Below are 121,896 nucleotides of genomic sequence, written 5' to 3' on the forward strand. Positions count from 1 at the left end.
ACTCAAATTCAATAAAATTTATATGAATAGATTCGTTCCAAATTAACGGTCAATTCTTATCATTGCGCCAACTCTTAATTTTCAATAATAAGAGCAGAAATTGATATAAATCAATCTGAAATCAAATCGGTAGGTACATAAGTTAGAGAGAGAAAAAATATTTTAAAATATCCAGATTATCGGTAACTTCATAAATCTTCTCGGGCTATTAAGCATCTTATTATAATAGTTTCACTAATCCGCTTAAGCCCAGCGGGGTTTAAGCTGTTTTGAATAGCACCCAGAGCAATAGTGATTATAACTGACACGTTTATGAACTCCAAAAATGTGATTTCGATAAACTTTAATTGCAATTTGCGCCGTAATTAATCATAATTAAGAATGCAATAATAAGAATTGACCGTTAATTTAAAACGAATCTATTCGTATAAATTTTATTGAATTTGACTGACATTATATTTTCCATAAGATGTGTGCGATGTTATTTCTTGAGTCAAGACAAGATATAAGATGTCAAGAACATGTCAAGACAAGATTTTTTAAATTTTCTTGATTTTTTCTCAAGACAAGACAAGAAGTTGTTGTCAAGACAAGAATAATTCTTGTTTTGTCGACCCCTAGAAAAGGGCAAAACGGTCACAGTGCTTTATATTACTAGGCCGCATTATTGGGCCGATTCGACGCCGAATTGCAGAAAAAACAGCCCCGATTGGTGATAAAAAAAATGCTAAAACTTGTTGAATTGGGCTCGAGGCTCGAACTTCTATCACATCCACCATATACTCCAAATTTGACCCTGTTCGACTTCTTTTTGTTTCCAAACTTGAGAAAATCACTCGCAGGGTAGAAATTTAAGTCGAATGAGGAGTCCATCGTCCCCATGGAAGCCCATTTTGCAGACCTCGAGAAAACTTATTTTTCAGATGGAGTAAACGAGCTAAAACGAGACTACATTTAAAAATAAATCACCACTTTTCCAAAATTTTCGTTTTCCTTTTGAAGGCTAAGTACGTATCGGATCGCCCTAGTACATATACGTACAAGGAGACAAAGGAAGTATGCTCCTCACACGTATAAGCTGTGAGCTCGTACGTAGAAGGGATAGTTACAAATTCGCGAGCGCCAGTAGTGACAAGTCTGTAAACGATTACTGGAAATTTGACATAAATGTCAAAGTGATTAATTTAAAATTAAAATTAAAAACATTAATTATAAACAATATTAGTTGGTCAAAGCTGTGTTATATATTTTTACCTTAAATATACTTACGTTTTAAATACTGAATATAAGTTTTTTTAATGTTCCGTAATATCTAATTATAAATTAATATATTAATCTTACCGCCATCTACACGATAATTGTGAAAGTATCCGAAGTAAGAAATTCATATTTTATCAATAGAACGTCAAAATGATTAGCAAAGTCTTAAAAAAATCGATTATAATTTAATTACTTTTTTGCGTTGTAAATATTAAGCGACAAAAATTAAATAATAAATTTAAAAATTACCAGTGAAAGTTGATTAGTAATCCGCTAGGAGCGACACTAGCGAAGCTCACAGCGTATACGCTCTGAGCTTCGCTGGTGTCGCTCCTAGCGGTTACTAATTCAACTTTTACCGGTAATTTTTAAATTTATTATTTAATTGTTATCGCTTAATATTTACAACGCTAAAAAGTAATTAAATTGTAATAGATTTTTTTAAGATTTTGCTAATCATTTTGACGTTCTATTGATGAAATATTAATTTCTTACTTCGGATACTTTCACAATTATCATGTAGATGGCGCCAAGATTAATTTATAATTACATATTACAGAACATTAAAAAACGCAAATTCAGTATTTAAAACGTAAGTATATTTAAGGTAAAAATATAAACCACAGCTTTGATCAACTAATATTTTTTATAATTAATGTTTTTAATTTTAATTTAGAATTAATCACTTTGACATTTATGTCAAATTTCCGGTAAACGTTTACAGACTTGTCACTACTGGCGCTCACGAATTTATAAATATCCCCTCTACGTACGAGCTCACAGCGTATACGCTCTGAGCTTCGCTGGTGTCGCTCCTAGCGGTTACTAATTCAACTTTTACCGGTAATTTTTTAATTTATTATTTAATTGTTATCGCTTAATATTTACAACGCAAAAAAGTAATTAAATTGTAATCGATTTTTTTAAGATTTTTCTAATCATTTTGACGTTGTATTGATAAAATATCAATTTCTTACTTCGGATACTTTGACAATAATCGTGTAGATGGGGCTAAGATTATAATAGATTATTTATAATTAGATATTACGGAACATTAAAAAAACTTAAATTCAGTATTTAAAACGTAAGTATATTTAAGGTAAAAATATATATCACAGCTTTGACCAACTAATATTGTTTATAATTAATGTTTTTAATTTTAATTTTAAATTAATCACTTTGACATTTATGTCAAATTTCCGGTAAACGTTTACAAACTTGTCACTACTGGCGTTCGCGAATTTGTAAATATCCCCTCTACGTACGAGCTCACAGCGTATTGGGACCGTGCAAGTTCGGCAAAGCGACCCCTATTTCTACGCTCTGTACTTTTATTCGCACTTTTAATTATATTGGCCAATTATATTAGTCCTGGTTACTGGATAATTGTCAAGGCCATAGTCCAAAAAAATAATAAGAAGAAAAAATAAGATTCAGGTTATGTGATGAAAACGTAAACAATTGTATGTAGTAAATAAAATTAGTTATTAAAATGCAGTACTGCAAGCAAAATATAATTAATTAAATTTACCTTTATATAATAATTGCATATCATATCAATATTGTGGAGCAATATATAATTTTTCTGCTTCAATGACAGAAGGTATGAAATATACCTACGTCAATTTGACAATTTCAATTGACAATATGAATTATTTAAGATAGTTGCAATATTTCCCCGCGACTCGCGCACGGTCGTTTCTCGTTTCCCTTCCAAGTACTTGCACACCGCGAATACGCTGTACGTAGAGGGGTTATTTATAAATTCGTGAGCGCCAGTAGTGACAAGTCTGTAAACGTTTACCGGAAATTTGACATTAATGTCAAAGTGATTAATTTTAAATTAAAATTAAAAACATTAATTATAAAAAATATTAGTTGATCAAAGCTGTGGTTTATATTTTTACCTTAAATATACTTACGTTTTAAATACTGAATTTGCGTTTTTTAATGTTCTGTAATATGTAATTATAAATTAATCTTGGCGCCATCTACATGATAGTTGTGAAAGTATCCGAAGTAAGAAAATAATATTTCATCAATAGAACGTCAAAATGATTAGCAAAATCTTTAAAAAATCTATTACAATTTAATTACTTTTTAGCGTTGTAAATATTAAGCGATAACTATTAAATAATAAATTTAAAAATTACCGGTGAAAGTTGAATTAGTAACCGCTAGGAGCGACACCAGCGAAGCTCAGAGCGTATATTCATATTCCGGTCGGCCTGTACCTGATGGGAAAAGATATTCATAAGTTGCCGAGAAACTTAAGTGCGATGGCTGAGAAGTCAGACAAAAGTTTGGCAAACACTCCGGAAATTAAATTCCACTTGATACAAAAGAGACAGGAGTACAGGAGTTCTACAATCATAGACAAGAAAGTGATAATTTACTGAAAATAAATTATTTGATAACAATTTCAAAGTATCGTTCTGAAGTATGTCACGTTTTTTACCTAGACAAGAGTTAAAAGCTATTTAGGACGCAAAAATGTGATAGGATCTTCTTCTTTAGGTGCCGTCTTCTTAGCGAAGGTTGGCAATGACTTCTTGTATTTTGGTCTTTTCTTATTAAACTTTGAGTCTAATCCTGTCCACTCTTTGATGTTGCGCAACCAGGTCATTTGTCGCCTACCCGGGCCGCGTTTGCCTTCTATTTTCCTTTCTATATTAAGCTGAAGAAAGTTTTACCTGTCGTGTCTAAATATGTGTCCAAGATAAGATGTTTTACGTTTCTTGACAATTTTTATGAGTTCACGTTCTCTATTCATACGCTTTAAAACTTCTTCATTTTTAACGCGGTCGGTCCATGGAATTTTCAGCATACGACGAATTACCCACATCTCAAAGCTCTCTAAACGTCTTAACGAGCTGATTGTTAACGTCCAGCTTCCATGCCGTAGTAATAATAGTACACCTTATATAATAGTACACTTTATATATTATATAATATAAGATATAATCATGCGCATGACGGTGAAGTGGACGTGTTTATATGGTGTGACGTTGTGACGTAAGTGGAGAGTGAAAACATAATCTGGCTTTAATTTAGCACGCTTATTGCCGTAAGAAGGTGTCATTTGCTTTTATTTTGAATGTTTTCTTGTGTTTTAAGAGGTTTAAATAGTGTAATTGTGTGTTTTTAAAACTTTCCATTATCGAAATAGTATTTATTAGTGAAGTGTAGGTTTACCATTGAATTTTTGTAAGCGAAAGATACTCTTTTCGTTATTTAAAGATGAGGTGTTCAATAGCTCTATGCAATAGTGACAACCAAAGTAAAATGGTTCACAAAAACATTATGTTTTTTCGGTTTCCAAACGATCCAAAGATGGCAAAAATTTGGGTAGATACATGTAAACGAAAGGACCAGTTTCTTCCTAAAAATGGAAGGATTTGTTCAAAACATTTTACTGCAGATAGTTTCACGAGGGATTTGCAATATGAACTTAATGGGAGTGTCTTCTAAAAATCGCCGTTCGGGGTGGGCCCAAATACATTAGATCATAAATTTAATTGATTAGGTCTGTTGGTCAGTTGCAATCGGGGAGGAGCGTTTAGCAGTCTTTCTTCATCATTTGGATGACTTCTCAGTCCATCAAAGTAGTTATTTGTGATTCTTTGAATTTCTTCCTCTACCAAAGGTGTAGCTGAATCCTTGTGTAGGGTTTTATTGCTTACCTACCAGGGCGCGTTGAATATATCATTCGCAATATTTTGACTGGACCCTTTATTTTATTTTGATATTTGATGGCTTTGAACAACCCCAGAGAGCACCATAGGTCCAAATTAGTTGTATCATAGATTTATGCAGATGCAGTTTATATTCAACGGCGAGTTTTGATTTTTGACCCATTTGTTTTCTTCGCTTAAATATTCTTGAAAATTCAATTTTTCCAATTAATAATTTTGCATTTAAAAAACAACCAAAAGTACTAAATACCTCATTTGTTTTGAAGCACGAAAACATATATTATTATAACAAGTGACCAAATAATTATTGCAAAGACTTAAAAAAAAATGTTGTTACATATTATGTGACAAGGTTTTTGTTACATAGGCTGATTATATGTATCATTATAATCAGTGTTTTTACCCCTCATATTTTTGTGAGTTGTATGGACTTATTTTAATAGCGTATGTATGTAGGTACCATTTAAAAATATTACGATGTTTAATTTCTAATTTTAAATGTAAATAAAATGTAAATATATGTACCGGGTGTCCCAATAAGAATGGCTCTCGGCCATATCTCAGGAACCGTTTATAGTAGAGCTTTGAAATAAAAAATTTTATAACAAAAGTTGCCTTAGAAAAAGCCTCGAAATTATTTTCATCATTGTGGGTCCACCGCTAGCGGGCGTAATTGAATATCAAAAATAAAAAAATCTAAATTTTACAAAATGTTCCTAATGAAGGGGCACTGGAAATCCGATTATTGTATTCTTCATCAAATTTTGCGCATATTTGATTTAACAAGTTTAACTCTACCTTTGCAAATAAGAGGTGGGGGTGAGTGGGAACCTTGTTATGAAAAAATGGCTGTAAGTCCGGTTCTGCTAAATCAAATTTTGAAAACTGAGTCTTGTTGAAGACAGATCTTTTTCTTCAATGTAAGCGTGATAATTTTGAACCATCCTAATAAGTAATAAGCCAGCTGGGAGGCGTTATTTAATTTTTTTCAGAAATCTAGTTTTCTTTGGAAAATATTAAATACAAGTATGCATTTTTAATCATACTTTATAAAATTAGATTAAATTATCAATAGAATAGCGAAAACCGCATGTCGATACCTTTTTTCTATCTCAAGATATGTCGAGACTGTCATAACTGTTACTGTAACCGGTAAACTAAGTTAATGAAAAGTAGTGTGCTGTGGAAAAAAACAAAATACCATTTTCCAGATGTCAACGTATAAAAATATAATTAATTAAAACAACAATATAAAGAGAAACAATACTATTAAAATTAAATATAACACAGAACAAAAAGAACTACTTAGTGACGACCTAAATATTCAAATTGTTGCCCATCATACACTACTCTAGAATACATTATCCAGAGAATACTAAACGCCATTCAAAGCATATCGAGAGCTGAAATTGAGACTGCTGTCCAATCTACTCTTGAAAGAGTAAATGTTTGCAACGAAAATGATGGGCAAAAATTTGAACGTTTATGTCATCACTAAATAGTTGTTTTTATTTCTTTGTAATAGGGCTTTTCAACGCTTCTCATTTGTTTCGAGCCTCTGTCATATGCCGTATAATCCGTGTATAATATTAATATACGAGATATGAACGAGGCTCGAAACAAATGAGAAGCGTTGAAAAGACCTAATATACGTTGACAGCTGGAAAATGTTTCTTTGTTGTTTCCATAGCACACTACTTTTAATGAATTTCGTTTACCGGTGACAGTAACAGTTACGTTTTTAAATTTACACGTTTTGTAAGATATCTCGAGATAAAAAAGGTATTAACATGCGGTTTTCGCTATTCTGTTGCTAATTTTGTCTAATTTTATAATATGGTATTAAAAATGCATGTTTGCATTTAATATTTTCCAAGGAACACTAGATTTCTGAAAAAAATTAAATAACGCCTTCTAGCTGGCATATTACTCAGTAAGTTGGTTCGAAATCATAACTTTTACATTGACGAAAAAGATCTGTCTTCAACAAGACCAAGTTTGCAAAATTTGATTAAGCAGAACCGGACTCACAGCCAGTTTTTCATAACAAGGTTCCCACTCACCCCCACTTCTTATTTCCAAAGTTAGACCTAAACTTGTCAAATCAAATATGCGTAGAATTTTATGAAGAATACGACGATCGAATTTCCAGTGCCCCTTCATTAGGAAAATTTTGTAAAATTCAGATTTTTTAATTTTTGATATTCAATTACGCCCTCTAGCGGTGGTCCCACAATTATGAAAATAATTTCCAGGCTTTTCCTGAGGCAACTTTTGTTATAAAATTTTTTATTTCAAAGCTCTACTATAAACGGTTCCTGAGATATGGCCGAGAGCCATTCTTATTGGGACACCCGGTACATGATACCTAAAACTACTTTTATTTATTTGTATTATAATCGAAATAAAATCATGCCTTGATTTAATATCACCAGTTCTGAATGAACGATGGGCTCCCTTGCTATTTAGTTCCCAGCCCCAAAAAATACTTAATCCGGCGTTTAATATCACATTCATCGTAAGAAAAAATAATAAAAACATTTAAACTGACGAAATTAAAGCAGCCCTTCCTTGTATTTTAAGAACGCCACTCTCCACTGACGTCACTGCGCAGAACGGGCGAGACTTGGTCACTCTGTTGATCATATCTTCGTCCTCATTGTATCATGATATAATATTTTATCATACGGTATCGTAGGGGCAGATAAAGATTACAAATAGTGAGTAACTGTCGCATCTTTAAGAAGGTGTTTCTTGCCCGTTCTGTTCTAAATTTAACCTTTTGTTCTTGGTCTAAGGTTTAATGTATCCAACATCCTAAGTACTTAAACTTTTTACTTGTTCAACATCAACTTGTGATAACATACAACCTTGTCTAACTCCTCTTTGGATGTTTATGGTTTCAGTATCACCCATTTCGGTCCTGACAGAGGCGTTTTGGTTCCAGTAGAGTTTACGTATTGTATTAATGTCGTTTGGATCCAGGTTCTTTTTTTGCAAACATTCTATTAGCTGATCGTGTTTGGTTTTCTCAAAAGCCTTTTCATAATTTATAAAGCACAAGTAGACATTTTTTCGTAGATCCCGACACTTTTTCATGAGAGCAATGAAACTAAACAAAGCTTTTCGAGTTCCCATACCGTTTCGAAAGCTAAATTGTTTCGGACCCATATATCGTCTTCGCATTTTTTGTAAATTCTGTTATGGAGAATTTTAAGAAATAGCTTCCAAATATGGGACGTATTAATCGAAAGTGGGAGGATAAGAATGTTTATAATACACAAGATAGGACAAGGGACAAGATTCTTTGAAGAAGTATCTATTCGAATTAAGTGTCAATGGTTAAAGGACGATGACTTCGTATAACTACGATGATTATTCAAATAGGATATAGATTTTGTGAAAGAAGGTTATTTAATTTTTTAATGTAATAGAACTAACAATTAGCATGAAGAAATGACCTTCGACGCATTAAAAGAATGCTTCCTACAATTGCTTTAGTTTATTCTAAAAACAATTTGATTTTATTATAATCAGTATCAATCTACATGTTTGCAAAAAAGGCACAATAAGAGGCTTATTTTGTAATTTTTTTCTCCCCATTCTGTTGATATCTTCTCTCTGACATGATTTTCCCATCTTAGATCAGGGCATTTAACACAAAATAAATCGATTTTTAATTACAACACCTAGAGACTTGCAACTTTTTGCATTGTGTTCAGGATGATGTGAGGAAAAAAATCTACTATAAAAAAATGGGTGGAAATGCATACTTGCACTTTAAAATGCATCCAAAAGTGCATAAACATGTCAAAATAAGTATATTAAGGCCACCGGTACATAATTCGCAAATATTTTACGGTTATCCCTACTTTTTCTGTCTTTACACGGCAAATTACGTGTAGTAAAATTTCAGACTGGTATGGATATGTAAACATTACTAGAATGGCATTCTACTTGAAAATGTCATCATTAATTTAAAGAGATGGCTTTTGAATATTCTTGGATAACTGTTATTTTTAAAATTGCAATTTATTAATTCAGTTAATAAATGTGATAATTTTTTCACTAACTATGTATTCAGTGATTGTAATAATTTATATGTACAACAAAAACTAATACTCAATCGAGAAAAGAGGAAAAGTGTTAAAGTGATTTTTTAATAATATATTATGTAATAATATAATAATATATTTAATAATATATTAATAAGATGTATATGTTACTGGAACGCTTACAATTTTGAACATCTTTAACAACAAAATACTTGGATCACAGAATATATTATCCTGATGTATTCTCTGCTTGGATCTTCCACAAATAATACACAATAAATAACTTTTTATTAAGTTCACGCCTTAAATCAATTATTTATCAAATACACTAAAATATATCAATATTATTTAATCAACAACTCAAAATATTCCCGATGCCATATCAAATATTTAAAATTGTCACTGATTGTCACTGTCTGACTGACAGTATGCTGACAATATTCTATTCGACTGAGTGCGTTGTATGACAAAGACAGATTTGGAAATATTACCACGGACATTGTGTTCATTTTTTTCGAATTCTGAAAAAACCAATAAATATTTTTGAAAAATTTAAGCGCAGAATGAAAGACTATATTATTACCGAGGGCCTAAAGTCCCTTAGAATAAATAAAAAGTTTATTTTGAATGAGATATTTTAAATTAAATATCACACTAAATTTTCTCTTAGGTTTTCACCCCTGTAACTTATTAAAATAGACATTATATAAGTTCTCAGGGACTTTCGGCCCTCGCCAATAACGTAATCTTTCATTCTGCGTTTAAATTTTTCAAAAATACTTATTAGTTTTCTCAGGATTCGAAAAAAATGAATCGCCATTTGAATAGCATTTCAGCCAAAAATACGTACCCATCCTCTTAAAAGCCAGATTTTGTTATTTATTGTTTGTTTGTTGTTTGTTTTTGAGATCACTGAACACGAATACGTAATCAGAACCGACCTCCGAAACACCTGGTGCTCAGGGTTATACTACTAAGGCACGCCATCTGGAGGTTCGAAGGTTTTCGGCACTCAATTGATGCAAACCGATTACTCGGAGGTTTGTGGGATCGCTGAACACATTAGAACTGGCCCCCGCAACACCTGATCCACAGAGCAACTGCTGAGGCATGTCATCTTCTGGAGTTTCGAGGGTTTTCGGCACTAAATTGATACAAACAGATTACTCGGTGAGTTTTTGGGGTTATTGAACGAATATGGTATCAGATCCGACCCTCGAAGCATCTAGTACCAAGGGCGAGTGATATGTACGTCATCTTCTAGAATTTCGAGGCTCTCCGACACTCAATTGATGTAAATAGATTACTCGGGGGATTTTTGGGGTTCCTCTAGATGACTTGCATACCAGTCACCCTGGGCACTAAGTAAACCGACGGTCGGTTTTGATGTCATATTCATGTTCAACAATTCCCAAAACCACCTGAGTAATCAGTTTGTATAAATTTAGTGCCGAAAACCCACGAAATTCGAGAAGATGACGTAGCTCAGCAGTAACACTGGGCAAAAGATGCTCCGGGGTTCGGTTCTGATGACGTCATTGTGTTCAGCCATCTCAAAAACCCCCGAATAATCTGTTTGCATCAATTTAGTGTCGAAAACCCTTGAAACTTCAGATGACGTACCTTAGCATTAATACTGGACACCAGGTGCATCGGAGGTCGGTTCTGATTGCGTATTCGTGTTCAGTCAGTACAGGGTTAGGGTATAAGGTGCCCGCCTGCAAAACTAGTAAAGGCGCCCTTTTTTTTAATTAGCATTTTGTATAATACCAGCCGAAAAAAGCTCATTTTGGCGCCCTTCAAGCAAGAGCGCCCGCCTGCAGTGCATCGCTCCCAGGCTCGTTATCACCGGCCCTGTGTTCAGTGACCCCAAAAAACCCCTGAATAACAAAACATGTATTGCAGCCGAAAATACGTACTCATTCTCTTAAAAGCCAGGTTTTGTTATTTATTGTTTGTTTGTTGTTTGTTTTTGGGACCACTGAACACGAATACGTAATCAGAACCGACCTCCGAAACACCTGGTGCTCAGGGTTATACTACTAAGGCACGCCATCTGGAGGTTAGAAGGTTTTCGGCACTCAATTGATGCAAACCGATTACTCGGAGGTTTGTGGGTTCGCTGAACACATTAGAACCGGCCCCCGCAGCACCTGATGAACAGAGCAACTGCTGAGGCATGTCATCTTCTGGAGTTTCGAGGGTTTTCGGCACTAAATTGATACAAACAGATTACTCGGTGAGTTTTTGGGGTTATTGAACGAATATGGTATCAGATCCGACCCTCGAAGCATCTAGTACCAAGGGCGAGTGTCATGCACGTCATCTTCTAGAATTTCGAGGCTCTCCGACACTCAATTGATGTAAATAGATTACTCGGGGGATTTTTGGGGTTCTTCTAGATGACTTGCATACCAGTCACTCTGGGCACTAAGTACACCGACGGTCGGTTTTGATGTCATATTCGTGTTCAACAATTCCCAAAACCACCTGAGTAATCAGTTTGTATAAATTTAGTGCCGAAAACCCACGAAATTCGAGAAGATGACGTAGCTCAGCAGTAACACTGGGCAAAAGATGCTCCGGGGTTCGGTTCTGATGACGTCATTGTGTTCAGCCATCTCAAAAACCCCCGAATAATCTGTTTGCATCAATTTAGTGTCGAAAACCCTTGAAACTTCAGATGACGTACCTTAGCATTAATACTGGACACCAGGTGCATCGGAGGTCGGTTCTGATTGCGTATTCGTGTTCAGTCAGTACCGGGTTAGGGTATAAGGTGCCCGCCTGCAAAACTAGTAAAGGGACCCTTTTTTTTAATTAGCATTTTGTATAATACCAGCCGAAAAAAGCTCATTTTGGCGCCCTTCAAACAAGAGCGCCCGCCTGCAGTGCATCGCTTGCAGGCTCGTTATCACCGGCCCTGTGTTCAGTGACCCCAAAAAACCCCTGAATAACAAAACATGGACTTTAATATACATATTTTGACATGTTTATGTATTTTTGGATGCATTTCTTGCACTTTAAAGTTCAATTATGCATTTCCACCCATTTTTGTATAGTAGAATTTTCCTGTTTTTTATTTATACGACCATGTTTTATTTTCAAGAATAGTCTGAGAACATGACTTATTAATAATATTGACCTGTATTCTTGTATTCACTATAGTTTTTAGCATATGTTCTACTTCCATCTGTTCTGTTCTATTGTCTTTGAATGACTCATTGATTTATTCTGTCCATCTCTTTAATTTTTCGTTAGTATTCAACACTAATGTCCCATTTGTATCTTTTAGTAAAGCCGGTTTTCTTTTTCTATTGTTGAGCGAATTGTTTAATTTTGTTGTGTGTGTTAAAACGTATTTTCTGATTTTCTTTTATTTTTTATTTTGGCGCGAATTTACAAGAAGACATACAGATAAGGACTATATAGAAGAGCTTTTTCAGGTTAAAGACTCAGCCTCAGACTTAGCGTTGCCCAAAATAGGTCTTGGTCTTGTAGTCTTCGTATTGTTCTTGCGTTTTTGCAAGGCCAAGACCAAGACCAAGACTGACCGTACAAGATTTGAGCAAGAACAAGACTAACCTGCGAGACTCTTGCGTCTTGCAGTTAGGACTGAGTGTCATTTTAGGGAGTATATTAGTTCGGGTATATCCTTAGAGACTCTATGAGACGCAAAAAAGTATGTAACAAAGATTTGGAAAATTGGAAATATGCGCATTACGAACAATGCCATAAACGTACATAGCGAATCAAAATATCCAATAAAAGAACACTTACATACTTGACACGTACTCAGAGGTCATAATTACAATGTAACAATAAAATATTTTCTACATTTGTTCCCAGCAGACGACTTCTTCACTATGAAATTAATTGTTCAGATTTTGAGAATGGCCGCCCTATAATCATAAAACGATCTTGCGTTGTGACGCCGACAGTAATATCGTATAAAGACTTTTTAAAAATATGTCACCAATACCTGATAAAAAATATATTAAGGTTAGCATACCTATTATAGTGTTAAGGATACCCACTGAATAATTAATCTTTTTGAAGTTATACTTCTTTACCGGCGATATGAGGGTGAATTTTTATATGTTAAAACCTATGATCCTGGCGCATGCGCATTATAACTTTGTTCTGATTGGATGTTCAAATGATATGTCAAAAATTATTCAATATGGCGGCTGTGGCACAGCTGTAGTTAGATTATTTATGGTTGAAAATTTGTGTGAAAAGAAACAACAAACAAAAGTTAGTTAATAGTTATACTGCCTTTTTAAATAGTTTTCATATATCTATATTTTTGGACTTTTGGACTATTTTGGACAAGGAAAACTCATTCTAATTTGGTAAGTAGTCTTTATTATAATCATATTGTAATTATACATTTGGATTAGGTTGAAATACAGTAGAGCGTCGATTATCGGAACTAATTGGGGGACATAGGTGTTCGGATAATCCAACTACAATATATTGATACATATTTATAGTCATACATATTTATCCACAAGTTTATATCTTGATAATGACAACTAGCAACTAAACAAAAAAGTGCAGTCTTTGCAACAACATAATTATTTTTGGATACAATATTGAAGAAAATTGAAGATATTTTAAGCGTCAATTACTAACGCTTGCTCGGTATTCGAGTGCGGGACGCGGGAGTCGATAGTTCGAATAAGCGGTCGTTCGGTTGATCGACGTTCGGATAATCGACGCTCTACTGTACATTTATTTTCTCAAGAATGGGGATTTTAGAGAGAAATCCCAAATTAGGTCCGATTTTTATTTTTAAATTATGATTTTTTGGCGTAGATTTATTTATCTAGTAGGTATGTAATGCTTTGATTTACATATTTCATTTGATTACCAATAAAAATTCTACCAATCTTCATCTAATATATTGTTTTCTTACTGTTTTGTTATATTTTAATATTTTCTTCCAAAAAATTTAAACTACATAATTTAATTATATTCAAAACAACTGTCAAACAGTAAAACGTTCAGTTACCCTATTTTTCCACATGACAAATAATGTGGAATTGGACGAGTGAGTCTAGGCTTCGATTACGAATCAAAGCTCCACGAAATTCACGGGTTCGATTCCCGATGCAAGTTTTTATTTTTTTATTTTTTTATGCATTGTAAGTATATTTGTTATATAATTTTTTTTTTCAGAAAAGGCGTATTTAAAATTTTTGCCAACAATTATTATCGTTCAGAAATATTTTTTCTTTGTGGCATTTTTCAATGTGTTTGTGTGCGTTGTATTCTTTTATTTTTTTAAATTTTTGGTATTGCCTTAAAAATCGCATAATATGTAGTAGAAGTATAACTTCTTACGTACGTACAAAGTACACACACATTCTTTTTTCCTTATTAGTTAGTAGGAATCTAAACACCACAAATCTTATCGACCTAAGACTAAACATCGTTTCTGCTGAGTGTACGATGAGATCATTCGGTTAAACAAAATTTTCTGACAGAGCGCGTCCAATATTCAAATGTAACGAGACAAATTTATTAAGAACAGATAATATTACTGTGTAAACACAATACCGAAATATTTAAAGTAACGAAGTAACAAAATATAATTCTCGGTTTCGTATTCGGTGCTTAGGCTATTGGATAGTAACGAGTATAAAGTAACGTGTATTTACTTTTTCGGCATTTTTTCTAGACAGATCTTTTCTAGACAGATAAAGTTTTTTAAAATACAGTCAAGTTTATGTCATTAATTTGATTTTTTTTGTGTTTTAAAACCATGTTTGAACACATGTAAGCTTATTAAATGCAAAAGTTTATTAAGAAACAGACTGACTCCCGTGGGACATGTTAGATAACTCAGTTAGTTAGAGCATAGACACGGATCGCTTAGATCGTGGGTTCAAACCGGTGTCAGTTGTTTAGACATTTATTAATGTGGTTGGTCTTTACTATGGCTATGTTAATTCAAGCTTAAAATATACCTACTCTGTTACGTTGCTCTAAGAACGTTTAGTTAATAGCAGTAAGCTAATGGGCAACTGCGAGACTTGCAAGACTCTTGCTACAAGACCAAGACCAAGACCGGCAGCGCAATACCAAGACCCAGACCAAGACCAGGTATATTGGCGAAAGACCAAGACAAGGTATATTGGCGCAAGACCAAGACAATACTGTTTAAGTCTCGTTTTGTTCTTGCATTTGGGCAACACTACTCAGACAAAACAATCTACAGAGAATTTGTGATGTATTCTAGTAAGGTAGAAAAAAAATAAAGTAATAACGGCAGCTGCATACTAGTCAATCGAAAATATATGGATCAAATAGAAAACAATGTTTCTAATGTTTCAGAAAGAACAATCATTGTAAGAATGAAAAGCGAAATCCTTAGACTCTATTGTAACGTTATCGTTATACTATACAGTCAAGAAAGTTTTAATCCAAATATAGAACTTTTTTTGACCACGATGATTTCCAACATTCGAAAGAAGACGGCATCTTAAAAGAGACTTTTGGTATTCTTTTAGTAAATTTACCGACAAGTTTCACAACGCAAGGTTAGCATTATTAAATTTCTTATTGAATATTACACATTAAAGTTTTAAATTATTTTAAACTATTCCGCTATGAACAATTATGCCAAACATTGACTTCTACGTAAGTTGTTGTTTGAAAATGTCTAGCTTTGATTATATTAAACATTTGTTCCAGTCACTTCTATGAATTCCTTTTCAAAACAAAACTTCCTTACATTTCGATTAATTTCGACTTCTAACTCTAATAGCTTTCAAAACATTTTATGAAGACCAGAATAAGGTACTATTTCTAACTACAAACTATTTCTCTTGTATAATAACGTACACACACGGAATTAGGGCGGAGCAGGGGGGCACGTGCTCCGGTCGGCATATTTTAGGGGGAGGCAAAATTTGAAAACTTTATAAAAAAAATAAAAAGTTATTCAATTTTTTTTTCAAATAATAATACCACAAATAATATTGTTTACACTTGATTACACTGACACTGTATCCCAAGTTATTTTCTTCATTAGACACGACACAAGAGTCCCATGGGTCTGGAGTGAGTATTTTCCTGTTATGCCAACAGTGGCGTAACCAGGGGGAGGTTTTCCGGTTATAACCCCCCCCCCATTGGGATGTACTTTGAGCTCTATACGATTAACACCATTATTATTCCATACCCCCCAGAGTCTTTCCCTTAGGATCATCCTGGTTACGAAATTGTATGCCAACTACTGACAAAAATTGGTAGCCTGGGTGCTCGAGATCGGCAACGGAGTCGGGACTCAAAAATAGTGTGCGAAGTGTAAGCATCTCATATATTTCACCCCCATTTACCCTCTGCTTCCAAGAAACAGTAAGATAAACACTCAGTTCTTGAATACAGTAGAACTTATATTGCATTACAATCACCCTCTTCAACACGGCGCACATGGATTCGCTCCCAACCCCTATAAAACCACTTTTATTGTACACAAGTTGGCTCCGACACTCATACCCGAAAGTTAAGTTATGACCGAAGGGTTAGGTCTTCCTACCTGAACCCGGGAGCGAATCCATGTGCAGCCCTTCAACAACATATTGAGCTTTATAAGAAAGGGCAACTCTCGCATTTCTCATAAAAATACAAGATGAATTCCTTGAAATGATTCCCAATGATATACGACAAAGTTAATAAAAGACATTTTGAACGCGAAATATTATTTAACTGCACTACGGATATCAGCAATAGTGAGCAAATAACTCAAGTAGTTCGTTATGTCAAAACAAACATCGGAGGTAAAAGAAAGTATTATTGATTTTCTTCCTGTTATTGAGGAAACTGATCTTGCCAAGTAGGCAAGTATACGCAAGTGTATAGGCAAGTGTATTTGCTAAGTACATGAGTCGTTTGAGCCCGCCTTTACGTTCAACTATTTTCAGCAACTAATAAATGTTGTCTTTGGATGACGTAAGTACTGTATTGCTAATACTTCGAGTGCCTAAATTTTCTTTTAAAAAACTTATAAAACCACGAAAAGGACAATCCATGGCAGGTGGCAGGTGCTCCATCTTCAGCTAGTGAAATACTATTTGATGTAGGAATAGCGTTTTCCAAGAAAAAGACTAGCAATTTCTGAAATTTCTTGCCATTGACCCCCATAGAGACCAATTTTAGAATCACTGTTCTAAATGCATAAAAAATTACTACGGATTGGTACTAATTTTATGTAATCGATAATGAATTTTTTTTCTCAATTTGTTTCAAAAGAATATCTGCTAAAATTAAAACTTCGGTACTTCTGATAAAGATTTTGGCCATTGTAGTATTTTATTTTTTGATAGCATTATCAAGAATTTTAGATAATATCAAAAGTCACGCTCCGAATAATCTAAATATCCTTTTTTGAGTTTTAAAATATACATCGCTATTTAACTAATTCTGTAGATAAACTTGTTCGCGATATTTAAAATTCGAGATTTGTCACGCCATGTAGACGAATAAAATCACCTGATCCCTAAAGTTACCTTGATTGAAACATTTGACCTTACACATTTGCGAGCGGTTTATTCACTTTTTTATGTACCACTGTTTAGACTTAGACATAGACACTACTCGTATAATAATAATATGCACATATTGCTACTAGGTTTATTTAGAATCAAATTTTTATTTTCTAGATTATATTGTACCTATGTATGTATGTAGATTCGACGGGGTTCAACATCAAAAAATAATATTACAGTATTAGGCCAGAAAATGAAGCATTTTGGCTCGCAATTTTTTCGTCCATCATGGATTTACTTAAAATTTTCACACAAGGTAGGGAATAGCCCAAGGATCATTTTCTATATCATGCCGCTGTACGCTAAAACCTTGGGGGTGGTTGCAACCCCATCTCGGGCGGTGGGAATTTTTCATGTCATTTTAACCATGGAAATCGATAAAAAAGGTAATTCTACGAAAAAAATATTCTTTACGTTTTCTTTGTAAAACTAATATTTTTCGAGTTATTCGCGGTTAAAAATAACAGTTTTTCGACTAAAAAATCGACTTTTGTAGAGGGTTTTTTGAGAATAACTCGAAAAATATGCATTTAATAAAAAAAAACTGTAAATATCAAAATTGTATCTTTTAGAAACACAAACAAAATCCTTGTTTTATAATTTTTTTACGACTAGTAGAAACCGAGAAACGGCATGTTAAAAGTTAGCTTTTTTCGTCAAATTCATTACTCAAAGCCAAATAACGGGAAAATTTTGCATTTGTCGAGGAAAACTGACAGAATATTTTTTCAAGTACCTATAAAATTAGACCTTAAAAAAATTTGTTGCAAAAAAATTGAGCGACTTGTGATCATAATAAGGTCGGTACCTACTTTTTTCTTTGAAAAAATCAGTGACATCAACCCTCTAACTACCCTCCTAATTAAAATTGATCTTCACCCTTTTGTAATTCTTTTTATATGTGTATTATCAATACACACAAGAAGTTTGATTTATTTAAATGGCCTTATTTTAGAAACATTTGAGTTAAAAGATAAATTGATTTATTGCAATTTCGTATTTTTCACCATTTTGTTAAAAATATATCCGAAAATACTGGAGATACGAAGAAAATGATGGAGTACGAAATTGTAGTTTTTTTAATAACTAAAACTTTTTTGTGCATAGATTTTCTAAAATATTTATTTACGTGCAAATCTATATGTACGAGCAAACACCCCCTTTAAACTCACCCCACTTAAAAACTAAGGGAGCTTACGGAATTTAATTTCACACTCTTCAAAGCTCATCAAAAACCCTACAAAATTATTTTTGAAAAAACTTTTTATCACTAAAAATGAAGGAGCTATGTTTATAAAACGAATTTTTTTTTCGAAAAATTCGACTAGCCCCTTTGGGAGAGCATTCTTAATGTATATAATACCACAGAACCGGTTTTTGGGCAGCAATACGTTATAATATTCTTTCTCCATTCAAATCGAAAGACAGAAAAGAAAAATCATCTGCTCAGGTGTCTGCGTGTGTGAGTGTATAGATCTATTAAATCACTTAAAAAGTTGCAATGTTATTAAGGGTGGTTTTTAAGGGTTGAAATATTATGTTATTATATCCTTAAGCATAAAAAAATCATTATTTAACCAATCAAACAAAATTTTACCCATATTAGGGTTTACAATGTTTTTATATAATTTTTGACAATAAGTTGTAGTTTACACTCCTAAAAATAATCAACGCCCTTGAGTATGATATAGAATATGAAGTACAGGGTGAGATGATCCTAATCCAAAATTTTTATACAAATTGATGCAAGCCGAAATCGTTCTTTTAGGATAAATAAATTTTTCATACATAACTCCAACAAGGGTAGTTAAGGCTTTAAATATTATGATATTATGTTTTAAAGCATAAGACAATCATTATTTAATTAATAAAAACCAAATGTTGACCATATTAAAGTTTAAAATGTTATTTTATAATTTTTTACAATTATGGGTAGTTTTCACCCTTAAAAAACCAAAACCGTACAACGGCTCAATATAGAAAATGAACTAGAGGGTGAAATGAGCCAAATCCCAAATTTTTATACAAATCGATGTACAATAATATAAGGTTTTGGAACTTTAAGTGGAGCATAGAGCTTCAGTAAAAACGTGACATCGGGTTCTATTTTGCGATATGACATTCACCTCATTCCAAGACTTTCCTTGACCTCTTATCTCGTCCATGATGGATCTTCTCCAAGTTTGTGCTAGGCGACCTCTTTTTCTTTTTCCTTGGGGACTCCAGTCTAGGGCAGTCTTTTCAATACTGGAACTATCTTTTCGGATTGTATGACCGATCTAACTCCACTTTCTCGACTTTATTTGATTTTCTACCCTCTTTTTTTCGGCCAGGGGTAGTAGATATTCGTTTATATGATGTTAGGCTAGAAAATACGAACAATTTTTTGTAAACATTTGTTAACAAAGAACTGCAGTTTGTGTGTAAGGATTTTTGTCACTTTCCAGGTTTCACATCCGTAGAGTAGAACAGATAGACAGAGAGGCAGCGCTGAAAAATCTATTTGAATTTACTAAAGCTAGATTTTTCACAGTTGATTACTGTGAGTGTGTAGAGAAACATACTGCGGTCGGTCAAGCGAAACGTAGAACAGGGGTTACTGAGAGGGTATCAAAGTTGCTTTCCTACGAAGGTAATTATTTCCATTTACTAAGGCTGAAAATCAGTACACACATTCTAAATTAAATATAAATAAAAGTTATTATAGTCGGTCAGCTGTATGACGGGACAGAGCCGGTCGGTCCCAATAGCCCCAATAGTCGATTGAGGAAATGAAGCATTTTGGCTCGCAATTTTTTCGTCTAGCATGGATTTACTTGAAATTTTCACAGATGGTAGGGAATAGTCCAAGGATTATTTTCTATATCATGCCGCTATCATACGCTAAAACCTTGGGGGTGGTTGTCACCCCATCTCGGGGGTGGGAATTTTTTATTACATTTTAACCATGTAATTCAATGGAAAAAGTGATTCTAAGAAAAAAAGTTTTTTACATTTTTTTCGTAAAACTAGTTTTTCGAGTTATTCGCGCTTGAAAATAACAGTTTTTCGACGAAAAAATCGACTTTTTTAAAGGGTTTTTTGAGAATACCTCGAAAAATATGCATTTAATCAAAAAAACTATAGATATCAAAATTGTATCTTTTAGTAACACAAACCAAATTCTTTTCCAATAATATCTTTAACACCAATACAAACCGAGATACGGCATGTTAAAAGTTAGCTTTTTTCGTCAAATGCGTACTTTGAAATATTCAAAGCCAAATAATGGGAAAAATTTGCATTTTTCGAGGAAAACTTAAATACTTTTGTTTCAAGTATACAATTAGACCTTTCAAAAAAAATAATAAAAAGTTTCTAGCATGAAAATTAAGCTACTTATAATCAAAAAAATGTCGGTACTTGCTTTTCTCTACGAAAAAATCAGTGAAAACAACCCCCTAACTACCTTCCTAATTCAAAATTGGTCTTCACCTTTCTGTAGTTCCTTGTATATTTATATTATCAATACACTCAAGGAGTTTGACCTATATAAAATTCCTAATTTTGGAAAAATATTATATCTCACTGTGTACTGATTTTCAGCCTTAGTAAATGGATTTAATTACCTTCGTAGGAAAGCCATTTTGATACAGTGTAAATTAAATTCCGTAAGATGCCTTAGTTTTTAATTGGGGCGGGTTTAAAGGGCTCGAATAAGGGGGTGTTTGCTGGTAAATAGAGGTTTTAAACAGCTATATCTGGCTAACTATTCACTGTAATGAAAATCTATGCACAGGGTAATTTTAGTCATTAAAAAAAGCTACAATTTAGTAGTTTATAATTTTTTTCATATCTTCAGTATTTTCGGAGACATTTTGAAGTAAAAGGTGAAAAATACCAAATTGTAAAAAATCAATTTTTCTTTAAACTCCAATTTTTCCAAAATTAGGCATTTTAAATAGGTCAAACTCCTTGACTGTATTGATAATATAAATATAAAAGGAACTACAGAAAGGTGAAGACCAATTTTGAATTAGGAAGGTAGTTAGGGGGTTGTTTTCACTGATTTTTTCGTAAAGAAAAGCAGGTACCGACATTTTTTTTGTGGTAGTTAGGGTGGTTGTTTTCACTGATTTTTTCGTAGAGAAAAGCAGATACCGACATTTTTTTTGTAAGTCGCTTAATTTTCATGCTAGAAAATTTTTATTATTTTTTTTGAAAGGTCTAATTGTATACTTGAAAAAGATTATTCAAGTTTTCCTCGAAAAATGCAAATTTTTCCCATTATTTGGCTTTGAATATTTCAAAGTATGCATTTGACGAAAAAAGCTAACTTTTAACATGCCGTATCTCGGTTTGTATTGGTGTTAAGGATATTATTGGAAAAGAATTTGGTTTATGTTACTAAAAGATACAATTTTGATAGCTACAGTTTTTTTGATTAAATGCATATTTTTCGAGGTATTCTCAAAAAACCCTTTAAAAAGGTCGATTTTTTCGTCGAAAAACTGTTATTTTCAAGCGCGAATAACTCGAAAAACTAGTTTTACGAAGAAAATGTAAAAAACTTTTTTTTCTTAGAATCACTTTTTCCATCGAATTACATGGTTAAAATGTAATAAAAAATTCCCACCCCCGAGATGGGGTGGCAACCACCCCCAGGGGCGGTTTCTCCATTGGTTCACTTGTGCAGTGAACACCCAATGAAATTTCATTAAAATACATATTTTTAAAAATCTCATAAATATCATTAAAATATTTTTTCTTAAATCTCATAAATATCATAGTATCATTAAAATATAACTATTTATTAATCACATAATTTGTTTGCACAACACCGCTACGCTAGATGCACGCTTAAGTGCAGAATTCAAATTGAACCAAGCCACTATACAGTAACCCTATAGAAGAACGAGAGCTCTTAAATCCGTGAACCAGGGATTCTCCTATCTTAAAGCATTGACCATTTGTGCACTGCACACAGAGACCGGGGCGAAGCGTTTCGATTCACAGTTTGGCATTTTCTGTTGTGGGATTTTATTAAATACAATATTGGTAGGTAGTTTTTTTTTTAGGATGGTGGAGCCTTATTCAGTGAAGTTTATAAAAGAAAATGCAAATAGTTTTGAAAATCGACTTCTTATAAAAAGAATGGACTAATTTGGCCGGAGATAAACTTGGTACAAGAATGTGCAATAAGAAACAAAAAGTTTAAACATTGTTTTAAAGTTGAACAATATAGAAAAACTTAGTGATTATGTGGGTGTGATAAACTACATTCTTTGTTTTGTTTTCCATGTTTAGTATTTTCAAAGAATAAAACTATAATTTCAATCTCGGTCTTTGGATGCCGTTAAAATAAACGGATTTTTAAACAGTTTTGACAAAGCCATTTCATTATTCGTAACTTCTGCCTCCACCTTCACCACCGAAGAAGTGCCATCATTCAGTAGGCATCATATTCTGCACAAAACAAAAAAAGTATGTGACATCCTGACTAATCGGGTCAAAGATAGGTTTCATTTTACAGAACATCTTTTGGGGAGGCCCCAAAAATTTTTCGCCTGCGGCGCGTATTCACCGTTCGTATAATTACATTCTTTAATTGAACACCCTCCTTAAATTACCACGAGCCGCCACTGACCACCCCCAAGGTTTTAGCGTATGATAGCGGCATGATGTAGAAAATAATCCTTGGACTATTCCCTACCTTCTGTGAAAATTTCAAGTAAATCCATGCTGGACGAAAAAATTGCGAGCCAAAATGCTACATTTCCTCAATCGACTATTGGGGCCGACCGACCGGTTCTGACTATAATAACTTTTATTTATATTTAATTTAGAATGTGTGTACTGATTTTCAGCCTTAGTAAATGGAAATAATTACCTTCGTAGGAAAGCAACTTTGATACCCTCTCAGTAACCCCTGTTCTACGTTTTGCTTGACCGACCGCAGTATGTTTCTCTACACACTTACAGTAATCAACTGTGAAAAATCTAGCTTTAGTAAATTCAAATAGATTTTTCAGCGCTGCCTCTTGGCCTAAGACATGACATTTGACTGCAATATTCGGATCTTTTATTTGTCCTTGTAGTATACTCGTCATATCTCCAAACAGGGTTGAGATGCTGAATGCTTGTTGAGCTTTTCGTATCCTCGTAATATCATCTTCTGTAGCTCCGTTTTCTGTTATGACACTTTCAAGATACGTAAAGTTGTCCACATTTTCAATCTGCATGTTGTCAATAGTAAATAGCGTGTTGATTTATTCGCATGGACTTTGTTTTACTAATATTGATTTGCAAACCTATTTTATTGGAAAAAAAATACAGGATCCTTTGTAAAAGGTATATTTAAAAGACTCCAATAAGGGTTACATCACAAAACAAAATAGTTTTCGAGTTGCAGGCGATTTAAAATCTGAAAAATGCAAAAATACGCATTTTCAAGGCTTAGAAACTTATATTCATATTAGTATTTTTGAGGTTACCAAATACTGAAATTGTAGATTAAACATCTATTTTCAAAATACTGAAGACTGATCGGGTCTAACTTCAATTTACACCGTTGTTATTTAATTGTGAATTATACGCGTCCATCCGATTTTTTTGCCGGTGCGGCGCGCTCTATTTCAAAAATCTCCTATTTTTCTCCGAAAAATATATTTTTAAGATTCTTTGGGACATTCTAAATAAAATAGGTTTCTTATAATTTTTCCTAAAAGTTAATAGTTTTAAAGTTATAAGCAATTTAAAATCAAAAAATCCGTATTTTCGCATTTTTGGATTTTAAATCGCTTATAACTTTAAAACTATTAACTTTTTCGAAAAATAAAAAACCTATTTTATTTAAAATGTCCCAAAGAATCTAAAAGATATATTTTTCGGAGGAAAATAGGAGATTTTTGAAATTTCGCTCGCCGCACCGGCAGAAAAATAGGATGGACAGGCATATTTAACAATTAAAAAAGGTCGGTCTAAATTAAGGTTAGACCTGATCACTCTTGGTAATCTTGAAAATGAATGTTTACACTACAATTTAAGTACTTGGCAACCTCAAAAATACTAATTTAAATATGAGTTTTTAAGCCTTGAAAATGCGTATTTTCGCATTTTTCAGATTTTAAAGCGTTTATAACTCGAAAAACTACCAATTTTTGAGAAAAATCACAAGATACCTTTTTTGTTTAGAATGAGCCAAGAAATCTAAAAAAATATTTTTCGGTCCAAAAAAGGTGACCTTTTGTATTTGTTTAAAAAAATGTTTAAACAATTCCTGCCCAAAAATTCCGCGCGGCACCCTTCAGATTTGGTTAAAGGGGATATTTTTGAATAGAAATCCACAAAGAAACCGAATCAGAAATTTTTTCAGACGGGATCGGTCTCACCACATGGACTACTCATAGTTGTTGTGGTCCATGCCGGAGAATCCTGGTCTAAAGCCTGCTTGATTAGCTCGAAATTCATCCTTGTTTGTTAATCTTTTAAGTACGATGGTCGTGAAATTATTAAATAAAACCGTAAGACAATTTTTTCTTGTTCTTCAATACTTTTCTATGGATATCGTCTTGTTCAATTGCTTAACTTTTCTTTATATTCAAACTACTCCTGCGCGTATAGTAAAAGAAATAAAGTATAAAAATACCCTGACTACTGTTTTTTAAGTTTTTTGGCCTCCATAACCAAAATCTCTGTGTTTCCTGCAGTGGGTTCGGTGGACTTTCTAAATTATTATCAATTTAAGGCCAAAAACGTAAAATTTTATGAACTTTCGTCTACCAGTAAAAAGTAAAGCATTTTGAACAGACTTGGAGGTAATTTTTTGATAAAACACGTCTAAAGCTTTATTAAAATGACAATTTATGAATGTTGAGTTACTAATTTGTTGCTTAGAAAACTGTAGCAAAAACCTCACAATTCTTAATTTTTAAAAAATTAATGTTAATAACTATTGTAAAACCAAACCAATAACCTTGATATTGCATGGAAAGTTCGGTCTGATAGTGTTAAAAATGTGATTAAAATTTAGTGATTTATCAATTAATTTAAAAGTTATTCAATCATTCTAAAACAACTTGTTTTGTAATAAGTAAGAAAAATTAAACATTAATGATTTAAGGGCATGAAGATAAATCAAGATGGAATACTATATTCAGCTATTGGGACCGTGCAAGTTCAGAAAAGCCACACCTGGTCTTATAGCTCGGCAACTTTCTCGCACTTTTAATTATATTGGCCAATCATATTGGTCCTGGTTGTTGGATAATTATTGTCAAGATCGTAGCCCAAAAAAAATTATAAGGAGAAAAATTAAGATTTAGGCTTATTAGAAGGTAAACAATTGTATGTAGTAAATAAAATTAATTATTAAAATGCAGTACTGCAAGCAAAATACAATTAATTAAATATACTTTTATATAATAATTGCATATCATATCAATATTCTGAGCAATATAATTTTTCTATTTCAATGACAGTAGGTATGAAATATACGTCAATTTGACAATTTCAATTGACAATATGAATTATTTAAGAAAGTTTTAAGATTTCTCCGCTATTCGCGCACGATCGTTTCTCGTATTCCCTCCAAGTACTTACACACCGCGAATAAAAGACAGAAACATACAGGGTAGAAAAGCCATATCCATGATGAACGGCATTCTGTGGGACCAAACAATATCGAAAGCGAACAAACAGCTCATGTATGCTTCTTTTCATGAGCATTTTTCAGTGCGTCACAAATGATAGAAAAAAAGGCAAGTCCGTGATAATGCACATTTATGACATTTATTCTAACATGACATTTTTGTTAAATCTGACAGTTGTCACATTTTATTTGCAATTTGGCATAAAAACAAATCAATTCTGTTTATTGCACTTATAAAATGGTATTTTCTTTGATTTGTATAGTCTTATAAATTGTACACATTATATTCGTAGATATATTATATAATATAATTAGTAAATAATTTTTTTCGATTATAGCGCTATCTATTGACAACTAGAATAAATGTTATAAATGTCACCGACGAAATGTAATCACCGACGTGCGTTTTTTTCTGTCACATACAATTTAATGCGTTAGAAAGAAATCGAAAAACTGTGACGCACTGAAAGATCCTCATGAGAAAAAGCATACAATACCATACTTAAAAGTGTAATCACATAAGACAGTGAAGTTTGGCCAATGAAACAAAGAATAGAGAGAATGTTACTACTTAGTAACAGAAACAGAAATGGACTTCTAGAGAAGAGCAGCAGGCAAATCAAGAAAAGATAGGATACTAATGAAAGAATACAAGAAATGATGGGAGTCACACACACAACAATTGATGACATAAACAAACCAACTAATATGGTACGGCCATGTACAGAGAATGTCAGATGACAGGATCCCTAAACAGATTTTGGCGTAGACAACACAAGGTAGAAGGAAAAGAGGAAGGCTGAGAAGGAGGTGGAGGGAGAGAATTGAGAAAGAACTAGAAGAAGGAGAAATCCCTTCAGGTCTGTGGTTAAACAGAGAAGAATGGCGGTTACGAGTCGGAAGGCGTCGAAGAAAGCTGTAAACCGATAATAGGGAATGCTGTAAAGCGAGAGAGAGACAGAGAGAGAGAGAGAGAGAGAGAGAGAGAGAGAGATCTCTCGATTCGACGAGACAATATCGCTGCGTGCACCATCCAAACTAAACTGCGAATGTTCTTTTGTTCGTTCCAACAACCGACAGACCGTGATTCGTGACGAGTAATTGTACGAATATAGAGTTCGCATCCTGTGCGGCTCGCATAAGTGGACCCGGCTTTACTATGGCGACAGATTGTAAAAATTCCCTGTCGAATTCTTCGTTTATTAAACCTTTAAAAAAACTTTTTTAGCGTATTTTTACATAAAGTTCGTGAAATAATATTCTCTTCTATTTAATAATTTCCACAAAGTATTACTCTGTTCGGAAACACATGTTAAAATTGACTTAATTTATTATTTTGTTAAAGGAAATAAGTAGTTGTTTTGAATTGTTTCTAGTTCAGTAAACCTGACTTCCGCTAATGCTTATTACAGCTTTAAGCTACTTCATACATAACTTCTTGGAAGATGTGCAATACAGTATTTTGCAATTATCGGCATATTAATTATTTGCTTTCGCACGTCTTGTTTCAGACGATCTAATCGATATTGAAATAATTATCTGGTATAAATAAGCAAATTCAGGCAAAGCAGATCCAGACAAAAACGGTAGTGGCAACGAAATAATTTTGGTTATGGAGAGGGCAATATTAATTTTGAGATGGTGGTATATTTAATTAGACAATGGTGTGGCTGCACAGTAGAAGAATTATTTCGCGCAGCAGCCGATAGAGAGAGATTTCAGGAAATTGTAAAGACATGATGACGGCCAACGTCTGAATACAGGCACGGCACCTAAAGAAGAAGAAGGTAGGTATATTTAAAAAACTTCTTCCATTTACAGTGGAAGTCAGTAGTAACCTTTGCAGAAGAAATCTTTAGTCCGCGCATGTAATTTAAAGTTTTGAGTATTTTCGAGAAAAAAACAATGTTTAATTAAACTTACATTATTTATTCCCAATGGTAGGGGAGCCCAAGCGGGGATTTTTGCAGTCACTCGAGCGCGTCAGATTAGCATGTGTTGAGAAACGTGGTACCCTGCAGATGTACCTCTACCATATATTGGCTCTTAACACAGGGGAGTTCGTTAAGGGGGGCCCGAAAAAAAAAATCTATCCTTAAAAAAACTCGAAATTGTCAGATTAAGATAAGGTAAGTTAAGTACATGCAAAAGAGTGTATATTTCAAAAATCTGACGATTTGAGCCGGGCGTAAGGAAATGGGTGAATCCCAAAGTTTCACAAGAAAAAACTGAATATTTCGCGAAATGAATGACAGATCGAAAAACTAAAATATGTGTGCTCAATATTTTTTAAAAATCTATCGAATGATATCAAACACGACTTCCCACGGTGAGGGGTGGGGGGTAAATTTAAATTTTTAAATACGAATCCCGCGATATTTCGCGAAATAAACATCAGATCAAAAAACTGTAAAATACACTTATTCATTATTTTTGAAAAATCTGTCGAATGGTACTAAACACGACCCCCCATGGATATGGGGCGGGGGGTTACTTTAAAATCTTAAATAGGACACCCTCACTTTTTATTGCAGATTTGGATTCCTTACGTAAAAATAAGTAACTTTTATTCGAAACATTTTTTCGAATTATGGATAGATGTTGCTATAATCGGAAAAAACGATTGTTGGAAATAAAAAATTAAATTAAAAAATGACAAGCGCCCACTAAAATGGAAAATGCGAAATGTGATCGTTTCCCTTTCGTTTTCTATATTCGTCGTCTGCTGTCTTATTAATTGAAAAAGTCGCAGATTAAGGATGTACCAGTAAGAACTTTCAAACACGAAAAATCTCAGTTTTCTACCATTTTAATTTATTAAATTGGTGGATTCTGCATCTGAGATTCTTCAATTTTTTAAAATGGAAAACTTTACTTAACTTTCTTTGGTTTTAGGACCTACTCTTTACAACCCAATAGGTCCCCAAAGCGCTCGAGTGACTGCACATTTAACATACTTTGCTCCCCTACCACAAACAATCATGCATTACCATACAATAAACTATGTAGTATTATTATAAAGATAGAAAAGCAGTGAATATAGCATACAATTTTGATAAAAAATAATTCGTTGCTTTTGAAAAAAAGGTTTGACCATAAATTTTCATTTACACACTAAAAGTGGTACATCTCGAAGTATTGGCGGACCGTAAAAGATTTGTTGCCAATAGGGAACTTGCATAAAATTTAATTAAAAAAAATGTTATAAATCACAACAGAGTATAATTTAAAACATGTATCAAAGATAAAAAAGTTTTTTTGTCTTTCGTTTGGCCCCTAAAGACGATTAAAAATTCAAATTATACCAGCCAGCCCAAAACGCGTCGTGGCGTAATCCGGTTATATGTTGACATTCTACACAAACAAAGTAAACAACATTGTATATAATTTTAAATTAGACATTATAAACGTCAGTAGAAAATACAGTTATGTGACGTCACAAGTGTTTTTGATCGTTTGAACTATTCATAGAAAACTTGTACTCTTACAAAATGGTTTTATTTTCTATAGTAAACCTTCTTTCCTTCCCTTCAAAAACTGTATCAAACTCCAATCTCAACAAACTGGTATATATTATTATAAATGTCATTAGAATATAAATATTTTTCCTTTATTCCGCGACGATCAGCTGGCCAAATAAACAAGTAGGTGAAGGCCAATAAACTAAAGAAGGAGAAGAAGAATATACCTAAATATAACCATAATCATAACTATACAGGGTGGTTCATCTTATTCGGCTCGGTCTCTGTACGGAAAACCACTTAATATTTTAAAAAAAATTTCTTTACAAAATTATACACGGCCTTTAATACTATAATCTAAAAATAATGTGAATTATACAGGGTGCTCCAAAAAAGAGTGGTATATCAAAGTTATATTTTTTCTTACGGAATGCCCTATATCTGATGGCATTATTGAATTGACCTTAAAACATAAGCTATACCTTCATAAGGGTTTTCTATACCTAAATACAGGGTGTTTTGATTTATTTCGATTTTTATAAAAATGTAAGGTTTTAGAAAAAAATAAATATCTACGGATCTAAGAAGCAATAACAAATTCTTTCTTGGATGTTAATAACAGACTATTTAGCATACTTAAACAGATGCTTATTGCAAAAAAATTTCTTACAGGGTGGTCAAAAAATCAGATTGTTCTATTAACAAATTCAAGCTGTAATAACTTACTTATTTTAAATGGAACACCCTGTATATTACTAGTCTATCGCGTAGAAAATTTACTTAGCTTTCAATTTGTATTAGGGTTTCCTATACCTATCTTTTTACAGGGTGGTCAAAATATTAGATTGTTCTATTAACAAATTCAAGCTGTAATAACTTACTTATTTTAAATGGAACACTCTGTATATTACTAGTCTATCGCGTAGAAAATTTACTTAGCTTTCAATTTGTATTAGGGTTTCCTATACATATCTTTTTACAGGGTGGTCAAAATATTAGATTGTTCTATTAACAAATTCAAGCTGTAATAACTTACTTATTTTAAATGAAACACCCTGTTTCTTACCAGTCTATCGCGTAAAAAATTAACTTAGCTTTCAATTCTTATTAGGGTTTCCTATACCTATCTCCTTTCATTTTTTAAATATTTAAAGATTTCCTAATTTGTAAGCTTTAAAAATTAGAATGAAGTACTTATGTCGTGGTTATGTACAGCACATCACCAACACCGGCAATATACTTAAATATCTTAGTCAAGATAGTTTCATTAATAAAATTCACATTTTTATCATTTAATCACACAGAGTGTTCTTATTTTAAATGACATACTCGATATTCTATTCTTTATAATGGAAGATATTTAAAATATCTTCAATTCCATGTAAACATTCTCAATACACATGTTATTCTGTAAATATAAATTCCCATGTTATTCTGTAAATACCCATTTTTACATATTTTTGTATAATAGGCTCGTTTTCGTCAAAGTAGCCATTGCATTTAATTGTTTATAATTGCGATTCAAAGATTCAAACAAAAAGTGGTGTTTTTAAATTTACTTAATAACCGTTGGGTTAAGATATGGAAAATACTTATACGGAATGAAATATAATTTAAATCTCTTCCAGAATACGGCATCTAGTATAGGGTATGCAGTTAAATATAAACATATTATTCAATGTCACATGTAGGCCAAAATCAACTAAAATAATACGACACTCTGTGTGATTACATGATAACAATAAAAATTTTATCTTGTCTAAGTATATTGCCGGTGTTGGTGATGTGTTGTACATAAACAGGACATAGGTACTTAATTCTAATTTTTAAAGATTACAAATTAGGAAATCTTTAAATATTTAAAAAATGAAGGGAGATATGTATAGGAAACTCTAATAAGAATTGAAAGCTAAGTAAATTTTCTACGCGATTGTCTAGTAAGATACAGGGTATTCTATTTAAAATAAGTAAGTTATTACAGCTTGAATTTGTTAATAGAACAATCTAATATTTTGACCACCCTGTAATAAGATAGGTAGAGGAAACCCTAATATAAATTGAAAGCTAAGTAAATTTTCTACGCGATAGACTTGTAAGATATAGGGTGTTCCATTTAAAATAAGTAAGTTATTACAGCTTGAATTTGTTAATAGAACAATCTCATATTTTGACCACCCTGTAAGAAATTTTGTTGCAATAAGCATCTGTTTAAGTATGCTAAATAGTCTATTATTAAGGTCCAAGAAAGAATTTGTTACTGCTTCTTAGATTGGTAGATATTTATTTTTTTCTAAAACCTTACATTTTTATAAAAATCGAAATAAATCAAAACACCCTGTATTTAGGTATAGGAAACCCTTATGAAAGTATAGCTTATTTTTTAAGGTTAACTCAATAATGTCATCAGATATAGGGCATTCCATAAGAAAAAATATAACTTTGATATACCACTCTTTTTTGGAACACCCTGTATAACTCACATTATTTTTAGGTTGTAGTATTAAAGGTCCTGTATAGTTCTGTGAAGAAATTTTTTTAAAATATCAAGTGGTTTTCCGTACAGAGACCGAGGCGGATAAGATGAACCACCCTGTATAATAAAACTATGTGACGTCACGGGTCGTTTGAACTATTTTATACCACATAAGACTTTAAATTTGTATTTCTAAGTTATTGTGATATAAATAAGTGAAATTTTGGAAATCTCATTTTTAAACAAAACTAAACATTATTATGTAATAAAAAAATGAGCAAGTTCCCTGATGAGGTCCGTATAACTATTAGCTTTCATAAAAAAGAATCACTAACCGCAAGCAGCAGTTACAAAACAATGATTGTTCTTACTTCTCACGCAAGCAAAATCTTGCTACATATAACCAATAAACGGCTAAATATCATTCTACTTCCAGAGACAGCCGAAGAACAACCGAGTTTCGTATCAGGAAGAGGAACGCATGAGCAGATATTGAACACCAGACAGATAATAGAAAAAGCGAAGGATACACCAATGCTGTTCTGTTTCGTAGATTACACAAAGGCTTTCGATTCAGTAAAATGGGATCTCCTTTGGAGTATAATGGGAAATATGGAAGAATCTAACCCCTTAGTTAACCTAATAAGAAATCTACATGATTAACACTCAGCAAAAGTTAAAGTACACGGAATATATTCAAATGTGTTCGAAGCAAAAAAAGGAACTAGACAGGGTTGCATACTATCACCGTTATTATAGAACATTACTCTGAATATATAACAAGGAAAGTATTAGACGAATGGGATGGAGGAATCACTATAGAAAGCAAAAAAAATCAGTAACCTGCGATACTCATACGCAGATGACACACTTATTCTAGCAGTGTATGAAGTCGAAATGATTACGTTCACGGCTAAGCTGGATAAGCAAAGAATTCTAACTTATTCCTATTAATATCTACCGTACATACACCAAGTAGCGAGTTTCGAAGTATTAGACACATTTGTATTCTTGTGCTCTCTGCTAACGAACAATGGCGATTGCTCCTAAGAAATCAAGCCTAGATTAGCAATTGCCCGAACCGCAACAGCTAAATTAATTATAATAAGGAAAGATCGTACACTAATAAGTAATACTAAGCTCAGGTTGGTCATTGCCCTTATTTTTCCCATTGGTACATTACCAAGCTGAACCATGGACTCTCAAAAAAATCGATAGAAGTAAGATCCAAGCCTTCTAAATGTGGGTATACAGAAGAAATCTACGTGTGTTCTGTGTTCTGGATATAAGGGCTGTATATAAAATTAGCATTTAAATATATCTACAAATAAAAAAATATAAAATAATATTTTTAAGAAAAGCTTTTCTTTAGTTACGAGTGACTAAAATTAAACATATTATAAAGAAATCAACTAAAAACCAAAAAATAAAAAAATTTAAAAAATCTAACACATTCGTCAAAGAAAAGCGTCTTCATCGAATAAACGGTTTTCGCACCACGCTTTTCTTTAAAAGCAGCTTTACATCAAGGCTATGCAAGTCTCATGCTATGCAAGTCCGTCTTGCATGGCATATATCTCTTGCCTAACCTTTTTACATCAAAGCTATTTCTGTGCAATTTTAGATACCACTTTCATTGTTGCCAATAGAAGAAATATATCAAAATATTAACTTTAGATATTTCACTTGGAAATTTCAGTCCATAATTAAATATATTCAAATATAAATCACAAATTATTACATCCAATAAATACCATTTAAACTTACACAATAAGGTTAAGTTTTTTCTAAACTATAAATTTTGTCATATTGGCAACACGAATTTTGACAGGACTTGCATCAAAATAGCATGAAAAATAGAACATGTTTTAATTTTTCGTCTAGCACAGGAATTGCATGGAAATAGCGCGAGGGCATGCGCAGTAGCGTGATCTGTCTTGCATGGCTCTTGCCTAGTATGAAAATAGCATAATGTAAAACTGTCTTAACGAATGTGTTAGACTTTTTCAATTTTTTTTTTATTTTTTGCTTTTTAATTGATTTTTTTATATGTTTAATTTTAGTCACTCGTAACTAAAGAAAAACGTTTCTTAAAAATATTTTTTTCATATTTTTTAATTTTTTAATTTTAGTCTTACACTTTTCAAACATTAAAATATATCGTCATGTTTATTAAAATATGTATAAAACATTGTGATGTACAAACATGAAAAGTAGTCGGAATCGGCGAAAAATTTGAAACTTTATTGTTTATTTATTAAGAATAACGTAAACAATTAACGTAAAAATTGAAATTATGTATAGTTCATATAATTAGCTACAATCTGTAAAAGTTTCAAGTTTCTTTATTGTAAAAAAAGAGAATTTAAGCAATTTCCGTTAAAATGGTTTTTTTATTTAAACAATTAATAAACAAAAAATTTTTTTATTGATTATTCATATTCATGTATTGTTCCCGTGAATGCATATGTCTGCAAATTTTTAGTCATTTGCATTAAAGAAAAGGCAATCAAATTAACGTCCAAAGATTTGACACAAACGATTGAACTTAAGAAAAGCGTTTAATTAATTAATACGACAAAACGAATTCAAATGTTAATTGTAGCACAAAATGTCTCTACCGGTGGTTTTTCTAAGACTACGATAAAAACACGAATTTTTTGAATTCGAGTTTTAATTGAAGTTTTGTTTCGTATCGTATTGAAATTTGACACGAATAAACGCCGATTTATATATAAACAAATATATGAGCGTTCAAAATTTGAAACTTTATTGTTTATTTATGAAGCATAACGTAAACAATTAACGTAAGAAGTGATATTATGTATAGTTCATATCATTAGCTACAATCCGTAAAACTTTCAAGTTTTTACATTGTAAAAAACAAGAGAATTTAAGCATTTTCCATTAAAATGGTTTTTTTTTATTTAAACGATTAATAAACATAAAAAATTTTTTATTGACTATTCGTGTACTGTTCCCGCGAATGCATAATATGTCTGCAAATTTTCATTCATTTGCATTGAAGAAAAGTCAGTCAAATTAACGTCTAAAAATTTGATGCAAACTATTGAAGTAAAGAAAAACGTTTAATTAATAAACAAACAAACATCCAATACAATCAGTTGTAGTCGTTAGCGGTTAGGAGTGACCGTGGCCAACGTTTATACAAAAGGAGCCATTTTTGGTTTTGACACCCTCAAAAAATCCTGTTCACTCTAATTTGTTTCTTCTTCGACACTCTGATGTATTGATGTGATTCCCTCTAATCGGGAAAAAATAGTGAGGCAAGTTGAGAACCTGCCTCAATGATTTGTAATGCGTAATGTACCTAGTAGAATTTAAGTATTTATATTTAAGAATTTAAGTACCTGGGAGCGATCATAACATCTGAAAATAACTATGAAAAGGACGTGGCAGCCAGGATTATTGCAGGAAACAGGGCATATTACTCATTAAGGACCCTACTTAAATCAAAAATACTCTCAAGACCAGCAAAAATAAGAGTATATAAGACAATAATTCGTCCCACAATAACGTATGGAAGCGAAACATGGACTCTGAATCAGCGGGAAACAACAAAATTACTGGTACTTGAAAGAAAGATACTGCGGACTATCTATGGGCCTTGCAGAGAAGAGACAACAGGAGAATGGAGAAGAAGACACAATGATGAACTCCAGACAATATACGGAGATGAAAACATAGTACGCTACATTAAATCAAACAGAATACGATGGGCGGGTCACGTACTAAGATCAAGTGACGAAAGACTTCTAAACGCCACATTCTGGGAAAGGCCCGATGGAAAAAGGTCAGTTGGTCGCCCAAGAAAGAGATGGAAGGACGCAGTAGCCAGCGATCTACGCAAAATGGGAGTACAGCAATGGGAAATAGCTGCTCAGGACCGACAACAATGGAGGGAAATAGTAAACGCGGCCAAGACTCACATAGAGTTGTAGAGCCAAATGATGATGATGAATGTAGCTAGTGGAATAGTTGAAATACCAATAAACATATTCTATTTAAAAATGTGTTAATTTCTTAAAAATTGGAATGAAATTATACAACTGTTATCATCTCTCCTGCATCAGATATCTCCATCGTAGCTCCTATCATCACAACACATTGAAGATTTAATAAGTCATTCCCATCTTTTCTGTCTGCATTCATTATTACTCCCAGTTATTTGTATCCTTTTTTGTTTTTGTACCCGTTTCGATCAATATTTAAATCTTGTTCTTTATAGCCTATTGCCATACACAACATATGCTTGGTTTCATCAACATAAATTTCTAAGATCCATTTGTTTAGTTTTGTCGCCAATGTATCCAAATACACTACTCCAAGAAATTAAAGCACCACCTTAAAAATGGTTTTTTTTGATGTCTCGAATTTCCTAAACTTGTCGTCCGATTTAAGTGATTTTTTTAATATGTTATAGCCTTATTCTTTAACAATATCACTGTAATAATATTGGTGCTAGACAGGTAAATTGTCATTGAATGCCGGGTGTACCAATCAAACTGTGTTTTTTTTTCTCAAGGTTCATCACACCCTGTGGACTATTCTAGCATTTATAAAATACTGAAATTAAAACCCAACTATAGTCCTATTACAAGAAGAAAAAGAAGAAGAAGAAGAAGAAGAAGAAGAAGAAGAAGAAGAAGAAGAAGAAGAAGAAGAAGAAGAAGAAGAAATATTTTCATTTTGTAACTCATTATTTTTTTATTTGACTATAATATATATTATATTTAATATATATTATATATAATAAGATACCCTCATATATTGTAATAAAAAAAATTGCCTATATTTTACGAAAAAAATAGCTATTTGTATAGCAAGGGAGGAAAGTGCTACTTTTCCTCCCGAGAATGAAGTTTACGGCCCGACGCGTAGCGGAGGGCAGTAATCATTCAAGGGAGGAAAAGGCACTTTACTCCCATGTTATACATATGGTTTTTCCACCTTCCTCAAATAACAAGTCATTTTTCATTTTTACTTAATTTATTTATGTAGCTAACCTACAAAATTTATTAAAACTAATACTAACAAGTAGGTACAATATAACTGTCAACTGTCAAATATAAGTCAAATTATTAATGTAAACATTGTTAAATCAAAATAACAATTCACTGTTTTTTACCATTCTGCAAAATACAGGGTGTTTTATAAATAAACGTTAAAATTTATAGATACTTACGTAATAGAAAATAGATATTGTACAGGGCGTAAATAAGTTATATTTCATGAATGAAATACCATGACGTCACTTTTACTTTTCCTCCCTAGGGAGGAAAAGTACAACTTTGCTCCCTACAATCAGGTCCGGAAAAGTATACTTTCGGTAAAGGTAGGTGGAAAAATATTTTATCTACTCTATGTCATATTATGTATAAGTTTTTAGTTTGTGAAAACTGTCATTATAGATAGCAGTGCGTGAAGGGTTTAAAGTGTGCGTGAAGTAACAATGTATTTTAAATGGGATTTACTTTTTCGCACACTTTCATATAATCAAATATCCTTAACTTTCGCGTTGTTATGGTGATGACAATATGAGCAATGACTTTCAACAAAATTTTTGACAGCTTTGTGGTTTGAAAGTAGTTAGGATTTTTAAATGTCAAAGTTCTAAAAATTGTAGAATAGAAATGAATTCCAGTGACGAAGAGTTACAGTTTTTTTTATTTGTTTATCGTAGATAAAATATTGTATGAAACTGTGCGTGAATTACTTTTTGCGAACTTACGCGATGTATAGCACTCGCTCCGTTGTCGCTCGTGCTCTAAAAATCGCGTGCGTTCGCAAAAAGCATACTTCACGAACTGTTTCATAAATAACTATTCTGAATTTGGGGCCAAAGACCTTGGCCATCCATGTTTTAATTTAATATTAAGTAAATACCGTCCATTAGATGGAAGGTGGAATTGTTTGTAAGAAACATTCCAATATTGAAAAAAAAATTGTTTGTTAAACCCATGGCGGCGTAAATTACTGTAAATTTTAAAATTTCTTTAGGTCTATGTTCAGAATGATGGTTTCTGTTTTTGTTCAGTTGTAATTAAAATATGTTTTATTAATTTTTATTTATCATTTATTGATACAATACTAACATTAAAATTACGAATACATTATTTTATTTCTTAAAACAACTTAATTTTTTGTCAATTGTCATTTTTGACTGGGGGTAATTTTTTACCCCCGTTGGTTATCCGTGTAACAAAAAAAATTTTGGTCATCGGAAGGTTAAGCTGGCTAAAAAAAAATGAGGAATACTATCGGGAAGAACTCAACAAACATAAGTTTTAAGATTGTCAATAAAGAAAAGTTGCTCGGTAGTCTAATATTTTGTGACTAGTTGTAAATAACCAAGGCACCGCCTCGGTGTTGTTTAAAATAAAAAAAAGTTTGTAAGAAAAATTTCAACATCACGTATCTCGGAAACGAAGCATTTGCGGACATATGTTTATAAAGCAAACTGTCATTATTTTTTCATGCACAATCAATGCCCTTTTAAAGTTTGGCGCACTTATTTAGAAACACCCTGTATTGATGAAGAACATGGCTAGTTGTTAAAGTACGTAACTTCTTTATTATGAAACATAAGAGAATGAATCAAAAAACAGAATATTAAGAAGGTTACAGTTGGGAAACAGTAAGAAACAGCTTATAGTTGGGTTTTAATTTCAGTATTTTTAGACGGAGAGCTAGAGCCGAAAAATCATCGTCATAAGTAATATGGAGTTTTTCCTGTGAAATGTGTCCATTGTATATTGACAATTATGACCCCTTTCAGGCTGACACCTCACTGGATACAACAGGAAGTGGCAATAAGGGATGAAAGGGGAAAGTTAGCGCAGTCATTAAAGGTTTTCACCTCCTATTTTGTTAAACCTCCATCGATTTGCATGAAAATTGGCGACTAGTTAGAGCATACCTCAAGAAATAAAAATGATTTAGTGCCAACTTGCACTTTTACCCTGGTGGTAGATACCACCCCTTCCCGCGGGTGAAAACTATTTTATTAAAAATAACCCACAAATCGATAGAGGGACAAATTTTAAGTAAAATTTGTTAAATCATGTTATTACAATAAATCAATACTTTTTGAGTTATTAAAGATCCAAGATTTGTCTATTTAAGAGCAAATGCGTGAAGTTACGGATGATAAAAAGAACATTTTAATTAATTGTATGTTAGTAAAATATTATTTTTATATTATTTCGATATTTAATTAAATTTTTTCAATATAAAGTTTATATAAAGTTTATATTATCAATATAAACTGAATATGTCCAGAATCGGGGGGTGTCCAATAATGGGTACATTTAACATATTCGAATACACTTTTGCTAAATTTATAATATCGAAATAATATAAAAAGAAATATTTTAGTAACATACAATTAATTAATATGTTCTTTTTATCATCCGCAACTTCACGCATGTGCTCTTAAACAGACAAATCTTTGATCTTTAATAACTCAAAAAGTATTGATTTATTTTAATAACATGATATAACAAATTGTACTTATAATTTTTCCCTCTATCGATGTGTGGGGTTATTTTTAATACAATAATTTTCACCCCCGGGAAGGGGTGGTATCCACCCCCAGGGTAAAAGTGCAAGTTGGCACCAAATCATTTTTATTTCTTGAGGTATGCTTTAACTAGTCACCAATTTTCATCCAAATCGATGGAGGTTTAACAAAATAAGAGGTGAAAATCTTTAAAGACTACACTAACTTTCCCCTTTCATCCCTTATTGCTACTTCCTGTATCCACTGAGGTGTCAGCCTGAAAGGGGTCATAATTATCAGTATATAATAGACACATTTCACATGCCAAACTCCATATTACTTATGACGATGATTTTTCGGCTCTAGCTCTTAGACTATTTATAAATGCTAGAATATTTCACAGGGTGTGGTCGTGTGGTGAACTTTGAGAATAAAACACAGTTTGATTTTACAACAATTTTATTACAGCGATATTGCTAAATAATAAGGCTATAACATATTAAAAAAATCACTTAAATCGGACAGCAGGTTTAGGAAATTGGAGATATAAAAAATGACCCAGTTTTAAGGTGGTGCGTTAATTTCTTAGAGTAGTGTATATGAAGGTATTATCGTCAATAATTAATAAAGTTAAAATAGCTCTATAAATCAAATTATGAAGGAAATTCAAGACTTCCCAATTTTTTTCCATTTTCATTCATGAAATTTTTTTTCCATATTACGTCAATTTCACTAAAAAATATTGTGCTTATTCATCCTGAAGTTGAATGAATCATATCGAATGTTTTTGGATGTTATATTATTTCACTATTTAATTATATACAAACAGCAAAAAACAATGTAAACAATGATTCATCTTAATATTAAGTTTTAATTCAAGAGTGGAGTGATTTTATAACGTAGGTATATTTTGTTGTTATATTGTTTTATTTCATTTTTATTTTATGCCGGTACATTGGTACTTTTATTAAATAAAAATGAAATTTTCATAACTGAAAGAATATAACGATTAGAAAAAAAATAAAACTTTCATTGTGATAATTTACAAATTGGCACAATAAGTTGCAATATTGTTATTATATTTTGTGCATATATTGGCAATTTTGAATAGATTTTGTTTTATAAGGGCCATCAAATAGACTTTTTATAATTATAGTCCTGTCGCCAGGGGGGGTACAACGGCCTCCTGTATTCAGATGCACTTACTCAAGTTTTTTTATGTATTTTGACCTGTAGAACACGAATTTTTTGGGTAACAGTTGATCCGGATGTCGATAAGATTGTTATAAACCAAGAAGTTGAGGAATCACATTACAGCGATTTCTCGCAAAACAAAACATTTTTTTGTATTTTTTGGGCCATTCTAACCAAAAAATGTTCCTACAAATTTTTTCGTAAGATGCATAGTTTTCGAGAGAAACGTGGTTGAACTTTCAAAAAATCGAAAAATTGGAATTTTTGAACCCGAAAAACTTTTGATTGAAAAATAAAATAGCAATTCTGCTTACCGCATTTGAAAGTTCAAGTCAAATTATATCGGTTTTAATTATTTGTATTGCTAAAAATGTATTATTTTATTGTTAAAACAAAGCTATAAACACCTAGTGCTTGAGTGATGTTTCAATGATTTCTCATTTAAAATCGAACGAGTACGTAGAGGAGGTAAAAGTGCAAGCGGGGCTATTTCTAAGTAGCATACATTAAAACGCATGTATTAGGCACGGGAAACACTATGTGTTTATAGCTTTTTTTAACAATCAAAAAATAAATTTTTAGCAATGTAAATATTCAAAACAGATATAATTTGACTTAAACTTTTAAAGGCGGTAAGCAGAATTGCTATTTTATTTTTTATTCAAACGTTATTCGGGTTCAAAAATTGCAATTTTTCGATTTTTTGAAAGTTCAACCGCGTTTATCTCGAAAACTATGCATCCTACGAAAAAACTTGTATTAACATTTTTTGGTTAGAATGACCCAAAAAATACAAAAAAATGTTTTGTTTTGCGAGAAATCGCTGTTATGTAATTCCTCAACTTCTTTGTTTATAACAATCTTATCGACATCCGGACCAACTGTTACCCAAAAAATTCGTGTTCTACGGGTCAAAATACATAAAAAAAACTTGGGTAAGTCCATCTGAATTCAGAAGGCCGTTGTACCCCCCCTGGCGACAGGACTATTAATTACTTACGCAATAAATACTTATATCAAAGATCCAAAACAATTAAACTATCATTCAATGAGATTTTTTAACCAAACAGTGTGTCAAATACATTGTTTGGTTGTATCTTAACATTGTATCAATTGCGGTAAGCTGGGTAAATTTGTTCAACTTTATAAAAGCAAACATGTATGATGTAAATTATGTAAAAATATCATCAGTCCCAGTGTCTAATTTGTATTTCACGTCGAAACGACGTTAATATGGAAGTCATCTTCTTTCTAAAATTATTTGCAGCATAATTTAAAATGCCAGAAATTTATTTCCAGTCATCATTTCTACTTGATTTTAATTCATAATATTTATGAGTAGGATCCAAAAAACTGACCTTTTCTCTATACTCTATATAAATCAATAATTAGCAAAAATATATTTTCATTCCTCTAACCTGCGTTTTTATTTATTATCCATATTTCCCGTCCACACTGCATTTGATAGAATTACCCTTAGAGAGAGGGAGAATTTTAAGTTTAAAATTCTCAAAATTCTCCCTACTCTAAGGAATTACCCGAGTTCTTTGAACGCACCCCTTCGCTTCGGATTGCCAAATCCTTGCTGTCGTTCTATTAAACCATATATACAGTCGGAAAAATGAAAGAATACCCATGAACGAACATATAAAACACGCTGTATTTTCCTGTCACCGTGTCACACAAAAAATTGGCCAGCGCAAGTACATATAATAATTATTATTACATGTACTTGCGCTGGGCAATTTTCTTTGTGACACGGTGACAGGAAAATACAGCGTGTTTTATATGTTCGTTCATGGGTATTCTTTCATTTTTCCGACTGTACCTGACCAACAAACGTCAAAAAATGGTTACTATTGTATTGGCCTTCGTTGGGCCAGTGTGTACCCAGCTTTAGACCATGGAAACCACATATTATGGAATAAAATTATCTGTGTCCTTATTTTAAAAAATTATAGAAACGCTCACCCGTTGTCTTTTAAATTATCGGAGGGACCGCAGACGTTCGGATACAATTAGCGTCTCTTTGCAAAGACAATGACGTCGACTTTGCAAAGTAACAAGACACTTACTCAACACACACGCTACACATGATACTAGGTACCTAACTGCAAAAATTCACCGTACCTACCATGCCAATGATCATTAGTTGTCGAGGCATTAGCTAAATAAAAATAAAATATAAATGTTCGCTTTTTAAATATAAATTTAAATGTACAGGGTGATTCACACAAGGCTAGCATAGTTCATAATCTTGATTTTTTAACGCCCTGTCTATTTTTAAATTTTTAGAAGCTACTTACCTAACTCAACGAACTGTATCATGTATGATCTATTATGAATAATACAGGATGACATTTTGGAATTATACAGCGTGTAAACCACTTATGAAGTAAAGTTGTTTGTGTTCTTATTGTCTAATTTTAGAAAATTTAAAAAAAACGCTGGGACCCATTAACTTTTAAATTTAAATTTACGGTTTTTAAGCATAAATTGAAATGTACAGGGTGATTCACGCAAGTCTAAGGTATTCCATCATCTTTATTTTTAATGAAACACCTTGTAAATTTCTTTATTTAACAGCTCGTTAACAATCTGATATCAATGAACTATAGTAGGCAGGGTCTATTATGAATAATACACGGTGAAATTTTAAAATTATATATAATATGTAGATACTTTTCGTCACAAAATTAAATACAAATCTTAATCCTACATATATTAATACTCAGTTTGACATGTATGTACATATGTATTTAGCTAATGTTAAAAAATACCATTATTTAATAAAGCGTGATAAATGATAGATATTTTCAAAATTTTAATGATGAAAATGATAGATATTTTGTTATTTATAATAGACCCTGCACAATATTGTTCATTGAGATCAGGTTGTTAAGTAGCTTTTAAAAACATAAAAACATACAGGGTGTTTCATTAAAAATAAAGATGATGGACTATGCTAGACTTGCGTGAATCGTCCTGTACATTTAAATTTATGTTTACAAACGCACATTTATATTTAAAAGTTGATGGTCAGCGTTTTTTTTAATTTATTAAAACAACTGATAAAATAATTTTATTCCATGAGATTCCATGATTCCATCCCTCCTATTCACGATTTCTATAATATAACTTATAGTGGAGTCACTGAAGGTGGATATGAGCTATTACCTCCGATTTCGTTGAACCTCCATCGATTTGCATGAAAATTGGTGAGTGGTTAGAGGATATCTCAAGGAACAAAGGTGAAATGGTGCCAACTTGCGCTTTTACCCTGGGGGTAGATGCCACCCCTCGGGGGTGAAAATTATTTTATTAAAAATAACCCCATAATTCGATAGAGGGACAAATTTCAAGCAAAATTTGTTATATTAAGTTATTAAAATAAATCAAAACTTTTTGAGTTATTAAAGATCAAAAATTTTAATTTTTCTTTTAAAAATGCATATTTTTAACCAATTTTTCATCAATAACTCAAAAAGTGTAAGTTTTTACAAAAAAAGTTATTATTATCAAAATTAAAGCTAATAAAGGTGACAATACAGTCCGTAATGTATGCGGACGACATAGTACTAAGAGCAGATTCCGAGAACAAAATGCAGAAACTAATGGATATATGGTTAGAGGAAATAGAAGAGCTAAAAATGGAAATAAACGAGGAAAAACGTAAGATAATGATAATCAACGGCAAAGAAGATAATGAAATAAAGATAAAATGCAAAAACTCAGAACTGGAAATAGTTACAACTTACGAATACCTGGGAAGTATCATTACTAACGACGGAAAAATTGACTGGGAAATAACAAATAGAGCAAAGAAATCAAACAAGTTATACTATGCCTTAGCCCCAATACTGGGGAAAAGAGAACTTGCAAGAGAGACAAAAATAAACATATATAACACAATAGCGATACCGACTGTTCTCTACGCAAGTGAAAACTGGACAATTCTGGAAAAACATAAGAGCAGAATAAATGCAATGGAGATGAGACATTTAAGAAGGATAGTTGGAAAGACAAAATGGGATAGATTAAGCAACGAGACTATTAGGAGAATGGCCAACCAAGAACCAATAATGAATAAACTAAAAAGAGACAAATGAATTGGTATGGGCATTTGATGAGGATGCAACCCAACAGAATTACGAGAAGAATCCACGAAGCAAGGAACATTGCAAAAAGAAAAAGAGGCAGACCAAGAAAAAAATGGATACAGCAAATAGTAGAGGCGGGAAAAGTTAAAGGAAAATCACTCGAGGAATTAAAAATAATGGCGGAAAACAGAAAAGAATGGAAGAGATGGGTGAATGTAAATTAAAATAGCGATCCCAAATCCGACACCCTGATAGGGTACAAGGAAGGGGAGAAAGAAAGAAAGAAGCTAATATAAAATTAAATAAACTCCTTACTACAAAAACCTTTTAATGTTAACCAAAAGTGAGTTATAGGTAAATGAATGTATATTTTTTTCGGCGAGTAAAAAACTATTCAAAAATATTCAAAAATATTCAACTATAAAAAAGTATTCAAGTTGAAATAACGGGAAATTGATGCATTTTATAACATAAACTTATTAAACATTTGTGAAAGTACTTAAAAATATCTACAGGGTGGGGCATTAGTGTGACAAAGTCTAATTACTCGTTTGTCGTAAGAGATACGATAAAAAGTTATTTAGGTAAAAGTTGGGGCACATATAGTACCATAATTTAAAAATATTTTCAAATATACAGGGTCGTCCGTATGGACAGGGTGACACAAACTTATGTTTTTTTTAATGGAACACCCTATATATTTTTACATTTTTGGATTCTCCTCGATGTTTCTTTTCTTAAAATATATGGTTTTGTAATATTATACGAGGTAGTTTAAAAGTTAATTACGTTTTTTTGTTAATTTCGTAGCAAAATCTACACCCTGTAGAATTTTAGTGATTTGACATCAAATTTTTATTTTATGTTCAAACGATTTTTAATATAGTCTACTATTGTTAAACATTAACAGTATAGCGAAATGTTTAATTTTAGTATGCAGGGTGGTTCGAAACTCGGAATGAGTATTTTCTGAGTTTTCTTAAATGGAACACCCTGTATTTAAGTATTGTAATGAAATGATATTTTATGGTACTTTTTTATTTCTTAAGCATTCCCTATACCTAAGTGCTTTAATTTGTAAGTTATTCGTGATTCTTTAAGCCAAACATTAATTGTAAGAAAAATTACGTGAAATTTTATTAGGTGGCTGTGAAAATATTTAATCAGGAATAATTTTTGGAAAAGAAAATACATCATAATCTAGTCTGATCCTTAATTTATTACTATTGGATGAAATATCCAAATAAATTCGTGGTTAAGTTTGTTGGTGCGCAAAATATTAATGAAACATACAATATTCTACCTCGACGGCTATGACACTAAATTTCCTTAAAAATTTGACATTATACTATTTTTATAGATCCAGTTGCTTTGTTACCATTACTAATATGTATTTTTCTTATGAGAAACTGACTAATAAGATTTTGGTGCTAGTGGAATATAACAAAAATGGGCTACTAGCAATAAGAATTTTTCATTAGAAATTCCCTGATAGACGACAACTAAGAAGAGAAACGTTTAAAAATATACTAGAACGGTTTCAACGGACTGATCACTTAGATTATGATAAATCTGCTCGAATAAAAACTATTGTAAATGAAGAAAACAGCAATTATATGTAATCCTTAGTGTCACTGAGGATCTGCATATTAGTACAATCGTTCTTGCAATCTAAGTATCTAGTCTGTTGAAACCGTTTTAGTATACTTTCAAAAGTTTCTCTTTTTGGTTGTCGTTTATCAGGGAACTGCTGATGATAAATTTTTATTGCTAGTAGCTCATTTTTGTTATACTCTCCTAGCACAAAGCCATTTTAATCCGTTCCTCATTAGAAAAATTAATATTAGTAATGGCATAAAATCAACTGAAACTATGTAAATAGTATAATGTCAAATGTTTAAGCAAATTTTGTGTCATAGCCAACTAGGCAGAATTTTGTATGTTTGATTCATATTTTAAGCACCAACAACCTTAACTACGAATGTATTTGGATATATCATCCAATATTAATAAATTAAGGATCAGGCTATATTATTATGTATTTTTTTTTTTCGAAAAATTACTTTTGATTGGATATTTTCACGGCTACCTAATGAAATTTTACGTAATTTTTGTTGCAATTAATGTTTGCTTAAAGAATGACAAATAACTTACAAATTAAAGCACTTAGGTATAGGGAATGCTTAAGAAATAAAAAAGTACCATAAAATATAATTTCATTACAATACTAAAATACAGGGTGTTCTATTTAAGAAAACTCTGAAAATACTCATTTCGAGTTTCGACCCACCCTGTATACTAAAATTAAACATTTCGCTATACTATTAATGATTAACAGTAGTAGACTATATTAAAAATCGTTTGAACATAAAATAAAAATTTGATGTCAAATCACTAAAATTCTACAGGGTGTAGATTTTGCTACGAAATTAACAAAAAAACGTAATTAACTTTTAAACTACCTCGTATAATATTACAAAACCATATATTTTAAGAAAGGAAACATCGAGGAGAATCCAAAAATGTGAAAATATACAGGGTGTTCCATTAAGAAAAACATAAGTTTGTGTCACCCTGTCAATACGGACGACCCTGTATATTTGAAAATATTTTTAAATTATGGTACTATGTGCGCCCCAACTTTTACCTAAATAACTTTTTTTCGTATCTCTTACGACAAACGAGTAATTGGACTTTGTCACACTAATGCCCCACCCTGTATAAATGAGCCCCCGAACATGTTGATAGCGTTAAAATTTATGCTCCAAAATTTTTTCAAAATTTATCTTTTAAAATTTTTGCAAAAAATGTTATTGTTTTTTTAATAACTCCGTTCGTGTTTACAATATTAGGTTCATCTAAAAACTGTTTGAAAGTTATTATTTTTTTCCCTATATGGTTATATATAATTTTTTACGTATATTGATAGTCCATTAAAATGTTACATTTAGGTTGCATTTCTTAGAGAAGTCAATTTTATTTTTTTATTGTGTAGGTTGGTTCAGCAGAAGCTTAAGTTCAAGTTTTTGGGGTCACCACCCTTGTCCCCCGGCCGCCATATTGGAAAAATGGGTGCAAAGGGTTTTCGCACTGTATCTTCTAAACTAGCAATCCTACAGAAAATTTAATTACACATAAAATGTATCAAATTAAATTTTCTACAATTTTATATCTATTACTATTTATCGTCAAGTGACCAACAAAAAAGTTATAAGTAAAAATAAGAGAAAATTTTGTAAGAAATTTCCTTTTGGAGGTTATAACTTTTTTTACGTTCATTTCACAATAAAATAACATCATAGCGATTTTGTAGAGGATTTTTCAATGAACAATTTTCGCTATAAAGTTATTTAATTTTATTTATTATCTAGGTTTTACAGCGCTCCAATCTTGACCAGATTATCGAATTCTCATAGGAATACAATAAAAAAAATACTTTTCTATCTATATACTAGTATTAGTCGAGCGGCAGCAATCTTTATGCCGACCACGAAAATCAAATTTAAGGTGAATGACCAATTTTGGTCTATTTTTATGTTTTCGAAGTCGCTCAATCCGACTATGAAGTTTATTTTTATCTAGTTTTGGTGGAACATGTTCAAAAATCCAATTTTATACAAAAATGCCGAAAATCAATTTTGATGATTTTTCAAATTTACCTCGCTGTATCATTGGTCGCTGTAAATATTTTCTTTTGAAAATTTTACTGTTTAATCTCTGAAGTATGTAGATAACAATGGGATTTGTCCTAAATATTTAGATACATTAAGAAAGGATTTGTTAGTTTTTAAACATTTTGTCATCATATTTCTTTAGTTTCATGTTTACTTAAAAAAGTTGAGTGACAAACTTTTTAGTTTATAATTTTAACCAACACAACAATAAAACATAATTCATAAAGAAGTTTTTTGGAAAATTTTAAGTAAAAATATACAATAGGAAAAATGTTATGTTACTTCATAAACAAGCGGCAACCCCAAAAAACTCTTATATCTTGAGATCCTGACCACGGTGTAGTGAATGGCTAATTTTGATTATACTTTATGATTTTGATAACAAAAATTCGTTTTTTGCTCTTCTTAAGAATTTTACAATATGCGGTTGCGTCATTCTTCTTCCGAACCGGCGAATTTGTCCTCAAACAACTTCTTGGGCCGTTTCTATATATGCTTCGGGTTATAAGTTTTATAGTGGGGAGAAGGGTCAAAAACAGATTAATAATAGCATAGGAATGTTAAAATCAGAATAAATTGTATGAATAAAAAATATATATAGATAGAAAAGTAAGCCTAATTTTTGTTTTTATTATATCCCTATGAGCATTCGACAATCTGGTCAAGTTTGGAGCGTTGTAACACCTATATAATTAAATAGAATTAAACAAATTTATAGTGGAAATTGTTCGCTGAAAAACTCTCTACAAAATTACTATAATATTATTTTATTTTAAAATGAACTGAAAAAAAGTTATAACCTCCAAAAGGAATCTTGTTAAAATTTTTTTACATATTTTTGTTTATATCTTTTTTGTTGGTCACTTGACGATAAAAAGTAATATAAAGAAAATTGTAGAAAATTTAATTTGCTACATTTTATGTTTAATTAGATTTTCCGTAGGGTTGGTAGTTTACGAGATCTAGCGTGAAACCCCTTTGCACACCATTTCCAAGATGGCGGCCGGGGGACAAGGGTGGCGACCCCAAAAACTTGAACTGAAGCTTCTACTGATCCCCCCTACACATTAAAGAAATAAAATTGACTCCTCTAACAAATGCAAGGTACGGCTTAAAAAATGTAACATTTTAATGGAGTATGAGTATTTTTGGAGTTATTATCAAAAGAATATGAGAACTAAAATAATTTTAAAAATTATGATTTTTTTAAATTATATCTTTTTTTTTAAACTATGCGTTCTAAACCGGTCAAAATTATCGAACACATTACTTATGAGAATATAAAGAAGTTATTGTTAAGGATTACTATAAATTTTAATTTTTGTGGAAATGGCGTATGTTTTATTTTTCACTTTTTCCTAAAAAATTCGAAACGGTTCTTTTATTTTCATTATAACTGGCTTAATTTTGACGTTATTACCTTGTTCTGAAGCTCATTTTATAGGTATTCCGAAGTACTTTGGCAAATGTTTAGCAGGAATATTTTATACATTGCATCGTTTTCCCGTTATTTAAGCTTGAATACTTAGATTTGAGTACTCGTCGAAAAAAATACACATAATTGCCAATAACTCACTTTGAACTAACATTAGTTTAGTTCTTTATGTGAGGAGTGTATTAAATTTTTTATTATCTTCAATTTCAGTAATAATAACCTTTTTGTAAAAACTTATAGTTTTTGATTTATACGTGAAAAACCGATTTAAAACATGCATTTTTTTACGAAAAAATAAAATCTTTGGTCTTTAATAACTCAAAAAGTGTTGATTTATTTTAATAACTTTATATAACAAATTTTGCTTATAATTTGTCCCTCTATCGACTTATGGTATTATTTTTAATAAAATAATTTTCACCCTCGAGAAGGGGTGGCATCCACCCCCAGGGTAAAAGCGCAAGTTGGCATCATGTCACCTTTGTTCCTTGAGGTATCCTCTAATTACTCACCAATTTTCATGAAAATCGATGGAGGTTCAACGAAATCGGAGGTGAAAACCTTCAGTGGCTGCACTATTATTTAATAGGTCTTTTTCATATAAATTACACCTTGTTTGCTTTGTATTTTATTTAAATATTCATTTAATTGGTCTGGTTTTGCCAAGGTGTAAACCATTGAAAAATTTATTCTGGTAAAATTTATGAAAACGTGATTTATAATGAATCGTAATTTAATTTCTCAGTTGGACCGTGAAAGAATTTTCGCTTTAGTTGAAGAGGGCCATTCACAGAGGTTCATGGTCATTCGTGGCGGAAAGATTGAGTGTTTTTCAGAGTGATGTCTCACGTATATGGAATGGGTTTCTGAAGATAAATTCGATACAGAATAGATCTCGCTCTGGTAGACGCCGAGTTACCAATGAGCAACAGAATAGATATATTAGAATTTCCATTCAGAGAAATTCTTTTATTCTGTACCAGCCCCCCAAAAAGACTTTAAGCATGCTACATGAGTGAGAGTATCGTTGGCTACAAGAAGAAGAAGAATTATAAAGTCACGTTTGAGGAGCCGTCGACCAAGAAGAGTTCCTCAGATACAACCTAGGCTCAAAAACATACAGCTCCGATAACAGTTTTAGAATTTTATGCTTTTTTCAGACAAGACCAGGCAGAATCTGTTTAAATAGTGATAGCCGGCGAATTCGTGTTCGGCGAGAGCCAAAAATAGCCACACAACTAGCACATCCCGTACATACCATACTTCCTTTCCCTGGTGGCAGTGTTATGTTTTGGGCGGGTATTATGTCAGGTAGACTCACGAAATTTGTGGTTATTGACTGGAGTTTAACAGTACAAAGGTACATCACACGGATTTTGGAACCTTTAGTTTTGCTCCTGAACGAAATTCATACTTTTTGACAGTAGCGTAACTAGTCTGACTGCGCCCAATGCAAGTATTCCCTGTGCGCCCCTATTCTTAGACTCATTTTCCAGAATATCAGTTTTTTGCGCCTCCCTAAGGCCTGCTCCCCAATGCATCGCATTGGTTGCATTGGCTTTAGTTACGCCACTGGTTTTTGACATACCTCGTATAAGATTGATAAAATTTGATATTTGATGGTTCGATAGTTGCATCTTAGGTATTAGACCATGCAGAGCTTTTTATGCAGAATAACTTTTTTTCGTAAAGTTGTAAATTTCGTAAAATGATGTTGGGTATCCGAAATTTGAGAAAAAATTATCTTTACTTCCTTCAACTCTGAAAACTAATTGTACCGACTGTACAGCCTAACAAAAGTTAATATATTTTTATATAAACATTAACATCCATTTTAATATTATCTAACTGTATATTTTTATTTGTACCTGTACTTCCTTTGTACTGTCTCTTTTAAAGCTCATTAAACAAGTCATTCAGCAATTGTCTACAGCCAGAAGGATATTTAAACTTTTTTTCGAGTTATTCCAGTTTTTTAATTAAATTTTGAATATAAGGAGACAAATATACGTATATATAAAAGGGGAAAATTATTAGTAAAGCTCGCAACGTGGAATAAAGAGTATTCTTTATTCCACATTACCAGGGGCGTAACAGAGGTCCCCGCAGCGTGAAGCTTGCGGGGGGGCCAATCGCTTAGGAGCCCCATCTTGTCATCTGATATTATGTAAAAATCTGTTATTGCTATATTATTTTACGTTGTGTGTTAAAAATTAAAAAGGTAAATTTCTAAATAGACGTATTTGCCAAGTGAATCATCTCATAATATCTAGAAACTTAATCCCTTCCGGCCTACCGAAGTTTTATGGTAACGACAATAAACTATAATGCTTTGTACGTGACTACTGAAAGATTTGAGAATTGCAATTTGCCGAATTTTAGAACAATATTTCTAAATCTAGAAATGGGTGTTCTCTTTAATCTTTACCTACGTTTAGTATTTCGATACAATTATCCAGAGGCGTAACAGAGGCCCCCGCAGCATGAAGCTTACGGGGGGCCTAATATGTCAAGGGCCCCATCTTGTTGTCTAAATATGTAAAAATGTGTTCTTATATTATTGGCATACATACGTTTTTTAAGCAGTGCAGTATTGAAAATGAAGTTGTCCATCCGAATTAATAAAATTGTAGATATATTCGCTGATAGTAGATAGTGCACGAAGAAAGTTGTTCATCTCATAGAATAATAGGTACTAATGTAATAATTTAGTAATTTTTGTTCTATTTTATTCTATACTAATACCAATATAGATGAAAAATGTAAGTCGTCATAAACAATGCATGAATACACCAATAGCTCAGTAAATGACAGTTTTGGAGTGAAATTATCAGCGTCACGACGGACGTATTTGCTTGACAATTTGGATTTAGGTTCTAGTTACACTCCACTTCAAAGTTGGATTTATGCCGTTGGTTGCTTTTACTTCGGGGGGTGACACCCCTCCTTGGGGTGAAAAACATACGTTTAATATAAGTCCGGAAATGTATAATATTATAAGCAACTTTTGTTCTTCTATATTCTATAGAGTTTCTTTATCTATGCTAACACTTTTCAAGTCATTTGCGAGTAAAAATGTTTATTTTTCAAAAAAAAAAACAACGTTTTCAGACGGTTTTTTCGCAAATAACTCAAAAATAAGTAGTATTTATCGAATTAAATATTAGATATCGAAAAAATATTTGTAGCATAAATGTAGCTTATAAGATACAGAAAATGGTGTACTTATTCATGAAGTCTATCGACACAGTAAAAACACAGTTGAAGCTCATGAAAAATTATTCTTATTTGTCCAATTCCAAGTCCAAATCGAATATTTCAACCTGAAATAACCAAAAAATGAAGCAATTTTCGGGAAAAACTCTTAAACCTTTTTTTAAATGTTTCAAAAAAAGCTTTATTTGTATTTTTATAAAAGTTTCTAGCACCAAAACTATACGAGTTATGCTCAAAATAAAGATGGCCCCTTTCTTGGTAAAAAAAATCCTGAAAATTTGCCCCTATTTCGCTCCCCAAATATAATTTATCATTAGCGCTTTACCGTTTATGTACTTTAAATATTCATTGTTTATATGATCTGTAAGTTTGACCGGTTCGAAGTTCTTATTTTTGAAAAAATTTAAAAGTTTTTTTATTTTGGAAAAATGCTTTTTTTCAAAATAACTTAAAAAGTATTAGTGATACGAAAAATCTCAAAGAGTAAAGAAATGTAGGTAGGTCTTGCTTTTATAAATATTTTGGCTTTATTTTGTTTATCTGTAAGACAAAAATTGGTTAAGACATGGCTGTTTAAAATTTGCATATACTCGTGATAAGTGACTCGTTCAAGCCCTTCAACTAGACCCCTTATAAAAATAAGCACTTTGAACCGGTGAAACTTACAGGTCGTATAAAAAAGTTAGGTAATTTGTAAGGCGATAATGATTAGTTTCATTTGGGGTGCTACATAGGGGAAGAATGAGTTTCCTCGAACAGTATTTCATTTTTTGGTTATTGCACGTTGAAATATTCGATTTGGAATTTGACGAATAAGAAAAACTTTTCATGAGCTACAAGTTTTTTTTACTGAGTCGATATACTTCATTTTTGTTTCATTTTTTTTATAAGCTAGATACATTTTTGCTAGCAATAATCTTTTCGATCGAATACTTACTCTTTGAACTATTTGCGAAAAATCGCCTAAAAACGTGGTTTTTTTGTTGAACAATAAAAATTTTTACTCATAAATAACTCGAAAAGTCTTGAGTTGACCCCTTCGGTGATGACACTGAGAATTACACGGTATCGCCATATTTAACGTTGATTTACTGGGCTGTAACACATATGGGTATTTGTTACACATGTCGCATTTAGTAATTTTTTAAAGGGGGCCCATTTCCAATTCTGCGGGGGGGCGACGGAGTTTGTTACGTCACTGCACATTACCACAATATTATATGTAATTGACGCATAAATAATAATATATTTATTAAGCGAATCATATCTTTTACCACGTGTAAATATATCACGTAAATCATGTGGCACTGATAACATAAATTTTACGGTATTAGCACAGAATAGGAAACAATGTACCAGGAAATCTGAAACTACTAGAAAATAGCGCCAGGGCCCCGACGGAGTTTGTTACGTCACTGCACATTACCACAATATTATATGTAATTGACGCATAAATAATAATAGAGGAAAGTCGCCAATTATGGAATACCATTTTGTTTTGGGGATATAAAATAATACCTTTATAGAAATGAAAACAATTTAATGTTATAACACATCAATGATACATTTTTATATAGTAATTAAAAGCCTTCTATTAAATATCTTAATTAATAAAAAAATCGAACAAAAGAACAAAATCCCAAATGAGTAACCAAATATGGAATAGGTACCCATATATGGAATGTAGGTATAAACCAACATATTAATATTATAACAAAAATAGACATAAATATCTGAGATCAAATAAATTTAAAAAAAAATTGAAAAATGAAAGAACTAGCTTAATTCACTTGCAGACATCACAGATCCATGTATGAAACTCTGGACCAGCACAATCATAATGAGCCCACTTACACTTAATCCACTATTCCATAATTAGGCACCAACGACTATCCATATTTGGATTTGTACATTAGTTCAAACTAGTATCAACATTTTTTCAAGTCGTAATGTTTTAATTATAGAAGGTCATAAAATATCAAAATAAAGGTACTATTGATATACGCAATAGCATAACAAGTCTGTATTCATGCATAATAACCAATAATACTCGTTGAATATATTTACCTTCGAAATTTTCTGCGAGACGATAAAACAAAGCGCGCCTGTCAGACACGTATCGTTCGCGCATCTGACACAGAGGTGTGAATACGATAATAAAGAGAGCGACTGAAATAGAGGATGGTCTTGTAGTGTGCTTCCAACTTATATTTTCGGAGAAATCAAGGAATTCCATAGTAGTGCACTATTCCATATTTGGTTACTTTCCTCTATATTTATTAAGCGAATAATATCTTTTACCACGTGTAAATATATCACGTAAATCATGTGGCACTCATAACATAAATTTTACGGTGTTAGCACAGAATAGGAAACAATCTACAAGGAAATCTGAAACTACTAGAAAATAGCGCCACGTCCCGACGTGCCCACCTGACACGACAGAACTCCCCGACCATTCTTGTGGGGGTCAGTTCTACACACGTCCCGACCAAACTACCCGACAAGACGTTAGTAGCCAACTACCTGGCGCATTTTTGTGGAATTGCAATCTTCGTGCAATTTTTTATTCCGCATACCAATGTTGAATGTTATGTTTTAGTGTAAGAAAATGGTTTTTTTTTTATTTATAATTTTAAACTTGTGCGTTTGTAAATGAATACGGAAAGAACGAAATAAACAACGTGTTATCATCATCATCAGTAGCACGACAACTCTTTTTGGGTCCTGACTTGTTCTAGGATTTTTCGCCATTCTGTTCTGTTCCTTGCTTTGTTCTTCCAGTGGGTAATCTTAAGAGTTTTCAGATCTTGTCCACTTGTTCCATGTATCTAAGTTTGGGCCTTCCCTTTGATCTTAATAACCAATAATACTCGTTGAATATATTTACCTTTGAAATTTTCTGCGAGACGATAAAACAAAACGCGCCTGCCAAACACATATCGTTCGCGCATCTGACACAGAGGTGTGAATACGATAATAAAGAGAGCGACTGAAATAGAAGATGGTCTTGTAGTGCGCTTCCAACTTATATTTTCGGAGAAATCAAGGAATTCCATATTAGGGCACTATTCCATATTTGGTTACTTTCCTCTATATTTATTAAGCGAATAATATATTTTTAATAATAATTTATAAACTATGGTATACAGCCAACTATTGGGATTTTCCCATTGATTTTTTCGAATAATATCTTTTACCACGTGTAAATATATCACGTAAATCATGTGGCACTAATAACATAAATTTTACGGTGTTAGCACAGAATAGGAAACAATCTACCAGGAAATCTGAAACTACTAGAAAATAGTGCCACGTCCCGATGTGCCCACCTGACACGACAGAACTCCCCGACCATTCTTGTGGGGGTCAGTTCTACACACGTCCCGACCAAACTACCCGACAAGACGTTAGTAGCCAACTACCTGGCGCATTTTTGTGGAATTGCAATCTTCGTGCAATTTTTTATTCCGCATACCAATGTTGAATGTTATGTTTTAGTGTAAGCAAATTGTTTTTTTTTTATTTATAATTTTAAACTTGTGCATTTGTAAATGAATACGGAAAGAACGAAATAAACAACGTGTTATCATCATCATCATTAGCTCGACAACTCTTTTTGGGTCCTGACTTGTTCTAGGATTTTTCGCCATTCTGTTCTGTTCCTTGCTTTGTTCTTCCAGTGGGTAATCTTAAGAGTTTTCAGATCTTGTTCCACTTGTTCCATGTATCTAAGTTTGGGTCTTTCCTTTGATCTTCTCCTACTGTATCCCTACTGCTGTTTGCCTCATTATATGTTTTGGTGTTTCGGTCTCCAACATCCGTTCAACATGGCCCATCCAGCGCAGTCGTCCGATCTTTATGTATGTTATGACGTCGGGTTCGTTGTATATGTTGTGTATAGTTCAAAATGATATCTTCTGCGCCATACGTCATTTTATTTCACCCCCTTATATATGTGTCTAAGGATTTTTCGTTCAAACGTACCTAATAAGTTCTCATCGCTTTTCGACAGTGTCCATGTCTCTAATCGATATATAAGGACCGGTTTTATCAGGGTTTTGTATATTTTGCATTTGGTTTTTCTCGTGATATTGTTAGATATTAGATGTTTAATTAGTCCATTACATGTTTTATTAGCAATATGTATTCTTCTCTTAACTTCTTCGCTGATATTGTTATCTGCGATAACTAGTGAAAATAGATATGTAAAAAAAATTACGCTTTCAATGTTATAGTCTCCTATTGTCAGATTCTGTAGGTTTCTTTGGCCTGTCGATTTGCTGGCCTTCATGTATTTGGTTTTTATTTCATTAATATTTAGGCCACTGGTTTGTACCGCTCTTTCTATCGCATTAAATGCTTCCATCATTTCTCTTTTGCTTCGAGCTACAATATCAACATCATCTGCAAATGCCAATATTTTTACAATTTTTGTTATTATTGTTCCTCTGGTGTTGACTTTTGACTCTCTAATTATTTTCTCTAATGTGATGTTGAATAGAATACAGGCTAGGGTATATCCCTGTCGTAGGCCCGTTCTAACATAGATTGTATCTGTTAGTGGGTTTTGAATTCGAATTTTGCTTTGTACTTTAAGTGTTTCTTTTACTATATCAATATTAAACTCTTTCTGGGCTTGGATCAGAAATTTTCGATGGATACTATCATAAGCACTCTCAAAATCAATGAAGAGATGATGTGTGTCTATATTAAATTCACTAGTCTTTTCCAAGATTTGCCTCAAGACGAAGATCTGATCTATTGTGGTCTTCTGCCTGCAGAAACCACATTGATATCCCCCAACTATTTGTTCCGCATATGGCCTCAATCGCTCATACACAATATTTGACAGTATTTTATATGCCACAGTTAATAGCGTTATTGCCCGATAGTTTTTACATTGAAGCTGATCTCCCTTTTTATTTAGTGGAATAATTACTCCGGTATTCCAGTTTTGTGGTAGTTGTTTATTATTCCATATGTTCACTATTAGTTCGTGTATCGCATTCAGCAGGGAGTCTCCGCCTTCTTTTATTAATTCTGCGCTAATATTGTCTAATCCTGGTGACTTGTTGTTTTTCAGTCTGGTAACAGGTCTGGATCCCGCGTATGAAAAAAAAGTTGATTAATAGCAAGCTGAAAAGTTAATAGCTTAAGGGTGTCTAGTCGGATAAACTTTGATATATGGGAACATTGTAACAGGGGCAGTTTTAATTGTGGAACAGGTTAAAAATTTGGAACGGTCAGACCACGAAAACGGCACATTTATTTTGTCCGACAGAACAGACTTAAACTCTCCGAACAGAGATTAAACTCTCATGCAAAAATCAGACTGCTATTTATCACCCCTGTCATAATTCCTGTCATTTGATATATTCTACATGTTCCACTTATTAAAACGCCCATTTGGTGATAAATAGCAGTCTGATTTTTGCATGAGAGCTTAATCTCTGTAAGGAGAGTTTAAGTCTGTTTTGTCGGACAAAACTTCCCCTCTTCTAGTGTTCCCATATATCAAAGTTTGTCCGACTAGACACCCTTAAGCTATTAACAAATTTTCAGCTTGCTATTAATCAACTTTTTTTTCATACGCGGGATCCAGACCTATAACTGCTTCTTGCATTTCAGCTACTGATAGAGTTGCACAAGTTTGACTTGAATGTTTGAACTTGACTTGAGGTTCACTTATTTCAAGTCAAACTCAAGTCAATCCTTCTGACAAATAATTCAAGTCAAGTCAAACTGGTCAATCGTACAGGTTTGAAAATTCAAACTGTTTGTCAAACTAGTTTGGAAGAGTTTGAAAAATAATTTATTTAGTAGATATACTTTTTTGTCGAGAACACTTGAGATTACCCACTGAAAGAACAAAGCAAGGAACAGAACAGCATGGCGGAAAATCCTAGAACAAACCAGGACCCAAAAAAAAATTGTCGAGCTACTGATGATGATGAAGTTGGGGGAGGGGGTCATGTAAAACGTTACGGCGCGTTATACGGGGGGGGGGGGGGTTCGAACAGCGTGTTACATAATATTGTTTTTTAACTTAAATAAAAAAAACTACGGAATCACAATCAACTTTTCAACTTTCGTTTATATTTTACATAGAACCCCCGGATTGTATTATATTGCCCCCTCACGCTCTGCTCGTGTTACAATATGACAATAGTATTCAAGTGAAAAATCAAGCACAGTAACATATGTTTGCAATAAATAGCTGGACCTTTCTTCACAACAAAAGATGAAAAGGTACAGATGGGATAAAGAGGTTGTAAAATTGTGTTACGATACTTGAACGGCCCGGCCCTTTTAACAAAAATTTATGAAGGAACAATAAAATATTATATTTTTGATAGAGTAAGTTTAATGAATTTTTTGCGACTTTGCAATGTCGTCTTAAATAGTTAGTTCACTAATTGTCTTTTATAACACTGTTCTTTATTTTTACATAATACAAGTATGAACTTTTCAATTTTCATTGTTTTGAAATCACCTGCCGCAATATCAAATAAATCAGTATATTTATTTTTCTTAATTAATTCTACTTCAACTACAGATTTTTTCCTCTTAATTTTTGCAGTGGAAGAGAAGAGATACCTTCAAAATTAGACGCAATTTGATCTGGTACTTGTTCTGAGCCGAAAAATATTCAGGTTCAGATATTATTTCACAAACCACACACTTCAAAACGAAAACGAACGTAATAAACAAGCCAAGCACATATAACCCTATTCCACGAACATACGCCTGTTTTGGATTACTTCGACAACGAATATTTTACTGTGCAAAATAAGAAGAACGAAAGTAAATTGCAAATTACATTGTTGTTTATTGGAATAATTATTAGCGCCATTTACTTTCGTACTTCTTATGTTGCACAGTAAAATATTCGTTGTCGAAGTAATCCAAAACAGGCGTATGTTCGTGGAATGGCCCATACTTCTTAATATGAACTATTACAAACTAATTTGCGGAGTAGCAGAGTACAGATTCAGACATATCCAAATAAGTCAAAATAAAAGTTGGTACGCTCTCAATTAGAATTGGAAATAAACACGTTGCGAAATATGATATTCAAACTTCAAACTGTTTGAAGAAATTTGATTTCAAGTCAAACCTAAAGATATCGAAATCAAGTCAAGTCAAACTTTTTTACAGAAAAAGTTTGGTTTTCAAGTCAAGTCAAGTTTGTTGAATAAAATCAAACTAGTTTGACTTGATGCATCTCTAGCTACTGAAGGGGGGTTGTTTCTCTGGTATCCGTTTGATCCAGTATAATTCCATCGTATAGTGTATCTCCGTTTTATTCAAACTTTTCTTTGAAAAATTCAGTCCATCTTTGTAGTATTTCACTCTGTTGAGTTACTATATCTCCTTCTTTGTCTCTGCACATCTCATTGTTCTTGGTTTAAATTCTTTTCTGCTTTTGTTAAGTTTTTGGTAGAATTTTCTGGTTTCTGTTGGTTTATTTAATTCTTCAATTTCTTGGAGTTATTTTTCTGTGTGTATTATGTGTTCTCTTTTCTTTCTGCGGTGTATTTTCTTCTCTTCCCTCCTATATTCCTCCTCTGCCTGACTTGTTCTATGTCGTTGTTGTAGTCGTTGATATGCATTATTGTTTCGCTCTGTTATGTTACGATACTCTTTATCAAACCACTTCCCTTCAGTTGATATGACCTTTTTTGTAGACCGAAGGTCTCTTTGGCAGCGTCTTGTATGATGTTTTTACACGCTTCCCATTCTCTGTTTATATCCTCGTGCTTTTGTTTGTTTTCTAGCCTTCCTTTTATATATTTTAAACAACGTATTACCAATATGGTAAATTAGAGCAGGGCATTTAGTACTAAAAACACCGTAATTAATCGATCTTTAAATACAGCACCTAGAAACTTGCAACTTTTTGCATTATGTTCAGGGTGATGTCAAGAAAAAAGTCTACTATAAACAAATGGGTGAAAGTGCATATTTGCATTTTAGATTTTAAAGTGCATATAATGCATCCAAAAGTGCATAAACATGTCAAAATATGTGTATTAAGGGCCAGATTTTGTTACTAGGGGCTTTTGGGGTCGATAAACACGACTACGCCCTCAAAACAAACCCTCTGAGCACCTGGTGCCCAGGGTCACTGGTCACTGCTAAGGCACATCATCTGGAGGTTCGAGTGTTATCGGCACTAAATTGATGCAAACAGATTACTTGGAGGTTTTTGGAGTCGCTGAACATGAATACGCCATCAGAAGCGATCCCCGGAGCACCTGGAACCCAGTGTCACTTCTAATGCTCGTTATCTTCTGGAGTTTCTTGGGTTTTCGGCATTAAATTAATGCAAACAGATTACTCGGGGGTTTTTGGGGTTGCCAAAAACGAATATGCCATCAGAACGACACCCGGAGCACCTGGCGTCTAGGCTCACGTCATCTTCTGAGGCTTTGCATCTGAGGCTGATGCACACAGATAACACGGGGGTTTTTGGAATTGCTGGACACGAATACTCCATCAGAACCCACTCTCAGAGCACCTGGTAGGCCTGGTACCCACGGTCACTGCTAGGGAACGTCATCTTCTAGAGTTTCGAAGGTTTTCGACACTGAATGCATGAAAATATATTACTAGGCGGTTTTGGGGTCACTAAATATGAATAAGCCATCAGAACTAATCACACAGACCACCTGGTGCCCAAGGTCACTACGAAGGCATGTTATCTTATGGAGTTTGGAGGATTTTTGGGTACCAGGTGCACCGAGGGTCGGTTAAAAACGTGCCTTAACTTCCCCCAGAAAATGTAAAAAAATTAAGTTTACAATGGTGAGTTTTAAGGTACTTTACAATGTCATAAACAGTTCAAAAATTATAATGTTCATAGTCTATTGTTGTATTTTATGTACAATTTATTACAAAATTATTTAAAAAGGTCAAAATAAATAAAACACAAAATACAAAATATTTACATTACATTTTTACAGACCAACAGACCAACAAAAGACCTTTGTTGGTCTGTGTCCATTGAACTGGCAAGAACCACGATTTTTTATCGAGCAGGGAACCATGTTGCCCTTTGAGCACTCCTAACACATTTAATCCTTTAATATATATAAATATTATATAGTTATCATGTAAACCATATTTCTCGATGTTACCAATTTCATAAGGTTGCTAGTTCCATGTACTAGGCAGAACGCACTGAAGATGATCTGATATAGATTGAAAACGTTTTGCAAATCCTTTTGGATGACTTTTAATAGTTTTTAATAAACTTTTTTTATACCATTGTACAAATGAAGTTTTTACTTCTGTATGATTTTTTAAAAAAATACAATTTAAATTTAGTCTGATATAGGAAAAGGGTTACTGGGTAAGCTCTCAAGATGTTTCGGTCAGTTTGGTAATTATCTTCTTTTTATAAAAAATGGCTCGTATACACTGGAGTACGACGGAAAAGTGAAGGTGGAAGCCCCCAAAATCGTTAAATAAAGATTTTATGAAAGAAATTAATATTTTATGCAGCTATGCTTATTTCTGTAAGAATATACCATTTTGGGTAGTCTTCTCTAATGTTGATAAAAGAGACATCTGTCTATGTAGGCACATTATAAGAAAACATGGAGCTCATATGTGTGGAAGCGGATAACAAATCATTATGTTGACATGGAGAAAATGGGGAAAAGACAGAAGAATGTATAGAAAGGAAATGCCAAGATTGTGTTCAAAAGCAGATTAGATTTTTGAAGTTTAACGGAGAAGACACGGCTACATATTGGAAAGTTTTGTTAACACGAAGGTCGGTCTAAATCAACTCCGACGCAATTGATATTTTACCTATTTTTTTTTATGTTTTTCTGAAGTATTTTATATCAAAATGGAAGTGTTTTGTATAGTTTTATTACATACCAATTTTTATTTAATTGTTATGATCATAAATTTCAATTAACAGAGAATTACGTCAACACCGTGGACACTTAGTCAACTCCGAAGTCACATTTCCGTTTTTCGGAAAATATTTAAAAATGATCTGTGCTGGTATCATGGGTAAGTTGAATAGCTCATTTTATAAACAATATTTAAAAATGAACTAATTCTAAACCATGTTTTAAATTAAATTTCTCTACCTCGAAATTGCCGTCTATTTTGGCGAATCACCCATAAGCACAGCCCTGTGAGTGTGGCTTGTCTAGTCCTAGTGGACGAGAATTTTCGGGAACTTTTTGGGGCTAGGTTAGGCTACATTTTTTTGCGCCTTCGGCAATGGTTGTCCCGAGCTGCATCTCGGGATAGCCAATTGTATGTTTTGGGATACTGAAAAAACTAAAAGTACGAATTTTGTCATGAAATTTGGTACGTGGGGTTAGAATAATATTTGGAACAACTTTTCCAAATAACTTTTTCCGATATCTCTAACGCGAAGCAAAATATCGAAAATTCGCCCTGTTTGTAGATTCGCAGTAGTAGCCCAGTAAATGAACGGGAAATTCGGCGATACCGTGTAATTTTCAGGGGCAACTCCGAATTGCATGAAAATTTGGATTTAGGTTCTACTTACCCTCCACTTCAAAGTTGAAATTGTGCCGTTGGTTGCTTTTACTTGGGGGGTGACAGTCACCCCTTCTCGGGGGTGAAAAAACATACGTTCAAGATAAGACCGAAAATGGATAAATTGACTGATTTTAAGCAACTTTTGTTCTATAGAGTTTTTTACTTAAGTCAATACTTTTCGAGTTATTTGCCATTGAAAATGTTGATTTTTCTACAAAAAAACTACGTTTTCAGACGGTTTTTCGCAAATAACTCAAAAAGGAAATATTTTATCGAAAAAAATAAGCTTGGCAAAAGTGTAGCTTATAAAAAACCCCAAAAAATGCTGTATCAGTAAAGTCTATCAATGAAATAAAAACAAAGTTGTAGGTCACGAAAACTACGTTCTTATTCGTCTAATTCCAAATCGAATATTTCAAGGTGATATCACCGAAAAATTAAGCACTTTTCGGGAAAAACCCATTTAAACTTTTTTAAAGTGTTTATAAAAAGCTTTGTTTTAATTGTTAACAAAAGTTTTAGCATTAAAAATAAGCGAGTTACGCTCAAAATAAAGTTGGCCCTCTTTTTTTTGTAAAAAATCATGAAAATCTCGAAGTGTTTAGTTCCCCAAATGAAATTAATCGCTACCGCTTTACAAACAATTTACTTACCTATCTATTTTTTATATTATCTGTCAGTCTCACCGGTTTAAAGTGTTTATTTTTGAAAGGGTTATAATTGAGAAGGGTTGAATGGGTCACTAATCACGAGTGTATGCAAATTTTGAACAGCCATATCATAACCAATTTTTGTCTTACGGAGAAACAAAATGAATTTATCATATTTATAATAGCAAAACCTACATTTTTTTACTCTTTAAGAATTTTCTTATCACTAATACTTTTTAAGTTAATTTGAAAAAATGAAATTTTTCAAAAATTTGTAGTAAATTGCTTTTTACTAGAAAACCAAACAATACACATACAGTCAAAATAGATGGTAAAGCCAAACGATTAATTTCATTTAGGGTGCTAAATAGAGGGAGGTTTTCACGATCTTTTTTACCAAAAAAAAGGGGCCAACTTTTTTTCAGTGTAACTCGTTTATTTATGATGCTGTAAACTTTTGTAAAAACCAAATAATAAGCTTTTTTTCGATACTTTAAAAATGTTAATAAGGTTTTCCTGAAAAACGCTTCTTCGGTGATTTCGCGTTGAGTTATTCGATTTGGAATTAGACGAATAAGAACGTATTTTTCATGAGCTACAACTTTGCTTCTACTCAATTTGTAGACTTTACTGGTACACCACTTTTTTCGCTTTTTTATAGGCTACACTTTTGCTAAAAATATTTTTATTGATAAAATATTTACTTTTTGAGTTATTTGGGAAAAACGGTCTGAAAACGTAGTTTATTTGTCGAAAAATAAAAATTTTAAATCGCGAATAACTCGAAAGTATTGACTTACGTAAAAAACTTTATAGAACAAAAGGTGCTTAAAATAAGTCAATTTATCCATTTCCTGCCTTATTTTAAACACGCATTTTTCACCCCCCGAGAAGGGGTAAATGTCACCCCCCAAGTAAAAGCAACCAACGGCACAAATTCAACTTTGAAGTGGAGGGTAAGTAGAACCTAAATCCAAATTTTCATGCAATTCGGAGTTGCCCCTGGAAATTACACTCCAAAGCGGTCATTTATTGGGCTATAGATAGCGTTTAAAATTTAAATTTGAGTTGACTATGACTATCTTAAAAAATGTGAACCATCACTCTTGCTTGACTTCAAAATTTTAAATCTGTATTTATTTTGATAGCCGCAATATAGGGGTGTCTTCATCTTAAATGCGACACACTGTGTATTAGGTATATGAGTATATAATATGTAGAGTATAGTAGAGTATATAGCATATACAGAGTTGGGATAAAGTATGGAACCAAGCAAATATCTTTGAAACGAAAAGAACAATATTTATAAAACTTTGCATGCAAGTACAGTGATACAAAATGGTAAAAAATAGGTTAATTTATTTACGGTATACCAATGATGTTAAAAATAAAAAAAATAATTTCAAAATGTTTGCTGTTCACCTCCTGACAGCGTGCAAGCCTATAAATAAATTCGTGAGTCACTTTTTGCAAGATTTCTCCACGTATTACTTCACATTCATGAATTATTCTTTGTCTCAAATCCTGCAAACATGTCGGTCGCCTAACATAAACTCCTGATTTTAGATAACCCCAAAGAAAAAAAATCTAGCGGGTTGAGGTCCGGAGAACGAGCGGGCCACTCTATGAATCCTCTACGTCCAATCCATCGATTTGTAAAATTCACTTGCAAAAAATGAAAATTCACCATAACCGATTAATTATCATTAATATTTCAATACGATCTTTTTCACTTAAATGAACCATTTTTAATACAATAATACAACTTATTGCTGTCAATTAGTTCAGTAACAGTTTTACCTAGTATACTAAATTCAAATAAGTCATGCAGTGCATGTGAACAACAATTTTTTTCTATGGATGCTATACAATGTGCAACTTCTCTCACTACTTACATACATGCAAAACGAACAATTTCTCAGGCTGTGAGAAAAGTCGGCTATTGCAGTGAGAAATATTTTTTCTCACGGGTTCCACACGTAGAATCGCGGTTTCCATGGTAACATGCACAATACAAACACAAATATTTTTGTCAAATAAAATGTGTCAAATCAAAACTTACTAGGAATTACCTTTCGAAACTGTTCAAATCTAACTGGTAACTATCATTTTAAATAAATAAAAGTATATAAATATTAAGAATATTAAATACCTACATATGTGTATAATATGCATTTTATTTCAATTTTGGCATATGTATAATCTACATAAAAGCACCTAAATTATTTAATTTTGAAGTGTGGACTCTTGACAAAAACGCATCCATAGAAAAAGTACAGTATACAACACGTGAGAAAACGACATATTTCTCTCTCGCTTAATTTGCGGCACTCGCCTCGTACCTCGGCTCGTGCCAACAAACTTCTGCGCTCGTGAGAAATATGTATTTTTTCTCTCTTGTTGTACAATATACTATAGTCTACAGCAGCGTTTCCCAACCGGTGGGTCGCGACCCACTAATGGGTCGTGGGCAGAGTTCAGGTGGGCCGCGGCGTGACTCTTACAGTAGGTGAGTGGCGTACAGAATATAGAATTGCGTATTATTATGGGTGAGGGATGGGTCGCGAATATGAAGAAACATCAGAATATGGGTCGCCAGACATAAAAGATTGGGAACCACTGGTCTACAGTATAGATGGTGCTCGTTTATTTCCTACTACGTTGTATTAATACAAAAAATTATCTACAGACACTTTTTAACAAATTTTTTCTACCAAATTTGGTATGTATGAATTAAAAATAACAAGTTCTTTTAAAATCCGCAAAAATATACAGGGTGTCCCATTTAAATTAAATAAGTTAAGGTTATTTCCGGTAAAACCGGAAGTGAAGTAGTAACAAAAAATATGGTAACAGATCCCTTTTGCGTCACTTTACTTGCATGCAAAGTTTCATAAATATTGTTCTTTCCGTTTCAAAGATATTTGCTTGGTTCCATACTTTATCCCAACCCATAAAAGGTATATAATGTGTCGGCTACCCGCATACTGAGGTCACGAGCCGCCATTGAAAAGCAGCCTTTACTATTTCAGGATACCTCGATTCTTCATAATATTTCCATCTTTGTCTGGGACGGCCTACTGATCTTCTACCGTCTGGTCTATCAAAAAACACTGTTTTTGACACTCTGTCTTCCTCTGACTTTACCACATGACCTGCCCATCTTATCCGGTTAGCTTTTATATGTCTGACGATGTTTTCAGTACCACACAGTCAAAAAATTCAGTTGTGCGGCACCTTCTCCACTCTCCTGTCAATTCATCACTTTGAGGGCCAAATATCATTCTGAGACATTTACTTTCAAAAACCAGCAGCATATTTATTTCCTGCTGATGTAGATAGAATCCATGTTTCACTTCCGTATGTAATAATTGGGCGAATAACTGGAATAGTTACGTTCTGCCTAACTCTTGGTCTTGGATTTTGTAGTATGTATTTCGTCTTCTCTTTAATTATTCGAAGGCCCACACTGCCTGCTTCTTCCTTGAGTTGTAAAAATACCTCTCTCACATCTCTTGTAGAATGAGCAGCAGCTCTAAATCATCAGCAAAGGCCAACAATAGTTTTGATCTTCGATTCGAAAATCCTCCTGTCAGCTCAGATGATACTTTACTATTACATATTCTAAGGCCAAATTGAATAGCAACGGTGATACGGGGTCTCCTTGTCCAAGTCCTAATGTTACATCTAGTCTTTTACATTTTTTGTCAATAATTTAAGACATTTAACACAAAAATTAAAAGTAATTCAGCTACATTTATTGAGAGCCACAAATAATCCTTCAAAGAGCCACATGTGGCTCACGAGCCACAGTTTGGCCACCTCATACCGACAGTGAAGGAGTAAAAAGTTATAACCCATTAGAGTGATGGTACTTGTAAAATACTGACACGGAAAAGTGGAGGAAAAAACACTTTAATAACTCATTAATTGCCATAATTTCAATGTATTCATCATCATCATCATTCAACCCGGATCTATCCACTGCTGGATATAGGTCACCCTCAGTCTTTTCCATGTATTCCTGTTTTGTGCTGTTTGCATTCAACTTTTGGCTGTTTGTGCTGTTTGCATTCCGTTTTATGTCATCAGACCATCTTGTTGGCGGACGACCTCTACTCCGATGTGCTTTTTGTCTTGGTCTCCAGTGTATTATTCGCTGTGTCCATCTGTTATCCGACATTCTAGCTATGTGCCCCGCCCAGTTTCACTTAAGGATCATAATTGTTTCTATGGTATCTTTCACTCCTGTTCTCCGTCTTATTTCCTTGTTCGTAATCCGATCCCTACGAGAAATGCCTAACATCGAGCGTTCCATGGTTCTTTGAGTAACAAAAATTGTATTTCTTATTTTCTTGGTTACTGCTAAAAGTTTCTGCACCTTATGTAAGTACTGGCAACACGCACTGATTAAAGACTTTTCTTTTGAGACACAAAGACAATTAGAATCGGTACGTATTTTCGGCTGCAATGCTATTCAAATGGGGATTCATTTTTTTCGAATCCTGAGAAAACTAATATGTAAGTATTTTTGAAAAATTTAAACGCAGAATGAAAGATTACGTTATTAGCGAGGGTCGCAAGTCCCTGAGAACTTCTATAATGTTTATTTTAATAAGTTACAGGGGTGAAAAACTAAGAGAAAATTTAGTATTATTTTTAATTTCAAATATCTCATTCAAAATAAACTTTTTATTTATTCTAAGGGAGTTTCGGCCCTCGGTAATAATTTAGTCTTTCATTCTGCGTTTAGATTTTTCAAAAATATTTATTGGTTTTTTCAGGATTCGAAAAAAATGAACACAATGTCCGTGGTAATATTTTCCAAATCTATCTTTGTCATACAACGCACTCAGTCGAATAGAATATTGTCAGCATATTGTCATTCAGACACTGACAATCAGTGACAATTTTAAATATTTGACATGAATCGGGAATATTTTGAGCTGTTGATTAAATAATATTGATATATAGTGTATTTAACCCACTCTGTGGCTCAGTGGTAAGAGCGCCTAACCTTTGGATCGAAAGTTCCGAATGGTAGTGAGTTCGAATCTCACCAGGGTCAGAAATTTTTTCATTTATTATAAATTAATAAATGAAAATAGTTTCTGTCCTTGTGGGTCGGTACTCACCGGAGGGATCGCAGACGTTCGGATACAATTTGCGTCTCTTTGCAAAGTAACAAGACACTTACTCAACACACACACACACACACACACACACACACACACACACACACACACACACACACACACACACACACACACACACACACACACACACACACACACACACACACACACACACACACACACACACACACACACACACACACACACACACACACACACACACACACACACACACACACACACACACACACACACACACACACACACACACACACACACACACACACACACTACACATTACACCTGAGATAGTGATAACTTATACAATTACGTGGCTTAAGGTTCTAGTTCTAAACCAAGGCCAGAATCAGAGAAAAAAGATATAGTGTATTTGATAAATAATTGATTTAAGACGTGAACTTTATAAAATAGTTATTTATCATATAAGTGTTAAAAGTACACGTTTAAGGCACGCATGTGAAAGTTTGCAGAATGAGCGATAGCGAATTCTGCAATTCACATGAGTGCCTTAAAAATGTACTTTTTAACACGCATATCATACAATATTTTTTCTACAAACGTAATTACAGGATAATATCTACAAAAACTTTTACTTGAACTTGACTGACATTCCATTTTTATATTTTTTTGACATTACATCAAAATTGCCTATACGGTCAATACGAATTGCAGTGCCTTAAAAATATTTTAAAGCACTAGTGAAACATAGTTATTTTTTGTATAATTGCAAATTATTAATTCAGTTAATAAATGTGATAATTTTTTCACTAACTATGAAACATAGTTAGTGAAAAAATTATCACATTTATTAACTGAATTAATAATTTGCAATTATACAAAAAATAACAGTTATCCAAGAACATTCAAAAGCCATCTCTTTAAGTTAGTTATGACATTGTCAAGTAGAATGACATTCTAGTAATATTTACATATCCATACCAGTGTGAATTTTACTACACGTAATTTGCCATGTAAAGACAGAAAAGGTAGGGATAGCCGTAAAATATTTGTGAATTATGTACCCATGGCCTTAAGGACATATAGCTCAGATTGCCGAATACCACCCAAGTGAGTCCTATGCGGCGGCTTAATTCGCTCATTTGATTATCTCCTCCTATACCTATATCATGCCCCAAGTACTTATAAGAGGTGGTTTCTTCGATATGCATGCTATTTACTGAAATATTTTCGCATAACACAAGATTTGTCATAATTTGTGTTTTTGTGTGGTTGATTTTTAATCCAACTTATAGGGAGGCTAGGTATAGTTTCTCCTGTTGCGATACTGCATCATTGATGCTGTCAACAAAGGAACAAAGCGTCAGCGAACCGCAAATGACTTAGTATTTCTCCGTTGACATTAATTCCTTTTTCCTCAGATTTGCGTTCTTATAAACACATCATTATGTTCTAATAATTTTGTAAAAAATTTTGGCGAAATTGTGTCTCCCTGTGGCACTTCCGTTTTATTTTAAATGCGTTGGTCTTTTTATCTGCCAGTTTCACGTTTGCTGTCGCATTTTGGTAGATGTATTTGATCATGTTTATATTGCGATGATATTACGGCACTCTGTTAAGGCTTTTAACATTTGTTGATGACTTATTGTGTCGGAAGCTTTTTCATAGTCAACAAATATCAGGACTAAAGGCTTGTTATGTTCAACTCTCTTTTCTATCAAGTTCTTAACCACTTGTAAAGGATCATTCGTGCCAAAACTTGATTGCTCTCTTGGCTGATAGAAATCCAATTTACCTCCTAGCCCTAGCCTGTTGGTAATAATGTATATTAAAATGTATATTGCATGTCGTTATACAAAAAACAAAGTAATTAACATTTTTAAATTACTGCAAAAATAATGGTGTTTTGCAATAATTATCTCGGTCAGTTGCTTATGCATTTTAATTTGGAAACTCGCAAAATTAAAGAACTTTTTATGATCTACAACTTTTAATTGAACTATTTTTCTCTACAATGTATAAGAAATTATTTATAGGCAAAAAATAATTATTTCAGTTTTTAATATTGTTTAAAGAAAACAAAGCTAAATCAGCAGGCAGTAGGTATCTACGTCTTCAGGGATTTGTGTTCAGCTATACCAAATACCTATTAAAACATTCAATAACATGTATACGATTTTTTCATGTTTTTCCCTATTGACTAGCATAATATATAGACCTGGATCCCGCGTACCAAAAAAAAGTTGATTAATAGCAAGCTGAAAATTTTTTAATAGCTTAAGGATGTCTAGTTGGACAAACTTTGATGTACAGGACCAGTGGAACGGGGGAAGTTTTAATTGTGGAACAGGTTAAAAATTTGGAACGTCAGACTACGAAAACGTTCCATGTATTTTGTCCGACAGAACTTCCAATTGATTTTTTACCATTTCATTAAACTCTCATACAAAAATCAGACTGGTGTTTATCACCAACTGGGCATTTTAATGAGTGGAACACGAAGAACATGTCAAATGACAGGAATCATGTTGGTTAGTAATAGTAGTCTGATTTTGGCATGAGAGTTTAATAAAAGGGTAACAAATCAATTGGATGTTCTGTCCGACAAAATACATGGGACGTCTTCGTAATCTGACGTTTCAAATTTTTAAACTGTTCCACAATTAAAACTTTCCCTGTTCCAGTGTTCCCGTACATCAAAGTTTTTCCGACTAGACACCGTTAAGCTATTAACAAATTTTTATTTTTTTGGTACGCGGGATCCAGGCCCAATAATAGCTGGTATTATATCTGTAATATATGAGATATATTAGTAAAGCTGCCCGTGCGTGACTTACTTTAACCTTGTCACACTGAAATCTCTGAATGTTCTCAAAATTTAAGTTTAGACTTACATTCCACCTTAAAGAGATGATATTATTATGTTTTATGGCAAAAAAATATTAACAAGCATTGCCAAATGCATTTAAACAAACAAACTAAAAATTAATTTAAAAATAAATTTCAATCTCACGACTTTCATTAGGTATGTGGCTTTATTCTAGGACCCAAATTTTAAGAAAATGAAATTTCTCAGTTAGGCAAGACAGGCAAGACATCCACATTATGTTCAATATTGATCTTTGACAAAGGACCCCGCAGAAACCTTATGGGAAATGGCTTTCTGTCAAATGCTCTGAAACTTTGGGTTCTAGTAGTCCTTGATGTGTAGAACAAAAAACTCAATGGGCGCGTAGCTTCAAAAAATCATGGTTTAAAGATATAAGCCTTTGAAGTTATAGGTACAGTGAGGACGTTTGAGTTGGAATAAATTCATTTTCTCGAGAATGGGCGAATGTGGAGATAAATCCCGAAACGAGTCGATTTTTCTTTTTAAATTATAATTTTTTGGCATATATACCAAACTAGTGACGTCATCCATCTGGGCGTGATAACGTAATCGCTGATTTTTTTTAATGAGAATAGGGGTCGTGTGATAGCTCATTTGAAAGGTTATTCACTTCTCTATTCACTAATATAAATATTAATATAATTATTTATACAGGGTGCCCAAATTTTTTTTGAATTAAATTAATTGAGACAAAAAGAAGAATATATATAATTTATTTAATTCGAAATACATTTTACTGCTGTCAGAAAATAGGAAAAAATGTTAATTTGAAAAGTAAACATTGCTTTTCGCTTAAATTAAATGTTCAAACTGCTAAAGCGCTGGTTTCCTCGAAAGCGGTGCCGACAACCTGAGATCGTAACACTGCGATGAATGACATCATAAAAAACTGTACCATGCAAAATAATAGCGTTGGTTTCCAAGGATGCGTTGGAAGCCACCGCTTGCTGAGCTTGCACATTCCATTGTCCCAGTGAAGAACCTTGAATTTTTCACCGTAATCTGACGTAATTCATCGCAGTGCTACGGTCGCTGTTTGTCGGTGCCGCTTTCGAGGAAACCCAGGCTTTAGAGGCAGGTGGGTGGCAGCTTTAATATTGAATTTAAGCGAGAAATAATATTTATTTATCAAATAAACTTTTTTTCCTGTTTTCGGACAACAGTAAAATGTATTTCGAATTAAATATACATTTCTCTTTTCGTCTCAATTAATTTAATTAAAAAAAATAATTTGGGCACCCTCTATAAATAATTATGTTAATGTATATATTATTGAATAGAGAATTGAATAACCAAATGAGCTATCACACGACCCCTATTCTTATTTAAAAATCATCGATTGCGTCATCACGCTCAGATGGATGACGTCACTAGTATGAGATATATGCTAGAAAATTATAATTTAAAAATAAAAATCGACCTGATTCGTAATTTATTTCCAGAGTCGCCCATTCTCGAGCAAATGAATTTATTTTAACTCAAACGTCCTCACTGTACCTACCTATAACTTCAGAGGCTATAATATCTTAAAACCATGATTTTTGGAGCTCCACGTCCATTGAGTTTTTTGTTCTACACATCAAGGAGTACCAGAACTCAAAGTTTCAGAGCATTTGACAGAGAGCCATTTCCCATGAGGTTTCTGCGGGGTCCTTCAAGGATTTATTCGGTGAAGAGGATATCCATAAGCATAAGACCGATATTGAAATATAATTAGGTACTCGTATTCTTACAATGCCGACGGCGACGGGAGATTCAACCACATGTCGATGTCAGTTTTAGAAAAATTCTAGTGCTCTCTGCTACTTCTTCTTTAAATGCCATCTGCGCGACGAAGGTTGGCAATCATCATGGCTATTCTGACCTTCATCAGCTTCAACCAGCTGCTCTGAACAGTTGCCTTAAGCTTCAACCAAACCCAAACCATTCTCTCAGGTCCTTCAACCAGGAAACGCGCCTCCTTTCTACGCTTCCTACCCTCTATTTCTCTTGAATTATTAGTCTCAATTAGTCTATCTTTCGCCTCTCATCACATGTCCGAGATATTGTCCAATTTCCTTTCTTTTATTGTGTTTTCAATTTCCCTCTCTCTGCCTATTCTCTTTAACACTTCTATATTTGTGACTCTATCTACTCATGAAATCCTTAGCACGATATCTAAAAAGGTGCATATTCATATTCTATTTGAGTTTTCAAAGTTTTTCCATATTAATTCTATATTTTAAATGTTAATTATTATTTATTATTGTTATTTATTTGTGTACCTAGATTTAGGGCCGGTTGTTCGAACGCCAATCAACATTGATCACTATCAAATATTTAATTACTGTCACAACTGTCAATGTCAACTTTGGTTGGGTTGCTGAAAACATAGTTAATTATAATTATGAGATTAGTTAGTCAATTAACATAACAATTATTAACATAATTGATTAACTAATTTCATAATTGTCATCAATAATTATGTTTTCGGCAACCCAACCAAAGTTGACATTGACAGTTGTGACAGTAATTAAGTATTTGATAGTGATCAATGCTGATTAGCGTTCGAACAACCGGCCCTAAATCTAAATAAAAATTTTCAAAATCCTAATCAATCCTTATAAAAAGAAACCCTGCATATTCCGTACATAACGTAACGTTTCCCACTGCTTTTGCTCTTCACTTTTTGCCGGAACCCAGTGCCGGTTTATCCACTGGGCGCTTGGGGCTGGCGCCCAGGGGCCCGGGCCCTGGAGGGGCCCGTTCCTTTTAATTATAAAAAGTAAAGTCGCTAAATAATTTACATATTCTCCGAAAAAAATCTCATACGCATATACGCCAATACACTGCAAACGCCTTTGTTCTATTGTTACATCTCTTCACGCCTATACACAGTGCCGCAGCCTAGTCCCACAGAGCCCCGTGCCAGTGTTTGTGGTGTGGCCCTTTTGCAAAAACTACAGAAAGTTGTCAGTTTTCGCCATGTCATTGATTAAAAACTACCCATGTAGTGGGTAAAAACTGTGTAGGTTATTAATCAATGGCCATGTCTCGAAGTATATCCAAAATAATCGCACAAACGGAGTTTTTGGTTTCTAATAATTTCATTTTGAATTGTGGGGCTTAAATAATAATTTATCTCACTTTTCGGCTTTAAAATAAGTTCTTTTAAAATAGGAACAAAACAAGTCCTTTTAAAATAGTTAAACGAAAGTCAAAAATAGATATACATAAATCTAATTTATAGGTAAAGAATAGATTATTCTCGAAAATGCAAATACTCAAACAATAGGTACACACTCTTTCAAACATTCAAAAGTAAAGTGATTACAAAAATTGCAATTTGGCATTATACAGTGGCCTCTAAGGCCAGCACTCCACTTGCGATTTGTAGTCGCTCTGTTTTCAGAATCGCGAATTGAATGCTACAAGGGTGTAACATCAGCTTTTAGATGTTTTTTTTAATCTAGAGATAAAGAAGAAGTCAAGACGTTAATTAACACTTTATGCGAGAAACATAAAACCGATGTTGATGAAACCAAAGAGAACTTGCATAATGAAATTACCTATTTTGTAACGTTATGCCAAAATTTGAATAAACATCATAAAATTTATGAAAAATTTGATTCTTCCAGGATGTAAAAGCAACTTTTCCCAATATTTTAACTTTACTGCAAAATTTGACGATACCAATTTCTAATGCGTCAGGCGAGCGGTTTTTTTTTCGGCTTTAAAAATAATAAAAACATATTTAAGGTCAAATTTGGGCCAAGCAAACCTAGACGCATTATCACTATTGTAAATAGAGAATGAAGAACTGGAGAAACTGAATTTTGATAATATTATATGGCAGTTTGCGAATGCTAAGTCAAGAAAAAAAGTGATCTAATGTAGTCATAATGTTTTGTCTTTATATATTTTTTAGAATATGTTTTTTTGCTTGTCATGTGTTATTTTGTGGAACTTTCTGTTTTTTATTTATGTTTTTAAATATTTTTTGGATTATTTTTTACGTTTGCTATGCTTCTGCTTATTAAAAAAAATATTTTATAGATTTTACAATAAACCTTTATAGTTAATGCATGTGTTTTCTTATTAAAAAACTGACAACGAATAGCAATGAAGGGGCCCCTAAACCTCCAGCGCCCAGGGCCCGAAGTTAAGTTAAACCGGCACTGCCGGAACCCTCTCATCCCTCTCGGCTTCCCTGCCTGTGGGTACGATTATTTTCTCTTTTCATATTTAAGAAGTGATAGGGAGATTGGTGGTTAAAGAAAGCACTCTATTTGGTCTATTCGATAAAGGGTAACATTACATAAGTTAGGCATTTTAACCAATCCTGTTGGTTCTCGAGGAAATCATAGAGTAGTTAATATATTGAATAGGAAAAGGAAATGAATTTCTTTCTGAATGTTGACAATCTCAAAGTTGCATATTCTGCCATCTTGCCACTTTGGCGTAACAAACTCCGTCGCCCAATAAAAGGGGCCAATTTTATTTTGAGCGTAACTTGTAGATGCTAGAAACTGTTATAAAAAAAATAAAAATAAAAATAAAAATAAAAATTAAGCATTTTTTTAACATTTAAAAAAGTTTTACTGAGTTTTCCCTCCGATATAATTCGATAAAATACTTATTTTCTGAGTTATTTGCGAAAAACCGTCTCAAAACGTAGTTTTTTTTTGTTGAAAAATAAACATTTTCACTCGAAAATAACTTGAAAAGTATTTACTTTAAAACTGTATAGACAAAAGTTGCTTATAATTATTAGTCTATTTATCAATTTTCGGACTTATTTTAAACGTATGTTTTTCACCCACCAAGTAGAAGCAACCAACGGCCAGGGCCTATTTTACCACCAGGCCCGTGAGGCACCTGCCTCGGGCTCGCATTTTACTGGGGCCCGGAAAGATCACCAAAAAAAAAACATTTTATTGCAATAATAAAACTAATTTTCAAAATTCTTTCATTTAACGAACAGGAAATGATAAATGATGACTCCACTGTTGATTTTCAAGCGACTTCACCTGTCACAAGTACATCTCCGTCTCCGTCATCTCCTACAGCAAACGAAAATGTCAATAACTCTTTTCCTAGCGATATAGGGGATTGGCCAAAACATTTAAATCCGCAATTTCAACAATATCTTATAAATAATCGACAGAATCAATATATTAATAAAATTAGTGCATGTGTTACGCAACTGGATAATAATAAAACCAGACATTTGCAAAATGCAATTTTTTATAAAATGAAAACTAATGGTGAAAAAATTTTTCGTCAGTAATTAGTGTGTGTACAGTCCTAAATGTAGCCGTGTGTATTGTTACGTTTGTAAACCGATTTCCACGAAAATTATTGTTTTTCTAACTTTCGATAAGTATAATGTCTAAAAAAATATCAATAGGACAGTTATTGAACATGAGCGATCTCCTGAACATATTTCATCAATTGGTGCGTTAGTCAAGAGAAGTAGTAGGTACAGCAGGACAAATAATTGTAAAATTAATGGGAACAAGTTATTTAGAAGAAAAGGAACATTGGAGAAACATTCTTCAACGAATAATAGCAACCATTAAATTTTTGTCCAAGAACGGTCTCTTCTATGGTTTAACAACCAAATTATTTACAAAAGGAAATTACATATTATACAGTGTGTCGTATTTAAGCTGAAGACACCCCTATATTTTGGCTATCAAAATAAATACAACTTTGAAGTTTTGCACAGTCATACAGGTTGAATGTTCACATTTTTTAAGCTACGCAGCTGAATTTAAATTTTAAACGCAGCCTACTGCGACTCCACAAACAGGATAAATTTTCGATATTTTGCTTTGCGTTAGAGATATCGAAAAAGTTATTTGAAAAAGATGTTCCAAATATTATTCTAATCCCACATACCAAATTTCATAACAAAATTCGCACTTTTAATTTTTTTCATTATTTGCAGTCAGGATTCTTAAGAGGAAACAGTAGCGATCAACAGGTAGCAAAAACGCGATCCAAGATTGCGGCTGTAATTTTGAATATTTTTTCGAGATATTTGGCACACGTATTCGTAATATAATAAATAATGGCGGTACAGAGCCCAATTTAAAAAATATATTAATATGTGGAAATTACTCTGTAATTAAATACAATATTAAAAAAACGAGCCTGTACCGCCATTAAGAAGAACAAAAAAATATACTTCCTTCAAATAAACTTTTTCATCCGATGCCTAGATTTTGTGTCATTTTGGAACTACTAATGAAATAAAAAATTTTAGTAGTTCCAAAATGGTACAAAATCTAGGCATCGGATAAAAAAGTTTATTTGAAGAAAGTGTATTTTTTGGTCTTCTTAATGGCGGTACAGGCTCGTTTTTTTAATATTGTATTTAATTACAGAGTAATTTCCACATATTAATATATTTTTCAAATTGGGCTCTGTACCGCCATTCTTTATTATATTACGAATACGTGTGCCAAATATCTCGAAAAATATTCAAAATTACAGCCGCAATCTTGGAACGCGTTTGTTACTACCTGTGGATCGCTACTGTTTCCTCTTAACTTAAAATTGGCTTGTTCGTTGTTCGAGAAGCAACTCGGGACAGACGAATTTTAGGGTCCAGACTACAAATACTGTAAAAACTAAAAGTGCGACATTCGTCATGCAATTTGGTATGTGGGGTTAGAATAAGATTTGGAAGTACTTTTTCAAATAACTTTTTCCGATTCTTCTTCTTTTGGTGCCTATTCGTTTCGAATATTGGCGATCATTTATAATTATTTTATTAACTGATGTTTTAAATAGATTAGTTGTTGTTGTGGAGAACCAATTCCTCAGGTTCTTCAACCATGATATTCTTCTTCTCCCAATTCCTCGCCTTCCGAATACTTTGCCTTTCCGATAACGCGAAGCAAAATATAGAAAATTCACCCTGTTTGTGGATTCGCAGTTGGCCGCAATAAAAATTTAAATTTTAGTTGTAATGTGAACCTTCAACCTGTATGACTGTGCAAAACTTCAAATCTGTATTTATTTTGATAGCCGAAATATAGAGCTGTCTTCATCTTAAATGCGACACACTGTATTTAAACAATATTTAATTGTTTAAATATAAATTTTATTTATTGTTAATAAAAATTTAAATTTCTGGTGCAACTATATTTCTACTAAATAATAATTAATTCATTTAAAAAAGGTATTATTATTATTACATAAATCATATTTAGAGACCCGAAAATTGTGTAGTGCCTCGGGCCTGATTTGAAGTAAAATAGGCTCTGCCAACGGCACAAGTCCAACTTTGAAATTGAGGGTAAGTAGAACCTAAATGCAAATTGCCAAGCAAATCCGTCGTGTGTCGTGACGCTGATAGTTACACTCCAAAACGGTCATTTACTGGACTATTAGTATATTCATGGACTGTATAGAATAAAATAGAACAAAAATTAATAAACGATATTACATTATTACATAGTAAGAGATAATCTTATTTGAAGTTTTGATGAAACTGCTAAATAGTATAACTCACTGATAGGTAATCATTTTGCAAATTTTTTCTAATAATATGCTTTCTACTTTCTAGGTATTTAAACCAATTAGTAAAAGTAATTTTATTTGAAGAAAAGATAAACATTGTATTTATTTTAGATTTTTTTTCTGCGTTACGTTATTATTGCATTATCGAGGATGTTTCGTCACTATACTTTACTACTACTACGCTACAACAGTTTGGTGTTCGCATCAAATAACATATTTTATTGTACAAACCAAAAACTAAAGTACAATAGAAGTACATAGAAAAATAACAAAATAAGATCTTAAGTAATAATTATTAACATTATCTCTGTTAACAAGCAAACGATAAACATGATAAAAAATGAAAAGTGAGCAGAAGAACTATGAACAGTAAAATCAAATTCATTATTTCACTTATGTTTCATATATTTCAAGCTACTGAAGAACTGATTGTGGGCAGAAGGAATTGATTTTTTTTGTAGAGGCTTTGCAAGTCACCAAACTTCTTTTTAGAAATGGATATTGGTTCTCGATAAAGTGGAACGAAAGAATACTAGTCCAAAGTGCATAGTCGCTTTCTTGATTTTCTATTTTTAAGCAAGACTGGTTGAAACTGAGTTTCTGTGAAAGAAGTTGTTTAAAAAAACCACACAAACAAAAAAGACCACACAGACAAAAGTGCACATTCGCCACTATTGCACATTGCACTACTATTTTTAAAGATAATAGTTCAACGCTCAACGGCGTAATTAGAGATTCGCCAGTGTTGATATAAAGTTTCGTTACGTTCCCAAAGAAGACAATTTAAGAACTAACATTTCGTCGTTAATGCATCAAAATATTTGACAAATTCACAATACCCTAAATACATATAGGCTCCCTCTAGTAATAGGGAAATTAAATAATTGTTCGCCGATATTGCACATAAAAGAGGGCATATTTAGATGTCGGTTGATGGACTTAACTCAAAAACGTTGATTTTCGGGTTTCGCCACTATTGTTCTCACTAGGCGTGAGAATATATTATATTAGGCGACAAGATGGCTCCCTGACATATTGGGGCTTGGGGCCCCGCAAGCTTCATACTGCGGTGGCCTCTGTTACGCCTCTGGACAAGAAGAGATCACCTGATCCGCTTTTGCTACAATTAACGACGCTTTGTAAAACTAACATGATAAGAAAAACATTTTACGTATATTCCACATATATAATTAACACAATAAAAATAGAATTGTAAAAGCGCAATATCCTTAATTGGTAAATAATGGGACAAGCCAACTTCATACGTAGAGCGTCTTGATTGGCTGAGTCGATCAACACGCCTTAATAAATCATCAAGCTAACAATCTTGCACAAAATATTTACGTTTTATACAACTAGATTTATTGCGTGTTAGTAAAAATTTCTGGAAAATTTATAGCTACAGTAAACAATTCAATTAAGTTTCCAATAGTGGAAAATTTCTTGGCACTCTCATATATTTACAGGAGCCGGCAACGCTGTCGGCTTTTCGCGACATACGTTGGTTGAAGCCGCTTTAAAATACTTGAATCAAAAGCCGTCTAATCAGTTGTTCACGAAGCAGTTGAGAGTGTAGTCGTTTCCGTATCAACACAACTGCCACGTGACTCTCGTAACTTCAAGTTCCTTTCTAATATTTTTAATTATTTATTTACCCGTGTGACGTTTAGTGAAAGAATTTAGCAACATGTATAATTTTGTTAATGATATTAAATGCAGCTTCGCAGTTTTATCCGCACTGATCATAACAGGTGAGTACTAGCATTTAAAAAAAGGCGGGTAGACAACTTATTTTCTAGTTTTTGCAAAAAAACATTTCGTTCTGTTTCTTTTATAGTAAAAGTAATTAATTTGTAACAATTTATTTATTTTATAATTTAGTAGGCTTTGCTACTTTTTATTCTAAATATCCTTGGTTTTTTTTGGTGCACTGATAAGATGCTTGGCACCTTACCTGTTATCAATAATTGTGCAGTAAATACATTTTAAAAAGTAATTTATTAAAAAATTTCAAATTGAACATATTTATGACCATTTTTAAAATATTTTCTTTAACTTTTTGCACATTTTTTAGTAAATAATTTTTATTTTAATATCATTGCTGTAAAAGTTTATTTGTGTAAAACAATCAGGGGCGTCATTTGAAATTTTAATAGGGGGGGGGCAAGCATTATATATTAGGTATACAATACAATATTATATAAATATGCAAAAATACAAAATTGATCTATTTTGTGTAAATTTCAGTCATTTTCAGGGTCAGGGGGGTCATTTATCAAATGACGCCCCTGAAAACAATTGATATGTTAATTATTAATAAACATAATTTAACGTCAGTTATCCATCCATCCAATGGCCCAAACGGGGCCTTGGACTCCTTCAGCACGTTTCTTCAATCATCTCGATTTAACTACTTCGTCGTCCCATCTCTTTTTTGTTCTTAGTTAAACGTTCCAGTGATTGATATATCGAAGGTTCCTTTATTGTAGGGTACAATTTGGCCTTCAACGAATAGTTGGTTGACCCCCTTCTTACATTGCATTTTCCACCGATTGTGCCATAGATCAATTATTTTTCTTAAAGGTTCTACTAATTTATACACGATAAAAAGTGTTATTCTTGGCTCCGATGGCTTTCCCATTTTTTTAAATATTGTGACTTATTAAACATTTGTTATTCTTGTTTTTCTACTTTTCTTGCCTAATTATAAATGTATTCGTAGTAGAATAGAAAACCTTATCAAAAGGGAACCAATATGTGTTAAGAAAAAGTTGGAAATTCTCCTGAAAATTCCTGCAAACTATATCTTGAATATATTAACATTATTGGCAGTCACCAAAAACAGTACAAATAAAAATAAAACTTTAACAAGAAACTTCAATATAAAACCAAAATTTTGCGTGACTATACCTCCCACTGGCAGATAAATTTTTAATTTGTAATTTACATCATATCTAACCTTGCCATTGATAAAAATAAACAATTTGCTAGGCTTGCTACAAAAAATCCTTTTCTTGACAATTTCTTCCACAAGACCTTTTTCCCTTTGATTTTTTTTTGTATACCATGTTAAAAAAACCCACCAGTCATTAAAAATATTACAAAGTGTGCCCTTTCAATAGCCGCTCTCCTTCAGCGTTCTCGAAGGTTCTATATAGCTAAAAGAATGTATGCTGCAGGTAGGACCGGCTCAAGGCCGTCTTGACAGACTAATATGGTCTCTTATAAATACATAATAAATACCTACAAGATAGGTACAAGTTTTTGTATACAGTATCAGTGAAACAGTTTGTATCTATCTATTTGTTGAAGCATCCGGGATCTGATCATGCATTTGTTAAAGGGATTAAAAAGCAGTTATTATTGTCACACCTTTATGAGTTAATTTTTATTCCAGTCAGTATAAAAAGGGATTTGAACTTGAACGTATATTAACTCGATTAATATCTTTCATAGTAAATAGATCTTATTAGGTATACATGTTAATATTCATTAAAACATTTAATTTCTTCTTCTTTCTCATAATCCTTAATGCTTCTTCGGGACGTCTGATGTAGGGTTTTGCCTCTTATCCATTTCCTCCATGTAAGTACTTCTATGGGTGGCCAGGTTCTTTCTTCATGTCTCTTACAGTCATTTCTCTCTTTTCGCCTATATCATGGATTTGGTCCATCCATGTCTTCCTCGGTCTTCCCTTTCTTCTTTTGTTTCCCATTTTGGCTTCATGTACCTTACTTGTTATCTCTTTTGCTCCATTCGCTCTAGGTATGTGGCAAAACCAGTTCAATTATTTGTTTTTGGTCTTCCTCATCATCGGTTCTTGCTCCAGCTCTCTTCTTATATCTTTATTTCTAAGTCTTTCAAATTTCGTAACTCCAGCTATTTTTCTCATGTATTTCATCTCTGTCTTGTTTGTCATTGATTCAAGTTTCTTTTCCACAATCCATGTTTCCGCCTCATATGTCATTATCGGATTAACTATGCTGTTATATACTCTGAGTTTAGTTTTGTTATCTATTTCTGATTTCCCAAAAATTCTATTATTATTTAATGAGCAAGACACGTTAGTAGCCTTCTTCAGTTCATTACTCATTACCATGTCCGTTTTCCCATGATCTGTTATTATATTTCCCAAATATTCAAAAGTAGATACTTCTTGTTCTATTACTTGTACTTGTTCCTTTACTATTATATTGGTATTCCTTCCTTTTTTCTCATCTTCGTTTATTATCATATTAATAATTTCTTATAAAGTATTTTCATGGATTGAAGTTAAAACCCTGTATTTTAGTTAAAGTCTCAAGAATATAACATTTTCGTTGGTCTTTACAAAATAAAACCTTAAAAGAAGTCGAAAAATTATTTGAGGATGGGGGGGGGGGGGAATATTTTGCTTCCTTCGTATTATTCTCAAAATAGGTACCTACCAAAACATGTTTATTATTTATCTTTCATTTTTTATAAATACACAAACAAAATTACACCTTTAAAAAAATATCCCATAAAAACTTGCTTGTCTGGTCTGCCGGCCTTTTATTTTTTATTGGAATTGGCTAATAATTGGCATTATTTGTACAAGTCACCAAACATCACACCACCACCTCCATGTTTGCAACGTCATATCGTATGGTATGGTACTATCAAAATTCAGCCTTCAAATGATTAACTCGTCTCCTAATTGTACTATTACGGAGAATATTACTTGTGTCAATAATAGTATCGTATAATCCCTATTATCATTACTATTTTTACTATATTTACACATTGAAGTCGTAATATTTTTTGTACATGATGACTTCTGTGGAATAATACTACTGATGTTAAACTCTTGGATGAATAATAATAATTATTCATATAAGTAGGAAGTTTTTTCGGGCCGGCAATAAAATAGATTTTAATGTTGATATTAGACGAAAATGTTCGACCTAATAATTCATCGTTATTAATAGTGCTATAGACCTCAGAAGGCTTCGTCCTTCTTAATTTTCCTTTGGTGTACGTGTTCTGTGCTAGAAAAGCTTCAATCTATGTAGTTGGAAGCACCGATCTTCTGTTGCATCTGGTTTCACACCTTAAGCTTTGGTTGTTTTCTCTTACTCGCCTGCATGTCGTACATGTTGAATACTAATTTGTCTGTTTCCAGTAATAACTTTGATTGAAATACCAATACATCAATCTACGGTAATACTTAATATTCTTTTCACCGAACTACTGCTTGTATACATCCTTCAGCTTAAAGTTAAATTTTTGAATGCCTATGCCTCGGTTTTACAAACCGATCCAAAGATTTTGCGTAGTATTTTTCTTTCACCAATAGATAAATAAATTCCATGTGCATGAGATTTGGTTAAACTTCATGCCTCAGTTGCTTGTGAGAACCAGAACTATAATCGTTCTGTACAGTCTTACTGTTGTAGTTTGACAGTTTGGAATAAAGGTTTGTTAGTTAAGTATGTGCTTGGAATGTTGGATCCTTGGATCACCTGTTTTCCAATATAATATTTCTTTCTATCTCTCTTGTTGTTGAGGTCGACTCGTGGACCAAGAACGAATAGTCTTATTCTTTCTAAGGTCACTGTCCACTGTTACGACTTTTGTAAGTCTTGCTTCAGTTCAGTTCTAGAATTCTATTGGGTTAGGGTAGTATCACAGTATTTTATATTTTTGTCTTTTTCCTCGTGAATAGTATTAATTTTTTCTTGTGGTTTACGAGGGACAATGAGACAATAAGAGACTATTGCTTTTCTGGAATGTATATGACTCAATGATTGGTATTAATAAACACCAATAAAAGAGTAAAATTTTAAATTATTAAATAAAGCTTTTGATAAATCCTATATTTATGCCCTACCACATTTCAAGAGTTATCTGCAACTATATCCAGAGTTATCTCTTTTTTTTTGTAACTTTGACCTCAAATTCAATAAGGTGCTTCCTTGGATCAAGAGAAACCAATGTACCTACCTAGTTTAAAATATACAGTCATAGGCGTAACCAGGATGATCCTAAGGGGGGGGTTATAACTACCTGAAAGGGGGGGGTTACAACTACTGGAAGGTCTCTGAGGGCTATGGTGTTAAGCGTATAGAGCTCAAAGTACATCCCAATGGGGGGGGTTACAACCCCCAAAACCCCCCCCTGGTTACGCCTATGTATACAGTCAAACCTTTATAGCGACCAATCATATGTCATGATTGGTCTTCTTATAGACCATTATTTCATGAAGTCTCAGATTATTGGAATGTGTCTCAAGAAGGATTACACTTCCATTTCCTCAGATTTAGTTCAGAAATGAGTTTGCAGCCATTTATATGTATTTTCTGCCTATTTGAATTGATTTCTCTGTAAAATTTCAAGAAACTTACTGAATAGGTACCTATAACAAAAGCCACCCTACCTGTAGGTCCTGTTACCTGTTTCTTTTTACACTTCTTCATAAATCAGTTACCTGTTGACTTTAAAATCAAGTTCCTGGAATTAATCGATTACAGTATACATATATTATATATAGTTTTTGCTATATAGGTGAACAACTGCGCTATATTTTCGCTAGACATCAACAACTGTTTTGGAAAATTTTCAAATCATCAAAATAGATTTTCGGTATTTTTATCTTAATGGGTGTGTCAATGATAGAACGCAGTTTAGTTTTCTTATGAAAAATTAATTTCCTGTGGTAGATATCTCTGCTTTTTTTCATAATTACTTCTGAATGTCATTTCCGTCCATTTGAGTCTCTTTGTTGTATTTATTTTCCTATTGTCTCTTCGAAATAATTTGTGTTTATGATTCGTCTTGGTAATTTTTTCCCATTCTCTTAACGTCGCAATTAATTATAAATGGTAAAATCAAATTAATTCCTTAATAGTTTTCTTATTGATTGGTATCCTAATGACATCTCCAAGTCTATAAATTATTCTAAGATTTTCAAATTATTCCTTTCATTAGAAGGCATTGTAATTTCCTATCTCCAGATGAATTTTTCCAGTTTACAGGTTTCCTATTGTATTTGATTTGACATAACATTTTGACTTTCTTAACTAATAACTAGAAAAAAAGTAATTACATACATATTTATCACAATAAAGATGCACTAGAAATAAACAAACCAAGACACGTTGAATGTTACGAGGAGTACTCCCAAATCATAATTTACAACATTGTAAATCCCAAATCATAATTTACAACATTGTAAATCCCAAATCATGATTTACAAAGTTTATACATTGTAAATCATGATTCGGGAGTGCTCCCCGTAGCATTTAACGTGTCTTGGTTTGTTATTTCTTGCATTTTTATTGTGATTTTAGTATAAGAGTATACTTTTTCCAATTAGACTTGAAATAATAAAACTGATATGCGGTCTACCAGGAGTAATCTTTTGCAAATTATTCATACAAACTCCAAAAAAAACTACTATAAGTTCTTGTAGTTCTTGAATTATCATCAGTATACCTATACTATATCTATCTATATAAAGGATTTTTACAGCTTCCTTCTTTCAGCCAACGTCTGCTCTGCCATTCTCCACCTCTAAGGTCTCGTCTTTCCATGGCCTCATCCACTTAATCTATCCATGATCTTTGGGGTCTACCTCTCTTCTCTTTCCTATTTTTTGGTGATCCTTTGGTATCCACTTTGTACGATTTGCTCTTCTTACATGTAGCTGAGTATGTCTTATTCTGTATAGCACCTATACTATAATAGCTTATAGTATTTCTTAAATAATTATTTTCTCCACCTATGCATTACAACTGAGATATTGTTCCAAATGATTTTTTGGTATTTATTTTATCCTTGGCAGCGAGTATTTGTCCCTAATATTTTATATATAGATTTGTTAGAGCTTGGTATTCTAGATTTCAAATGAGTCACCAAAAACCTAAATTTCCCTATGCTCAAAGTAGGTATGAACAAATTCCTCGCTTCTACTCTTTTTCTGTGTACTGAACTGGTTGCAAAACCGATTATTACAGGTAGGTAGGTTCCAATATTCTTGGAATACCTGTATCTTGTTTTGCCATATTTGCAGCCAACATCACTATTTGGCAAACTTCTAAATTTCTCATAGTATTCAGCAATTTATATCATATTATTTCTTCTCAAATGTGATTCATCTTAAAGAGATAAACATATAAACAAGAGATAATACTATAGTCTGGTGTATATAATCTCAAGATAAACAAACATTCCCATAATCAAAATCAATTAAAACATTAATAATATAAATAATCATTCTTAATAATAAGCAATTATCCTATCATGAGAGTCTGGACAGTTATTTTCTCATCTCCTGAATCTAAAAATAGCCCCAGAAACGCGGCAACACCGCATTTATTAAAGTAACCGTATGAATTTAGGTATGTCCCCTACTACTCAGTCAAGAATCGTACCATACGATTCGACCAATCAGAGAACATCAGGCGAGGGCTCGCCACTCGTCTACGTCACTACTCTAGCGACACGTAATTCTAGTAATTTAATATATTTATCACAAGCGGATACCAATTGTATTGATGCTTTGAGAATCGAATGATTTTTGGTTTATCCGTCACGGTTTGGTTACCTGGAACTAATCATGACTTATTTATTTTTAAAATTAAAAGCGTGAGACGGTCGCCTGATGTGTTGGTAAAAAAATATCACCTGATCATTTGATTCCTTTTGGTCGGGAGGGGTGAAACCGCCGCGCCGGTGACGCAAGAGATACTTTTTGATGTAAATTAGCTATTATATGCAAACGGTAATTAAATTTTAAATGCGTTCATGAAACTGGAGTTTTGATTGTTGAAGTAGCGATAACATTGCGAATCTGCAGACTGGAATAATTGCCCTGGCTATAAACGATTTCATTTTATAATACATAGATACGTGTTTTATTTCAAGCAAAAATTTATATTTCTGATGATTTTTTGCTTTTTTTAACTTGATCCTTGCACCATTTTGAACTGACTGTCTTGCTTTTGTCCAAACTGTCGAAAAACAAGAAAATTTCGTTTTTTGCTAGGTTTTTTTTAAAGAAAAAACAGTTTTTTGCAAAAAATCTTAGTATTTAATTTCATTTTATAATACGTGATTTAGTTCAATAACCAAAAGTAACATTCAGTAGTAATTGCACAAGAGCTCTAAAATTATTGAATTTTTCCCGAGTGACACTTTGACAGTTTTAATTTCACGAGCCGAAGGCGAGTGAAATTATGTCAAATTGTCACGAGGGCAAAAATTCTATATTAATTTTAGAGTTCGAGTGCAATTTGTTGCGATTATTTCATGAATAAAACTGTTCAAAACCAAAATTGTATTGTAATTTATTGATGTAAGTACAAATTAGTACTGTTAAACACACAGTTGTTATAAAGTATTTTACGGTTGAAAGTCATCACTTTTAAAACATTAATTGTCATTAATGCCACTGAATGTATTTTTTCGTATAGTATTTTTACTACAAAAACGTTATTACGTAGGTCAAAATTTTTGACGTAAGAGAACTGTCAAAACATTAGAATGTGACTTTTCATTATTGCCGTGTTTATAATAAACATAGCAATAAGAAAAGTCACATTCTAATGTTTTGACAGTTCTCTTACGTCAAAAATTTTGACCTACGTAATAACGTTTTTGTAGTAAAAATACTATAGCAACGAAGGGCATCTGACGTAATATACTTAACGACGGGATATTATCAAAAATTATCACCTTAATTTGCATTTCTGTAGCTTTCTATTGGTCAGAATCTCCTATGAATGAAATAATCCTCGTCATTTTTTGCATTTTTTTACTGTATACTTGAACAATTATTGAACTGGTAGTTTTTGTTGATCGCAAACTGACAAAAAACAAGGAACATTCGTTTTTTGTTAAGGTTTTTTAAAGAAAAAGTAGTTTTTAGCTAAGAAATCTTGATATTTCATTTTATAGTATGTGTTTTAGTTCAACCAAAAGTCATATTCCTGATAATTTTTTGCATTTTTAACTTTATGCTTGCATCATTTTTGAACTGACTGTCTTGCCCAATTCCAAATTTTCGTAAAACAAGAAAAATTCGTTTGTTTGCTAAGTTTTCTTAAAGGAAAAACATTTTTTTTTCTAAGAAATCTTAGTATTTCATTTCATTTTATAGTACGTGTTCTATTTCAAGGAAAATTCATATTCCTGGTGTGGTGATATTTTGCATTTTTTAACTGTATGCTTGCACCATTTTTGAACTGACTGTCTTGCCCGATTCCAAACTGTCGAAAAACAAGAAAAATTCGTTTTTTTTTTGGCTAAGATTTTTTTAAAGGAAAAACAGTTTTTCGCTAAGAAATCGTGGTATTTTATTTTATAATACCTACGTGTTTTATTTCAAGCAAAAATCAGATTCCTGATGATTTTTTGCATTTTTTAACTTTATGCTTGCACCATTTTTGAACTGACAGTTTTGCTTGATTGCAAACTGAAGAAAAGCAAGAAAAAATTCATTTTTTTGCCAAAAATTCTTGATAGTATCAAGCGATTGATAACTGTGTACGATGAGGGATACATTTAAATGCTTGGACTCTACTAAAGATAGTATTATTTATTTAAAATTAGTCTAAATTATTATGGTTCAATAGAAACTTAATGAACACCTGATCTCATCCGGTTTTAGTCAATGAACGTAACGGAAAAAACAAGAAGCATTTTTCAATTTTGGCACCAATCTGATTAGATAACCGAAACCCAACAAATCTCAGTGATAATCAAAATCATACGAGTATACGTCGTCGCCTGTTCATGATTACAATTCATGATTGTATATTGCTTTTTTTTATCAGAACGGAAAGGGATATACGTGAAATTTGATATAAAATTATAGTTCATAAAAAAGAAAAAAATGGTGCAAATATTAATAATTATTAACCATTAGGATTTCAGATTTTAAGAATCCGCCCTTGTAACTGTTTACGAAAAAAGTAATATTGGAAACAATATTTAGAATTTCTACAACCTCTTCTTCTTCTACTACTACTATTAATTGGCATCATAACCCTGGATGAGTCTTTATCTGTCTGGCTATATCCTTTCATTCAGATCTCTCTTGTGCCTCTCTCCTCCATTATCTTTTTTTCATGTTTTTTTTTCGCCTTACTATGGGCTTTCATTGTAATATTTTCTTTGTGTTTTTCATATTCTTGTCTCTGGACTTGTCCCGGCCACGACAGTCTTTGACTTTTCACAAATTTTATATTATACCTTTCATTCAATTCGTTAACCTCGTCTTTTCTCCTGATTCTCTATTTCTACAACCTCATGGCAAGGAAATATTTAACTTATGCAGTTAACTAACGCATTATTCCTTTTTTGAGTTTTTTTCTTCGTTTTTGTACTTCCTACAGCATCTTACATCTTTCTAGTAGTCCTCCAAAGGATGTATGATGTCGGATACTGGATGTAGGCTCATCCCTTTAATATGTGCAGATGATGTTAATGTTGAAATATCCCTTAGGAATCAGCAATGTCTGGGGAACTATAAAAACCCAAGAAATACTCAAAAGATATAATTTAGAAAAAGTTATACCGACCAGACGACAGCTTAGAACTGTAGTAAATATAGTGAAAATCATTAAAATGACCATCTACTTTTGTAAGGACAGTACAATGAGATAACTGTTTTCATCCCATGTACAGCCAATTATAACAATTGTATGTATAGACTCTTCAATTGATTACGCTCTTTCACTCTTATTGTTGTAGTGTCTTTTTACGATCTTGATCTTCCACATTTTGAAGGACACTACCATATTATGCTAATGCAAAAACACTCGAACGGAAGGAGTAAAAATTATTTCTGTTGAATCAAATTCTTAATTATTGTTAACAACTTTCTCCGTTCAGAATGAATTATTTATTTTATTCATTTTGTAGAACATTATTTGTTTCGTGCCTAAGGCACATATTTCGAGGAAGTTCAAGGTCTTCTTCGATTTTCGTACATAATTTGTCTGTGGTTTAAAATTATTTGAGTGTAAAATCAATATAATGACAGTCGCAATATTTCCAATATTTCTATAAAATGGTTAGGTCATTCAAGTCACGTTTTTAATAAAATATAGGTACGTTTTTGCCACTGTTCTTTTTGACATCAATCACAGAAGAGCAAGTAGTCCGGGGCCTACTGGTGAAAATAAATAATGCAATTGGCAAAAACATGGAATATCACTCATTGCCAAGATACAACGCAACAACAAAAACATTGGTAATTCCAAGAATAATTTTATAAAATATAATCAATGTTTGATACAATCTAATAAACATTCAACAATCCATAAAAGGAAATAGCAACTTAAGCTGAAGTGAGGACAATATGTAGAGCCGAAAATACAACTTACAATAATTTAACAGTCTGTCAAAATATCGAACAATACTGGCCGTTGTATCCAACCCAATATTGAGGCATACCGGTTGTATGTATATTTACAGAGTCTATTAGTTCTGTTTTCTTCTTTTTCACGTGCCATATCAGAATTATCCGACGTTGGCGATCACGTCCGAGTCCATTCACGAATGTTTTTTAACCAAGAAACTTGATTTCTTTCTACACCTCTACGGCCCTCTATTTTGCCTTTAAGGATCAGTTGTCCCAGATAAGACATTTTTCGATGTTTAACAGTCTTTCTTTAGTTCTCTTTCTCTATCTTTGTTTCTAGCAGTTCTCTATCTTTGTTGACCCTCCTTAGTACCTACTTTTTCATTAGTTTTTCTTGCTGTCCAAGGTATCTTCAACATCCGTCTATGAATCCACATTTCCAATGCTTCAATTCTGTTCATGATCGATACTTTTAGCGTCCACGCTCCTGCACTATACAAAAGTACGAACCAAACATAGCACTTAACCATTCTTTGTCTTAGTTCAAAACTGAGATGATTGTTGCAAAGAAATGACTTCATTTTCATAAAAGTAGTTTTAGTCATTGCTATTCTGAGTTTTATTTCCGTCTGGATCTAGTTGGTCCTAGTCTGGTCTAGTTCTGTTACAGCCAATATTTAACTGTTGTTGTTTTTCGCTGCATATTATGTGTTTTAAAACTTGTTGTATAAAAGATTCCTAGAAAACCATCTGTGTAACTTCAAGTGATGTGTAATTGCATCTGCACCCAATATTTACGTTTCTATAGTTAAAAGCAGTTCAGTATTCTTTCAGTAGAGCCATTCAGTATTCTTTCGCTATTAATATGACAGCAAGTTCATCTTCATCCAGTTGTTCTACTTAGTGCTTTCAACATTATTTTACTATTTTTAAGTTACTAATGCTAGTTTTTTTGTACATAATTCAGTTCAAGGATTTTTGTAAGAACCTCCACCATTTTTTTAATATTCGTTCATAAATTCGCATCAATTATGCGTTCATAATTTTTTTGAAAAAATAAAATTTATGTTACTTAAAGCTGTATTTTATTCTACAACAGTGCGAAGAATCATTCCGTAGTTGGTGTAAAAACAAATATGTACAGTGATATAAGACAAATTCATATTGAAAACAAACGAGAATAGTCAAGGTATGACATACCGCATGTCAGTGTCTAGGGAGCATCCATAAACTACGTCGTAAAAAATTTAAACTTTTAATGCCCTCCCCCCCCCCCCCCCCCCGATGAGACGACACCCCTTGTCGACGTCGTCGTTGCAACTCACGACCCCCCTTTCATTGATTTAAAAAAAAAATCAATATTATTTCTGTTTTTTTTTAATCAAATATGAGGGGGTAGGCGTAAAATCTTGGTCCAATGCTATTTAAATGCATTAATTTTTTTTCGAATCCTGAGAAAACTAATAAATATATTTGAAAATTTTAAACGCAGAATAAAAGATTACATTATTACCGAGGGCTGAATAGACATAGGAATAGACCGAGGTTAGAATAAACAAAAGGTTTCTTTTGAATGAAATATTTGAAATGAAAAATCAGACAAAATTTTCTCTTTTTTTTTCACCCCTGTAACTTATTAAAATACACATTATATATTAAAATAAACATTATAAATGTTTTCAGGAACTTTTGGTCCTCGGCAATAATGCAGTCTTTCAATCTGCGTTTAAATTTTTCAAAAATCTTTATTAGTTTTCTTAGTATAGTCAAACCCGCTTATTGGAATAGCCTTGGTGCCAAGCAAAAGTATTCCTATAACCGGGATATTCTAATAACCGATCATTAGTGGCTAGTAAAACCGTTTCGGGACATCAAATTTATATTCCTTAAACCGGGATATTCCTTTAACAGGTATTCTAATAAGCGGGTTCGACTGTATTCAAAAAAATGAATACATTTAAATAGCATTGGACCAAGATTTTGCGGGGTATGCTTTCTTAACTGCATCATATAAATCTTTATGTTTATTTTGTTTTGATTTCGATGCCATTTCTTCTAAAGTATAAATGCGACTTACTAACTAAATAGAAAACAATATTTTATTTCTATTCATTCTTTCAGAACTGTTGTTTCACACGCAGTATGCAGCATATAAATGAACTAACAATTTAATATTTTTATGCTTCCAGACGTTCTGTATATAGAAGCGATTGTTTAAACCCAAAGAACAATGTCTTATTGTTTGTTGTCCTGTACAAAAGTGCTACCTAATATTATTTTAACGCCGGCCGTGACTGATAAAAACGAAATGAAAAGTATGCGATAAAAGTATCTATAACAGAATTATTCATTTTAATTTTAACAAAGGTATATTTATTCGTAAACGTTTTGTTTTATTTTCAATTTCATATCAAAAACTATACGTTTTTATATGAATATCTGATACTTAATGCTGGTAGCTAGTAAATAATTATTTTTATAGACACAATAGCGACAAATTTAAATATACCAATATAATAAACGACGTCGAATGGGCACTCATACCCCCTCCCCCCTGTCATACTCCGTCGTAATAAGCAAGCCCCCTCCCTCGTCTCAACGACGTAGTTTATGGACGACCCCTTGTTAGTAGTTACGGGTTAATTTTGATATATTACCTTTTCTTCGACAATGTCTTGTCCTTCTTTTATCTTTATTTTAGCATATTTGGCTAATATTTCATAAGGGTCGTTTAAACACAGCGATAAATCAAACAACTTATCAAGGTCAATCGAGTTGTTGCAACTTATCATTGTGTGTAAACGGTGCATCGCACAACTTATCAAAGTTGGAGTTGGGTTGAAGGTGGTATCGCATTGAATCGCAGCGTCTAAACAGCGTTTCAACTTGTCATCACAACTAGTTGCTGTGACTTATCGTTGTGTTTAAACGACGCTATAGACTCATTTCTACGTGTGATATGCAAAGTTTGACAACTTTTATCTTGCGTCCCTGTAATTATTCAATATTTAAAAACTTAGCGCAAATTTTGCGATAAGTCAACACTGGCGTTCATTACTAGATAAAATCCTGACATTCTCATGATTTACTTCGAACTGCTAAAACTGTATTCCACGTGGAATCCAGGAATATTTATTCAATTTAATTGGATTTCCTGGTGTAAAAATAACCTGAATCCGAACAATTCTTTAAATAATATTCAACTAAATGAAATTAATGTAATAGATACCTGTATATAAGGTTTCTTGACTATATCCAGCAGAAGTATTGCATACTTTTACTTTTTCAAAGCGAACAGTACGTATATATCTAGCTATACAAGAAAGTAGAACAAATACCGCATACAGAATTCGATACAAAGAAAACCTGTGGGAAAATAAACTAAAAAATGTAAAATATATTTAAGAAAATTCTCTTGGCAAAATTGGAAAGAAATGCTCTTGGAAAATCAAAAATTAAAAAATTTAATAATTAAGGAACTATCAGTTCTAAAGAGATCTTTACTATGAACAAATTCTTGAAAGGCATTTTAATAACGCAAAATTCACTATTTAGCACTCAAGTTTTTAATGCGACGTGAATGACGTGATCATTGGTTCTTTAGTATCAATATCATTGGTTTTTTAGTATCAACTTGCCGTTTCTTTAGTCTTGGAAAAGACGTTTGATAAAGACAAACTTGTTATGAAAGGAAATATTAATGGCGAGAGTGAACCAAAGGGAAAAGGCCAATTCGATCCTACTGATCACTAATTCCAAGAGAAATACATACAAGAAACAGGAAATAGCCAAAGGTTAAACTTCTATGAAGTGAACAAGTTCTTTTACAGGACACATTCAATGTGCATTGACCAAAACATTGAGCAGGTGATAGTTGATTATTGGTTATGGTTAGTATGACCAACTCCAATTCAGTCGAATTCGGGAAAAGGCTGAAAAAAATAACTGAAATCGGGCCATTTGTTTAAATATAGAACCTTAATATCATCATTTTATTGTTTAACATTTTTATGTTGACAATGATATTTTTGATGTGATTAAGCCACAAATGGTTGTAATGATAATTACATTTTTGTAAATTTTTGGCGTTTCGACTTCCAATCCGGAAGTCATTCTCAAAAAAAGAAAAATTTGAAAATCAACTGATGGATTTCAATGTAAATAATAATATATAATCTTAGGTTGATATAAAAATGTAATTATCATAAAATTGTGGCTTAATCCCATCAAAAATATAATTGTCAAACATGCCATAAGAAACCAGCTTCAGAACATTTTTATGTTGATTACTTTGATCATTATGTCGATTGAATTTGCTTAAAAATGAGAAGAAAACCTTGAATTCTTAGAAGAATAACGTATTTAAAATAGAATTTTACCAAAACGTTGAAAATTCGGATGTCCCGGAAGCCTTGTCCGGGACGCCGGGACACGATTTCGTAATTCGGGCCTTGTCCCAGATTTTTTGGGCTAGTTGGTTACACTAGTTATGGTGTATCATAAACATTAAACGATGGCTGATGGATGATAAAAGAGGAATACAATATACAATTTGAGTATAATTATTAGTAGATATTTTTATACCATCATCATCATCATCATCAAGGCTTTTCATTCTCCAGATGGAGTGTTATTGCGGTGAATCACTTCGCATTCTTCTTGTTTATTATCAAAGTTTGTTCTATGACTTGGCTTTCGTTACAGTTTTCTTCCACTCATTGCGATATGTGCATAGTTCCATTCAGTTTCCTACTTTCAGTATTTTGATGTCCCTCATGACCTGGTTCTTTCATCTCTCTCCTGGGTTTCCTGGAGTCCAGTCTTCCTGGGGTCTTGAAGCCAGTTTCTGGTGACCTTCTTAATCAGTGGGTCGTTTTCCTTCTCTCTATGTGTCCTAGCCATCTCAGTCTCTGTGCTTTGATATATCTAACTATATCTTTTCCCTTCATTATCTCTGTTAGTTCACGGTTCATTCTTCTTCTTATTTCTTCGTTTTCCATTCTTATAGGACCCATAATTCTTCTGGGATTTTCCTTTCGAATATTCTAAATTTTTTTTCATCTTTATCTGTGACGCACATTGTTCAGCTGCGTATGTAACTACTGGTATTATACCATTTTTTCCAAAAACTACTAGAAATTTTTTCCACTTCGAAATAATTTTTCTCTCTTTTTGATCTTACTGTACATACTAATTCTCCTGGTCCATGTGAAAATCCGCACTTTTAAAAACTTCGTTAAATTTACGACCCCGCATCCTAAACCGAGGCTAAATAATACCAAAAGTAATAATCAAGCAAATTCCAACTGGCATTAATTTTCTCGTTCCTTTGGGAGACAGCATTACCCCAAGATGGTTTTCGTTGTTTTCTCGGACAAGAAACCAACAAGGATCCCAGAAGGCCCGTATTTTACTTATAAATTTTCAACAAGTTTTACACTAACTTGGCGTGAGAAATAGTTTATTTTAATTAGTAGAGTAACAGAGATTTATGACGTAGATGAACTTTTTAAGGGTCTTATTAGTAAACATAGTTTACTTATGTATGGAAAAATATATAAATTTTAATGAACTGATAAGAAAACTTTTGAAAAGTTTTGAGAATCGATACGAAAAACTTTATTATTCAGTATAGTCTTTCCGAAGATCAATAGACTCGTTGCAACTAGATTACGATTTATAAATTCCATCCCGGAAGTGACAAACTGGAAGGGCTACGAAATACGCTTCCACAGCTCTTTTTAGATATTGAAACAGATGAAAGTCGCTAGGGGCCAAATCTGATAAATACGGTGGATGTTCTAACAATTCGAACTTTAACTCATGGATTTTAGCCATGGTTAAAATGCTCATATGACACGGTGAATTGTCCTGATGAAAAAGGATTTTTTCTTCTGCAAACCGTGTCTTTTTTACGATATTTTTCCTTCATATGGCCAAAAAGATTATAATAATATTCAGAATTTAATATTTTACCAGTTTTCAAGTAACCCACAAACAAAATTCCTCTCGTATCCCAAAGAACTGATGCTAACACCTTCTTGGCCAATTTCTGGACACGAACTTGTTTCGGAGCCGAAGAACTAGGTTCAGATCACTCTTTAGCCTCTTGTTTTGGTTCAGGATCATGGTGATAGACCCAAGTCTCATCTATATGATGGATCGACGCACAAAATCTACTGAAATGTTGCGGAGAAAATTGCATTCGAATTTGTTTTTTTTCGTTAGCAAATGTACCACCCATTGTGAACATAGCTTTCTGAAACCTAATACTTCAATCAAAATATTGCTTACACTGACCAATGAGATGCATAGAGCTTCTAGTAAATTTCTTTCAGTCACTCAACGATGTTCCAATCAATGAACTGTCAATACGGATGGAATGGCCCCGTGCCCCGTCCCATTCAAATAGTGAAGCAAGACTGACACTAACATACAAGAGAGAGGTCCTGAGAGAGACAGAGAATTTGTCAGGTAAAATTTGACAGGCCGTATAATATATCAACTTAAATCGGGGAAATGGACCTCATATTTTTTTAACTGGGTATCAGGGCTGATAGGCAGTATTTAAAAATTAAGTTAAGTTAATAAAGTTATAAAAATATGAGGTCTATTTTCCCGATTTAAGATGATATAGGCAACTGGAATTACACGGCCTGTCAAATTTTACCTGAAAAATTCTCTGTCTCTCTAGTACCTCTCTCTTGTATGTTGGCGGCATTAATTTTCTTCATGCCTATTCCATCAGTATTGACAGTTCGTTGGTTCCAATACCATATCGTGTATTTTTTCTACGATTTATGGTGTTGACAAAAAATAAATTGACAGATTGAAATGAATCTTCACCAAAGATCTTGTACACATAGATTTGGCCAACTCGGAAAAATAGCGTAACGCGGAGCAGTTCGGGTCGGTGGTCTATCTACCTCTCTCTACCGGCGCTTAACTGTCTCTCTCTAGCATATGATGGCTGCCGCCTCTGTGTAACTGTCGTTCCATTACTTCCACCTCTTGGTAGATACGCTCACACTCGCACGACAGACAAAGATAGCTAGACCACTAGACCACCGTACTTGATATCGGCGTTACACCCAGAGACATGTAAAGAGAATAGACTTGGCTTGGCTAGGGATATGCCACTCAATGCATCGGGGTGTAACGTCGATATCAAGTACGGTGGTCTAGCTATCTTTGTCTGTCGTGCGAGTGTGAGCGTATCTACCAAGAGGTGGGAGTAACGGAACGACAGTGACACACAGGCGGCGGCCATCATATGCTAGAGAGAGAAAGCTAAGCGCCAATAGAGAGAGATAGATAGACCACCGACCCGAACTGCTCCGCGTTACGCTATTTTTCGGAGTTGGCCAAATCTATGTGTACAAGATCTTTGGTTACACCCCGATGCATTGAGTGGCATATCCCTAGCCAGATATATTCTCTTTACATATCTCTGATCTTCACACACGTTCATATGAAGAGTGTACCAACATAAAAAATCAAATTAGATTAGTAGAAACGCCCTCTCTTATATAACCACAAAACTTATTGAATAGCGAAACGAACAAAACTAACTAGAAAAGAAATGAGACTTTTGGCACGAAATTGGAATAGGCCTTTTTAGCGGAGATTTGAGTTTATTTGTTGGCTTTCACAACTTGTTTATCATATTTTTCAACTTTTCAGTTCTTCTTAGATAATAACATTACTCGTGTAATTTGAGCTTAGTTTCGACTAGCGCTGTTCCCTACATTACGATCTCTACATGATTCCAGGAACTTTCAATTAGGCATTCCCAATTGTTGGGAAAACAAGATTTGTAACGAACGGTTTATAAAAAGGGAGATGTGTCTAATAAAACAAGGATTTTCTGGATTGTACGGGCATAAAGCCTTAATTCAACAGGATTTGTTTGTAAAACAGGCAAATAATAATGTGATTTGCCTCCAATGAAGGAATCCTTTTAAAGAATATGTATTTTCCGACATTTGATGATGTATTCGTTTTATTAACAATATGTAGGCGTTTTTTGGAGCGATGATTAAGAAAACCTACTAAATTAGCTCAAGGCTCTATTAATTAATAATAATTCGTATAGTGTTGTCAGTGAATATATATGGAAAATTTAACATTTATGAACGCAACATTGGAATGTATGGGTTTAGAAATTACATATTCCAAAATTGATTTATTAACTTGCGAAAGCTATTGTTAAATGATTGAATATACTTTAAATTTTTACTTTACGTTAAATTTTGCCTTTTGTATTCTGATAACTTTTGTGTTGCATTATTTGTTTTTAACATACCCCTGTTTGTGTTATGTAAACTATTATTCAATCTCCACAACTTTGTTAAAAATTCAAAACCATAATGTAGTAACACTTTAAACTTTTCGTCGCCTCTCCATCTAATTTCATTGTACGAGTGTTTTTAGTGTTTAGGTATCTAATTTTGTCTTCTCCTTTGTTATACCTGCGTATGTGATACAGAAACAAAATATTTTATGTTATGGTCATTGGTCAATGTTAATAAAAAAACTGGATATAAATGTCTGTTTTCGCAGTTGTTGGTATACATATTATTATATCCAATATTCAGTACAAAAATTATCCCATATTTATTTTATTTTATTTTTGTTACAGTGTTTACTACCAAAGTCAAGGCAGAAGCATGCAATTTCCAGAACTTTATCGAATGTGCAAAACCACTATCAGTATTAACGGACTCAGGGTTAACATTCTTTAATAATAGACAGGACTTGGAGCAAGTGTGCCCGTAAGTATCCTTATTAAGTATGGTAATAAATGTAGAGAGGAGATAGTATTTATTACAATATTTCTGTAATATTTACGTCTGGACAAAGAGGAATTACTTTTATATCGCTCTTCTTCGTTGAGCTCAAAAGAGACACTAACCACCAATGACATGAACAGTAGATGAGTAAAAAAAAATGCCTAAAGATTATTCACAGCGTCAAAACTAATCAAATTTCAGGAACTATTAGTACATAATATGTAAAAGAATAAAAGAAAGTCAAGAATGGGCAGAATATATTGGCTGGGAAATCTGAGAGAACTATTGTCAGTGAAACTTTGTGTGTCCAAATGTTTAAAATGATGTCAAAGTTCGATCTTTACTATAAATAGACTCAATCCTTCAACTACTCATCAAATATTTTTATTTTTTTTTTTGACCAAAAATTATAAATATTTCTTCTTTTTTGCAGTAATCTTAGAACGGCCATTAAGTGCATCCACAGTTTCACAAGGCGCTGCATGAAGAAAGAGGATAGCCAGCATTTTAGGGAAGTGTTTCGTGGAACCGGCTCAATTGTACATGAACTATGCAGAAACGGTCGCTATCAAGAAGGTAAGCTCCTTGCAATATTTTTTACGTATTTATACCAATAGGTCACGACAAATTTTACAAGAAGTGATATTTGTAACGATTGAATGAAAAATTTTATGCTACAAAAGTCAAACGTGTATTCGCAATAGATATTCGCAATAGCCAATTCCGACAGAGGACGCTCAAAATCTCAAAGATGGACGATAACTTCGGGAAAACAATGCATTTGTCATTTGATCTCGAAGCCTTAAAACGTCGAATGCAAATCATTTGCACGTGTTTTGCCAAATTGACGACTAATTTTACCGTTAAGACGTCTTATGAGTTAAAGACGACTCAAAATTTTTGTTTCATCTGTACGCATTCATTAAAATTTGATTCTAACTACTGATTTGTTTTTACCTTTTTTCATAACTAAGTAGAAATTATCCGTAGTAATTGCACAAGAGCTCTAAAATTCTATATTAATTTTATAGTTCGAGTGCAATTTGTTGCGATTATTTCATGAATAAAACTATTCAAAACCAAAATTTTATTGTAATTTATTTATGTAAGTACAACTTAGTACAATTAAACACAAAGTTTTTATAAATATTTAACGATTGAAAGTCATCACTTTTATAATTTTTAAAACATTAATTGTCATTAATGTCACTGAATGTATTTTTTCGTAGCAACGAAGGGCATCTGACGTAATATACTTAACGACGGGCAATTATCAAAAATTATCAATTTAATTCAGATTTCTGTAGCTTTCTATTGGTCAGAATCTCCTATGAATGAAATAATCAATAATTCAAACAATTGCATCTGCGATAATCACAGTTTAATATAATATACTCGTACAATGCTTTCATATTAAGTCATCGATATGTTTGCTCAATTTCTTTATAAAGAAAAAGAAAAATTAAACTAAAGTCGCCATTACCTTTTATCGTGCTCGATATACCCAGTCCACCCAAAAAATCTGGCGCCCTATAATCACACAGCATTTTAAAAATTATTAATATCTTACAATTTCTAATTTTGTTTTTTTAATTTAGTTAATAGGTACACTACAATTTATTTTACACTAACAGATAACAATTTTTAATTAAATATTTATATAAATAAAACTGCAAAATAAGCAAAATTATTTTAATTGTGTTTTTGAAAATTATGAGGTGGTCGGAATATTTTGCATAACAATGTACATTCTGTGCCCAAAATAATATATACTACATTTAAATTTAGTCGCTTAAACATTATTAAAAAATACTACAATACTTAACAAAATGTGTGAGTTGGCAATGGTTAGTTTACGTCATTACGTGGAGTATAATAGGATGAACATTGAGGAACACTGCAATAGTGTTTTGAAGCCGAACTCATTGTTAATTACAATATAAACGGGCCGCAAATATGTATATAAATTAATGACAATTTCAATGCTTTCCCGAAATTGATACTTTTGAAATTTACCACCAGGCGTCGCCCACTTTGCGGTTCCTCCTGATTTTCTATCTTCTTATTCGTTTTTCTTCTTCAGGTTATGTGAGGTTAGGTTAGAGTTCAAATATTTCCGTTAGCAATTATGTATGTTCCTATTTTTGCCCTCCGAATAAGGTGTGAATGTCATAAATTTTATTTTATTTGGTGTACGTCTAGTTTTATCTTTTAACTACAATTTAAATGTTTCTGTTCACTGAGGCATTACCAATGTCGCAAATTTCGAATTCTAAAAGGCAATTTTGGTTTTGAAATTAGTGATAGGTATCTATTGTTTCCTAGTCTGGTGCCGTAACGAAATATGAATATATGTTTTATTTATCCAATGCCCTGATTATGTATGCAGCGTACAATATCAATTCGCATATTTTTACCTTTCAAGTTCAATTATTATCGATCACGATATTAAAGCCTGGTACTAAACTGGAACAGCAAACATCGTATAGTGGATCATTGTTATGTCTTTTCATTTTAATTTGATGTTTCTTTTATATCGGTTCTAGATTGACCACTATATTAGGGAATTCTTGCCTATTTTTCACCCTTTTTAAAAGTCTTTTCGGTATCGACTTTTTTTTTATAAAGAAACGTTTTTAAGTTGTCTTTTTAATTTTTACTCAAACCCCAACATTATTTCTATAACGCCTGAACAATTTTTCAAATCTTTTACCCTCATTTCTTAGGATACATTTTTCTATCAACATGGGGTCCTTCCTGATTGTTCTAATAATGTTTTCCCGAGGTAGTCGCTGTGTTTAACCACCACCAGATACTTTATTATTGTCTCAGTTGAAAAATATCTCCAGGAAATCCTAATTTGAAGGAAAATTACCAGAAATACCTCGTTTTCTTTCACAATAGTTTATATTAGTTCTATAACATATTCCCATAGTTTCATTATATATTTTTTATGGAAAAATCCTATTAAGTAGTGTTGTATTAAACTTTTTTATTTTTACCATGTAAAACAATTTCCTAATGTAATAACTAATTAATCTTTCTAATTTATACGTAATAACAAAGTGCTTAATGTTTGTCTTTTAACGCATTTGTCAAAATACTAATGACCAATGATAATATCTTTAATTGTCATTAAATATTGAGGTAGAATTTTACCTACTGTTGAGTTTATCTGTTTTCCATGTTTGAAAAATAGTATTAATATCATTGTTTGTATTGTATAGTTTTATTTTTAAAAAGTCACATTACTTTAAATAACTCTTCTGGAACTATGTTCATCTGGTATTTCTATGTGATCTATTATGCGAGGCGAGAATAAACAATAATATTAATAACATATCTAGCATTCCTAAATCCAAACTGGTATTCAACAATATATTAACAACTATATTTAATGGCAATAAACAGCAATTATATAATTAAAAGTCCGTTATATTAGACGTTTCGATTTTAACCGTGAAAATCTAATCTCAAAATACAAATATTTTGTTTGGTTGCGTGGAAATTAACCTTCATTATTATTGTTGCAGAATATTTAAGACATGCGCCTTGCATGACCCAAATATCAGCTGAAAATGAAAAATGCTTCGAGACCTACACCACATCAATGGCTAAACTCAAACCAAATACATATGAAGTCGAGGTGGACGCTGAAATGGTTGATGTCACCAGTGAATTAAAGAAGAAGAGAGCCATCGCTGATGAAGGGATCAAGAACGTTTGCTGGTAAGTTACAGAAAATAAATCTAATACTACTTACTTTGTAGTCCTAGAAATCTCAAAAAAACTAGAATTATAGATTTTATACAAATGTCATAACTTATATTGGACTGTTCTTTTCAGTGCTTTCCAACAGTACATGGAATGTTCAACAACTGCTGTGAGGGACAAGTGCGGAGACGATACAGCCGAGTTCAGCCGAAGATTCTTAAACAGAATGTCGGCCTCAATGTTAAACGTAAGTATTTTTTATTTCGCAGAAAAAAATTAAGATATTGAAAAAAATTAAGGTTGAAAAACTTTGGGTATGACTGTAAAAGTATCCTTTCTACTTCCTTCAATGTCATTATTTTAGTTTACGTATTCTGGAACTACTCCAAATATTATTGGCTACCATTTGTGTTTGGATTGTACTAATGTTTTCATCAACTATTTTTATTATCAATGTAATTATAATATTCTCATAGTTTATTATTGTTCTTGCGACACTTTTAAACGTTGAGAATTGGGATAGGTAAATTTCTTTTAATGTCTGTATCATATTATTATGTCCGCCAATGGCGATTAATCTAGCTAACCTTTCCTCATTATATGTACTGCTCATATAAATTCTCAAGTATAGTATGGTTTCAGCCATGATACTATAAATAAAGAGATAGTATCTTCCCGTAGCGCAAATACGTCCGAGTTCGCGCATGATGACGTAACTGGGGACCGGAAGTTGAATTTGAATTCTTTTTAAGGTTAAATGGGATTTGTGTGCATGCTGTGATGAAATTATTCAATAATTAGCAAAATAACGTTAAACTTCAATGTATTCGAAAAAAATTTAGTGTCGAGATTCCAGTCAAAATAACTGTCAAAGATAAAATATACAATACACTTAGCTTACAACCGCGAACAATTCAAACTAATCGGACATTACGAATGGTTACGAACCATTACGAACTTGCGGGTCTCCACTTACGTCACGACTTCCGGATGTGCAATATATTATCTTGTTATTTATAGTATCATGGTTTCAGCATTATCAGTGCTTCGACAATCCGTTGTGGATCTTGGCCTGCTCGCAAAGAAGAAGCCACTCCTGTCGATTCCTGGCAACTTTCCTCCACCTTCTGACACTAGAATCTTTAGGTCTTCTTCTACATCATCAATCCATATTCTTCGTGGTCGTCCTCTACCTCTTGTGCCCTTTGGTTTTGAAAATCTCTTCGTGTATTCGTGATCTGATAATAGTATGGTTTATTGTCTCATATTTTTCATTTAGTACAGCTCTTTTTGCTTTTTTCTTCTCTTTTTCCATTTTTTATTAATTGAGTAGATTCACAGGTAGTTTGTTTTTTTTTTCATTGACTTTATGTATCCGTTATGGAACTTCTTCATTTGACACTCTTGTTGTCCAATGTTGGCCATGTTCACTTCATATTGACCTATCGTAACAATTTACAAAATTTTACTCTAGGCTGTAGATTTAGATTTGAATCAGAAAGAAGATGCTCTTTTTAAATATGTCTAATTGTAACAAAATAAAACTGTTGGTCTTTGGAAATATAATTTAATTTCGTTTCTTTTGTTGCAGGTTCATTGTACAGAATACGGAAAGAGGCAATGTGGATTAGAAGCACCAATAGAAGCGTGGCCAGCAAGCTCATCATCATCCTACCAATCAGCAGTAGCTCTAGTAACGTCACTGCTAACAGCACAATTATTATTGCGGTAATATTCTAAAAGGCATTTAGAATGGATGCTTAAAATTGTGATTTTTCGAATAGAACTGATTTGAAAATTGTATTTTTTAAGTAGGAAATTCAAATATGAACGTGTCATAGCAATTTTCAAATATACTTCATTCTCATTTTGAAGAGTTTTTACGAAATATTTATTCTTTATTTATTTCCGCTAACGTGTATACCAAAGAGCATAATAGCGAGATAATCAAAATGAGATAACATCAAGATTAGCTTGAAGAACATGGAGGAATCGATAGAAAATCTAGACCAAAATTAGTTTTAAAAAAGTTATCTTGAAAAATTTGGGAATTTAGTTCAATGTTTCCGATATTGATTACTGTGTGAACTAAATAATTTCGGGGAAGTTTTACCCACTACCATTAAGTTAATGGGTTTCTAAAGGTAATTTTAGATAGAAAATTGTATATCTGGTGTTTTCGTTAAAAACGGGGCGTTTCAAGAAATGTAGACATTTGTCAGTTAATTATAATTGTCAAGAAAATCCCAGATAAACTAAAACAGTAACCAAACTACTTATTACCAACATTTTTGTCTGTTGGTCATTTTCTAAATTACAGAGTAAAATTTTCTGAAAATCAATCGTTATTTTGTGGGAGAAATAGATTTTATTACGATTATTCCAAATTTACTAAAAATAAACTTAACCTATAATATCATGGGTAAATTGTTATACAATTCCCGATCTGTTTTTTGTATTTGTTTGTGGTCCCATATGTTCTCCAAATTCAAATACCGCAGCATTGCAATACGTTCTATGTAGAAGGAATATTATATAATATCCACTTAACTAACATTCCAAACTGGTTTTGGATATTTAAAAGACTGAAATGATAATTGTTCATCAAAAATGTTAACTTTTGCAAATATATTAATCATAGTAGTATTTAACTAGTGTACAAAGCTGAAAAGTATTGGTGTAATTTTAACATTTTTGTATGTCTTTTATCATATATGTATAAGAAATGATCTTAAGAATCAATATTGGTGATCTTGAAACTATATTCTCATAGTTTTTTCAGTAACTCTGTGTTATTTATTGTATCATTTAGTAAACAAATGTTGTGAAAGCTTGTATAGTATTTATTCTAAGTGTGTCGCATGAAAGTATGAATCTTTTCAATAATTTTGTATTTGTTAGTGTTTCTAAGACTAGTTGACATTTCCATTATTTAATATTTTGTAACTTCGGTTAGTATAGAGAACAAAAGTGAAGCTGTATTAAAGAGTATTTTAGCACTGTTAGAAATGTTACTAGATCTTCACTGGATCTGAGAGTTCAGGTCAAGTTTGTATACATCTCAACATAGTACCTTACTGTTGTTTCGTTCAAAGTATGAGTTCCTCAGGATCGTGACTTTGATGCCAATGTAACGCTACTTGCCAATATATTAAAAAATATCCGTAGTCTTGATTTGAGGAATTCATATATTTGGAAATGCACCAAATTCTTGGCAGTATTGTCAAATTTTGTTATTTTTTAAAGATTAAAAAATAAACATTTAAAACTACTTATATACTTTTTATTTGTCTAACCTGTAACAATACTAATGCTAATGAATGTCAATGTTTAAGGGTCCAAATTATCAGAACTGTTGGGGCTTATCATAGTTTACATGTCTTTTTCTAGTTTTCTCGGCACCAGAAGTAAAAATCTCTGGTTTCATAATCTTGCTCCACATAACTTTTAATGCTGAAACCGAATCCATATCTATTGCGGTTTTGACTGCACTAATTTCGACCGCACAAATCTAAATTATCGATTTTTTATTTCGGTCCAATACATACCTTGATCCAGGGTGTAATGTTTCATTTAATATTTTTTTATTCCTGTTCTTTAAATCCACAAGTTCATTAATAGTCACTTTACATAATATACAGTCTGACCAAATTCACTTCGTATTTGAGATTTGGATGCGCACTTGTGTTGACATTCGGTTTTTTTGAATTTTATTTTGGTAATGTCTCGCCAATTAAAAAACCTGCACAGAGTATACATTCGTTTGCTATCTCACTTACGAGTTCCACGGTTTCCATTATCTTTGTGCGCATCTCAAATACAAAGTGAATTTGGTCAAAAAGTACTTACTCATGATTCTTTTAGCGAACATTGTAAACAAATGTACAGAAAACACGTCACAGATAGTATTGCTTCTATTATCTTCGAGATAGAAATGGTTACATAAGTAAATTTTTGAGTATTCTTCTTTAGGTACCGTCTCCTCTAAGGGGGTTGGTAATCATCACAGCTATTTATCGAACTGCAGTTATATCACTTTCAGATTGTTGTGCCAGGAGATGCGTATCGAGTATTCCTTAAAATTAAATCCTTCCATTAATATATAAATTATTGATAAGTATGAGTATACAAGAAAAACATATAAATTATTGTAATCACTGAATACATAAATAGTGAAAAAATAATCCTATTAATTAAATTAATAAGTTATTTAAGTGATTATACAAGTAACTGTTATCCAAAAATATTCAAAAACTGAACAAAATAGCCATCTCTATGTTGGTGTTGACGACATCGCTGTCAACAAATGTTTACATCTCCGGAATAGCTTATTGAATTTTAGTATAGATAAGTCTAAATTATACTGGATTGGATTTATGCTGGATTTCGTTTTATTTGGTCAGTATTGGGGTTTTCCGAAAATTCGCCAATAAGTACTTCAAATGAGATCATAAATACATAAGGCGAGGAAAGAGTAAACATTTTATGCACCACAAGAGTCGATGTAAATATATTCCCTGGCATATACGTTGTCTGATAAATATACGAAATATGGATATTAACATCAAAATTGAGAAACAATCTTGCAACACTGTCTATTTTATATTTACGACTTAGCCTCCAGGATATAATATAATAAATGAACCAGGTATTTTATTCTAAAGAGGCAAAAAATTGAAAATACCGCTTACTACTATTTATTTAAAGGCTATAAATGTGAGGAGCTCTAAAAACCCAAACTATTTTTCATTGCATTTGTAATTCAACGATAAAAGGCAAAAAATACAAATTATAATACATTTATACTAACTTTAATAGCCATGTGCCAATAAATAAATAATGAAAATGGATGTTACGATTGGATTGAAAAACTGATTCTTATAACATTTAACAACCAATAAATGACAAAAGCCATTAATTAAACAAAAAAGAAACACAAAAGTAATTACTTAGGAAAATAATGTATATTGAAATAAAAATAAGTACTCATTATATCCACATTTTTTATAGACATACCTGTAATGTGTTAAGTCATCTTATGAATATTCAAGAAATCGTTTTTTATCAACACACGACTATTCAAAATCGTACGATGTACTTGTAACGGGACTGGAGACTGAATAAAGTTGAGCAGGATTATTTAACCTTATATAGTTAATTGAAAATATAAATCCACTATTTTAAGAAGCAAATGCCAAAAATTAGATATGGCATTAACGAAATACGATAGATACATACATCTTTGATGACGTTTTTGTTCAAAACCAACAAATAGTCAATACCTAATATATTTCAGCATCCTTGACATCAGGGACGTAAGTACGATGTTGGGGGCCCCGGGGCAAATGTGATCAGGGGCCCTTTGCCCCCTACCTGGAGATCTGGAAAATTTACCCTCAGCGCAAGGAGTGGTCCGCAAAAATGTTTGATATTTAACCCCTTGAGCGCATGTTCCCTTCTGTGTGAACACCACACTCTCTTCTTTCTTTTTTCAGCATGTCCTGCAATAACTATAAAATTTGTTAGCCGCACTAATGATTACATCTTCATCTGTATCTGACATTGTAATAACTATAAAATTTGTTGTCAATAGCAGCACTAATGATTACATCTTCATCTGTATCTGACATTGCGGACGGATTATCAACGAATGCGTTCGTTCGCTACAATGTACCTAAATAGTCTTAAGGCGCATTTAAATCAAAGCAAACACGAACGAAGGAACGAATTTGTAGGTGTTCGCTTGGTCATTCGTTCGCTACAAAGTAGGGCCATTTACATTGAAGCGAACGTTCGCATTCGTTGATGATCGGGAGTGCATATTGCCAGCAGATGTATTTAAGATGGGCCAGTCACACATTGTGTTTAAGTTTATTGTCGTGTATCTTGTTGGGCAAATTTTAATACAATAATAGCTTTTAAAATGCAATGTGTGTTCTGTAAGGAAAAAATATGTCATATTCATAAATATAAGTATACATTTTGATACGACTTCAATAATTTCACTTTGCCTCAAAAATAATTTATCCAGGTAGTTTTTATTATTTTGTGTAAAATTTTGATGATAAGTTTTTTATTAATATTTGATTTAAATCTGGCATTATCAACTAAAGTTTGAGATAAATAAAACGTCCAAAAATATCTAGCTATTATAAATTCGTATTTCTTCTTCTTCTTAAGATGCCGTGCATTTCTATGTAGGCGTCCACCGTACATTGTATTGTTAATAAAATATTACTGTTTTTAGCAGCATTGCAAAGCATTTCATAGCGTGGATTCTTGTCCACTGGCGGTGGCGATTACGCAGCCATGACATCTTTTTCCCAGACCCCTCTTACCCTCTATCTTTCTGTCGAGTGTCAGTTGCTGAAAAGTGTATTGTTCCCCTCGTAATATATGCCCCAAGTTTGCAGTCTTCTTACTGTTAACATAATTAAAAAGTTCCTTATCCTGTAAACCCGCTCTCCTAAGTACTTAATCATTTCTGACTCTGTCCGTCCATGATATTCTAAGCATTCGGCATAGGCACCACATTTCAAACACTTCAAATTTGTTAATGTAACTGGCCTTTAACGTCCATGCTTCCATTCCGCACAAGAGCACAGGTCAAACGTAACATTTATTAGCATATAAATTACTGACAAAATATTTGTATTCATATTTCTAATAATGACAAAAGTAATGACAAAAAAAATTAACTTCTTAAAATAATTTTGAATTCAATATATTTAGGTAGGTACCTGTAATGTGCTTCGAACTAATGAACGCAATCTGTATCAGCAGCCAGGTAGCAGGTATTATACGCTGTTCACAATAAATAACCCAATCAAACTAATATTTGTAAATAAATTAAAACAGTACTTCTAAACAAATTCGTTCGCTACCGTCTATCCACTGTCCACATTGAACAACGATTTCCTTTGATGATTCGCTTACTTACCGACATCGGTTGGAACATGTGCGAATGCGAATGAATTCGTTCGGTCGTGCTCGATTCGCTGTACAAATACAATAAAGTTAACGAACGAATTCGTTCGTTCGTTCGTGTTCGCTTTGATTTAAATGCGCCTTTACTTTTTACCGAACGAATAACCAAGCGACCACCTACGAATTCGTTCCTTCGTTCGTGTTCGTTTTAATTTAAATGCACCTTAAGGTGCCTTAAGCTACTGCAGTGTGAGCCAAATACACTCAGTGAAGCTGGTCAGTGTACTGGTGGGACTGATTCTAATGTACCTACTCATTCTATCTTATCTACACTTTTATTTTCAATATGTGGTTCCTTTCACGTATCATGATGTGGTCTGGGGTAAATTGGTTAAGACAAAGTAGCTGGGACCTGGGCCTTTAATGTTTATTTGTCATAAAATATTTTTGCTGTTTTCTGACAGCAGTGAAATGTATTTTGAATAAATGAATTACATACATTCTTCTTTTTGTGTGAATTAATTTAATTTAAAAAATATTTTTTTGGCCACCCTGTATAAATTGTATATTATGGCAATGTTTATATTACTGAAAAGAGAATTAAATACCATTTGAAGTGAGCTGTCACACGACCCCTATTATCATTTAAAAAAATATATTGATTACGTCATCACGCCCAGATGGATTACGTCACTAGTATAATACATATACCAAAAAATCATAATTCAAAAATAAAAAATCGACGTGTTTCGAGATTTCTCTCCAAAATCTCCCATTCTCGAAAAAATGAATTTATTCCATAATTTTGCGCCTCTCTGTATATAATACAATAATAATAGGTTTGTTCCAACACAACGAAAAACCGTCATGATAACGATCACGCTCCTGCGCAGTAAACGAAGTACGTTCTAACAAAAATATGATCGTTCATTCCGTCGTCCTTCCGATTGTTCCAACAAAAATTGTGATCGTCAAGTGACAGTTTCGTGACGAACATTTCAGTAATCGGATAAAAATGCAAGTACTCGTTGGGGCTGACTTGGGCAATAGAATCGTGTTATCTACATTAACAAAATTTTTTTTTGGCCGGCCTGTTTCAAAAAAACTGTGCGTTAAAGGGTTGAAAGAGGAAATTAAAATTGCATTAAAAACAGCTTAAATGTTAAAGCAGTGGTCCAGACCAAATACCAGTAGAAAGCTTAAAATGCGTAAATGATGAAACCTTAGACAATCTATTGTCCGTCCCAGGTGCGGATCTAGAAATTCATAATAGGGGGGTCAGGCGTACCGCAAATATTTTATTGTCCAGATTTAGCCATAACTTACTCTAAGGATAAAATTCATTCATCTCAGATACCTATGGTATCAAAACGAATTGAGCTCTGGCTGACAGAAAAAAATAATAAATAATAAAAAAAATCATTAAAGACGAAATACAATAGGGGAGTCCATGGACCCGTTGACCCCCTCTGTATCCGCGCCTGGTCCGTCCCACCTTGACTTTACAGTATGTGCTATGTGCAAGTACTATTTTATACTCACTGTCACTGTCATTATAAAATCGGACATTAATATTGCTCCACAATATTGATATGGTATGCAATTAATTAAGTATGAAAGGTGATATGATGCCAACTTGCACTTTTACCGTGGTGGTGGATGCCACATGCCATCCCTTCTCGGGGGTGAAAATTATTTTTTTTAATAATACCATAAATAGATAGAGAGACAAATTCTAAGCAAAATTTGTTATATAAAGTTATGAATATAAATCAATACTTCTTGAGTTATTAAAGATCAAAGATTTTATTTTTTTTTAAATGCATATTTTAAAGCTGTTTTTTACGTATAACTCAAAAATTATAAGCTTTTACAAAAAAGTTATTATTACCAAAATTGAAAATAATAAAAAGCTGAATACACTAGTCACTTAAAGAACTAAACTAATGTTAATTCGAAGTGAGTTATGGGTAATTGAATGTAGGTATATTTTTTTCGACGAGTACTCAAATCTAAGTATTCAAGCTTAAATAACGGGAAAACGATGCATTTTATAAAATATACCGGCTACGCACTTGTCAAAGTACTTCGGAGTACCAATCAAATGAGCTCAAGTAGAAGTTAATAGCATCACAATTAAGCAAGTTATAATGAAAATAAGATAACCCTTTAGAACTCTTTAGGAAAAAGTGAAAAATAAAACATACGCCATTTCCACAAAAATTAAAATTTATAGTCTTTAGAAAAATTTCTTTATATTAGCATAAGTAATGATTTCAACAATTTTGACCTGTGGGGAATGCATATTTTTGAAAAAAAATATAATTTTAAAAATCAGAATTTTTAAAATTATCGTAATTTTCATTTTCCTTTGATAATAACTCCAAAAATACTCAATATAAGTACGTAAAAAGTAATATACAGTCGGAAAAATGAAAGAATACCCATGAACGATCACATCAATCACATATTTTGTATTTGCTGTCTTTTTATATAAATAACAAACTTTTGTTACTTACTAAACAAAGATATTATTCTTTCATTTTTCCGACTGTATGTATATCCAAATTTTAGTTTTTTCTGTATCAAATATTTTACCTTTTTACTATTTCTCTAGAGTAAAAAATAACCGAGATAGAAACGTTTAAAGCCTAAATTTTGCTGCGAGAGCCATGTAACCAGGGCCATTTAACCTTTTATTTTTTAAAAAGTAAGGGGTTTAAAAGATTAAGTTTAAAGTGGTTTAATGGCCAATAAAATTAACTGGTTAATTATCAAATGGTTTTTAGGCAAATCTGATATGGTATAAATTAACGGAGTTATTAAAAAAAAACAATAACTTTTTTGGAAAATTTTTTAAAAGATAAATTTTGAGAAATATTTGGTGCATAAATTTTAATGCTATCAACTTGTTCGGGGGCTCATTTGATAGATATTTCTAAGTACTTTGACAAATGTTTAATAACGTTATGTAATAAAATGAATAATTTTCCCGTTATTTACATAAGCTTGAATACTTAGATTTGGGTACTCGCCGAAAAAAATATACATTCAATTACCTATAACTCACTTTTAGTTAAAATTATAAGGTTTTTTCAGTAAAGAGTTTATTTTTTATTAGCTTCAATTTTGGTTAAAATAACTCTTTTGTAAACTCTTTAGTTTTTGAGTTATTTATGAAAAATCGGTTAAAAATATGCATTTTTCTCATGAAAAATAAAAATCATTGATCTTTAATAACTCAAAAAGTTTTGATTTATTTTAATAACTTTATGTAAAAAATATTGCTTAGAATTTGTCGCTTTATCGAATTCTGGGGATATTTTTAATAAAATAATTTTTACCCCCGAGAAGGGTTGGTATCCTCACCTCCAGGGTAAAAGCACAAGTTGTCACGATGTCACCATTATTCCTTGCGATATCCTCTAACCACTCACCAATTGCCATGCAAATCGATGGAGGTTCAACGAAATCGGAGGTAATAGCTCATATCCACCTTCGGTGACTGCACTAACTCTTCTTTAAATACCTATTGAGATATGTCAATTGGTGATTTTATCGTGGTATCCAAATGACCATCTAAGTGAATGCATTCATGTATGAATGATGTATCTTTGTCGTCTTTATTTTGTATCAAATATATTTTGTGTAATTATGGCAAATCTGTTAATAACACGAAAACGTTGATAAATAAGTCTATAAAGTTCCAGACGTCTATTCAGGGTCTCTTATCAGAGGCTCGATTATGTATATAGAATGTGTGGATTTTCATCTCATCACTAGCTGAAAAGTTTAGGTCATCATCGGCCCCCTCGTCAAATTGAATTTTTCTTTTTCTCTTTCTTATTTCTTTATATGTTTTATTTGGGCACAATTTTTTGGCTTCCTTGCGGTAAAGTAATTTGAAAGAGCTTTATACTCTTTAATGACAGAACCCAGATCCATAATTTGTATATAGGGTGAGGCAGATAACTGGCCTATTAGAAATATCTCGAGAACTAAAGGCAACAGAATCATGAAAATTGGAATAAAGGGGTTTTGAGGGATGATCTATTAAATTAAAATATTTTCAACTCTTTGCAACTTCCGGTTATACCTGAAGTTGCTTATAACTTGGTTTTTTTTAATGGGACACCCTGTATATTTTTACATTTTTGGATTCTCCTGAATATCTTCTTTCTTAAAATATGAGATTTTGTAATATTATACAGGGTATTTTAAAAGATATTTACGTTTTTCTATTAATTTCGTAGCAATATTCACACCCTGTAGAATTGTAATAGTTTGACATTAAAAACTCTGCTTACGTTCAAGTGATTTTTAATATAGCCTATTATTGTTAAGAATCATTAGTATAGCTAATTTTGAAATATTAGTATACAGGGTTGGTCGAAACTCGGAATGAATATTTTCTGAGTTTTCTTAAATAGAACACCCTGTATTTTAGTATTGTAATGAAATGATATTTCATAGTACTTCTTTATTTTATAAGTATTCCCTATACCTAACTGCTTTAATTTGTGAGTTATTGGTGATTCAAGCTAAACATTAATTGCAACAAAAAATACGTAAAATTTTATTAGGTTTGCCATGAAAATATTCAATCACAAACAATTTTTCAGAAATAAATACATATTAATCCAGACCGATCCTTAAAATTACCAATAATGGTTTAGCTATCAAAATAGCTACGTAGATTGTTATTGCGACTAACAATTAAGCACAAATTAAAGCAGTTAGGTATAGGGACTGCTTAAGAAATAAAAAAGTACCATAAAATATCATTTCATTACAATATTAAAATACAGGGTGTTCCATTTAAGGAAACTCAGAAAATACTCATTCCGAGTTTCGAGCAACCCTGTATACTAAAATTAAAAATTTAGCTATACTAATGATTCTTAACAATAGTAGACTATATTAAAAATCATTTGAACGTAAGTAGAGTTTTAGTTGTCAAACTACTACAATTCTACAGGGTGTGAATATTGCTACGAAATTAATAAACAAACGTAATTATCTTTTAAAATATCCTGTATAACATTACAAATCCTCATATTTTAAGAAAGAAGACATAGAAGAGAATCCAAAAATGTAAAAATATACAGGGTGTCCCATTTAAAAAAACGAAGTTATAAGCAACTTCCGGTATAACCGGAAGTTGCAAAGAGATGAAAATATTTTCATTTAATAGATCATCCTTCAAAACCCCTGTATTCCAATTTTCATGATTCTGTTGATTTTAGTTCTCGAGATATTTCTAATAGGCCAGTTATCTGCCTCACCCTGTATACAAATATTTTTTGTACAGTATTTTTGCCGCCCTCTCATAATGTGCCGCCCTAGGCAACTACCTATATTGCCTAATGGATAAAGCAGCCCTGATTATTATTATTAGTTTTAATTTAATCTCTCTAATGTTCGATTATAAATTATTTTTGATAAAATCGGCATCATCGCGCTAAAAACTCTTATAAGAACTGCATTGCGTATTTTCCTTATACTGTAAAGTCAAGTTGAGACGGACTATAGCAGACTTGTTTAACACAGTGAACAAAACAGGACACATACCGAAACGATGGTTACTCTCCACCTTTTGTGCTTTCCCTAAAAATATAAACGTTAAAGATTGCAGTGACTACAGAACAATATCATTAACAAGTCATGTTCTCAAATTATTGTTGAAAATGTACATGATGGTATAAATAAAAAAACTGAAAGAAGAAATATATTACAGTCAGTTTGGGTTCAGAAGCGGACTAGGAATCAGAGAGACGTTATTTGCTTTTAATGTAATAGCTCAAAGATGCATGGACATGAATGTGGATGTGCATGTTTGTTACGTTGATATTGAACAAGCATTTGACAAAGTAAGACATGATAAATTAATCCCAATTTTAAAAACAAAAAAACATTGAAAGAAAGGGACTTACGAATAATAACAATCCTTTACTGGAATCAAATAGCACAAATTGTAATACTTAGATAACGAAACCAGTCCAGAAATTGAAATCAGGAGAGGATTTAGGCAAAAATGTATTACTTATGTCTCCATTTCTATATATTGTACCTATATAGTGAAGACATTTTTGGAGAAGCATTACTATCTCCAAGTGAGGGAATAATAATTAACGGAAGAGCTATTAACAGCATAAAATATGCAGATGACACCGTAATTATGGCTAAACCATATGGCTCTGCTAAACAACTCCAATTACTATAAAACAAAACAAACAGTTTCTGTGAAAAATATGGACTAAAAATTAGACCACTACATAGTAAAATTACCACGGCACTGATCGTAGCCCCATCGGAAGGGTGGATGCTTTAGCATCTGTATGTTTAATTTCTTTGAACCGTGTCATTTTTTCCGACAATTCACGGGAAAACGCGCGACGGTCTACAGGACAATAAAAATAGGGTACAGAGGCCATAAATTACGGTTCGGTACTAGCTAGGGATCATAAATAAATTTTGAGAGAAATTTCGTTATTTCACGTTGCGTTGAATCCCGTCTTCAGTTTTTATCTTTTTCTGTTACATTTTTCTATTTCACCCAGCCTGCCGCACCACGTTCCGTCAGATTTCTTTTTAATGTTTGACCTTTCTATTTCCGCACCGGAAATCGTTTTCTTTCTTTCTTTATTTCTTTCTTTCTTTCTTTCTTTCTTTCTTTCTTTCTTTCTTTCTTTCTTTCTTTCTTTCTTTCTTTCTTTCTTTCTTTCTTTCTTTCTCCCCTTCCTTGTACCCTATCAGGGTGTCGGATTTGGGATCGCTATTTTAATTAACATTCACCCATCTCTTCCACTCTTTTCTGTTTTCCGCCATTATTTTTAATTCCTCGAGTGATTTTCCTTTAACTTTTTCCGCCTCTACTATTTGCTGTATCCATTTTTTTCTTGGTCTGCCTCTTTTTCTTTTTGCACTGTTCCTTGCTTCGTGGATTCTTCTCGTAATTCTGTTGGGTTGCATCCTCATCAAATGCCCATACCAATTTATTTGTCTCCGTGTCGGAAATCGTTTTCAAAAAGATTATTTCAAAAATTCGACGAAAATGTATAACCAACAAATTGTTGTATGAAAAAAAAATAGTTAGATATGTTTTTTAAAATTCAAAAATGTTTATGAAATAGCGCGATAATGAAATGACGCAAATGCCTTCGAAAAAACAAATACAATGAATATATTTTATAAATATAATTTAACAGCGTGGGCGCAATTCATTTTTTTTTTCGAATCCTGAAAAAAACTAGGTAATAAATATTTTTGAAATACTAGACGCAGAATAAAAGATTACATTATTACCGAGTGCCGAAAGTCCCAATTAGAATAGACAAATAGACAAAAAGTTTCTTTTGAATGAGATATTTGAAATTACACTCAATTTTCTCTTTTTTTTTCACTCCTTGTAGCTTATTAAAATAAACAGTATGGAGGTTTTCAAGGACTTTCGGGCCTCGGTAAGAATGTAATCTTTACTCATTAGTTAAACTATTGTTAAAAAATTTAGCTTTTAAACCATTGTTAAAAAAATTAGCTAAACTTTATATATATTAGGTATTGTAAAACTTATTAGTTTTCACAGGATTAAAAAAAATTAATGCATTTAAAAAGCATTGGCCCGAAATGCTCTTGAAAATATTCTTTTTAAATCGGCAAACGTTTGTTTGTTTTCGGTCATATTTATACTTTTTGCTTCACTTTCTACTATTAGTCCAGAAAGCCACTGCGCATCCGCTAGGAAAAATATTCTAATTCGGATTTTTTGCACAATCTTACTCAAAAAGGACCCCTTTTAACAAATTTTCATGTTGCCAGGACCAAAAGTTGGTAAAAAATTTTTTAAACGTTTTTTTTTGTTTTTTTCCTAAATTTTTTTTTTGCATGGAACACATTTTTTTTAGGTTTTTTGGATCATTCCAAACAGAAAAGGTCTTTGGTGACTTTTCTCTAAAGTTGATAGTTTTTGACATATAAGCGATTAAAAATTGAAAAATTGCGAAATCGGCCATTTTTAACCCTCAAAAACTATGTGAAAAACTGAAAATTTGAATGTTGCCAAGATAGGTAGATATTCTTTAAACATCTATTGATGAAATCCCGAAGAGTTTTTTGCAAGACAATATTCAAAACTCCTTTGTTTTTTAATTGTTAATCAAGCGTGCGCGACACTATTTTCCACCGTTGCATGTGTATGCAGTATGGTACAAATGAAAGGAATAAATTCGTTATTTCGTAAACCGGCGACTTCAACGAAAAATTCCGAAACAGGTCGATTTTTATTTTTAAGTTATGATATTGTGACATATATGGTATAATAGTGACGTCATCCATCTGGGCGTCATGATGTAATCGATGATTTTTTTAAATGAGAATACGGGTCATGTGCTGGCTCATTTGAAAGGTTCTTCAATTGTCTATTCAGTAATATAATCATTACATAATTATTTATACAGGGTGTCCAAAATTTTTTATTAAATTAAATCATTTGGCAAATTGACAAAAAAATTAAATTATTGGACACCCTGTATAAATAATTATGTAAATGTTTATATTACTGAATAGAGAATTGTAGAACCTTTCAAATGAGCTAGCACACGACCCCTATTCTCATTTAAAAAAATCATCCATTACGTCATCACGCCCAGATGGATGACGTTACTAGTATACCATATATGTCACAATATCGTAACTTAAAAATAAAAATCGACCTGTTTCGGGATTTTTCCTTAAAGTCGCCGGTTTACGAAATAACGAATTTATTCCTTTCATTTGCACCATACTGCATACACATGCAACGCAACGGTGGAAAATAGTGTCGCGCACGCTTGATTAGCAATTAAAAAACAAATGAGTTTTGAATATTGTCTTGCAAAAAACGCTTCGGGATTTCATCAATCGATGTTTAAAGAATATCTACCTACCTTGGCAACATTCAAATTTTCAGTTTTTCACATAGTTTATGAGGGTTAAAAATGGCCGATTTCGCAATTTTTCAATTTTTAATCGCTTATATGTCAAGAACTATCAACTTTAGAGAAAAGTCACTAAAGATCTTTTCTGCTTGGAATGATCCAAAAAATCTAAAAAAAATTTGTTCCATGCAAAAAAAAATAATTTTAGGAAAAAAACAAAAAAAAAACGTTTAAAAAATTTTTGACCAACTTTTGGTCCTGGCAACATGCAAATTTGTTAAAAGGGGTCCTTTTTGAGTAAGATTGTGCAAAAAATCCGAATTAGAATATTTTTCCTAGCGGATGCGCAGTGGCTTTCTGGACTATATAGTAATTAGATAGTATCTACTAAAATACTAGCGTATTTTTTGCATATTTTTGAATAGCAGCCTAGGTAGAATTTTTTTATTCAGCATACCAATGTATAAGTTATATGTTACCGGCCAAACCCGATTTTAGGACAAACTAATTTGGCCTAGGCCAAACTAGTTTGTCCTATTGCGCGTAGGCCAAACTAGTTTGTCCTAGGTAAAACTAGTTTATTTTGATATAAAGACGCACAATTCAGGCCAAACTAGTTTATCCTGAAGTGTATGTTTTTATATCAGGATAAACTAGTTTAGCCTAGTCCTAGTCTAAATCAATTTAATATAGTCGAAAGTAATTGATTACAGACTGCTTTCTGATTTAAACGTAAGTTTAGAAGAAACTATTAAGAGTTGTAAGACTTTTAAGTATTTAGGGTAAATGATAAACCGAGATGGCACTTGTATGAAAGATATATAGAAATGAAAATAGTACGGGAAAAAGCCACGAAAGCACTCCATGGAGTGATATGGAAGAACACTCTAACTAAAGAAAACAAAAAAGGATTTTTCAGTGCATAGTGCTGAATATTACCCTACAAGAGCGGAAGAATGGCCAGTGAAAACAATAGTACGAAATAAAATACGAATACTTGAATTGGAGTTTATGAGATGGTGTCTAAAAAGCTCCAGGTAGGATAGGCTAAGAACAGAGGAAATATGAAACAGAATAGAAGTAGAATGCTCAATTACAAAAAAGTTGTGGTAGTAAAAGTAGAGCCCTTAAATGGTACGGGCATGTACAAAGAATGCAGGAGCACCGGTGCGGTGGCCGAAAATATTACTGGACAGGGCCGCCCAGAGCCAGGCCGGGCCCCGGGGATTAGACCCGACCGGGCCCT

The 121,896-nt window shown here is 32.6% G+C and overlaps 1 protein-coding gene and 1 long non-coding RNA gene across 2 annotated transcripts; one reads left to right on the forward strand and one right to left on the reverse strand.

Moving 5' to 3' along the window:
• The first annotated feature begins 81,480 nt into the window (after positions 1-81,480).
• LOC114330035 (uncharacterized) lies at positions 81,481-108,079 on the forward strand. Its single transcript, XM_028279332.2, has 6 exons — positions 81,481-81,725; positions 100,944-101,076; positions 101,528-101,670; positions 104,628-104,823; positions 104,941-105,055; positions 106,400-108,079. Exons 1-6 carry the CDS (start codon positions 81,662-81,664, stop codon positions 106,538-106,540), a joined length of 792 nt encoding a protein of 263 aa, XP_028135133.1. The 5' UTR covers positions 81,481-81,661; the 3' UTR covers positions 106,541-108,079.
• A 625-nt stretch (positions 108,080-108,704) lies between these two features.
• On the reverse strand, positions 108,705-110,096 carry LOC114330036 (uncharacterized). The gene is made up of 2 exons (XR_003652413.2): positions 109,825-110,096; positions 108,705-108,883 (listed from the first exon to the last, which is right to left on the reverse strand). It is a non-coding gene; the product is annotated as an uncharacterized LOC114330036 (long non-coding RNA).
• Positions 110,097-121,896: the final 11,800 nt, after the last annotated feature.

Source organism: Diabrotica virgifera, chromosome 1 (genome assembly GCF_917563875.1).
Source record: "Diabrotica virgifera virgifera chromosome 1, PGI_DIABVI_V3a".
NCBI lineage: Eukaryota > Metazoa > Arthropoda > Insecta > Coleoptera > Chrysomelidae > Diabrotica > Diabrotica virgifera.

Excerpts from the sequence above, each read along its gene's own strand:
- LOC114330035 (XM_028279332.2), top strand. The coding sequence starts at position 81,662 with ATGTATAATTTTGTTAATGATATTAAATGCAGCTTCGCAGTTTTATCC. Across the intron at positions 81,726-100,943 it reads ATCCGCACTGATCATAACAG|TGTTTACTACCAAAGTCAAG; the intron begins GTGAGTACTAGC and ends TTTTTGTTACAG. Across the intron at positions 104,824-104,940 it reads GGGATCAAGAACGTTTGCTG|TGCTTTCCAACAGTACATGG; the intron begins GTAAGTTACAGA and ends TGTTCTTTTCAG.